The sequence below is a fragment of the Anoplopoma fimbria genome, chromosome 7 (genome assembly GCF_027596085.1).
Source record: "Anoplopoma fimbria isolate UVic2021 breed Golden Eagle Sablefish chromosome 7, Afim_UVic_2022, whole genome shotgun sequence".
Classification (NCBI taxonomy): Eukaryota; Metazoa; Chordata; class Actinopteri; order Perciformes; family Anoplopomatidae; genus Anoplopoma; species Anoplopoma fimbria.
The window spans coordinates 14,403,954-14,548,132 of record NC_072455.1 but is presented as its reverse complement, the minus strand read 5'-3'; the positions used below and the strand labels follow the sequence as shown (position 1 = coordinate 14,548,132).

At 42.2% G+C, this 144,179-nt stretch overlaps 1 protein-coding gene and 1 long non-coding RNA gene across 4 annotated transcripts; both read right to left on the bottom strand.

Moving 5' to 3' along the window:
• Positions 1-14,558: 14,558 nt before the first annotated feature.
• On the bottom strand, positions 14,559-30,227 carry serpinh2 (serine (or cysteine) peptidase inhibitor, clade H, member 2). Of its 3 annotated transcripts, none has more exons than XM_054601448.1 (6): positions 30,142-30,227; positions 29,677-29,874; positions 28,523-29,159; positions 24,156-24,251; positions 23,315-23,547; positions 14,559-15,440 (listed from the first exon to the last, which is right to left on the bottom strand). In XM_054601448.1, exons 3-6 carry the CDS (start codon positions 29,139-29,141, stop codon positions 15,135-15,137), a joined length of 1,254 nt encoding a protein of 417 aa, XP_054457423.1. In that variant the 5' UTR covers positions 29,142-29,159; positions 29,677-29,874; positions 30,142-30,227; the 3' UTR covers positions 14,559-15,134. The 3 variants fall into 3 exon arrangements, with proteins under 3 accessions (XP_054457423.1, XP_054457424.1, XP_054457422.1); XM_054601449.1 differs by lacking the exon at positions 30,142-30,227 and adding an exon at positions 29,946-30,035; XM_054601447.1 differs by lacking the exon at positions 30,142-30,227 and having other exon boundaries at positions 29,677-29,988.
• A 34,930-nt stretch (positions 30,228-65,157) lies between these two features.
• Positions 65,158-141,577, bottom strand: LOC129093787 (uncharacterized). The gene is made up of 3 exons (XR_008531308.1): positions 141,529-141,577; positions 65,337-65,441; positions 65,158-65,240 (listed from the first exon to the last, which is right to left on the bottom strand). It is a non-coding gene; the product is annotated as an uncharacterized LOC129093787 (long non-coding RNA).
• Between the last annotated feature and the right edge of the window lie 2,602 nt (positions 141,578-144,179).

Here is a 144,179-nt window from a genome sequence, read left to right as displayed (position 1 = left end):
TCAGTACGCCTTGATGTATTATCAAAGGAATGAAAAAGCGAAAGCGAGCGAGCGAGAGAGAGAGAGAGAGCAGAGAACAACAGGATGAAGATGAGGACAATGTCGAAATAGAGGGACACATAAAAGACTAAGAGAAAAAAAAAGTCATGCAACAGGGCAGCGAATGATTGCAACAATGAGAGTTCAGAACATAATTATTCGAGGTTAAACATTTTCCCCCTGGTCTGTGGAGCTGTCAGTTGAAATGAAAAGAGCTGGGGTAACGAAAACAGCGACGGGGCCTTTAATTCGCTGCATTCACTCTCAGCGTATTGTAACACTGATGTCTGAACACCCAGGATGAGTGGGAGTGGGCTTCAGTGATGATCATGCCTTATCAGAACAAGGCAAAAACCTAATCCAACTGGAGAGCTGATCTACAGCAGAGAGGACATTTCTGACAGCGGAGGGTTATCTGTTAACGTTGCTCCACTGACTTATCTGTGGAATACATGATTGCTTGTGGAAAGGACCTTGAAGTAGCACATCTATTAATTATCTACAAAATAGCTGTTAGAAATATGAAGAGCGGATTGGTGGACAAGGCTGTGTGTATGCAGTAGGTAGGTATGAGCACATGTGTGAAGCACACTCTGTGACAGACAGAGGAAGAAATGATCACGTAAAGAATCCGTGGGCAAATGCAGGTACCTGGCAAAAGAGACCAGTGATCCTTTGACCAGTGGTGTAGTGGATGGATGGAGTTGACCCATACAATGCAGATGAGACTGACAATGTGTCGCAGCTTAGCAGCAACTTGGCTTGACATAAGATGTGGAAGCTCTTCACACGGCTCCTTCTGTTTGGACAGGTAGGGCAGGTTTGATAGCACCTGCAGAAGGCAATATGGGCATCACGTACACACACACATAAACTCATTAAGGGGTGAGTACACAAAGGCTAGACATAAAGCAAGGCAAGGAAAAGCAATAGCATTGAGGAACAATTCAAACATCTCTCTTTCCTAAGGACAGCAGCAGGCTGTTATCTGCAGATATTTTGATTGATACTCTGGTGATGAAGGACAAGCTCTGCCCCACAGCTTTCTTTGGCTCCTGTATGTGAACAAGCACGTCCTTTACCATTTCCCATCAAAATACATTGATTAACCTCACAGCACTGGCTGCATTCTCCTGCATACAGCAAGGTCACTGTTTGTGATTTGAGCATTAGCCTTTGTCATCAGTCATGGAGTGCCTAAATTCCGCATCCAAGCAGATGCTGTTGGGCAGGGTCGGCCCTGCAGTGTTAAATGGATTGTTTAGCTGGCATCATACTGTGCCTCTATGGTGGTTTGAACCAGCCAAAATGCTGTTCTGGACGGAGCTATGTGCCTTGTCACACTGCACAATGCTGCAAGCCACACTTTGAAGGCTGTCTTCAAAAAAGCAGCCCGATGCAGCGATGCAACAGCTAACGTACCTGAAATAATAGTCACCACTTTTAAAGTGAAGATTTACAGAGTAGGTCAATGCAGCATAACATTTCCAACACCACTAGTGTAGTATGACTCCAGTATATTTACATGCAAATCTATTTTTAAGACATTATAGTAAGAAATAAATGTATGAATTAACTTTTTAAGAAGTAAAGACATGAACTGTAACACAAAACATCTTCTGACCTCTGCAACTGAAGTTACAACTGTAGACTAATCGTGTTTTAGACCTTAAAGAGACATTGTTACACTGTTGATGGATCTGCGGACTCTGTGCCTGTCTCACCTAAAAAAAACTTGCTTGAGAAAGATCTGCTTGATGCTCTCGATCTGTTTTCCCTCTGGCTTTTGCATCTACAGGCTGATGTGCCCAACAGCAGCTCCTCCAGAAGTCTATCTCTTTCAGGAAGCCAGATGTGTGACTCATCCTCGTCATTTTATGGTCATTCAGTGTCTCTGTGGTCTGAAGTGATGGCAGAAAGGGAAGATAAAGAGGTGAGATAAATCAAAGTAGGACAAAGAGAGCTAAATAAGAAAAGGTTGAAATGGTGTCGGAAACAGGGGACAATGAAAGGCTGACATAAATGAATGGATAGGAGAAGGATTGTTTAGAGATGGAAGTGGGCAATGATGGAGGTACAAAGAGTCAAAGACCAAAAATGATGAAGAATGTGGATGGGTGAAGGTGAGAGGTGAAGAGCCCAGTGCCTCATTAAATAAAAACTCAAAAGAGTGAGAGTCAGGAAGCAGATGCTGGAGCTTCAATGGCGTTTGAACAGAGAATCACAGATCAAAAGATAAAGTCTGAGTGACCTTTTAGAAAGCATCCCCAGGGAGACGAATGGAGAGACAAAGGTAGCCACACAAACAAACACACACCCAGACACACACACACACACACACAGTCCTTTAGGCGTACTCTCCATTCTCTGTACCAGCTCCTTGTCCTTGCTGGCCTCCTCAGGGCTACGCTATGGGCCTTCCTTTGGGATGTGCAGCACTATGTTGCCCACCTTCTTAAACACGTTATCTGTTCAGAAATAACATAATGTAAAACATTACACATCACACAGCCAAACCAAGGCTTTTGCTGGATTACTTTAGTGTGAGATAACGCAGATCATGCAGAAACAAAGTCATATATATCATCTCAAGAGAGCTCAGCTCGGAATTGCATAAATGAGTGGAAAGTATCGAGAGAGTGGCACTCTTAGGTTTTCTGTGTCTACAAAGAGAAATGAAAACAGCTCTTAAGATACATTACATTACATTACATTACATTACATTACAGTCATTTAGCAGACGCTTTTATCCAAAGCGACTTACAATCAGTAGTATACATGGAATGAAATATGCAACTCACTCTTAGCTTTAAGATCAAATGGATTTAAATCTGCAGCCCTTACCGGGAGAATTCAGAAATGTTTACAACTTCACCAGCAATGGACAAGAGAAAGGCAAGGAAAAGAAAAAATACTTGTACTCCAAACTGTACCACATACACAGTAAGTACAACTAAGAAATGTGGTGAAAAGGTGAAAAACAACATCACAAACCAACATGAATAAAACGATCAGTCATAAATGAAGAATAGCTACATGAAGGAAAGCAGAAGGGACGGTGTGTACGGTCATAAAGAGTAAGGAGGGATTTAAAGGCCAGTGGTTAGACCACAGCTTCCTGTTATCAGTGAGGATCCCTCACTGAGAGAACAGTTTTGATCAGCATTAAGACGATAGCTGGGCATCATCAGAACACACTTTCATACCCAGTAGCAGCAACAAGCTTTCCTCCATTAGCCTTTAAACAAAGGAGATAAACAGGACAAGGACAGGAAGCAATGGAGGAAAAAAAGAAATAATGAGCCAACTCAAAGCACGGTGAACTAAACAGCTGAAAAGCACATAATGAGATATAGAAAGCCAGTGGGTGTTGTTTTCTTCCAGTACCCGTTTGTGCCATATGTGTACATGTTTTATTGTGTGTTATTGAATATGTATATCTATGTGCATGCTTTCTATGGTCATTTAACCTTTATGAGCCTTCAGAGAATGGATGAAGACAAAGTGATTGAGGTGCTGCCTTGCTCAGAGCCAAATAAGTGCTTTGCATGATTGCTACCACTCAGTCTGACATGGGAGTGAAATCTGTAGACCCTAAAGCTATAACATTACCTGTGTTCTCCATTTACATACATATTTATGCTGTAAACCACCCATCTGCAGTCACAGGGGGCAAATCACTCTGACTTCATTGTTATTATATCTGGAAAGTTTAGAATAAAGTTTCAAGACAGCAAAAAAAAAAAATGTTTACCCCACAGGCCAGATTTAAGAGTCTAGGAATTTTAAATCTTTGAAATGCCTTTGATTGTTGCTGTATTGACTGAAAATGATATAGCAAAATGAGAATTTGCAGGGGGCTGAGGGAATGAAAAGGATTTCTGTCAGGATTATCCAATCTTTGTCTGATTATCCAGGAAACATGGAGCTGTGGCAGGTAGAGGGGGTTGTAATTGTGGGTGTGCAGTTTGTGTTTACTACAGTGCCGGTGTGTACACAGCCGTTTGTGTGCCTGTGTACGAGTGTGTGTTGCTTCTTTGAAAAGCAGTGGCGTTTTGTACACTGATTGAGATAATTAGCATGAGAATTGAACCATCACGAGGCACCAGTACGCTGTGTGATTACCCCCGTGTGTGTCTCCATTCAACTAGTCCGTCAGCATTTACCTTTCTGCCTTTGCAAACAATGGAGAGCATTTCTTCTGCTTCTACATGAAAGAACAAGTCCAAATTGTAAAAGAGCTTGTCGTTCCCCATGAAGCAGATCAATGGCTGGCTGTCAAACTGACATTTTCAACCTTTATTGTGATGCACTGTTCCTTTAATACGAAATGTTCTCCGCATATGACAGGGCATTTTTTAGAAGCTTTAGTGAAAATGAAGGTTATGGCTAAGACATGGAAGTTACTAAAGGACTGGAAGAAAGAATTAGAAACTATGTCAAAGGTTCAAAAACAATAGTATAATAGATTTGGTTTGGTTGATCCTACATTACATTTACCTTATTCAGTTTTGACCACACTGATCATGGCGGTGTCTCTGAATATCTTATCTAGTACATTCATGTAGCCAAATATTGCATATCATTTCTCAAAAGAATCGTTCATGTAGCAGTGAGCCGGTAGCAGCTGACGGTAGAAACCAGCCAGAGCAAACAATGGACCACAGCAACCAGACTCCAGGACAGTGCAGAGCTTCAGGAGGAGGTGAGCAAATGTTAATAGGGCTGATGAATATCTGTGCTTTGTTAATGTTGCACAGAGGAGACCCATTAATGTCCTCTTTATAGGAATTTCTTTAGAACTGCTACCCACTTTAGTGTTGTTTGATGGTGAACTGTCTCTTTCTCTTCCACTGAGGTACCCACCTGTGAGGCGGACGAGGCGGCGGTACGTGTTGGTGGTGTAGCTGTCCTTTCATGCTCTTTTCCCAGCAGGGCAACCAAGGGGGCACGCAAACAGGTCATCCTGCTCAGCTCTGTGGGGTGGGGGTGGGGGGGTGCCCTGTGCCAAACTGTATGGCCGCATCAAACGTCTCCTCTGTGATTACCTTCTCTGACACATGGACATAGTAGGCCAGCTGCTCTGCCACCTGTCCATGTAAAAGAGTGAAGCAGAGGAGAAATGAATCAGAATGGTGAAGAGAGGCAGAGATATAAAAGGGAACACAGGGATAAAACGAAGGGGGTGAAAGAATTAAAGGCACGACAGCAAGTGCAGAGAAATGGAAATGAGTGTTGGGAGGAAGTGAAAGAACGAGAGAAATTAGAGAGTGAAGCAGAAAAGGGAGACAGGGGAAAGAAAAGGAGCAAGATCATAACGGGGATGCAAAATCTCCAAAAAAGCACAATTCATGCAAAGACACCCTGAAATACATAGTTAGATTATGGCATCTAGTGTTTCTCTTTTAAGATCTCTCGAAAGCAGGAAACCACAGCGGCCATGAAATGGGAGACATTTCTATTAATTCCTGTGGGTCTCTTTAGTTGCAGCTCACTTGGTATTCAGGGACATCATTACAAAAATCTACAAAAGCGCTTATCAGTTATAATATTGCATAGCGCTGCTCCCGTATGTGTGTGTCTTCAACAAGCCATGGCGGCAATCTCTGCTTCACATCTATTGGCTTCTGAGGAGAATGGGCAGTGTTTTTGACGTTTCCATTAGTCAGGATGAAAGCTAAACAGGTACCAGACAAACTGGACAAGGCTGCATAAAGAGCCTGCTCAAAGGCATCCGAACACCTCTCTCTGACGGAGACATGCAGGTACATGCGTATCATACCAGATATACATTTCCAATTAAAAAACACAGCTTAACATTTTTCGTCCAACACTCCTTTCAGCCAGTATTTTCTCTATCAAAATGCTTAAGCTACTTGAACCTGCTCATAGGAATTAAGCACCCCCCCCCTGGGATTTTCAATGTCAGAACATTCATTATAGGGCTCAATGGGGCACAACTCTTTCATTAAGGGCTCCATAACACATGTCTCACTGGGGTTCAGTCATTATCTGTCGGTGCAGCACTCCACTGCAGCTACATTTGGTTAGGGAGGGGGCGTCGGCTGTACCTGTGAGGGCATGGGGGGACTCCGCCCGCTGCCATGGTTGTGATGAAGGGGGTGGAATTATACCGCTTCCTCTTCCTGTCCTCCATCAACAAGTCCTTGGTTGCATTAGGAATGATCCAGTCAACTAATGACAACTTCTGCTGGATGATGGGTCCAAGGACAAGAGAGAAAAGGGTGGTTATTCAGTGAAATGATGTAGCCATGCAACTGTGCACACTCCAGAGGAAGGGCAGGAAAAGTTTGTGCAATTACACCCAATGACCTGTATCCCCCAATAAGAATGATGTATATCGTAATTGGAGAGATCCGTGTTCTAACTCTAACACACACATACATAAATACATACATACATACATACATACATACATACATACATACATACATACATACATACATACATACATACATACATACATACATACAGCAAACATAAACACTGTATGTAAATCCCAGCAGTATGTTCCCTACAACAGCGTATAAGGGCCATTGTAGGTTAAAAAATGTAATAAGTACAGAGCTGGGGGTGGGGTACATTTCTGAAATTTAAGTCATAAATTTGCACCAAAGAACCAGGGTATTCTCTAAAATTAAAGTGGCAAATTTAACAGAAAAATTTGGGAGATTATTAAATCATAAATTTCAGAGAAAAAACTATTAACAAGTTAGTGGAGTGCTAAATCGTAGTAACACCAGCCTCCGTCTGAATTAGGTTGCTTGCGTGAAGTATTATTATTATTATAATGGTTAGGATGGCCTCTGAGCGAAAGATACATACACGTTTTCTTTCATGTTCTTTTATAAACATAAACAAATACTATTATTGTAGAAGTAACAGCAAAGAAAGACCAACAAATTTTGTCCGTCAACACACTAAAACATGTTTCTTTCATTTCAGCAGAGCTAACACTAAAAACCAACTGTTGGGCAGACATTACTCTGAAAACAACGCATTAATATAGTTACCAACTGATGCTTTTAAGTGTTTATGTGCTAAATAATGTTATCTGAAATCCCACTGAAACTGAATGCAACTGTGTTAATCTTCCTTACAAGTATGACGTTTAACCATTAAATGAAAATGATTTTGAGAGCTGTTTAAATGCTTATCCAACTCCCTGCCTTGACCTGATAACCTGCTGCTACGCTGAAACAAAGCCAGAGCGAAAAAAATTATCTCTAATGCAGGGATTTCGACTGAGAGTCAAGATTCAACAAATACGCATGTTGTTCCTATGCAACAGAAAAGTTAAGTTTGTATTACAAAGAATTTAAGTAAAAGGCTGACAAGCTCTGAAGTCATGTCATGTACTTTTGAGGATCAATTAGAGAAAAACGTGGAAACAATAGGCTTAGGGAGCAGGAAAGTTTTCTTAAGGAACAAGGGCATAATGTTCTGGTTCAGCACTGGTATCATCACTATAGAAACAACATTAATTTGGTTCTTTAAGCCTTAATAAACATCAGGTGGTTCACAGAATCCCAACTTCCATTCACTGCTTATAAAGCACTACTGAGACAGTCAGTCTGGATGACACAGCAGGCGAGCCCTGGAAGTCTGTTTTTTGCCGGAGAGTTGTTCATGCTCACAAACATTGTTTTAACTGTAGTAGAACATAAGAATAACATATGTTTTGAGTAGATTGGTATTCCAGTTTAATGTTCGCCTGCAATGTAGATAATGTAGAACCAACCCTGCAGAGTACCGCTGTCGGTGGTTGGGAAACCAAAACCATCAATTCTTCATCGCTGACAAGGTTTCCATTAACCAGTTTGAATGCTTTCCCAGGTTGCTGGCATTTTTTTCCCTTCAGTAAATCTTTCTCAGTGCATTCAACTTTAGCTTATCTGTGGTTGAAGAGATAATTTGGGTGTTTCTGGGTTGTATGAGGTACTTGTCATAACTGGTGCACTGTTTCTCCAAACTGACGACTACCATCTACACTGACTATGGATAAGAACCTCATACCACCCTGCTTCAAAACACCCAAACTATCCCTGTAACAGTATATCAGCATGGATCAACAGACATATAGTACTATATGCACTGACATGCAAACAAAACATTTGAATGAAAATCAATTTTCATAATTTCGTCTGGTACGCTGTCAGAATAATCTTGCCTTGCTATTCGCTTTCATTTTTGTTATTTAGAACACGGTCATTACTTTTGACAGTCGTACTTAAAGGTTGATGGAACTGTGATGAGACTATTGTATAAATGAAAATAACTCCTGAAAAATGAATCGAAGAATTCCTTCCTCCCAGAGGTAATTGCATAATTACAAAATTAGGCATATTGTAGGAGAACAGTACAGGATAATTATGTGATGCTTTATCATTTTAAAAATATCCTGGATACCACATGAAAAAGAAATATTGCTGGCATCAAACTCAAAAAGCAACAATATATTTTAAAATGTTTGAGAGTGTAATGTTCAAAATCAACCCATTTACAAAATAATTGATTGCATGCATGGTGTATATTTGTCCCTATGTGTAGCCATTATTATTATTTACCTTCAGGTTGAACTTGCCGTAGTCAACATGAGGGACTTTGGACCATCAGGAAGGCTGTAGAGCATCTTCTCCAACCCACCTGAGTCAGCTTCAAAACAGAGGGGAGACACAATGTCAAAAGACTTACACATTAGAGAAAGTAAGAAGCGGTCTTCTCTGTCAGCTTTGTCTTTTTCTAAGGAAAGCTGAAATGATTATATGGCATCATAATAACGTTTATAGTTGTATCAAGATCCTGGCAAGTATTCATGCACTTGAGCTCATGACAAACTTACAACTCCCATCTTTCCTACCAACTCCTAATCCTGGGATTGACAGCTCGGGCCTGTGGGGAGGAAGATGAATAATTTGTGGGCAGAAAGAGCTGCAGGCAGCCGGAAAATTCTGAGACAAAAGTAATAAAATGGTGAAGTCAACAGCTTCATGAACTATTTATCTTTCTGGGACCGATATGTCCTCCTTCAGTCTCTTTCTGTACCGCTCCACTCCAGCCACCTCACTTGTCAAAGCCCACAGCAGTCTGGCCTTTATTGAAACTTTGATTCAGTTCCCCAAGTTGTCACTTTCTAAGGACTGGGTGCAATAAAGGAGGCAGGTTATTGGGGAGAAGAACAGAGAAAGGGACTAATGAAAAAATAAACCGTTACTGGGGAGAACAAAAAAAAAGGACAAAAAGCCTCACACAGCAACAGTGTGATCCGAGGTTGGAGGAAGCATAAAAGTTGACAATGATCAATAACATTAATATGGGCTGCTGCTGACAGTCTGCTTCAGGCTGATTAACTGTTGCTGAAAAAGACAATAGCGACAGAGTAAAGCTATTGTGTGATATTTAGCCTTCAAACCTTTTTTGAAGGCTAATGGTTGATCCCACTTAATTGTGGCTTTAAAACTACATTAATACAAAACCATATAGTCCAAATAGTTCATATTTTGGCACATGGTTGACCAGTATTGCCTCCGCCTATCATTGATATTGCAAAAACAAATGAGAAGCCAGAGCTTGAAGATACTCCCATGTCATTAATCAATGGGAGGATCGTCATTCCCACGTTATTAGCAAGCAATACGGTAAAGAAAGTAGCCAGTATCTGCTAGAAGAGTATTAACATTCTTCAAATCCAAGTCAGATAACATTAGATATGTTTAATGAAAATAGTTCTATCAAATATTGAGTGAAAATGTCTTGTCTTTTACCTGTAATGATGCACAAACTGAATGAGGTGACACGAAGACCACAGGTGAAACAAATTTTGATAACGATGGCTCAGTCCCATTTAGTGTCCCAGTGAGCTCAGTCAGTGAGCCAGTATGCAGAATGCCAAGGCCCTGGAACTAGCTCACCTACATGGAATGCAGTCACCATGTTATCAATTACAATTGGGCTTTTCCAAAAAAAGACATGCCAATAAGTCTGCTGTGAAAATGGTGTAATAGTGCTTTCCTGACATGAGTCAAAGATGTCTGCTGAGCTATAAGCACACATACTGTGAGTTAGAGTAATACTGACATATTACTTTGTTTTTTAATTACTTGAGGTGCTTAAATTAATAATAAGCCCCTGCTTAGTTTGTAAATGTTTAAAGAAAATAATGTTCTTTTCCCCTGCATGTGGCCTTAACGTTATCATTCAATTTAAAATATGTATGTATTACATGTATTAGTATCTCACCAACTAGCATAAAACAGGTAAGGTTAGCCTAAATTAGTAAACACTTTATGGGTCAATTACAGTTATGTTTATATGAATGTAGTGTTTCTTTTTTTTTTTTTTTCTGTTCTCACCTGGCTGACAATGTTAGCATGGTAAAGGCAGCATTACGTTGGCGGCATAGACTTGGTGGCCCTGCAGCGGGGTGTTTTTTTCTGAATGCGTCACGCCATGGCATGCCTTGTCAATCATTGGCCCAATTCCAACTCCAACACCCTCCCACTCTGTGACGTTTGTGAAATTGATGAAGAGCTTTTCTAAATGCTGCGAATGTGTGGTCAAATTGCCTTGCGTTGAACTTTATATATATACTTTATATATATTATATATATATATACTATATATATATATATATATATATATATATATATAGTACCAGTCAAAAGTTTGGACACACCTTCTCATTCAATGTTTTTTTCTTTCTTTTTTTAATTATTTTTTTCTACATTGTAGATTAATATTGAAGACATCCAAACTATGAAGGAACACATATGGAATTATGTGGTAAACAAACAAATGCTCAACAAACCAGAATATGTTTTATATTGTAGATTCTTCAAAGTAGTTGAATGAGAAGGTGTGTCCAAACTTTTGACTTTTACTGTATATATATATATATAAAGTACATACATATATATATATATAAAATTTACTTTCAGGTCCATGCTCTTAACGTTTGTTAATCCTATTAGACAAACTTACTGGAGGGAAGTAGACCTTCTCAACGACCCATAATGAAGAAAACAAAGCAGGCGGTTATGAAGTGATGTAAACATTTCTCACTCTGGTGTAGTGAATGCCATAACTTCAGTTATTGGAGTTTTTTTGTTCTTGCTTTGTTTAGCGCCGTCACTTTTCGCATATGGTTCAATTATGTCAACATACAAAAATATATGCTTTCAAAATAGATTCATCCAGACAAATAAAATACTCAAGAATAAGTGATAATGTTGGACCGACCATAAATCTGAAATTCAAGTGCATGGAGCGTCTTTTAAGTGCAGCTTGGAGGAGGGTGGTTTTATTCCCGGCTCCATATGTGAGCAAAACACTGAAGCCCAACTTGCTTCTGATGGGCAGAATGGTGCTTTGCCTTTTCACTACATGCATATTCCTCTAAAAATTGCAAATATGATCTGACCCCTATCATTTTTACACCTTGCAACAAATGGATTTACTATTTAATTTAGGTGTGAGCCTGTAGTACCCTGGCATTTTCTCAGTTCTGTCACTAATCACTAGTTTGTGCCTTTCTGTCTCACTCTGCATTGGTTCTCTTTTGTTTTTAGGACTATATATTTTTTCTACTTGCATCTCTTGTAAATTCATAAATACATATTTGCTAAAATTACACCAATTTATACAAAACTAATTAGGTTTGTTTTGATTAACTCTGTTTTCCATGAATCATCAACAGTACCAGGGAGGCATGTCCCACTTATTAGTGAGCCTAATGTGAACTCTTGCTCAAGCTATGTAAACACTTGTAAGGCTCATTAATGTCTGAGGCCATTTTGTTATCTAAACAGCTGAGAAAGTGCATGTGCATTTTAATCTCATCTCCCTTTTCCCTTGTAGGTTTAATTCCACATCTGAAGCAGCTAGCTGTGTCCCTACGGTCAAACACAAGTAAGCAACAGCGCCGTTTTCCATGTATCACTAGCCTGCCTCATATTTTTCACCTGTCTCAGGCTTTTAACAAGAGCAAGGCGAAAATGGAGAGGCCCCTGTAGCATTCCTATCATCAAGTTGACCCCCAGTTGAGCTGAGCCGCCTCTCTGATATCCTCTAAAGGGTAAGTAGTGTGGGCTGCTGGGACAACTCCGCTCTGAGTGCTCTTTTGCGGTCTCACCCTCTTTTCTGCCACTGATTGTCCGACCCATCATGCACAGCAGTTGGGAAGACTGGGAGTTCACGGTCCCACTTTTATCATGTTTTATTTAAAACAGAGATTAAACATTCAATTCTTTTCAGACCCCTTTATTTCATGAGAGAGAGTGAAGCTCTTCTAACGGTGACTGTGTCATGTCATTGCAGAGAGAGCGTAATGCAGTTCACCTCAATTACCTGTCCAAAATGTTGCTGCTTGCTGCACAGTGCTCCTGGACACACAGTGTGCTGAAGGGAGACCAACACAAACAGTCAACAAATGTAAAAAAAAAAGGCCGCTTCAAAAGGCAGCATGAATACAACTGTATTTAATTTTTGGAATATATCAAACATGGTGGCATTACATCTTTAAAAACAAATTGAATTACTCATTTTATGGATAAACTGTAAACCTATAGAGTCTTGCACAAATATCTTTAGTTCAAGAATCATTTGGCGTTGATTAGTTGGAATATTTCTATTGAATGCTGTATTATGCAAAGTATGGCTCAGTGACATCATTTAAATGGAAATAAAGCATAAGAAAAGCATATGTTAAGTGGCCAATTAAGAAATCAAATCAATGAGCCAGCGTATGAATTTTAATGCTCACCCCACAGCATTTTAGAAGGGATTATAGGCCCTGAAAACACAGCTCTCATGCAGATCATGTCACACAGCTATACATTGAGAACCCCTTTAAAAAAAAATATATATGATTTAGTGCTAAAATCTGAATCTTTCATGACCAAAAAGCTGCACAGGGAAAAAAAGCCCATACGAATTGTATGGCGCTATGGCTCTTTAAAACACTTTAAATGATTACAATGGAATATTATACCTACCTATGAGTGGAAGTGGACATGTATGTATTTGTCAGTGTTCTGAACCGAACTAAAACGTGAAGGTGAGTCGGTGGGGAGCTGGTGTCGGAATGAGCAGGATTGATGTGCTCACAGCAGACGTCCTCGGATCCATCATCGGCTTGTCTAAACTGGGCTCCTGGGCTTATTCAGTGTGGAGTGTACCTGCAGTACAGTGCCCTTTACAAGTCTCCGCTGCACAGGAAGCCACTGCAGAGGTCATTGTAGTGGCTTTATCCGGGCATGAATGCACACACGGACATCTCACACACGAACATCTCACACACAGACACATACATACACACACACACACACCACACACACACACACACACGTTTACGACACCTTCTGTTGCTGAGCAGACCTGTGCAGAGGGCTAAATTAGGAACAAAGCTGTAGTACCGGATTCGTTACCGGAACAGATTCATCGAATGCTGTGCATGAGGCGGGCCAGCTGTGTGTCTAGACGCTGTTACTTAGCACTGTAGCAGAGCAGATGTAGCACACATTTTCACTTCTGAGAAAATACACTCTTTCTTCTCCTAGTACCAGACTTTAAGAGCATCCAGAAAAAAACACACATCATACTGCATACTGAAAGTGTTTTGTGCGTGCAAGCAACAACATAAAAGCACCGATGTAGTTAGACTATTTCTATTAAAACATTGATGCACATAAGATACAAGATACACATTTTATCTGTGTTTGTTGGGAAGCATTAGGTGGGAGTGTTGAAGTTGTGGCTGCACTTTCTAGGCTACTGCCAGACTACCATGTGTTGCCCTCATAATTCAATGACGGATGCTGGTTCGAGGCTTTGCATCTGCTTTCATAAACCCTTGACGCTCAATGTCCATCAAATCGGCTCAGGGTAGACTTAAAAAATGTATAAAAAAATAGCCTCCTGTCAAGAATGACAGAGCTGTGGCAGTTTAAACATACATGTATTGATGAGTGATTGGTTTGTATCGAATATAAACATTTATACATTTTTTATAAATGCACCATGTCAAATATCAAACATAAACCTTAGCGGTAGCTTCTCTCGTTCATCCACATACCACAACCCCCTCTGGTGTTATAAAAAAACAAACACACAAATGAAAATCAATACCTCTTTGAATTGCTGTAATCACCCTACACATTAAGTTGTTACATTTAAGTCAAGCGATGTCAGTCATGTGTTTGTTTCCAGCGGCATAACACCGTCATTGATCCCTGATGGTATTAAGAGATTAAAAGGTTCCCCGTCCTCTCCGTGTTGTTGACAAGCGTTCTGACTCATTACGGCCATTAGCATTAAGCTGGCTCATCAATAAGCACTTGGCTGATCCATCAGTCTTCTTCTGATGTAGCCCAGGGGACCCTGCATAGGTCCCTGCAAGCTCCGAGAGCTGCCGCATGGGCACCCTTGATCTGTCGGTCACCACACACGCACGCACGCACGCACGCGCACACGCACACACACACACACACACCTATACACACACACACACACACACACACACACACACACACACACACCTGCCCTGGTGTTTGCCTGACAGGGAGGATTCAAGTGTCATGGCGAGCCTTCTATTCTTCAACCTTCTTTGTACATGCTGTCGAGTGAGTGTAACCACTTCTGCTCGTCAGCATGTTGGTGTTTGTTACTGCATTTCTTGTCATTTTGTTTCGTGTTGACTTGATCAGTGAGGCCTTGAACGTGTGTGGGTGCACATGTGTGGGAGAGACTAAAAGAAGGGAGTCTCTCCAGGTGTCTTTGCTGAATCCGTCGCCGTTAGTAACTTCTTGTACTGTATTCTTGTGTGTGCCATGTAGGTGTCGGTATGTGTGTGCGGCTGTGCGAGTGTCAGGTATGGCGGTGTCAGTGTCAGTCAGCGGGAGACTATTCAGTGTCAATGTGTGACAGCCAGCCGTAGTCTGATGTTGATAGGTTGCCACGGTGAATGACAATGTCTCGACTTGGAAAGCAGTGTGTAGTCTTTGAGAGGGAGTGTGTAAGAAACAGAGCCAAATAAATAAAAAAAAAGACAGGAAAAGGGATAGGGGTTTTCGTGGGTATTACAGCTCATCATGGAGGGCCTCTCCCTCCGCATGGTCCAGAGCTCCCATCAGCAGCAGGGCTCCGGTAACGTTGTCTCTGACAAAGATGATGAAGGGGTGATCGGCGTAGAAAAGCTTGGGCTTGTCTACGTTCTCCTCCTCTAGATTTGCGCTTCCTTTCCCAGCCTGAGCGGCCAGCTCCAGGGAAGCCCAATGGAGGACTCCGCCCAGGTGGAGTTTCCCCTTGCTCTTGTCCGACACCCCAGAGAAATCGGCCGCCTTCTGGTCCCATGCGTCCGTCAAGCCCAGAGCAGACAATTGTTCCTGGAATGGGAAAACACAAAGCTTTGAGGCCATCCTTTTTACGGACGTCCTGCAAGTGTACGCAATCGAGCAGTTGCCAGGACACACAGTGAGACCAAACAATGCACATTTTAAAATTTCATAATGCTGTGACCCTCAGAAGCGGAAGGAAACGCACTGCCCTTCCCAAACCTCACCACATGATTAACGTATACATAAACATACCCTTCAAAATCAGTCAATCAGAAACTCCTCTAAAGAAGTTATTCACCATAATGTTTATTTACATTCCATCCCAAAAATCCGAGATGGGGAGGAGGCTGACAGTTGCCCTTGTTGTGAGCTGGCAGAACAAAGTGGGCGACAGGCAGAGAGGAGACGGAAGGAGGAAGCAGAGGATGAATAATTTAAGAGTGATGCCCCGTGACCTCGGCACCTCCTTTGTTTTGGCTCTGATATGAATTCCACAGAAAGTCGTCGCCATGACAGGTAGTTTATCCTCCCATGGCAGAGGACCACTCACAGTGACAGGCTCCTCCAGGGGCCAGATGAGAGCATGTGTGGGTGTGAGCATGCGACTGTGTGGACTTGTTTGTGGATGTGCAGAGGAGGCCACGGCTGGAGGAAAAAAGTTGCAGGGGGAGATGAGTGGGTGAAGATCTTGGTTTCTAGCATTGTTTAAACTTTGGCTGATTAAACTTTATTGGAAATATCTTTTAGCGACAGGCAGGAGCAGTAAATCATTTGGATGAGTCGTCTGGGTAAATGTGAATGCCCTGTGGGTGCTGCCTTTGGCTTTCTTTTCAAAACCACATTGTTATAGCACAGCACAATACCGCTCAGTTCTGTAAAACACATGCTAATGGACAATTGTAACAATCCGTGGAGAATGTCTGCTTTTCTACTTTAAAGTTGAGATGTGCATGCAAGAGGAAGGCAGACTGGATCATGTCGGCTTATGCCTAAACATGAAATAAGCAGATGTGTATACAGTGTTAGGCATCTGTCAATCCCGTTCTAGTAGTTTGAAGCAAAGCTCCCCGTCTGCACAGACACACTCCTCCTGCTCTAATGCACTTCTATTGTCCTCATCCATTATTCCTCCTCTCTTCCTTTCTTCTTCCACACGCCACCACTACATCACTGTCTTCCTCTGCTGCTCTGCCACTTGCCTGGCGTCCCCATCCCTCATCTGCTCCGCCTGCCTCTATTTTATCCCACTCTAACTCAGTCTTTTTTCTCCCCTTCTCATCCTTCTCCTTCTCTGACAGGCCGGCCCGACCCGCTGTACATCGCTCTCTCAACTTCTCGATCTCCATCTGCAAACATCTCAAGGCTTTTTCGCTCCTTATCAAACAAGGAAACAGAAGGACACTCGCGCTGGTGGATTGCTCAGAATGTTGAAGACAATTGTGTGTGTGTGTGTGTGTGTGTGTGTGTGTGTGTGTGTGTGTGTGTGTGTGTGTGTGTGTGAGAGGAAAAGCAGCTGGTTTCTGTGTCACCCATGTTCATCCTTCCGCACTCTTTCTCCCTTTGGCCGACAGTTGTTCAGGTTCCACTATGAAGCATATAAATAGTGCCAACCAACCCCACATGACCCAGCCTTCGTCTCTGACTCTCTATATCTACTTCTCAAGGCTATAGCACTTAATTTTTTGGAAGCTGCAACGTGTTTAAAAATGAAGGGACCCCGTGGCAGCACGCTGGGAAACAGAACAGAGGTGTCAGAAGAGCCTATGGCGACCTCGTGCACAACAGAGGTGTGGCACTGCATTATACGGGCAGAGAAAACCTCTGGGAGGTGCTCTATGGCTGCCCTTTCTCTCTGAGGCACCACATGAATCTTAGATGGAACAGCGCTGGGCGGACTGCTGATGCCTCGCACACAGCATCAATGAGCTATTTGTCTGAGTGAGAGCCACAGGCATTGTCAGCTGGTGGTTTCCTCCATGTGTGTGCGTAGGGCTTACTTGGCCCCGCAGCGGTGCAGTCTAACCGGGCAAGAGGTAGCATGGCATCAACCCTGAGGCGTGCAGCACTCCGCATCACATTATTTCAGCTCGATGGTTGAGCCCGCTAAGTAGCTTGTTGGGTGTAACTGTGGGGGGTTTTGAGGGGATAGGTTGTGGCAGCCGGGACATGTTATAGCTCTATCTGTGACGAGTCACTGCAGCTGATGTTAAAAGACAGAGCAGAGTCTTTATAATGACAATTGGGGGGGGGGGAGACAAGAACAAAAGCAGAGATCAAACAGGGAGACTTTGCTAAACAGAGCTCTTTTTCTCTTTTTATATCAGCTGCTGCCGGCAAACTATAAGACTTGAACTGAGAGAGGCTTTAAGATGAGTAAAACCAAGCAAAGATTATCAACATCAGATATTTGTTTTTCTCAGCTATCAAATAGGGAGAACATGTCTTACAACTGAGTTAGGACAAATATCTGAACACATCAGCTATTGCTCTGGCAACAGATAAGCCTCTTCGGGCGAGAGGTTATATTTCTGAGGTTCTGTTGTAGCAGAGGATATCCAGGCAGAGACTTACATTTTTCTGTCTGCTGCTCATCTTGAAGTTGAAAGACGTGTACCACCAGTTTACAAGCACACTTTAAACCAATAAAAAGCTAGTCAGACGATAGACGGTGGGTTCCAAGATTCCACATGGAAGCAGAATCTGTTCAGAGATTACAGATTGAATCAAATCATGCCACAAAATCCCATGAAAAGACTGTGGTTGTGTATGTACTTGTGTAACCATTTCATTATTGATCATATTCTGGATTTATCGTTTGGTCAATGAAATGTCAGAAAATAGTAAAAACCAAATACCAATCATGATTTCCAAAAGCAAAATGTGACATCTTCACGTTGCATGTTTTTCAGAGTAACATCGAAATTTCCAAAAAGTCCAGTAAACAATCATATAAAACAAATACTCACAAATAATCACCTATATCGTTCCTATGATCAGTCCAACAGGTATAAAAAACTAGGGTTAAAATCTTGACAGCTCCAGCAGTTTCCACCTACTGTTCCATCTGGTTTACCAATCAAATCAGCAAAACCATTCTTTCAAGCTGTCGTCACCTTTAAACAACTACAGACGTGTTCTGCTTAATTCAATACTGCCCTTAACATTCTGCGTGGGTGGTTTCAAGTGTGCAGTATGTGGCACTGGCATCATCACGGCTCCGTTTCACAAACACATCTGATGCAGGCTTTTAACAACTCTTGAGGCTTCAAAGCCTCTCCATCTCTTTATTGAGTCTCATCAGCATTACCGCTATTGGTATCTTATTTACCTGGGCTTTTACCACTTTGGCACAGTCAATACGCTCATTCACTCCAAACATATAGAACCTCTTTGTGTTCCACAAGGCAATTTTATTAATGAAAGAGGATAAAAGAAGTATTAGCCTTCAGTGAGATATTGAACTAATGGCCATTAAACACATCTGATTAATTCATATGATGCAGGGCTGTGGTAGCGGTGTCCCTCAACTCACTGTATACTGCGGAGTGTGCTCTTGTAAATATTTGATGGCCTTTTGACCTCATTAGCCGTGATTGAGTGAGCTCTCCGGTGCACACTCGTACGTCTTAGTCACCGACTGGAGATACAGCCGGAATGGAGCCATTAGTGTGTACGTGTGTGTGGCCTGGTCAGCACCGGATCAGAGACGGAGGGAGAGAGCGATGAGGGTGGTTTATCCAGTGACCTCCGGGCCAGGCTTGTTAAGAGGGTTCTCCGTCTCCAGACTACAGACTCCCGACACAGTCTGCCCTTCACTAGAGGAGAACATTGCAAATAGGGAGACGGATGGAAAGGGAAAAGGCAGAATCCTGCCACTATTTATAGTTCTCCGCGTCGTTTTCCACCTTGTCCCCAAGCAATCATTGACCCCCCTCGTCCTCCCTCCACCTCTTCTGCTCACTTGCCTGCCGAATGTCAGTCCTATTTAGGTCAGCGGAGCCAATGTGGGGCCGCTGACTGATGGCGTATTACAGTCACACGTGAGACCTACAAAAAGGAATTAGATCCCTGGGATTGATATGACAGAGAGGACAGAGGTGAGGGTGCGTTTGGAAGTGGCAAATCCTTGTAACGTGACCCCGAGGTGTGTGATATGGCTCGTTCTCACATCCTTTGCACAGAGAAGACTAGTGTTAGGGTTGACATTATACACACACACACACACACACACACACACACACACACACACACACACACACACACACACACACACACACACACACACACACACACACACACACACACACACACACTACTATGATCTTCTGTTTGTCTCCATGCTGCCCTCTAATCTCAATTGTCCATGGCTTTCCCAACCACAGACAGACAGAGTGGTAAACAGAATTAGTGCACGGTGATGAGCAATTATTTGCCCGACCCAATTGGAAAGATTATTGTCAGAGAAGACATGACGGCCTGTCACTGGCCAGAGAGGTTGGACAGACAGATGGAATGGGATTGGAGTAGGTTGAGGGTTTGTTCAGAGCTTTAGACTTTTCATAATGATTCCTCAAATGCACCGCTTTTTTTCCTCGAGAGTGCAAACGGAGGCAGACGACTCTTGACGATGCCAAAACATTCTACTGCATGTCCATAATTAGGTTACATAATGAGAGCAAAGCTACTTTTAGTTTGTTTGCAAGAATACAATTTTTTTTTCTTCCGTCTCCCCGAACAGAGACAAAAGAGGAGTTGTGCTCTTTCCTGGCAAAGTCATGGCCGTGTCAAAAGGAGTTGTTTCAAGCTTCAGTTCTGGATTACAGCCTCCTCCCCAGAGTGTCCTGATAATGTCGAAAGCTTGTTCTTCAGGGCATGGCTAGCGGAATAACATGGCAGCACAACTCTTTGGAGATGTTTGTTAAACTAGAGAGAGGCCAAAGTGAGTTTCATCAGTCCATGATGAGGTTACAATGTACATCTACAGAGGACATGGTAATAGGTGGCAGTCAGTGTAGCCTGCCCCGAGGAAATGGGTTTTACTGACATGCCCTCTGTATCCGTCACTACCCTCTCTCTCCCTCTTACTATGTCTCTCTCACCCATCCACAACCGTTATACCACCAACTATGGTCTCTCAGACTCTCTGTTAGCAAGCATTTCTTTGCTTTCAATCTAAATGCATCTTAAGGTCTTTTACTTGTGAGTATCTGGAGAATATTTTGAATATTTCTCTTTGTTATGAACAAAGACTATGGTACAAATCATCCATGCAGAAGCTTCTCATTTTGAAGACCTTTACCAGTTTAAATGGCAAACATTGCCCTCGGAAGGTCAGGCCTGCCATCATTAATTTGCATTAAGAAACGTGATGATGGACCAAAGTTTAACTTGGCTTTCGTCACGTTTGTGTGCTCTGCAAGCCGGTGTCTGTAGTCAAAGCCAAAGATCATTTGCGAGAAGAACCTCCACTCTGTAACGACATTGTAAAACCACACGTGTGAATGTCTCTGTAGTTCCAACAGTGTGATATGTTTGAACCAAAATCAGGTGTGTCGTATACAAAGACACTTTGATTGAGACTTCCCTAATAAGCATTTGGCAACTACAAATGAAAAAAGTGAACCTGCAGAACTATGACCAGAACTAATGTCAGTACAATAAGCTTGAAAAAGAAACTTTCTCTTTGCCATGACACAGCAGCAGGATATTCTCAAAGGTGTGGAGGCCTGTGTGATCCTAGCAACATGTCTGTGCCCTCGCCCCACGCTGTGGACCCTGTGGCCTGGTCAAATACGTGCTCTTACACTAGCTCGACAACTCCCTAACCTTTCAGTCAGCGGCCAGACACAGCCTTTGGTTTGGCCTATGTGAACCTTAACAAGCCCCATGCACTTACATTAGCATCAGCAGCCACTAAGCTGCTGCCTGTCTGACTGGTGCTCCTCCTGGCTTCCTCTGTTCTGACTCAGACCTGCTACCTGCTGGCTCTGGAGCTAAGAGACGCACAGATAGAGCTAGACTGCCAGCTGGGCTGTGGCATGACCTTTGTGCTCCTGCAAAAATAGTCTGTAGGAGGCTTCGGAAGCCCCCCAAGGGGCTTCAGGCCGTGGTCACTCTGAGGCCCCTCTTGGCCTCCTTGCAGCTAGGGTTTGAATCCCTGCTGAGGGCTGTTACAGCCCAATGTTGTGTGTACAGCTGGATGCCCATCACCTCAAGGGAGAGAGGAGGGGCATGGGGAGGAACATTGAACTCGCCAGAGTCTGTAATGAACTGGAAGGGTCAAACCAGGCCACTGCTTCAGTTACTAAGAGCTCTAAAGAGGAAGACAGTAAAGTAAGCAAGAGACAGAGGTCACAGGTGAAGAATGCATGGAGGGAGACGAGATAGAGGAAGAAGTTACATGTGAGAAACACTGCATCACATGGAGGCAGAGCAGGAAGGCACAAAGACAGATAGAGAGGAAGCTAGAGCGTGGTTAGGAGGAAGAGCAAAGACATATGAATAGAGGAAATAAAAATGCTCTTGAAGGGGAAGAGAAAGGAAACAAAGATAAGCAGAGTGCGAGTCGGGAAGAGTAGGAGGCCAAGACAGAAACCCAGAACAAAGAAAAGGAGACCCAAGACGAGGATGAAGATGGCGAAGAAACAATGAGAATGATGACAGGAATTCTTGGGAGATATGAGCAGCCGTATCCGGCGAAGTGAAAAATGAAGCACTGTGTGGACACAGGAAATAAAGAAACTACAATTGAGGCTGTCAAATTCCGTACAGCATTAAAACACTGAGAGGCTGCGTACTGTATAAGCGTATCACCTCAGTCAGCCGTGTCAGATACAAATGCTAGGAACACGGATTAGAGGACAGTATTACTCCCACAGAAACATCTGTAGTTCCCCCTTAGAGGAAAACAAACCCGTTGCTAGAGCAGGTGAGGCGAGTCTGGAAATGAGGCTAATTCAAGATGGACTGCGTCTGGTTGGGAAGGCACACCTCGTTGTTCACACTCACTCCAAGGACTTGCCAGAGCTGGGCATGGCCCTTAGGGAAAATTCAGAAGGCGGCAGCTAATGCCGCCGTACACACACCACAGGGAGGGGTAAAAGGGAAAAATGCAACCAAAAACCTAGAGGATGTACTTAGCTTTAAGACATCATCGTAAAAAGAAACAGGGTGTCACAGATCGGCTACATTGTACAGTCAGTGACATAAAGGAGCTCCTCTGATCGCTCTCAGAGTTTACCATCAGGTGAGGAATAAGACATCAGCCACATCTTTTAACCAAACATTTCAGAGCAGCCAGCACATCGCTCTGCCTGCCGTAGAAGGCAGGCATGATGGATTAGGCTGAACTATATGGGACTCAAAAGATGGGAAACAAAGAGATTACATTGTGATTTATTAAGAAGCAAAGAGGTCAAGTTTATTCCATCTTAATGGAAGATATCTTCATGCCTATTTCACTAGCACAACTCAAATCACAATAACTTAACCCTAGTTTAATGTACCTGAAGTTTTAACTAGGGCCCGACTACTCCTGGATTGATGTGCCTGATGCCGATATAAGGGGGGTAAAAAGTAAATCATTACAAATAACTATAAATAAAAAAATGGCCAGTTGTGAAAAGTCAGTTGCTCAGAGAAGAAGAGAGAAGCCAGATAAAATGAGCGATCATTTCTTGACTTCTAGAGTCGCAGAGATCATGCATCATACTTTGTTTACATACTTTGACCTTAGCAATATGGCCATATAGTAACTCTTCCCCAAAAACGGGCAGCAATACTGTTCTGAAGCTGTTTTTGAATGGTGTGTAGCAGTGATCCAGAGTGTTTATTCCACTTGTGGATCTGTCAGTATGTGACGGACAGATATTTTCCAAATATTTCACCTTATATGAATAAAACTAGAGATTTATTGTACTAACCTTCAGACTGAGTGTGCTGGTGATGTTCACCTTGGGCAGTGAGATTGACAAACTGGTGATATTGGTCTTCTCCAGCCACTTGGAGAGCAGCTCAAGGGTCAGAAGTTTCTCCAACCTCGCCAGAGTCTCGACGTGGAAGGGCATCAGGAACACCACGCTGGCCTTGCCCTCACATAGAGGGGTCTCCAGAACCTGCACCATGTTTTCCACGTCTTCGTGGTGACGGTACAAACCTGGAGGAAAAATGACAGGCAAAGGCATGAGCAGAGGTGAAGGAAGGATCAGGGAGTCAAGGAGAGAATTTGCCATAATGTAACATTCTTGCTTTTCAGCAGTAGTTCAGAGCAGTAGTTCTCTTAGAAGTCTGTTCAGACTTGTATTTTCAGCTGTGTCACTGCAGTCACTTGGTGCTGCCTGAGTTCTCCCTTGCCTTTATGAACTGAGCTACAGGAAGAAACACTATAGAGTTGAGTTAAATCCATTCAATCACAATGTGAATGCAGCTTTAGACAGCATGATGAAGGATCAACGCAATTACCTTTTTTTATGAATTGAGAGGACATTATGATATAACGTTAAATAGAATGCAATGTGTCCTTCTAACACTTTTTACTGCTGTCGTAGCAGAAATTCCCTCTGCCTTGTTGTTTTAAGACGATACATAAAATATGAAAAGCGTGATAAATAAATCATAAGGCACACGGTGATAAATAGGAGAGAAGCAGATTGGACCTTACAGATGTTCGAACCGTTTTAGAACTCAAATTGCTTTTCGCTGCATTTGTTTGCTGGCAGGAGGAAAGCAGCGACAGACTGTGTGTTTTTTTGGTTTTTTTTTTACCTGCTCTGTACATCATCATCACTTTGGTGTATTTCTTCTTCCCCAAGAAGGTACGGTGATCTGTGCTCTCCTCGCTGAACTCTCTCTCCCACAGCCCTGAGCGAACAGCCAAACAAACACAGAGGACAGAGCCATTTTGAATGCAGAATGCCTGATAGGCTAAGGGAAAATACTGAATGATTGAAAGAGGTGAAAAGGTGGCCGATAGGTTAAACAATGGCCATGTTCATGAAATACACACAGACCTCGTACACAGTGACACGGACTGACACAGCTCATGAATCATCAATATCGCCTGCCCATTAAAAGGGGTCTACTCCTCTCAAAGCTACTGAGCTGAGAGTGCTATACTGAGGCAGTTATGAGGTCCTTAAGGCCACATGTCCCATTCACTGTTCACCACATCCCACTTGGCCCCGCTAACCCCCTGACAGCTGTCAATTTAGGAGGGTCTGAGAGTAGTGGAATTACTCTTGTAATAACCTCACGACACACTGCCAAAGCCTCTGGCCCATTCGATTGTGCGGGGGACACTGGATGGATTGAGGAGGTCGACACATTATGACTTGTACTCATGTCACTCTTTGTGAATGATGACGGAGGCCAGCTGGGGCTCCAGCTAACGATGCATTTCATCGTTGATTATCGATCTCCACAATTGTAACACACAAAATAATAAAGGTACAAGAAGGCCAACAAATGAAAAGGCTCATTTGCCCCGATGAAAGTCTAGAGACCAATTGACTTTATCATTAAATGCTTGCATTGTTCAAAGTGTGCGGAGAATTCTTTTTTCTCTATCCATTATTGATCGGTCGTTAAAGGTCAACTCCCTTTGTTATTTTAAATTTTTTATAAATGTGAACGCCCACTTAGCCGTGAGAGAAAAAGCAATGTCATAGATTGCCGAAGTAAGCTAATCAATAAGTTAATGAAAAATGTGAACGCTCGCATTGGCTGAGTCAAAGTTAGCTCTGCTTTAGTTGGAAAATGTCTGGGGGAAAGTTTGGATTTTTTTAAAAGTAGGTTTGTATGTTTACTCCAGTATTCTGCGGGGTAAAACTTCTGTTTTTCCTCAATGGAGTCTAGTGGCTTTAAAGAGAGATTTATAACGCCTTCAGTTCCCCGACAGAGAGGATTGTCTGTCAGCGAGGTACACGGGGGTTGCTGGTTTACCGCTTCAACGATCGGTTAGTTTTTTTATGTTACTGAGTGACTTTCTGATCCAAACTAACGTGGTGTCCTCACAGCAGTACAACACTACTCCCGTCTGCTTCTCCAAACTGGGAGCGTGCCAGTCGCAAATGTAAATGTTGTGATATGAATACATGAGCAACACCGCTGGAAAGCTACAGAATGATATGAATTTTTTTTTTTTATATATATATTTAAAAAAGAAAAATAATGGACCTGCACATTAAAATGTCAGAAAAAAGTGAAAAATACTCATTGCATGTTCTCAGAGGTGACATCTTCAAATTGCTTTAGTCCAAACAATTCCCACAGAATTCAAAATATTACATTTAAAAAGATATAAACAGAGTAAAGCAGCTTATGCTCTCAAATGCTAAATATTTTTGTTTGATTGTGTGACATTTTTGCATGATAAATTACTTTAAAAGGAAGTACATTAGGAAGCTATTTTAAATGGATTAATTGATTATCAAAATTGAAGTTTATCATTTTGTGTTAATCAATTAATTGACTCCTTTTTTCAGAAAAAGGCTTTCCCAAAAACCAGCCAGCCTCCAGTGGACCCCGGCCAATAACAGGTCACCGCAGAACGACATGTGATTCTCCCTTCCAGGCATGCTAAGGCAAGTCACCGACATTAGCTCCGCTTCCTGTGACATCAGAGGGTGAAATATGATCACGCTGGAATCCAAAAACAACTGGCTGAAGATTACCTGAAGTGGCAGCCGTGTTGTAGAAATGCTGTCACAATGAGGAATAACTTCTCTGCAGCACGAGGACATGGGTGTGTTTAAGTTGTATCGAGCAAGGACTTAATGACCTCGGGAGCAGGACTGCTTTGGGTTTGCACCGCAGCATCGTCTTTTTATAGGACAGCACTGTAGCAGATAGATCACTTGAAACCTGAATCCATTAATACCCATTAACAATACACAGTGAGACTATTGCACAGCTAAGAAATCCAATCACTCACAGACTCACCAACTCATACTGTAAACATATCAATGAGAGAGACAGGCTCCCTTTCCTCTCTCATCAACTTTTGATAACAAGTAGTAATTACAGTTTTGAGAAGCTATTATAAGAGGCAAAATATGTGGGGACTTGTTGTTCTCTCTGCCTTTACTTTCCTCTTCTAGTTCCTCGTGTTAATGCGTTATCTTGTGTATAAGTTTCTCTCCACTGTTTGTTTCCTTTTCTTCACAATCCTATTTTTCTTCTTCCGTCTCCAGTGTTTGTTTGTCTAAAACAGGAACAAAGCCGGAATTAATTAACTAGTGTGGACTGGAACTCCCAAGGTAGGCCTTTTACATCCCTCCACTATGTCTGTCAATCTCCTTCGCTCTCTCAGCAGGGCACCCTCTCTTTCTTTACTTTTCTCAGTTTTCACTCTTTACTTTTCTCCCTGCGTCTCTTTGTCCCCCTCCCACACAGAAATCCCTCCTTACGCTGCTCTTTCTCTGCGCTCCTCTTGCCATTCTCTCTGCTTTTAACATCTCTCCGCTATAAACATGTTCCGCTGCTAATTGCCCCTGACCTTCCCTTTCTTTAAATGCTGTGTACAGCCCAGGGAAGGAGGCACAGCAGAGAGCTTTTTTTAATTCTCCCCTTCAATAATTAACTAAAGGAAACCAAAGTGAAACAAACAAACACGGGTTAGTAAGCAGATGAGTGTTCAGCGCCAAAAGAAACTCCGGGACCATCTCTGAAACCACAGCAATAAACACACTCGACCAATTGCCTAAGGACCGTGAAACAAAGACAAATAAAAAAAAAAACTTATAACCGTCCAGGGGTCGCTAGTACGGGCAAGAAGCAAACTATCGACCACTTGTGAATTATGATTTAAAAATGAAGGAATCCAATTTTACTTAATGTAATTTGTGTGCTGCAATCTGCTGGATAATCTAATTTGTGTATTTCCTCCACAAAATTAATGAACCGACCAACGAGGGTCGGTTCACAGAAAAAACTAATTTCGTAATGAAGTCAAAACATCAAACAAAGAAAATTAATTAAATTGCTTATCATTGTATATAGTCTGTCAGGGAATGTTATTTTCAAAAGGCTGTCTATCTGTTGGCAACCTGTTTTCACTTCAGCCGCCGTGCCTTCTTTGCACCTAATAAAAAGAATACCTGCAGGAGGAAACAGAGGGACTAAAGGCAGATGGAGGCAGATAAGGATGTGAACAGGAGACATGTGGGAAGAAGAGGAGACGGGGGTAGATTAGACACGTGATAAAACGATAAGACAAAAGCACCAAAAACAGAGACGAACGGCACAAAGAGAACGAGTGAAACAGAAGGATATATTTAACACATCATCATCTTTTGTGGAGACAAAAACAGAAAATGAGATCAGCAGGCATGCGGATGTTGGCTGTTCTAGATAGTAGATTACATTCCTGAAAAGTTGCCATGAAAATGGAAAATAAGCTATTTGCTATTTCTTTGACTCATAATGAACTTATATCTAGTTGTACAAAGTTCTGAAAGCATTTAAGAGCGAGATAAAAGTTACAATATTCTCACTCTTTAATTGTCCTTTTAAAATGCTCAACTTCAGATATGTTTTTGGGCTGCAACTTTTAAATCAACAATGGGGTAGTTTTCTTCTGCAGCCAGTCACAAAGAACTGATCTGAGCCAAGCTGTGCTGCCGCAGACTTGGAGCGCTCCAAGCACAGATGTTAGGCATGACACTGAGGGAGAGAGTCTGGACACTTGTTACTCAATTATTTAAGATGACACATCACCCCCCGATGGAAGATGAATAAGCTCTCAGTGATCGACCCCAGAATCATCCTTTATCTGCTGTGTCCACCAGCTGGAGTCCACCGCATGCATGCACACTGAAAGACACACTGCAAACACAGACATGCACACTGCACACAGGTGGGCATGCTGGCACACACAATGTAGTGGGCAAACTGGCGTGTGCTGTCTGAAAACGGTACGTGTGCCATATTAATATTCTACGGCTGCTCATCCATTGCAGCAAAAACATCAATACAGAGACATGACTCCACAATTACAAAGCAAACCAGTCTAATTCAGCATTACTCAGTCCAGCCTAGCTGTTGTGTCACGTGTCTACGTCAGAGTCCATGATAAAATACTCAGTTGGCTGTAGAGTTGCATCATCTAGTTACTATGCACTCTTTCTTCCTACCTTTAAAGCGTACGGCATTGGCCAGTATCAGAGCTCCAGCCTTGGCCTGGACTTCAGCCACTGGAGCAGCTCCCTCTAGACCACCAAGCCCAGCCTTTGCCCAGCCATTGAGCTGCTTCAGGTCAGCCTTGGAGTCTCCTTTCCCCAGAGGCCGATGCTGCAGCCTGAACCTGGCCTGGCTGCCCTTCACAAACTCCTGGCTGACTGGAGGAGTTTGCTTGGAAAACAGGGCAGAGGATGTGTGCAGGTAAAAGCTGGTGCCGTTTGCCGCGGTGAAGCTCTTCAACGCCCCGGACAGGAGCTTCGCAGCACCGGCTCCGGCCTCAGTGGGGGATGGGGTCTTGAGGAGGTCTTGGAACTGGCTGGAGGTGGTGCCTGCAGAACCACCACCCAACGCACCAAGTGAGGAGGCCAGAAGCAGAGGGGAGAAGAGGGTGTTTACAGAGCTGGAGTCAGAGCGGAGGGCCCGGTACAGGTGCAGACCAAGAGCCCAGCTGGGGTCACCCAGAGGAGGGGGCGGGCCGGGTGGAGGGCTCTTCTTGGATGAATTGGCAGTGCTGCCCTGCACCAGAAGAACTGGCATTGAAATTAGGATGTAGACAGGAAGCCTCGGCAGCATGGCAGATCTGGAGGAAATCTGTGTGTGACAATGAGATGAATTAGGCATGCATTCCTCTCATTTGTAATACAAATACAGCTCTATCCATAACATACTTTGACTGATTTTAGCTCATGCTGTTATTGCACTGTTCATATTTGAGATAAAGCAATATAAACGCAGCCGAGGGATCCCTATTTGCTGTAAAACTACAACTACTTGTGCAAACAGCAATGCTGCTCCTACAGTGTCACAGCAGTAAGCTTGATTTTGTAAATTCCTTCCCACTTGGCAACATGGTTATTATCTCACCCGCTGCGGGGAAGCCAGTGTGGGATAAATAACTCTGACAAAGTTTTAAAATAAGCTTCTTTTTTTTAAGCAAACGTGTTTCTCCTCCTCTTGTCCTACACAAACCCGGACTCGTCGACTGACTTTGCCGAGCCGGTGGCAGAGGAGTGACGGGAAACATCTGCGGTCTGGTCCAGCCTGCTCTGTTATGATTTCCCAAGACCTCTGGGCGACAAGGAGAGAAGGAAAATAAGTTCAAATTTACCGTTAAATAATTCAAGTGTATCCCTCTCCTCCACTGCTGTCCTTTCACAGCTACGTCCTCCACAGGAAGTGTTGCTGGAGTTCAGACGTGGCAGCTCACGGAGGAAGTCTCCCGTCTCCCCTCAACTTCTGCCCCGAGGAAAGCTTTACGTTTCTCCACAAACTTCCAGGCGTCGCGGCGAGGCAGCGACTGTGTGCGCTGTTTGAGACAAACAGTGACATTAAAGACTAACGAAAAAGTTAACATTTAACAAATATCACCTCCAGTACCTCTGTAACCATAGTAAGATGGCGTTGTACGGTTTAAAGGGTCATACTGTGAAACAGCACCATAAAAGCAGCAGAATATGGCTGCTCGTGGTTAAAGCATTGTAAGCCCCAGTCATAATACATATCACAGCTAAATATGCAGCTGCGTGTATAAAAAAAACCATGTATGAATGTAGAAGCCATTATAGAAGCTTACCACTGGAGAAAATGTACGCTTATGTCGCTTTTAAAGTTAGTTGTATCCGTATCCCACTGGTTTATGCAGGCATAATACATTTATGCTGTACAAAACCGTAATTAAATATGGCGAAGTCCCTATAGGGATATATTACAGCTGTTCCCTGTGGGCTTGGCAGGGTTTATGTGCATGTAATGTTGGGCCTGGGATAGTTTTTAAAACGAACAAAAATCCACCAGTTGCAGTAAATGAGGCGTTTCTCCATACAGTCAAAAGCGGGCTTTGTGGCTTTGCCTGGATAATAAACCCTCTTGTTCTTGGCTCAGCTGGGGGTTGTAGTTCCCAAAGCCATTCAAGCGGGGTCGCTAATGGTCTTCTCATCGCCTCAGCTCAGTGAACCTGTGAGAGGCGACAGTGCGTGGGCCAGGGCCTCGCGAACTTGACACCCAGCCCTCCCAGTGGAGAGGATATAGACCACAGAGACAGCATGCAGAGGCCTGGTCCAGGCAAATCCACCTGAGGAGTTCTTACTTTTTTTTTTAGCTGATTTAGTGTTTAAGCCGTCTGATATTTTGGAATGGGCAGTAACAATATAATGTTTAAAATAGATCACCTTTTAGGTTCTTTAATTTTTATTTTTAGGTAATGAAATGAAACTTGCAGGTGACCCCCACATACCCCCAGTACGCCCTAACATCTGCACCACCTCACTTTGCAGTAGCCGTGCTAATGTAGTCCACTGTCGAGGAAAAGTAGGGCAGACCATGCCGGCCCGTAATACGTCTGACCCCTCCAAATGTCCTCATTCTTTATTCTCCTCATTTCCCTGTTTTTTCTTTGGCCTTCCTAAAATTACCTGCCCTCCCCCTACAACAGGACAAGGAGTGCAGAGCAGATAACTTGTAACACACAGCTTCGGGACAAGGATTATTGCCCAAATTGAAGGATGGAGAATAGTCATATATGGTCATAATCAATAAATGTAGAGATAGACTAAGGAGGCTGGAGAAGGATCAGAGAGGGATATGGAGGAAGATAACTGCTCGGGACCACCAATGCTCAGCAATCAGGCCGAACATGACAGCTTGTAGACCCAACCAATTATTTACCCCAGCCAAATCAATAGAGCTCTCTCCGAAAGATAACCATCAGCTGCACTATCTGGAACGCATTCACAGCAGAACTCACAAACACACACTGAGCACCCTGCTCGCTGCCACTCTCGCTCTTCGTCTCTTTTGCACACACACACACACACACACACACACACACACACACACACACACACACACACACACACACACACACACACACACACACACACACACACACACACAGAGACACACATTTTCCTCACAGACACTTTGTTATCAGACGTCCTTGGAAATAAGGCACAAATCATTTAGGCTAATTATTGGACATCTACACTGAGAGGAGAAACGGCGTATGTCAAATTGTGCCTACGGCGAATGGGAAATCGCATCACACTTAAAAGAAACTGGTGCACACACATTTGGGGCCGATGGGGCTGTGTGTGCGTGTTAGTGGTGATGAGTTGATGTATGCAACGTCAGAGGTCTTAGTCCTCACCACAGGAGTCGCTGCCCCCTCCTGGGACCCCCCCACCAGCACCACATCACAGTCAGTCTCGTCAGTAACGAGCAGCGACACGTATTACAGTTCAGGTGAATCACTTGCGCAGCAGTTAAACGAGTCCCCAGGGAATTGGTTAGGAACCTGAGAGGGCCCTCAGTCAGCGGATTGTGCAGCTAGGGATTTATAAAGGGATGCACATTAACCACAATGCACCGCCATATCTTACCCCCCCCCAAGGGCTCACCTGCACCCTGCCCCGTCTGCCCTCACCTCTCCGCACCTTGTCCCAGCCTCAAGTCCTGATTCAGTTTTCCAGCTCCAGATGTCATTGTCTAAGGCAGTAAATGTTGTGTTTCACCTCACATGTGATCCGTTTATGCAGCTGTTGGCCGTTGTTCTTGGCTGTTGTCGGGGTTAAGCGCTTGTGGCCAAAGGGCTGGGCAAGAGAATCAATGAGTGCCGTTATGGTTACTGACTGGCCTAGAGCTATATCCACACGCCACATGCCCGAGTCTTGCCCTCATTTTCTCTCTCTCTCTTCAACACACATCCGCTGTTTCACACATATTCTAGCCTTTATTTTATTCTACCACGCTTTTTCCCTTCGCTTTTTCCAGAATGAGATATTTCACTTTGCACTACACGATCTCAGCTTCCTGAGACTCCTTTTCATTGCATAACTTCCTCTTTCCCCTACCTCTCTGTTTTCATCCCTCCATGTCACTGTGCCTGAGGTTTAAGTAGTTCCCTCTATACTCCTTCTACCTCTGGGGCTCCACACACACACATATATCTATTACCGTCTCCTTCCTTTTACTGGGGAGAAGTGACATTTCTAAGACAGGACATAAAGCAGACAGAACCCCTTTAACGTAAAACCTACCTAAAACAAAATCTCTAACTTATCTAATGAATATATTAAAGTGTCCTCCCACAGCGCTCTTTTGTCTCCCACCCCTTTCTCCACCTTCTCCCACCTCCACTGTCGATCCCTTTTTCCTCGCTGCTTCTCCCCTCCTCTCATTCCTTCACCCCTTACTCCTACTCTTTTCCCATCTCTCCTGTGCTGATTCTCCCTTTCCAACGCTGTCTAAATCTCTCTCCCGTCCCTCCGTGTCTCACACATTTTGGAGTCGGTACAGAACAAACAGCATGTAACATGTGAGCCCCCGTTCTCGTCAGTTCTGGCCTGCCTGTCTGTCATCAGCTCTGGCCCGTTTCAACTAGTACAGAGCTGGTTTTAGGCCCCATCTGGAAAAGGCCCGCAGGGTCCTGATGGTTTACATCAAGTTCCATTGTGGTCCTTTCAAATTAGGGCTCTTACTCAATGTCTTGCCAAGCTGCTAAGCTGCAGCAATGATTTTTATTGAAACATTACGTTAACCCCAGCTTCACCCCGCTGGAGATCCTGTGCCAAGCCTTGACCGTAAATAAAAGGGAAACATATACAGTGATGTTGATAGGTTTTCAATGTAGCGGGACCCACAGGTGGTCATTTAAGTGGGTTCCCAATAAAATTTGGGATTTTTGACAAATTGTAGTCTAAAACTTGTGTGTTGACATAATGCTTAATACAAGTATTTTTGTCTGCGCAAGATAAATGCTCAGATGGTCAGAAAATGAGGACTGGACGGTGGATTATTATATTATTATTTTTCGACAGCAAATTTATTTTGTTTATTTCAATAAAGATTTCTTGTTCACAATGTATCATTATCAGGGACAACATACGGCAAGGTTTTGAATGCGTCAATAGTAAGTTTACTGCTTCCTTTTGGACTTTAATGCATTAGAGACGCAGGACACGTTCCTAGCAACATCCTTGCATATAATAGCCAAACAGGATTATCTAAAGGTCACTGGGCCCTTGAACTTTGCAGGTTTTGTTATCAGTAGTGTCTAATTTTGGCGATGTAGAATTTAGATTGTATTCACTGTACGATGTAAAAATCAACAAAGGAAAAAAAAGATCACGGAGGCAAACAAATGGAGGCCAAAGTAAAAGGACAGAACAACTATAAGGCAACCATCTGATCCGTGCAAAGCTAAAAAGGATTTTTAGGTCCGCTCTACTCACTGTCTAAAAATACACATCTTAGATGGGATTTGGGGGAGTGGGAGATGTGTGTGTCCCTCAGATGGGATGTTTTTCCCCCACTTTGAATCTAGGGCAAAACTCTATGTGGCAACAGGAGGTATGGCTCGACAGATGGAAGGAAGGGAATATGTGTTTTTAATCGATGGGGGAGAGAGAAAGAGGGGGGCAGAGGCAGAAAGGTGAGGAGGGGCAGTGGCGGTAGGGGTCGGGGTGAACATGTTGAACAGTGCCAAAATCACAGACACATCTGCTGTTCATCTCGAATGTTTCCAATAAGCTTTAAATGTTTCCTGGAGCCCTGTGAAAATGTCCCGCACTGCCAAGACAGAAGGGGGTCGGCGTTTGATTTTCTTTGTGTGTGTTGAAATAGGTGCTCTCACCCCTTTTTTTTTTTTTTTTTGGAGATACACATAAATTACCAAAAACTTGAGCGAAATGCACAAAATACAAAATCAAGGGTACACATCTCTACAGCACACATCAATAAGGCTAAGAAGTTGCCTTCCTAGCCGTCTTTGAATGTGCTCAGTGAGTCAGGCAGAAAAGCAAATGCCAAGCACCCACAAAAGTACACAGCTGCTTCAAGCAAGTGTTGACAACTATCTTTATAGGAATTAAATATTGCTCTTCAGCCCGCCCCGAGTAACCGCCACACACCTGTGACTCACATCACTCAGGCTCCCGTTGCACGCCATTAAATCAACATGTTCGCCTTTTGACGCATCACACACAAACTCATATATAATGTGCCTCACACGCAACCACATACGCATACCTCAGACTGTCAGAAATATCAAAGACCGATATGTTGACACCCACACCCACACACACACACACACACACACACACACACACACACACACACACACACACACACACACACACACACACACACACACACAGCTTATATCCTCTGGCTGTGAGTTTGCCAGCAGCCAGCTGGTACTGTCATGTCTGATAGGCTGGAACAGAGAGAGAGAGAGAGACGGAGACGGGGCCGGGAGAGGAAAGAAGGAAGGAGGGAGGCAAGCTGGGAAAATGTCGACAGCAGAATGCATTAGTAAGATTGGGAAAACTGTATCAAACCCTGGCAACTCATTACATTGTCTCATTTGAGTCCACAGGGAGTTTCCCCCCCATCCTTCATCCCAATCCCCTAAACGGCAGGACATTTTTCTTTGTCTGCCGTCCCCTTCTTTTCTTGAGGTTTTGATATTTTTTCACTTGGTAATTATTAAGTAAACTAAATATGATCATGACAGGGATGGATTGCACATTGACACTTGGCATACGTGAGAGATACCATTTTTGTGTGTCTATTTTTCCTGCCTTGCAAGACAAAACAAGCGTAATTAAAATGTTGATACAGACAAATCACTTAGCAGTTATACAACATTGTAAATAAACAAAAAAAAAAAGCTCAAGACAAAGCAGTAATATTATTACAGTGCTTTGTAATGTCTGAAGAGACAACTCTGACTTGGTAATGTGAAAGCGTTGGTTGTGAGAATTAATGGCCACATAGATAGAAGCTGATAAAGGTCATAAGATTTCTTAATGTCAAACCAACTGTCCACTGAAGAAAAATTATCTTTGAAATTTAGCATCTAGAGTTATTCCCCCATTTAAACTTCTATGTTGATGTTTCACTAGGAAATTTCAATGAGATCAGAACATGTTGACTCTATGGGACATAAATGGGTGTCAGTCAGTACTGTCTTTAGAGACGTGTACAAGTTAATACTGTTATGCCATGCATGCTACATCTTTAGTTTGGCTTTGCATTGAAAAGGAAAGGCCTCGCACATCATCAAGTAATTGAAACAGTTGTCATAGGGAATTATGTTGATATATGTCTGCTGGAGTTCAAAATACATATACAGTACTGTGCTGTGATTCAGTAACAAGACAACTGCAATTTAACTGCTTCTCTTAAATGGCATTGGGTAATTATTTTTTTTCAAGAAATTTTCTTTGGAAAAGGAAAAAAAAACTGAACATGACTAGGACTACAGCCACTGGCAGTCTGACGCTTACCATGTTCACCATCTTAGATTAAAATGTTAGCATGACATGGGATGGAAATGTCATCGCTGTTGCTGCAGGTATTTGGTCAAAAATCTAAGAATTGGGTAAACTGAAATGTTGACTACAGGAGGGCTGTAGATGGAAGGGTGTGGGGATCACCAAATAGACAATTCATCCTGAGGGGAACATGAATGTCTATACAAAGACCATCCAATAAATGTTGAGATATTTCACTTAAGACCACAAATATCTACCCCATGTTGGCGCTACAGGAAAAGTCAGAGATCACCACAGCCTTATAGCTTATCTGGGAGCCATGAATGTCTGTACAAAATGTTGTGCCCATCCATTTGACCAATATATATTTAACAGTGAAAACTTTGATCTTCTTGTGACATAGAGGAAAAGTCATTGGCTTTATCCTCTGGGGAACATAAATGTCTGTTCTGAAAGCTTGTGGCAATCCATCGAGGAGTTGTTGTTTATCTTTTAAACAGCAGACTGTCTGACATTGCCACCCCTAGAACCATGATGCTAACATGGCTAACAATGCAAAGATCCTGCTTCTCTTCAGAAGCACTCAAAACTGTTGAAGTGCTGGTGAGCAAACACTTGACCCAGCTCCAGTGGAGATGATAAGTGGCAAACAGCAAGTTAACCATTGCAGTAGCAGACAATGTTCTTGCATGAATAGTGAACATAATCTTTGGGCATTAGGTTTCTTCAGAGAATAAAGTGCTGTACTAAAACCTTTGGTGAGGCAGATTTGAGATACTTTTCCCTGAGCCGCTGGAAGACAGAGCTGCTGGAAGTGGTGAAATCTTTAAACGTATACTTAAACCCACATATTCATCCAGGCCTTTGATTAAGGCTTTTTTATTCTCATTGATTTTATTGAAGTTATATTTTTGTATTAAATTGTATTATTTTGGTTTTTATTTCATGTTGTTTTATTACTTTTACAGTTATTATAGGTTTATATTTTATTTTATTACATATTCATCATCTTATTGTCTTGTTTTCTGTGTTTGTCTACTCTATTTTCATAGTCCACTTATATTTTACCTTTTGATATAAAGTAAAAGTGAATTCCTTGGTTAACTTTTACTCAGTCCATATAAGTCTGAATACTAGGTCAATATTTAAGGTCTTCTGACAAAAATAAATAAATCTTATATCAAATGGCTTGTAAGTAAGAAAGTAAAGTGACCCTAAAACCTTCAGTTAAGATATTCAGCAATTAACTTTCACTCTCATCATCAGGTCTTATTTCGCGCAAACCCTTCTTTTTCATTTGGATGGACACATCTGTAAATAATCAAAAAAATCCAACTGTTACCACAAAAGAGTCTATGCATGTTTACCACACCCTTCAATGTAATACTGATAAATCTCAGATATGTTAATCAGGATTTTCATAACTGCGAGAAAAGCTTATCTTGGTCATTATAAGCAGGTTATGATGTTTACATGCAGCAACTAAAAAGCACAAGTCTATCTAAATAAGTGATATATCCTGAATTTAAAGTAGCATATGAATGTTGTAAGCAAAGATAGAAAGTTTTAGCATAAAAAGAGGATGCAGGGCTGCCCTTTTATTATAGTTTATTGCAAAACTTTTTATGGTTAGTGGTTAAATTATATTGTGAAACTTTTTCGGTCCCCCCCTATAAAGAAAGAATATTCATATATTCAAATGTCATTGTTATTGTAATGTAATTCCTAGCATAAAGAAAAGTTACACAGCACACATTCACTTTAGCATAACCACAGAATGCTGTGACATTTGAACAGGATATTGTGAAGTCCTCACAATCGCAGCCTCAGAGATTAACATCCATAAAGAGTATAGTAGAGCCACCATCACCTGTCTGCATGTTTTATTCACAACCTCTCCCCGTGCATTACCATACATATTTATAAGAGATAACTACATTTACATGTACATGTGCACGCACACACACAGACACACACACATACATGCACATAGAAGTTCAGCCTATCCCTGAGGGCTGAGGTTGTCATTTTAGTCCTTCACAGCGGTTACCGTATGCCTGTGTCCCATGGAGCACACGGAGATCTATTGTGTGGGATTCAGATTGACTGATAGATGATGGCTGAGGGGCAGGTGGGCACTGAGTCATCTGCGGGTGTTGGGAGGTGGATGGATGGAGGGGAAATGGGTGGATAACTTGGGGGCTGGGAGAGACGGAAGAGATGAGGTAAGGTAGCCTGTCGGTCAGGCTGCCACTCAGCCTCATGAGAAACTGGTTACACCGCCGCTTAAGGGCACACAGACGGAGGGAGGAAACCGAAATAGTGTGGGAAAAGGGAAGCAAGGCAAAAAGAGAAAGGGTTAGAGGTCATGACTTGGGGCACATTGGGGGATTAGAAGTACCTGAGAGATGCAAATGAACAGCTTTATTAATCACTCTACCTTGGAAAGGTGAAAGGTGCGCTAGACGCGGGGGAATCACAGGAACACACATAAGATAAAAATAGGGGAATTCTGGTAAGCAACAGGAAAATGCCAGAGTGTCGATGAGTAATGGCACCGGAATGAGAGACGAGGGGAGTGCTGTGCATAGGCAGAATAGGAAAAAAAAGACAATAAAGAGCAAAAAAAAAAAGAGTGAGAGGTGTAATACATCACGGCTACCAAATCAACAGGTGATGTCATCATGTTGAAAGCAACGGCATCACGCTGGGTTTAGGGCGGCAGCAGCAGGGCTGAAGTGGAAAAGGGGGTGTGACTGCAACCTCATAAAAGACCCAAAGAAATCTGTTCTCTACTTCCTCATTATCCCATCATCTCTCCTTCTCTTTCCAGTTTGTATCAAAGCCTCTCTCTCTCTCTCTCTCTCTCTCTCTCTCTCTCTCTCTTTTTCTCCCTGCACTCCCCCACCTCCCCTAAGCTGCTCTGCTATTCGCTCCGGCGAGGCTTAAGATGGAGGGATTTTGCCCTCTTCTCTCTCCATGTCAGTTCATTTCCAGCACAGAGTGCTATATGCAGAGCCTGCATCTATCAGCAAGGAGATATAAGCTGCTATGAATGTCAAGGGTCAACTTGTGATATTATTCTGCTGTTAATGGCCCACCGTGTTATAGGGCCCCTAATATCCCTGGAAATGACTGCTCAGACAGCTGCAGAGTGTGTGTATGTGTGTGTGCGTGTGCGTGTGTGTGTGTGTGTGAGTGTCACATCAACAGGTCATGAGACCACCTTGCAGTGAGTCACATGACTAATGCTCTTTCAAATCCTAAGTGGGATTCAAACTCAAAGAAATATCTTTCACACACACACAGCCACATACACACAAACAAACACTTTTGGCCATTCATTTGCACTTTAGCTAGCTCCTATAAAGTTTTAACCTTTGGTTTACTGTTCTACTTTGGCCCTTAACTTTCTCTAAAGCACTATAAACACAGCATCTTTTTCAAAAATAAATTACTTTAATGGCATTTAAGTTGAAGTGTGCGAGTGTGTTGGGGGGAAAACGCAGGCATGCATTAATTCCGTTTGCATTCATCAAATTTATATTAGTTTCAGCCATACCCAGTGTGAAGTCAAAAGATACGCACAGAGAGGCTTGTAATTATTACTTCACTGTAATTCCAAAGTGGCCACAGGTGCAGCCCTCATGCATTTATTAAGAGCCGTTTGAATTTTTAAACAGTTAGATTGCATTGTATTGGGATGTGAACGTGCACATTTAGTTCATGTCTCTTCCTCCTGCTGCAAAGAGCAATAAAATACTCACATACAGGATTTTAAAAGGTGGGGGGCGCTGTCCTCCAAATCTATATATTTTTGAAGATTCCCACAAACCTCATAGGCGGTATACTATATGTCTTTTCTTTTAGGGACAGATGAGACCAACATTGCTAAGATTACTGGTGCCATGTGGAACATTTAAACATCACTAATTCAGAGTCACATTCATTTGGAAACATAAAACCAATTACCATAAACCGCAAAAATCCACAGCGGAGTAGAATGGCAGCCTTTTCAGGCCTCTCTGCTCCATAATACATTGTTTTTGCATCAAAAAGTGACAGCAATCATGGGAAATGTGCACATGTGCTAAAAATACTCATCCAGCAATCATCTCATCCATTGTCTCAAGTGATTACAGCATTTATACCAAGGTACTGTAAACATAATTTGATAACTGTATAGTCATGATTTAGAGTTCTAGTCACAGCAGCTTTTAGATTTTTGCATGAATGCAGTCATTTAGGAGAGACAACTTTTTTTTGAGTGACATTCAACCAAACTGTAACAGTAGACACAAGGACTATCTGATTTGGTCTGATTCATTTATTTTGCGTGAAGTGGCTTTGCATTGTACCCCATCCAGTTCTCATTTCAGAAGTACTGTTTTTTATTTCATTAGTACACTCAGTGGAAAGTGGAAGAAAAATATTCAGATCCTTCAAATAAAAGTACTAACATGATGCAGAGATACTCCTATCATAAGTTAAAATCGTGTATTTAAAAGAGACATCATGCTCATTGCCAGGTCCCTAGTTGTACTTTGGGTTTCTACTAGAACATGTTTACATGCTCTAATGTAAAAAAAAAAAAAAAAACATAAAAATGAAACTAGTGTGGTACGTAGAGCATAGTTTGACGCGTAGACCCACTGACCAAGCTGCTGTATTTGACAAGTTGGGGGTTAGAAGTTCTGTGTTGATGTCAACGTTTATCTGACGATAAAAAGACAACTCACTCTGCTTAAGTCTTGTGTTAGCTTCAGCTAACCCCCTGAATGTATTATGGCAAAGAACAAGGACTGATGATTAGTGTGTCTTGCATTAGAAGCACATTAGCAATGTATCTTTCAATGACCAGTATGAACAGAGGAATGATTAAAGCAAGACCCCATCCTTTCATGCGGTCACATGATAAAGTGGCTGAATAGAGATGGGTGGTGATAACCCATATAATGGTTCAAAGATGGTCTCAGTGTCTTTGATCTTCCCGTGGCCATCCAGAGTCTGCTCGTCCATGACCTTGACTCTGTCCCAGTCATGACATGACCAGTTTCCGACTGGTGTTCTAACAGACAGCTGAAGATGAGAAGAGGTTTACACTATTTAGGGTCCTCACTGTGTCCCCAATGCTGTGTTTCCATCAGTTAATGTTGGTAGACCTTCTTAAGGGTTTACCAGCAGAGATGGCTAAAGGTAAACTAACTTCCTGTGACTTGAAGATTCTTGTTAGTTGTTTCAAAATCCCAGACTAATAATTATGTTAAAGTAAACTGAATTGCACTCCAATGTGTTTATGACAAACACTGCTTTTCTTTCTGTGCAGCACTTGTACATCCAGACACTATCTTCCAGAACATCTCTGATAATACAGCAACCTTTTTTAGAAAATAACACCAATTCTAGTTTCTCTTTACCCTCAATAACCCTCATCCTGTTGCACTACCCAGCTTGATTTACGGTCGTCAAGGTAACCACTCCATTATAAGCCTAATAGCTCGCACATAACAATGCATGTCATAATTTTGACACATTTCTGTATGGCTCGCTGGAAAACCATTGTCATCATAATTGCGATTACATGTGTATACCACAGCATGGGCACGTACCTGGGCACCTGCTATATATATATTCAAACGGTCTGGTTCTGACAGCACAGACAAAGGGGGCAGAATAGGCGCCATACTGAAATCTGTTCAAGCTGCTTTTTCCACAGACTCCTACTGTTTGCCGTTTTTCTTTTTGAAGGCGATTTGAATTTCTTTCCTTTAACAAATTCTTATTCAGGCAGCAGGAGGCTGACACAGAGGAAAAAGAGAAATGTTCCGAGCGGCCAGGACTATATGAGCTACAATGATACACACCAGTGAAATTCAAAAGGAGCAGCTCCTTTGCAGTGGGATCATATTCAGACTTTGTAGAAGTGATGAGAGCAGCACAGAGACATGGTAATAAACCAGGAGGCTGTAGTCTTAGCTGTGCGGAGGCCTTGTGCATAATGAACAGTGTAATTATTTTCTGTTCCTGCGCTGTATTGTGTTGGGTGTTAATCCTAACAGATGAGAGCTCAGGTGGACAGAAGGCAGTAAAGAGCGGAGAGGCTGTTGCAGGGTTTAGTGCGCTGTGGCCTCAGCTGTAATGAAGCAGGTGGATGCAGTGGAGTAAGAGGAGGGAGCTGTAATCTGGGTGGCTGTCTGCTTTATTACCCTACTGTCTTGTCACGGGCCATCGCACACACACACGCACACACACACACACACACACACACACACACACACACACACACACACACACACACACACACACACACACACACACACACACACACACACACACACATATATATATATATATGAGAACAAGAGCAGAAAGATAGTAAAGGAAAGAAAGAGAGGGAACAAATCTAAATGTGTGAAGTAGAGAACCAGAGGGGGGACGGAGGGAGGGAGGGAGGAAGGGGAAGCAATCAGCCGCCTGGTCCTAATCATGTTCCTCTCCCTTTCCTTTTCACTGAAGCCCTGCTCCCAGCTCTGCATTTGGAAGCATTAAGTTGCCTAAATTATTTCATGAGCATCTCGGCCTTCACCACCAGCGAAGGAAGAATGCACGGGAATGATGTACAAGGCACTGATTAGACCTAATTATGAATCCTGATTAAGGCTTTTAATTAGTCGAGCCAGCACTTCAGCTGGAGAGGGCGGCAGAGATGGAGAAGACAGTGGGAGAGAAAGGCGGGGGGGATTTGAATGGAATTGGAGGAGTCTGTGGAGGGGACTGAGGTGAGGCGAAAAGCGAGAGTATGCAAAAGAGCAAAGGAGAGAGATGGAATATTAATCTAATATTGGCAACGTTAAATATAACTTTGAATTATATGATATTGAAAAAGCAGAGAATAGGTGACACACAGGGCAGAATGATGTGACATACTTGGAACAAGAGCTTGATATGAGCCCTAAACATTTCAGTCAGAAGTGATTTGGCAGGTCATAGTTCTTTGTGAGCTCCTGCTTTATTTTAAAACAGTTGACATTGACTTACTGAGATACTGATAGAAATCTTTTCAATAATAATCAGCAAGTAATTACTAAACGGGGATGTGCGAGGGGTGGCTCAGTTCAATGTCAGCCCGAATTAATTTAAACTATGATATCATGGCCCAGCTATTCTCTATCAAACAGCCTTGGAAACGTTGTGGGAAAGTGATAGTGGAACAGTGGAAGCTAACTAAGCTAGACTGCAGAAAAATAGCAGACGTTCTCAAAGTGTGTGGCCAGATCTTTGGTGGCCTGTGCTCCATTTAATGCATCAGCGCTGCTTGATATATGTGGTCTCATGCTCCTAATTTTGTCCATTTTTATTCCGTCCATTTTCAAATCCGAAAAGCACTTTGTGCTTAAGCTTGAAAAGTGCTGTATAAATGCAATTATAATAACTTCTAGACTAGTTGGATACTTATCTCTACTTATGTTCAACCCCCCAAAAAAGCAGTTAAACAACAACAAGCTAACAGTTGTGTTGGCTGACACAAGTAGCTAGCTCCTGCTTGATAAAAGACAGTATATGTTAGTATAGTACAGTATATTGGATTCTGTTGTAAAGGCCTACATTAAGAAAAAGTTTGCCAACTGAGCTAAGCTTGCAAAGCTGCTACTGAAAAAATGCAGCATAGTAGCTAAGTTGAAGCTGAATATTCTTGACCTAGAAATCAGCTGCCAATAGGCAGTAGAATTAGTGTTTGGCTGAAGTGTCGGCCCGGCTTAACTGGGCCTTAAGTTGCTAATGCTAAATATTAGTGCAATAGAGAAAAGTGAAATTGATACACAAGCACTTTATACTTTTGCACTTTAATTCTTACAGGTTCTTTTTTAAGCTCCAGCATTGTCAAATGTCCCTTTGTTTTAAGATGTTTACATGTTGCTTTCATGAGGTTTTTATGAAAAGCCACAGACGGTGACACTGCAGACAAATTTCCCCTCGGGGACAATAAAGTTGACTCTATCTCTCTCTATCTACCCAAGTTAATATTGCATTATTAACTATACTGAAGCTATATTATGAAAAAACAATGACTGCAAGAACATGTTATTCCAGAAGTACATTTCAATAACTGTCACTAAGATGTATTGGAATAAAAAAAAACACCGACATGTTTTTTGTTTTTTTTATGTCTTAAGCTATTTATTAAACAATACAATAATGATGACAATTCTAATGTTTAATCTTAGATTTTTTTTTAGAATATAACAGCATTTTTTTGTGGGAGAGGTAGTAAGATAAACAGTTAATTAATATAAAAGCCTATTTATGCTGCTGGGGCTGTTTAAATTAATGAGTGGCTTCAATAGTTAAACCACCACATGCTATCAGCTACTAGCAACTCTGCTAATCCCCCACACAGGGAAAAGAAAGATGTTTTCTAAAAAGAGAATCTTATCCCTAATGTCTTCATTTTGGAATATATTTACTAAGGTTTTTTATTTATCAGTATCAGTTCTTTTCAGTTCAGACACTTACACTAGGTATGAGAAACACACTTAAGTTATCCGCGGCTTTCACTAAAGAAAAGCAGGGAATGCTGATATTTCCCTTTGACTTTTCCACCATCCTTCCTTCTGATCTTCCTCTGCTGGAGAACCCTGATTTGCTTGCACGCTGTTGATCTTCGTGTTCTGACAGATCCTCGTTACAAACATAACCTCTCAGTTGTTGCGTTCTTCACCTCTCATCTTCCTCCTTTCCTCATTTTCTTGTGCTTTTCCTTTGTTCTGCTTCCCATCTGGCTTTTTTTTCCCTCAACGTACTTCACACACTCTCCCCGTCTCTCTCTCTCTCCCGCTCTCTCTCTACCATAGACCATTTGGCACAAACCTCATCTCTCCTCCTCTCATCCCTCGCTCTCACCTCAATTTTCGGCTGTTGCATAATTAATTAGCAGCACTGTTCACTATCAATGCAATTACTCCAGAGAATGGAGAAAGAGAGAAACGGAGAGGAGATAGAGGGGGAAATAAAATGGGAGAACAGGGCCAAAATGGAGATGCCATGAGAAACATTGAATAAAAAAACACGGGAAAGAGAAAGACAGAGTGATTTTAGCCCTTAAAGGGATGGAGTCAATATGAGCTAAAATCAAAGTGGTAATTTTAACACTGTGAAATCCATTTGGAGGCTCAGTTGTCCAGATGGAGACAACACAGGTTTGGTTTAAAATGGAATACGATACACATCCTCATATTAAGAAGAGATTCACATCAGTACAATTTTAGATTTGTAAAATGACACTCCTCACCACTGTTTTCCTTGGGCCCAGGTGTTTAAACACTATGTCAACTCAACATCTGCATATTCGCAAAAAAACTTCACGGCAGATTTATACATCTCAGTCATTGTGAAAGTGTTTGCATGTGCGCAAGGCAAACGCCCAATCCCCCCAAATTATTTATGAATTTATGTCAACACCCCCCGTTTAATCTTGTTTGGACATAACCCAGACTCATTCCATTCCTGATCTGGCACCGGCGATGTAGATGGTGTTACACACAGCCATATGCATCAGTATGCTGTATATTGTGATCCAGAACAGCCCACTAATAGGAATAATGATACATAAGTGGGTCGAATTTATGACTGTTCTTATTCCCACAATGCTGCATCACTTGGGGTGACTGTATGAAACGATCTGCACATGCTGGAATAAAATCAAGCTTGTAAAAACAGATATTTATTCACACGGCTATCAATGTTATCAAAACTGAATTGGGGCTGTTGTTGAAAGCTATGATGTCATGAAAAAAGACTGTTTCAAATGAAGTGGCACACATGGTGTAGAGCACACGTGAAGGTATGCACATTACTAACAATAAATACCAGATTCTGTGTGGAGAAGTAAGTTTCCTTTTTTTAATACATCTGGCCCCTGTTATTTTTTATATCACAGTGACAGGCCCAAAGGGAGGCTCTACAATTACAGGTCAAAACAAGGTGACATATTTGTTACTGATTGACCCAGATAGGTACAGAAATGGCATTTCAGCTGTTGTCTGGTTTGTAACAGGTCTATCAGTTGGTATGTTTTTGTAGCGGAGAAGGCCGACTAAACCTAAAGCATCACCTCCAGAAAATGACACATTATTTATTGTCTCACCAGCACCATTTTCACTCCAAGCCATTCACTAAAGCCCCTTTGTAGGTGGAAAATACCACTGTAGCCCCTTGTTTTATTCCATGTGGGAACTTTAATCATTCACGTGCAAATGGCCTTTAGCAGAGATTTAGCCAAGACCAATTACTTACTCAGTGGCAATTAACACAAAGCCAGTGCATTCAAGGATCGATGCCATTTGTCTGTCTTTCACTTGTTTACCAGACATCATATAACACTGTTGGGATGCTGGAGTCCAGAGTGTCATGCGTGACTGAGGGATCTTGGGAGTACCATGCATATGGTGAGGCTCACCATCACAAATCACCAACAGACAGAGGATGTTCTCTAGCGTCTGACGACTCATAACTGACAGATGGACTAATACCGCTTAATACCTCCGGCCTGTAATTCTTTGTCCTGTTCTAAACAATTTAATTGCAATTTCGAGCCATGACGTATTTTCACATACAGAACAACTGTTGTCACTGTACAGTATGCTATTCTTGGCCACCTGCCACATTTCTTATCCACGCTCTTTGTCATGAACTGTCAAGTCTGTTCTTTCAGTATGGATACCAATCTTCTTTACATTGAAAACAATAAACAGTGTGAAAAACAAGTCAAGCAAAGAGGGGACGGACATACAGAGGAAGCTATTTCAGTGGATCGTTTCCCTATTCATCTGTGGCCCATTCAGCTCCATTTGATCGTAGTTTCTATGGCTTTCTATTACTGAAATAGGAATTCTATGAGCATTAATGAGTGAGTCGCATAAAAGGCCAGCTGAAAAGAAAACAGTTTTAAATGAATGTATTAAGACAACACACATACACAATCATTTGCACACACACACACACACACACACACACACACACACACACACACACACACACACACACACACACACACACACACACACACACACACACACACACACACACACACACACACAGAAAAATAACCTGGAAGGTATTCCTAATTACAGGCAAATGTATTCATTGATATTGGTGCAGCACTTTATCATTGGAGGATGTCATTTGCATAGATTTTTTTTTGCTATTGTGTAATTGTTTACTGAGGGCTAATTAAAGCCTGCCTGTCATTAATGATGATCACTGCTCTCTGCAATGGTGACAGACCCTAACAGAGGGAGGACAGGGAACAAAAGAGACTGACGGAGGGAGGGAGGTGGGGGGAGAGGGAGGACATTGTAGAAGGATCTTTGTGAGCTTTTCCTAGCCAGGCTCAAGGGATGGCAACGTCTGTCTATTCGTCTATGTGTTGTTTATCCACCACGTTGGTCCAAACTACTTCACTAATCCAGTGAATGTCTACATCTAACAGAGTGATTGGCACAATATCCTGTGCGGTCATTCATGGTTTCCTCACGTTGTACCCTAATGACTTTTGTTATCCACTGACATTTCCTCTGGTGCCACAATGAGGGTGACATTTGTGGTTTTAAGTGAAATGTCTCAACAGCTATTAGACTGATAGCTGCGATAAAATTTGATTTTGAACATCTTCTCCTTTAACGGCAACAAGAAAGTTGAATTTATCCATTACAGCCTCAGTCAAACTTTGTGTTTAGTGCTAATTAGCAAATGTAAGCATGCTATCTAAACACATAATTAAATAAATATAACATTATGTAGAAATGTAATCTTCACTATAAAACTTAATAATTAAACTGAAAAAGAAATGAGTGATTTGTTTGCCTATTTAGGGATATTTACAGGAAGTTTCTCAGGGTAAAGTACATATGTAATATAATGCTATTCATTCATTCCCCATATTCACCATCATTAACTAACTTTGCCCTATAACTTTGATAACAAAGTTGTTGGTTTTTGTGTTTCAAATTTTTTTATATATTGAATCATACATTCATCTCACTCATTTTGGATGTGCCTTGCCCTAAATGCCCTGAATACCATACATGGATACACCTTGATATTTGTATATAGCTTTAGTTTTTCCTAGAAAACCAGGGAGTGTGAGAACGTGAAACAGGAATCATAAAGTCCCGTCTTGGTAAAATGTAATTCAGTGATAAACATCAAAGATTTGCCAGCAGTTTGAATGTACAGTATTTAAGACACAGAACATTTGATTACAGGGGCTGTAACTGAATGTGTGGATTGTGTTTATGTGTGTTCTCATGCTAGCATGTTTCTGCATGTTGGCCTGTTAGTGTGGGTGACTGTGTGTAAAAGACAGAGTGAGCTTTGTCTAAGCTGGTGTCAATCACTGTTAGCTGGAGTGGATGTGTTTGTTAGTGCATGTCTTTCTCCATCACTGAGTGTCCATCCACATTAGATCCTATGGCAGGATTAAGTGGCACTGCTGAAGGTACACGGCGTCCAGGAGTGGTTATATCTTCATTTACCGCTGGCAGCTGGTGATTTGTTCCTGTGCACATCTCACAGGTCCGTGTGTGGGTCTGTATGCATGCATACACACGGAGTCAGGAGTAAATGGGGAGTGAAGAGATTTCAACTAAAGCTGATCGACTTTGTGTATATCCCATGTAGCTATGTGTGTGTGTGTGTGTGAGAGAGACGGAGGATAGATGAAGTGATAGATAGTTAATGTGAGAAGAAGGCTAATCTCTATTGATGAAAGAGGAAAGATCACAGGTGAAGGTTGCTGACGAACAGTAGAATGCAGACCTGGTTGGTTCTCTAAAAACAATCAGGGCTGGAAACATCTAACTTGGGAATGTAACTTACAAATGAAACCAGATAAAATTAACCAAACATTGGGGAGAGTGTTGTACATTTGCTGTATAGACTGGCTTCGCCTTTTAAAACATTACGATTTAACCATATCCAAACATTTCCCCACTTTAAGGTCCTGAGAAAAGCTCCATAACCACTGGATCCTACACTTGCCACAATGCAACTCCATAGAATCTTTTCAAATAAAATGCCAACATCTCTTAAACTCTAAAACAGACTTGTAAAGACTGTCAGGTCTAGTACTTACAGTTCGTTTTTTGTGCAGATCAAAAGAAAAAAAGATCCTGTGTGTTTAATAGTGTGCTGCAGAGGTGCTGTTTCGCCCTACGTGCAGTCTTTATGCTAAGCTAAGCTATCATATCTATTGCCTCTGTTTCCTCATATTGAGTCATACAGACATGAAAGTGGAATTGATCTTCTCATCTCACTCTTAGCAAACTATTATCATCAGACTATAATCCTACCTTAAAGGTGTCGATCGGTGTGTGAGTACTGTAACTATGATCATCTGTGTCTATTCAGGACAATCACAGGTCTTTTTCAGTCTGGGTCTATCCTTTTATGGGTTTACTCTTGAACACGAGTAGGACTGGTTAGACTGTAGTCATTGTTGTGTTATTGCAGTACAGGACTGGTTAAACTACTATGTAGTTTCTTGAAGGTTTGAAGGTGACAACAAGGTGACATATCTAACAAGACAAAACAGGCATTCACATGGCTACAAGTGCTCCTGCACTGTTGTTATGAACATATGCATTCTTAAGGGCGAAAAGAGAGAAACAGGCACGGATTGTTTTTCAGCCATCTGCCAATTTTTCCGCCACACGGCAAAAACAAAATGACTATATATAAGAATAAGTACAAAGGAATTAGACTCACTGATGTGGGATATAAATTACACAGTTTGCAGCAGGTGAGACAACCAATGTTAATTTGGACCCATCCATGCCTACTCATGTATGTCCTTCCTCGTCCAAGCTGACAAAGCCAACTACCACCAGCACCTGCTTCCTCCCAGCTCCTGCCTGAACAAACAAAAACACTTTCCCATCAGCAGCGGGATATGCTTGACTTTTTCTTTTAAAGAGAACAATGATGCATGTAGCAAACACGAGGCTGATAGCAATTGCAAAGAACGTATCCCAAAAAAAATAATATAATTTGCTGCACAAAAACGCTTTTCCCGACTTGAAAGCTGGGTAAACCATGTGTGTTTATCCTCTGACGGTGCCAATCAGCTCTTTGTCTATCTCGCTGCCCCCAGGGTCCTGGCCCATATGCCTGCCTGGTCTGCAAGCCTGGTCACACAGGTCAAGACCCTGCCAGCCTCACTGGGACACAAGACTGTGTGTGAAAGTGTGTGCGTGTGCGTGTGTGCATCCATCTGTTACAATTTGGGTGCGTCGGATGACAGATCACCCCTGACCCCATCCCTCCAGGGGAGAGAATGTGTGTGTCTTGCTCTAGTTCCACGCCACAGATGTAGAGTGTGTTCACATGTCTCTGAACATGTACACATCCGTGTGCTTGCATCAGCCCCCCATATCTCTGTGTCTGTCTTTATAAGCAATAGGCGTGCCTGACCCCCGCCAACCACCATCACCACCACCACTCCTTTCAACACTCACTCCCCCCCTCCTCTTCCCCTTTCTGCGTATTCGGAACCAGATGGGGTGCCAGGGTCACCTCTGACCCCCCGCCGCAGTGTGACTGATGGGACAGCCCAGCCCTGTCACCCCCCTCTATTGTACCCTGATGGGCATCTGACACCACTCGGTCTCATTTATTAAGAACACTAACACGCACCTGAGCTTCTTAATAAGTCTGCCAATCAGGGTTATCCTATAGGCAATACGTTTCAATGACTCTTCGTAGTTGCAAATTTATCAGAGGAGTGTAATCATTCATTTGTCATGTGGCACCTGAGCTTTATAATAATGCTGACAATAAATGCATTAGGCATTAGAAAGCAACTGACCTGTAGTTAAAGGGTCGATTCAACCAAATTACAAAAGGAATATTTTCTCACTTACCTCGAGTGGCATTACTGAGCAGCACTGATACTTAAGGTTTTTATTTTCCAAGGTTTTGAGAAATCTGCCCCTGAAACACCACAGGGGAGAATAATTCATAATTTTTTAATGAACATATCTTTCCTAGGTGTTCCGGAGAACGCGAGGTAGCAGTGACCTTTGACCTCCAAAATGTAATCAGTTTATTCTTGAGTCAAAGTGGAAGTTTGGGCCAAATTTAAAAAGACAGACGTTCCTGAGGTTTAGCATTCCCGAAAATGAAGTGGAGTGGACGGACGGACAACTCAAAAACATTATGCCTCCGTCCAAAATGACATGCATACCAGTAGCAGCAGAGAAAAAAAGATGATATATTATATCACATGTTAATTTATGTGAACAGACCCTTTAAACTCCCCTCCCATTTGCCATGGCTGAGATGTTACCCCATAGTACCTTTGAACACCTTCCTCTACGGACTTGCATCATGGCGAAATGTGTATAAAAGGCACCTTTATGACAGCTTCTAAAAAACATTAATAGATTTAAATCAAAGGAATGCACTTCAGTTTGTATTTGATAATTCATCAGCATTTTATACGCATGTGTCTTCATGTGTCTGTCTCATGAACTCGGGGTTTGTAAAGGCTGCTATGTAAAGTGTACACCAAGGCCATCAGGAGGAGAAGGATGTTCGTCTCACGGAATCTGAGGGAATGCCTCGTGCTAACGCTCTGAGACAAATTAGCATACAGATTCAGCCGTGGCTGTTGTAAATCCATTTGTCTCCTTGCAGATCTGTAATAAACACCGTCTTCTGTTTTTTTTTTCCTTGTGATGATTGCTTTTCCCCCAGTGTGGGGAAATACATCTTACTGTTGTGCATGCTGCAATATTAAGTGTAATGTGTGGGGTTTTTTGGGATGATCCCTATCAGTGTATCGGGTGAGATTGAAATCGTAATATGGTTGCATGAGCCCAGTGGCGTGCGAATCTCTTTAGGGCAGAGGTGATAAGCCAAAAAGTTATTTCCTCCAAAATGCCAGTGAGAGTAGAAGGGGTCAATCTCCTTCCCTAACAGAAAAAATATTATCTCAGAGATTATAGTTTCCATCCATTACAGAAGTGCAATTTGTTGTGTATTAGCCTCCATGTGGACATATCCAGCACAGTGTTTGTGATCCTAGTTTTTGTCTCAAGATTATCTTGAACAGGCGCAGTGATATTACAGGCAGAAAACACACAAAAATAACAGGATAAGATAAGACGAAATGTATGTGGCACATACTGTGTGGGAAGCAGTAAAACCACGACACAGATGATAAAACCACATGTTGAACCATTTCTTCCTTTTCAGAATGATTGACAAACCTCTTACAAGAAGTCCGCAAAGAAAACATTGAAAATAGTCTGTTACGGATCAATTTATAGCCGGACTAAAAGCACCGGTGAAAATCTAAATGAAAACAATCCAAAAAGCTATTTGCCATCTGCAATCAATATCCTTTGGGAAAACGTGCATATGCAACAGTGAAATAACTGAGGAAAAACCATTTGGGGCTTTAAAGGTCAAATGTTGACTGTGAAGTGCTGCCCGTACTCAAATGAGGCCCCTGGGGCCATGTTTTGAAGTGAGCGTTTAGAATGAGTACAGTGAATAGCACAACCAGTCTCCTCTCACATTCTGAAGGTCACATTATTCAAAAAAGGGCACCCTGTCCCAGAATGAAGGGCTTTCAGAACTGCATGCAACATACAGTAGTTCTGCATTTAGCAAGTGCAAGACCACATCCACTGCTCTGACTCTACCTGGTGGTGTCATTTCAGGCTGCTTTTTCCATATGATCTTCCCCTAAGGTACACTTTGGTGTTGACCTTTACATTATAATATTGTTGTGTATTTCAGCACACGTGCTTTACTCATTAGAAGTCAACAGCATCTTCAATATAATCCTCTAGTGTTACTGTAACATGCTTCCTCGATGTAATCGGAACTACAGGGATCCTTTCACTATATAACCCATCACAGATTCACTGATTTCATGCCAAATATGCTAATCAGCATCCAGAAGACAATTTATCTGATGTCAGTAACATAGCGGCTACTTTGCCTGGTAATTCATTTACATCAGCAGTATAATCCGAATTCTTCTCATATGTTTGATTTTGCTACATTTGCACTGGCGGACCTGTGAACCTCGTATGATTTAGGAATCTAATCCACCTTTGTGTTTCAAGTGTTGCCTTTCGCCCAGATTGACAAAGTCAGAGATCCACTCTAATTTAATACCAAGGATCATCTCTGCAGATGACAGTTACATAATGGGTCTTCATGCTGAGTTTGCACCCAAATGACCATAAAGCTTTCATGTGAAATTTGACAGCAGCCTCCACAAATCGCAAAACCCAAAAGAGAAAGAAAAAAAGAACAAAAAGAAACGCTTATGGAAAATAAAATGGCCCAAATTAATGATATGCACAAGAACATAGTATAATCTATCAAACGATCACTTTGTCAAATTCCATCACAAATTACCATATTGTGCCAGATTACAAACACAGAAGATTTGTGCGGGATTAAGAACACAGACAACTGGTGCAATAATTAGAAATCCCAGAGTGGCCCGAGGTGATGCAACGTCTGTGCAAAAACAGAAAATTATTATGATGCGAAACAGACAAGTAATTCCAAACAGATTGGTTTGAATGCCATGATAATTTTTTTTATCTACAGCCATAATTAACCTTTAGTCAGGTTGTGTGAAAATGACTGCAACTCCAATCTCACAATCAAGTGCCTTCGGTGAGGCAAGAAAATTGTTGCCTCGGTGACAATCAACATCATTGTTTCATGTGGCCTGATTTGGATCTTAAGAATTGACTTTGAGAAAACTTCTGAATGATGAACAGGTTAGAGAGTAGTTATTCTGTAAAAGCAGTGAAACACGTGACTGCGAGGCAGTTAGATGAGGTACTTGAGGGTGATACAACAAAATGGGACTCTCAAATATCCTTTACTGTAAAACCTAAAGCACTAAAGGGTCTTTCTCCTTTTTAATTACTTTGCCTGCAGCCCCCCAAGTTGTTTTTTACTTCAGCTAACTCTAACTACCTTTCTAAATGTTTGCTCAGTGCGAGAGGGACACACAATTAAAGCAGGCATTGGCTGCTCCCACTGTACAGCTCTGGATGACCTTAATAATGTGTGTCTTGCTCAATATACCAATGACTGTAGGCACTGTTAGATAGCACTGCATTGATTTGTAAGTGCTTTGTAAACACAGAATGCATTTACAATTGTAGCCGGATAGCAAGGGCTTGCTGCCTCTGGCCAATTAATTACTTGGTGTCACACATGCCATCAATCCTGACATACAAACTCTGTTCTACAAGCCCTGGTGCCTCATGTACTGTAGTGCATAATGAATGAATGAAAGGGACATTGTGAGGTTGTCAAGTTGTTGCACGCAGTTAGCCAGTTTAACCCTTTGATTCTTGTGTCCTTGGTGGTAAATCGACATGGGAGACATGATGTGTTGGGATTCAACAAGCGTAGGGTAGTGAAGTTTATTGCTTAGGTTCTAGCTGCAACAATGCCACTCAAACTCTGGTGGCACTAAAAACAAGTGGCCCTTTGTTGACGCCGAGCCCTCTTATTGTGTCCCCAAGGTTTTTTAGCCATGCTAACAGAGAGGATCTAGGGATGTTAATCATAAGCTGCAGTCGAATAGTAGGGTGTAAATCATAAGTTTCATCATAATATGATATCAAATCAATTATTTGGACAATGATACTGCCACAATAGGATTTTCAATATATACTCAATTTAGTGGCCTACAATCGATATCAGACATTATCATATGCCTATTTAACTCAATCAACTATTTATATAAACTCACAAAAAGCAGCCGCTACCATGGAGTTATTAAAATAAAGTCCTATGTCATTTCCAAACCACTTTTCCCTAACACCGATGGAAAACGGCATTAAGTGAAGGAAAATTCTTAATGATTTAGAAAAAGACAACCGCTGCGCTACGAGAATCAGCAGATTTTTGATTTTTTTTATAGCAACTGAATATCTTCTTTATTTGTTTCAAGAAAGGATTCCTGTCCAAAACAGAATCACACTTTCTAATTAGAATGTTTTTAATCTATCCACAGTGTACAATTAAACATATTGACAGCCAAATGGTATGGAAAGTGCAGTTTTAAACGTTGCTGTCGCAAGGAATTGAGGCAGGGTATTATCTTGTTTCCTTTTGTACGGGATGGTCCAGTGTAGCCTATGCTGGATTGCTATGAAGTTTGGTGCATGCATTCACAGATCCTACTGACTTTGACCCCTGACTTTTCCCCTAATGTTTCATAATTCATAATTTTTTCCCTTATCCAGAGTTATATCGACATCTAAAAGATATAATGGCACAAGAAAACAGACATTCATGGTTTCCACACTTTGGTGTTCACCTTACTTTTTCTTTAGCACCACAATGACCTTTCTGTTTTTGGTTACCAGTGAAATGTCTTAACCACGTTTTTAGATGGATTGTGATCAAACTTGGAACATACATTCATGTCCCCCTCAGGATAGACTGCAACAACTTGGGAAGTCCATCAGGTCAAAATATGAATCATTCCAATCAAATAACTACTAGAGTAATGGGATTCCGATCCGCCTAAGCAGAACTTTGTTTTTACTGATAAATGGCAATGGTTAGCATGCTAACACAAAGCTAAAATGATGAACATGGGAAATATTACCTGCTAATTATCAGCATGTCAGCATTGCCAGTGTTGCAAGCTAAGTATTAAACTCAAACCAGTGCTGTGTCTCCACCTCAGAGCGCAGCTAGCATGGCTGTGGACTCTGAGTTTTGTTTTAACAAAAAGAAGACAAACTACGGTCTGGACTGATACTCCTATCAAGCTGTTTATCCATGTTTCCATCGCTGGTATCAAACTGCCAACTAAGAACAAGCTCAGACAGGTCCATCAACACGAGCCAACATCTCTGATTTATTGGGGTGATGGATTACTAAAACTCTGTCAATAAAAGGAATAGATGAGCATTCTCACTCTGCCTGAACAAAGGACAACAGTCTGTGGGTTTAATACGATGCACTGGTTCAAGGCATGGAAAAGTTGTTTAAAAAAGGAAGGGGCATATCATGTCTGTTTTCAAGCCACAGCTTACTGTTAAATGGATAGTTCAGGAGCTCTGGAGTGGTCATAGTCTGTGCACTACCTACAGTAGATGGCGGTTGGCACACACTGGAGAAAGTAATGTACTGCTATAGAAAGGACATGGAACTGAAGTAAAACTGAAAATAATCTATACAGTTTCTGTCAACGTAGTCTTGTGGCTTTAAAGAGAGAATAGATGAGTTTCACTCTCAGTTCAGTTCACCGTCTGAAAGGGTAGTCTTGCGGCAGGATAAAGCGGTGAAAATATTCAAAATATAGCGTACACTTAAACGGATATTGATTTTTTTTAAGTGGGCCTGTCTTTTAGGAGGCTGAAATACGTTTTGCTACTCCCCATCCACAGCAGTACATTGCTTTGCACTTATGTCAGTACTCTTGCCCGCATTTCCAAACTGGGGGCTGGCCAACTGCCAGCTACAGCGGGTACTACATTGACCATATAGAAGTACTTCATACATCCCCACTTCAAAAACACCCAAACTATCCCTTTATATGAGGTATTGTCAAAAACAAATATAGTGAAGTAAACTTTCCTACTGTGGTCTGGACCGCAATGAGCAAACTGTAGGGATGATATTACCCGTACTGTTTATTCCAAAGAGCAATTCAAGCAAACATTTCTGTTCTTGGTACTCTCCTCCCAGAATACAATGAAATAAACATTCATTCCTATAGCCAATGCAATTCACAAGGAAGGGACAGCCTGTGGCTAAAGAGCAATAACCGCTCATCCAGATGATACAGCCTGCAGTCAGTGAGATGGAGAAGCAGCGGGCCTGGACAGTGATTTGACTCATTGTTTGTATTGTAAGACTTGCTATGGGAAATGTCCACTCTAAGGCTTCTTCTCATTTTCTGGCCTAATAATCATTGTTTGTCAGTGTTAGTCATCCTCTCGCCCTCTTTCCCTCTACACTCATACCTTTCCTTGGTCGCCTCGTTCACTGTCTTGCTATGTCTGCTTTCTCCCAGGCGACCCCTGAAGGCTTCTTGATCCCAAACAAAGGTAGAGCTCTTGAATTGGCTTAAGGGGAAAAAAGACTAAGAGAATGTAATGTATCTGTTTCTATCCAGGCAGCCGGTGGGAACAAATATTGACATGTAATTCTTTTTTTCTCTCCCCTCTCTGTCTGTGGTCAAACCTTTTCTTCCATTACAGCTGTGAGGGAGAGTGGGAGGGAGAGACGGTGTCACCCGGGAGACCGACATGAATGATATATTTTTTCGTTCTTTTCTCCCGCTTCTTCCCCTGCTCCTTCGCTACCTCTCTGTGCTTTTTTCTTTTGCAAAGGCTGCTCGGCTTTCGCTCCCGTCCTGTTGTCGATCTCTCCGGTGAGAAAGCGAAGCCCTTTCCAGCAAGGTAAATAACCATTAGTGGGTGAGTGAGTGGGAAAGAGGGAAATGGCGAGGCAGAGAATGAAATGCACAGGGTGAGAAAGACAGGGGGGAAGAGATGAAACTTGGAGAAGGTCATTTGTTGCTTTTTCAATATCCTCAAGCCCCCCCGTCACACCTTTTATTTGATCCAAGTGCCTATTTGTCTTTGCTTGAATTGTGTCTTGACTTGAGCAAGAAAAGCTAGGGTCTTTTACAATTCATGACTTGTAATATAAGAACACAATGGCTGCTTCTCACGAGGTTGTAAGATTTCTCATTACATCCCTTTATTTATCTTGCCAGCACAGAGACACAGACAGAGGGATGAGGAGACAAAAAGACGGACAGTGACGGGAAGAGAAGGCTTTATTTTATTATTCAAGCACAATATCCTGTTGCAGGAGGTATAGTATTTTGCTGTGGGTGGCTTAGGCCCGAGCCTGACTGGCTCATCTGCTCTGCCTATCACACATTGGACACATATTATTGATCACAGATGCTGCTGGTTGCCTCGGTTGCTTTAAACTCAGTTTGCCCTCTGTCCTCCCGTCTGCCTTTCTTCCACTGTGTGTCGGCGTCTCCCGTCCTCTCCCCTTCTTCTCCCCTCCATCCTTCTGCCTTTCCCAAGCGCCCCACTTCTCATCGTCCTCCATCTGCCACCCCTCTCTGCATCCCCTTCTGCTTCTGCTACCATCCCTCCAACTCTGTGTCTTTGTCTATGGCAGCCCTGTCTCCTATCAGACATGCCTCTCTCCTCCTCCGTCTCTTTGAGTGTCCTTAGGAGACACTTGTAGACGAGGCAGGGGCTCATATACTTGGAGGTTATGAAGGAGAAACAGTGAATCAAGTTCTCGGCGGTCCAAGTGTTTGCTCGGCATCAGAGCACCCTTGCTCGTTTGTGGATTTCATGAATAATTGATTAAATAATGGAAAATGTAATGAGGGAGATGTTTTAAAATTCAAATTCAAATCAAACAACTAGCCGTGGCATCAGCCCGCTCTTCAATAAGCAGATCTCTGCGGTGATTGGCTGGAGGACGGGGCTGTGTGACTACGGTGTTCATTGAGGCATGCAGGCAGGAGATTAATTTGAGGATATTTTGAGGAGTTGCAAGCACACAGGTGAGTTTCTGTGTGCACAAAACTTCAAATTCAAGCAAGTCAACCTTGACATTTCTGTCTGCGCTAGGGTTGGGCAATGTTTAAATTCCCTACTGACGATATTGCCTTAAGAAAAACAACTATATACGAAATTATTGTCAAAAAACTTAAGAGAGAGGGGCACATAGATAAAAATATCTTTGGAATTGGGACGCATATGTTGCTATACCCAAGAATAGGCACCATGTATAAAGAGTAAGAGCTATTTTACGCAAGGACATGCTGAGATCCATAAATCAATGGTAGTAAATGTCCTTGTACAGTCTCGCCACCGTTGACTGTGACATTTATATTTGTTGCCTTTTTAAAAGCCCTGATGATTGAGGGTTGATTGCTCGGTGGTAGGAGTTTTGTTCTGGCTGCTCTTTGTGGATGTAGTCGGTGGAAGGCTTGTCTGTTGGATGGTGAGTTTCAAGATGTAAGCGGAGATTTGTGGTGTTTCCATCTTTAGTCCTCACTCATTTGAGAGCTTACAAATCATAGGTTGAAGTTTTCTAGCTGTCCTTTTTTGGTTAAAACCAAAGAATCCTCAAACAGGTGTACTTGCATTCTTTTCCCTAACAAGAGTGGATATCTTTCCTTCTGGAGCTAGGGCTACATGGGTAATTACCACGGCTCTACCGAATAGTTCAAAGCATCAATAATAGCGTTGGCATTCAAATAATCATCATTAACAACTTACAAAAACATTGTGTGCAATAGTCCAACGGCTTCCACCTTCTCTTACATTTCTTTCTCAAACACACACACAACAAGTGACTCACCGCTTTATCTACATCTCTGTAATTATCAAAGTCCTCAGTTCAAAAGTAAAATAAATCATTGAAAAAGAAGATTTTCCAAAATACACAACATGTTTTTATCCAACAAAGTAACCTGCTCCAATTCACATTTGTTGGTATTTTTCAAAAACTACATTTTCACTGCTTTCAAAATCGGTGTACTCTTCCGCACGCACCTGTATTAGCAGGGCGGTAATCAGACAAAACCATAAATTACATTTCTATAACCACAATAACAAAATCAGACACATTCTAGCAGTTCTGCTGAAGCACAAAGAAAGAAAAAGAAAAAGAGACAGAATATAGCTCGATCATAATGCATGTGTTTATGCTCAGCGAGTGTGTTATATGTGAGAGCATTTGAGGGAGAGTCTAAAAACAGATTTACATGTCTGTACAAACCTTGGTAAATGTCTTATGTATGTGCTCTTGTGAGCCTGCTTGTACCATGCATGTCCATTAATGTCACGCTCCGGCGGTGGCGGGTGTGTGACGTGACGTATCAGAGGCTGGTGTCCCGAGGAGAAGAGGCCACATTAGGGTGCAGCACCGCATGGAAAGTGCATGTCACATCCATGTCACAGCCATGTTCACTCTCTGCAGCGCCATCCTTCACCCTGCTGCTCTGCTTCTTTCATTTGTCGTCCCCTCACTCTTTCTCCACTTACTTTTCTACTACTTCCTCCCCCACCCCCCTCTGTCTCCCTCCGTTTCTTTCCCTCTCTAATCACTCACTCCATAATTTCACCTCTGCTCTGCATCACTCCCCGGCTCTCTCTCTCGCTCAGGCATTTCGGCCCTTCTCTCCCACACTGCCATGGCACAATGCAGGGATCATTAGTGACTTAATGGAGGTAGCCATTTTCTGCAGGGGGCAATAACAATTGCAATGAGCAGTATCCACCACTCCTCTGCCCTCCCCCTTCCTCCCTGCTTCTGTCCATCCCCTTTCTTCTCCTTTTCTATCTTGTTGACTCGCTGCATCCTCGCCCTCTCTCCTCTGCAGTGACGGCGACACTGAGTGCTGTGTGCACCCGGTGTAAGAGTGGTCCTCCTGTCTCATTTATACTGATATTGGACTCAGTAACAGGTATGTGTGTGTGTGTGTTTTGACATGGGAACGACCATCACTGCCATATAACGACATAAGCGTACCGTGGTGTGACACATCGGCAAGAACAAACGCAGGTGGGATGCTTACACACGCATGAGCTGACAATATTGTGTACGAGTGTGTATGTGTGTGTGTATATTTCTCCAACTGAGTAACTCTCTGCCAGTTTATTTTGGGTGATATCGTCGCATGGAAAATGGTAGAAAGATGGTGATTCAGTGACAGCTAGCTAAGGCATTATGGGAAAGTTTCTATATGCACACATGCACAACCTGCTTGACGTCAGCATTTTCAAATCATGATCATTACTTCACCGATAATTGTGATGTATGCTATAACTGTCACCAATTGGCTGATGGGGCCCATAAGAAGTTCATTAAAGAGTCATCTAATAAAACCCTGAAAGTAATGAGTGATTTACATGTAATAAAGGAAGAATCCCAATGAAAGGTGGGATTTTAGGTGTCTTTTAAAGGAAATATAGAATGATACATATAGATAATGAGTGATGGATAAATGTTCTCAGAATATATACTGTGTGTGGGCACTGGTTGGCGACACAGTAGCACTCATCTTAAATTATCCCCAGTCAGCACCACTAACATGAGTTTACAAATCTTAAAAAAGGTGAAAGAAGTGTTCCTCTGAATTCCACAAAGGAATCCCTTATATAAATAACCATCTTTCTTGATAAATCCACTGTGATGCATTAAATGACTGTAAGGTGATTCCTTATTGGCACAATGAACTCTTGTGGACAGAAATAAATGACAGCACTCATTATTGATTTGGTTTTGAACCATCGCCTCTGTCATCACGGTGTTGTGCACACATCACACTGCTGATTAAGCATAACAAATAGACATGTCTCCATGCAGGGAACGAGGTGTTAATGAATGCTTTCATGAGCATGAACATACAATAGTGTGACTCAAACGGCAGCCTCACATTCACCACATCTCAACTCAACTACCTTTAATTTGTCACCCATCTGAATATACACACTCATACAAAGCAATTCCTTCACTAATTGTGCACTTTGGAGTACACTAGTCGCCAAGTGGCACATTTTTGGCATTACATTTTCAGTGTATAGATTTGGCTCATTAATATGAATGAGGTCTGCTCTGCTGTGTGTTTGCTGCAGTCCATCTGTAAGATTCACAGAGGACCATGTGTGTTGTCATGCGCACACACACACACACACACACACACACACACACACACACACACACACACACACACACACACACACACACACACACACACACACACACACACACACACACACACACACACACACACACACACACACACACACACACACGCTGGCACAGTGTGTATGGCCTGACAACTCCCATCCCTTTATTTACCCAGCGTTGTGCCCTGTATCCCTCCACACCTCTCTCCATCTATTCTTTTTCTTCTTCCCCTCCTTTAATACAAGTCTTCCCTACAGTTACCTCCTGCCACAAATCACAGCGGCAGAAACACTGAAAAGACAGAGGGAGACGGGGGAAAAAAGAGAGACAGAAAACGTTTAAAGGGAGGGGAGACATTAGCGCGGGGGTCTCTCTTTCTTTCTCTCCAACAAAAGACCAGTGGGCATCCATCTCAGGCCTATCTGTTGACACAGGGCCACGGAATGAGCCGCCAGCTGGCTGGATCAACATGGATGAAAAATAGTAGAGTCGCAGCCACAACAACAAGCACAGCAGTGACAACTATGACAACAGTTGCTCCGACAGAAAACAATAAATATAAACAAGCAAGCTCTTCAGATAAAAAAGAGCAAAGACCACGGGCAAATGCATCCGACATAGAAGGTTACAATCACAACAATAAAAGCATCCAACAAGAAGAAGAGTCACACCTGCTGCAACAACTACAACTTCAACTTCTTCTTCTTCTTCTTCTTCTTCTTCTTCTTCTTCTTCTTCTTCTTCTTCTTCTTCTTCTTCTTCTTCTTCTTCTTCTTCTTCTTCTTCTTCTTCTTCTTCTTCTTCCAGGACTACATCCGCTATAACCACCACCTACTCAACGGCAGCAACAAAACACCTACAAAAATAGCTTAACCTGCTACAGCTACAACCATAGCAACAGCCAGAAAAGCATCCTCAACCTCCACCACCACCTCCAACAATTGCAGTGTCGGCTACAACTATTATTATGCTTGCTACCACTCTGGGTTTAATGGCAGTTAGTCCTTTTTTTCTCACTTTTCCTTTCTACTTCTCCATTTCTCTCCCTCATCACTCTATCTCTCTCATCCATTTCGCAGCTGTGGTGGTGTGAACATCTGAAAACCCTAAATCTGAAATTTGTGCGCGAGGGCAAATAGCACCCCGTCATTTCTCTGCCACTCCCCCCGCTCATCTTTCCTCTCCATCTCGCCTCTTTCCTTCTCTCCTCGCAGCCATCAAGCACAGCAATCAAGGGAGATCTTCAGTGAGAGCAGAGGGAGGGTGCAGGGAGCATGAAGAGGAGGCAGAGGGCGGAATATTAAGGACATTGATGGTAGAGTGCAGCGGCTTGACATTTAAGGCCAGAACTGACTGGACTTCATGTGTACTGATGGCACCGGCAATGAATTGACTTATTCTACATATATGGGTCATAACAGGTTAATATAAAATTTTGCAAGGTTTCTAAGTATTAATGTTCCTAGTTCATTAAAGATTCTTGTTGTTAGGTGAAAAATGAAAATTACTGGTGAGGTGTGACTTCAAATTTAACTGTAGATTGTGTTAATAAAAACAAATTGTGATCTCAGCAGTTAAAATATAAAAGCATCGAGAATCGCAGTTGATGGCAGAAAATGTGCTCTTTACTCCTATCAACCGTGATTACATTTTTTAATATTCACCAGTTTAATTGCAAGGAGATGGAGTGAAGTGCACTTAAACTTAATTTCCTATTTTTGGAAGGGAAAACAAAGAACAATAAATGCATTTGAAAATGGCTGTATTATTGTCCTTTACAAATGGAGGAACTAGATTTCCAAAATCGAAATGGATTGTTGGGGAAATAATTTGAATGATTCCTATTTTCACTTTTAAATAAGTGAATTAGATGATGGACCTTTTCAGACCTTGTTCTTTTAAGCTGCGTTACTCAACTGTTTCTGTAAAACAAAAACAATGAGCTGAAAGACGCTAAAGCGCTTCACAGAGCTGAGGGAAACTGCAAAAACAGGTGATTATTATTATTAATATTATTTTAAATTAACTCAGTCATTCCATTCATTGTTAATATGATTGGTGCAACTTTAAAAATATATTCCCTGGTTCTTCTGAAATGCTCATTAGCTTCCCCAAATTCTCAATTTTTCAACTCCACTTTAACTCCACTTAACTGTTGGACCTCCAGACATCTACAGTGATTTCAAGGGTTACCACTTTAGAAATACTGCCATGACCAAATCTCTGTCAATAATAACCGCCTTGCTATACTGTATTTATGTATTGTAGCCATCACTATATTGTGAAACGACGATCACCTGAAGCTCCATATCAGCAAAACCAAGGAGCTTGTGGTGGACAACCAGAGGAACAGGAGGCCCCCTGTCCTGGTGGTCATCCAGGGAGAGGAAGTGAAGAGGGGGGGGATCAAGTACATTGGGCTCCTAATGAAAAAAGTCTGTTCCTTTTATGTTTTCACATGCTTGGCCTTTAAAACTGATTCTGATAGAGCAGGTTTAGCCATGACAGAAGTTACTAGTCAATGTTTCAAATAAGGATGTTACTACAAAGAAGCTACAATATCTAAAACATGGATGCTTCACACACACTTTTCAACAACACAGTTTCACGGTGGACTAAAGGTTGGTCGCGATATCAGATTGTCATTACACTATTATCATGGCCGAAATAATTCACAATAATAATATTATCGCTCTCTCTCTAGAAATGTAAAAAATAATAATAATGCCATTAGACAAATTCATCTTTAACTTTGTTAACGGTGTGTTTTTTATGATATGAAATAAATTACACTCAAAATGTGAGTGTATGGAGGTGGAAAGAGAGTCTGTAAAACTAGCTGGCCTATTTACGAAACATCATATATGTATTTTTAACAAGATATAAGTATTTACTTTTATAAAGATCATGGTTATTCAGATACTGACCAAATGTGAAATATGGTCACAAACTCCTTGTCCAAGTTATGGTGTTGAATGCTGGCCAGAAAAGATGTCACAGTGACGCTGACCTTTGACCACCAAAATCCGTCCTTGAGTCCAAGTGCGTTTGTAACGAATTTCAGATATTGCGTTTTTAAGAGTGGGACGGACAGACGGAAGCACAACATAAAAAGAGAATGCCTCCGGCCACAGCTAACTCCGGAGGCATAAAAATGACCTTCATTCATTTTATGTATTTCAATTCATTCAATTTTAGCCATGTTTGTGCATCGCAAAAAGAAATATCCTTCAGACAGTAACTTTCCATTCCGGTCTAGCTGGACCAAACACTTCTAAGGCCGATGATGCCGGTGGAGACGGAGCTGGAGAGTGAGGGATGATGGAGCAAACACAAATCAGTGGAGGAGTGAGGAGGTGCAGAGGGGACTTGAGAGGGAGGACTGAGATAAGACATGGCGAGGGAAGCAGAGAGGGCCAGAGCGGCGAGAAGTGACGAGAGCTGATCTCTATTGATCACCACAGACAGCTTCATTATCAGCACTTTACTGGACACACGGTGAATTCACAACCACTTCCTTCAGTGTGTGTGTGGCTGTGTGAATGTGTGTGTCTATGCAGTATTAAGTACATTACTTTTCAGATGATGTCTGGTAGAGACTGTCAAGTTGATGGTAGTAATCCGGTTATTTTGGTTTTGCATGACTCCAAAATCCACTCTATAAAGGACACAAATCATTTCTGTTTACTACTGAATGAAAGTTATTGTAATCAGATTAATATAATCCCATTACATTGAAACCCTTGTGTCCTACCTGTGTTCGCTGTGGATCCCTGCAGCCCCTCCACAGCAGTTACAGTGAGCGTCTTCATCGGCAGCACATTCATGAATTAATGAGCGCAGCCGTTGAGACATCTCTCTGAGAGCCGGAGAAAGTATTGAACGATCAAGGAGGACCGTGAGAGAATGAAAGGAGGACGGAAAGAACAAGAAAACAAAAATGGTCTTTTGTAAGCAACAGCAGCAAGGCCTCCCTCTGCTCGACGCTTTTGAAGGATTCTATTATGAATACAGTTTCTGAAGGCCAATATCAATGTCAGTACAGAAAAAAAAGTACTTGTTTTAGCATTGTGACAGTGACAACTGTCACAGTAAAGTAACTAAGAATATTTACTCTAGTACTCTTCTTAAGTTCTATTCTGAGGTTCTTGTACTTTAAAGACATAAATCAACATTTATGAGATATAGTTGAGAAGGTCCATACCGCCCTAATGTCTGTATGCTTAATATTCGGTTACAGCCAGAAGCTGGTTAGCTTAGCGCACCTCTATGATATAACATTATATCTTGTTTGTTTAGTCTGTACAAAAAAAACAACTTTAATTTGCCATTTTACAGGGGTTATATGGTTTTCTATTTTTGGATGGAACCAGCAACTTCTTGGAGTCTCTGCTGGTTGCCTGGCAACTGCACGCAGACAAGAGATAGTTTGGCACATAAACACCTATAACTTGCTACTTTTACAATTGTTTTGGTCTTTGTACTCTTTTTAAAGTACAGACATGAGAGGGGCATCAGTCTTCTCCTGTTACCCTCAGCAAGAAATAGAAACGGACCGAATGTGGAACTCTTCCTTTAAAATCCATATAAATTACAATTTTCGCTATAAAGTAAACTAACCTTTTGATATGTATGAAATTAGCTCCACCTCAAACAATTACAGCATCAAAATACTGCTTACATAAATGCTTTAGGAGATCCAATCAAATTATAGTACTTTTTATACTTTAATGTTCTCATTTTACTGATAAAACTGATGGTAATTGATTAATCTGCAGATTGAAAATGTATTGTTTCAGCCATCTATTAGGGAAAATGACTAAATCTATTGTTTGCAGCTTCTGAAATGTGAGGATATCTTGGTTTACTCATTTTATTAATCTATTTGGTCATTGTAAATTGAATATCTTTGAGTTTTAGAACGTTAACTGGACATAAAGTAATCTTAAGAAAACTTTTTTCTCATTCATTTTTACACTAAATGAGTAATCAAACACTAGTCAAGAGAAATCAATAACAAGAATAACAGACTTCCACAGCAGACAATTTAACTTGTCATAGCGGGAAAATCACAAGTGTTCTATCCGTTCTATTCAAGTGTCCCAGTAAAACATTTCAAATATGACAGTGAGCCAGCATGAACAATGCAGGACCGTGAAACTGAAGTAGCCAAATTAAATTCAGTCATCTTTATTTATTTATTTGTATTCACACCTGTGCTTTTCCTACTGTGAAGATTCCTTCAAAGGAAAACAGCATTTGCTAGTGGCAGATATACTAATACTGAAGTAGAGAATGTTTGGAGAACTTCTACAAGCTATGGAGAGAACTTGGCAGTACAAATATAGAATGCGGCATATAATAAAAGGCCCATAAGTGAACTAACCGTATTGCCCAAGAGCAAGGCTAACTCCAGAGACTGAGAGGCTGCATTAGCTCTGTCTCTGTTTTTATGGCTTTCTGTCGACGGTTTCCAGCAATAAAACTGGGGAACATTGTCCACTCCACATCCAACCATTACATCAATGAGTACACCATCTGAATGCATTGAATAGTCAATAGGCTGGAGCAGCAGATAATATGGCAGAGGGAAGGGAAACAGGGTATAATGCATGTTCACTTCAAATCTTCTTTCTTTCCCTTTCAGCATCCCCCCCCCTCTCCACACACCCTTGCTTCATATCTTCCTTTCATTACCTGGAGAGGAAGTGGCGGAGGGGAGGGAGGGAGGGAGGGGTTGAGATTGAACGTAGTTAGTGGTTGCTGGAGTTAGAGGTGTGTGTGTGGTAGTAGAGGGGGGGAGTGAGGAGAGGGAAGAAAGAATGAGCGAAGGTTGGCGAGGGGTTGCCTTGGCAACGGGGAGCGGGGCCCTCGTTAGCCCAGCAGGTGCTAATAGGGATAACGAGGGGGTGTCGGGGGGGGGGGGGGGGAGCAGAGAGGGAGACAAGACCTTTACCTCTCCCAGCATCCTTTGCTCCAGTACTCCTTCTATCTGCTCCTCTTCCTCCTTTGCCTTAAAACCTTGTCTCCTTCCCCTTTTCCTCCTCTCTCCCTCCCTGTACGTCTCCCCCTATTTCTTACTCTTCTTCGCTTTCTATCCATCCATTCCACTTTAAGCATCTCTTTCCATTTCAGCTGCACCGGTTGCACTCATTTCAACAACTACCGGCCCTATTTTCCTCCACTCTCTCTCTGTCGCCGTCTCTCCATTTCCACTTTTCTTCTCCAATCCATTTTTGCCTCCCTCTTTAAGCCTCGTCCTCTTTTCCTCCCCTCCATCCTGTCCTCCTTCCATCCTTACAGTACTTCAAGATGGATGGAAAATAAAGTCCTCCAGCGGCTCTCTAGATGAGAAAAAAAAGGCAAAGAGAGACAAGGAAAATAAAAGCCGAGGGGATTGTGAGGGCAAAGGAGGAAAAGGGGGAGACAGAGAGTGAGACCGAGAGAGGACATTCAAATCAATACTTGTGTTTGTCAGGTTGTATTTTTCTGCAGCCTCGTGTTTAGTCCTCCCCCTGTACTATTCTTTCTCAGTATCTCTCTTGCCACGCACGCACGCACACGCACACACGCACACACACACCGGCCGTGAACCCAGCAGCCGCCGCCATTTCAGGTTGTTTTCTCTTGCTCAAAGCTCTTTCTCCCTCGGCTGCCCTGGCCATTTTGCTGCTCAGACAAAGCCTCTTCATAAGGCATTCAGCAAAAGGACAGATCTTATGCTGCCGTTTCATGAATTTCAAGTTCATACAACCTGATGCTAATTAAAATACAAGTGCCCAAGGCCCAGCCACTTATCAGCACAAAGAAAACACAGGGACTCTACATCAATGCAGCCAAACGTGTTCTGCTACAAATATGTTCACTATTCACCAACATTCTTGGGCTCATGAAACATATAAAATTTCACAATTCTCCAAGGTCAGTTTTTCTGTTAAGGGAAGTAGAAATGTTTACTGGTGATGCATCCATGTCTCACCAGTAAATCACAAACTAACACTTTGGCAAAAATGATTTCAGACTGGTAAGAAGAAAGAAGACTGACCTTTTAGTAATTTAGTATATCTGATGCAGACTGCATCCACAGAACAGACAGGATAGCCCAAGGTACATCTGCACCTTTACCCAAATGCACATCTCCTCCTTGCTCTATTTTTTCGGAATGCAAATCCAAAAGCAGAAGTGCCCTCTATATACAAACACAGCCTGGCTGTGAAGTCGCTAACCCAATATCCTAAAAAAATAAAACAGCCCCACATGCTAGACACTCGGCCCCATCTGTTAACATACCTGCCAAGACTCTTTCACTCCCGTGAAATTCACATTTTGTGTCCTTGCTGGCATCTCAGGGCCATGAAAGGAGAATCTCATGGATCGTCACACTACCAAACAAAGTAAAAAACAGTGCATGTTGTAATCTTGGCTCATTGATACAATGCTGGTGCGCTGTGGAGCGAGCTTCCTGGCCTCTGGAAAGGTGGCAATCACACCGGGAAGCAGTGGAGCTGGGTAATTTCTATTGTCTGCTGCGTTCCAGGCGTTATACGGCTGACCTCCAGAGTGCTCTGCAGTGGCGCTTAGAGCGGCGCATTAGTGCTCTAAGGACTGAAAAGTCTGATCACAGGTTACACTGATTCCTAGAGGTTTTACGTCACCATGCTCCATATTTCCTTTGCAGGTATGTTGACGGGTATGTGTTAAGAGGTAGTTAAAAGGAAGCAACAAATTGATTGCTACCTCAAATTGTAAGTTGACTCATTTAGTTTGACACTGAAATAAACTGGCTTTGTCCACAGTCACCTAGGTTTCCCCAAAACATAACAACTCTGTGTAGAGGCCGATAAGTCGTTTCTTCTGCTTGTTTAAATTCCATCTGTTTGGTAGTTAGGCTGTTTAACTGCCAAAAGAAAACAGACACAGGGAGGACATGGCCATAGGAAAGAGCTTTGAACTAGCAATCATAATCTTTATATTCTAATGGGTTTGTCCGTCTGGTGACCTTTGTTGCATCACAATCTCTCTCTCAGGTTCTACTAGAGTTATAATTGCCCGAACAACACATACAGGAGTTTGTTTTTTTAAAGTTTGGGGTCTCTTCTGTATTGTTAATATAGGGTTCAGTAACAACAGCCAAGTTTACCTGACCAAACAGCCATAGTTTTAGTACATGTAGAGTCCCTCTCCCACTGGACAAAAACCCACAAACACCCACTACCAACAGGCTTTTGTCTTTAGGAGAAAAGGTTACAATCTGTGTTATACCCAGGACAAATTTACCAACGTTTCCACATGAAAGTCTTCTTCAGGCTGAAAGAGAGAGTGATTGAACCCTGACACCTTGGTGGACATGCTTATACTCCACTCAAAGCCACCAGACTCTAGTCAGACAACAGTTATTTTCACTTCATGGTCATCACTTCATTCAAACTTGACAGACAAACAAAATAAAACAAACACAAATCAAATCCGTTTTTGTTAGTCATTCCACTGATCCAACATGCATCAACCTGAAACAATCTCCTTAGTCACCAAGTTAGATACAGCGGGCAAAATAAATATTGAACACGTCACCATTTTTCTCAGTAAGTATATTTCTGTATATTACTGGGAGAATATAGTCTGGTCAGATGAGACCAAAGTTGAACTCTTTGGATGCCATAATACACACCATGTTTGGAGGTCAAATGGCACTGCACATCACCCCAAAAACACCATAACAGTGAAGTTTGGAGGTGGGAACATCATGGTGTGGGGCTTATTTTCAGCATACAGCACTGGCAAACTTCATATAATTGAAGGAAGGATGAATGGAAAAATGTACCGAAACATTCTTGATAAAAAATAAAAAATCTACCAGGATGAAGATGAAACGAGGGTGGACATTTCAGCAAGACAATGATCCCAAACACACAGCCAAATAAACTGTCAATTGGTTTCAGAGAAAGAAAATAAAGCTGCTAGAATAGCCCAGCCAATCACCTGACTTGAATCCAATAGAAAATCTACGGAAAGAACTAAAAATCAGAGTTCATAGAAGAGGCCCACGGAACCTTCAAGATTTGAAGACTGTTTGTGTGGAAGAATGGGCCAAAATCACACATGAGCAATGCATGCGACTAGTTTCTCCATACAGGAGGCGTCTTGAAGCTGTCATTACCAACAAAGGCTTTTGTTCTCAGTCAGCGTGTTCAATACTTTTTCCCTGTGTAATTCCATTTTATTACACATAACTTAATTTCTGAAGTTATTTGTTTTGTTTTCTTTCTATGTATGGATTACTTGGGTTGTTACCGACATCTGGTGAAAATTTCATGTCAATAGCACCTTTAGAAATATATTTACTGAGAAAAATGGTTGTGTTGTTAAAAGTGACACACCACAAAACAAAAACAAAAAAGGCTACTTGTCTACTGTTGTCAACTGGCAATGATAGAGGATCTCCTATTTTTAGCAGGTTTTTCTGTGTTGCATATACATGCTAATTTTGGTAGGAAAAGTTTATTTGATGCCCCTTCAGTGTACTGCAGATAATCTTAAATTAAGACTTTAGAATTTAGAATTATGGCATGTCTTCCAATCCCATTAACATTTTATTAGCCCCACCTCCGCTCCAACACTCACCTGTTGGCTCTGATTGTAGTTTCCCCTGAAGGGGGAAATTCATTATTGTCACGCCCTGTTTGCAGACATAAGTGTATGCTGCAGGGAGCGATGAGGTCAGAGCATACATGTCAAACATGAACAACTCTATTAACAAATTATTAACTCTTTAGTTGGCTGTATGAACATTATTTTGTTCTACATTGGTGGAGTACCATGGATACAGCACAACCACCAGCCAAACATTTAAATAATCCAGTATCTATAGTACTTTATGCTTACATTGCTGTGAAAATGTATGCACTCATACTACTGCAGAGCACTTCAGAGTGCCCGCCACATTATGGCATATTATGCATATATTGTGTATGCATGCAAGATAGAGGACACATAAGTAAGTTCAGTGATGCACAAACCAACAAGGGCACAGGGCACACACACACACACACACACACACACACACACACACACACACACACACACACACACACACACACACACACACACACACACACACACACACACACACACACACACACACACACACACACACACACACACACACACACACACACACACACACTTATGCAGCAGTTCCTGAATGAATAAACCAGTGATGCAGAGGACTAACTCAAGGACTATCTCTCTTACTTTTGTCGCTCTCTCTCTCTCTCTCCGTTTCTCTCTCGCTCTCTTCACAAAAATAAACCAGGTGTGCATCTGGCGTTCCCTCCTCCCTCTACCTGCCTGTCACCTCGGGGATGAAGGAATGAGTGAGGGGGTGGGGGGGGGGAGAAGAGGAAATTCCCAGCAGAGGAGACAGGAGTACAGACATTCCTGGGCTGTGAATGGGAACAACCCCTCCCTTTTATCCTGTGTGGAATCGGGTCCAAAATGCCTGGGGGCAGATATGACCCTGAAACTTACTCTCTCACACACACACACACACACACACACACACACACACACACACACACACACACACACACACACACACACACACACACACACACACACACACACACACACACACACACACACACACACACACACACACACACAAAGAGCACAACGTCTTCTGAAACAGCTGGATAAAGACATCATCTGTCATGGTTGTCAGCTTACGCCCCTCGCTTCTCAACAACAACACCAAAATGCACATGTACGCCAGCGCATGCACGAGCTGGATGAAATATGTGTGTCTGTGTGAGTGTGTGCATGTGTGCCACCCTCCCACCTCCGCTAAATCACATGGACAAACACACATTCGTCCTTCGCTCTCATCTCTCTATAATAGTAGGATAGAGACGTCATCTGTCACACTCAACTGTCAACTGTCCAAACACAGCCGCCCACCTGTCCACGCACACATAAACACCCAAAAAACCTGAACACACACACACACACACACACACACGCACACGCACATGCACAGGCTAAACAGATGCAACCGCATCCCCTCACACATCATAGCATTTCTGTCTGTAAACACTCCAATTACCTGAGAGCAGCATGGGGTCTGGGGGGAAATTGCTGCTTCATTATCATAGCAGTTATTATGTTAACCCACGTGTCAGAGTCATGGCCACACACACACACACGTACACACACACGTACACACACATACACATGTAATGATAAGGTCACTCTATAGGGCTGACAGCACTTTCATAGGTGGACGGACTAGATCATTATAGCAAAATACATGCATTCAGTATGAGAGGAAAATGCATGTACTCATCATAGCAAATACAAGTGTGTGTATGTGTGTGTGTGTTTTTATCACATCATTATAGAAACGCACAGAATTCCACTTCATATGGGAGCAGACAGAGTGATCAAGCTGCTGCCTTTTGGACAAATGCAATTTAAGGTCTAACACACAGCTGCTTGTACAACAGGAGCCCTTGTTTGTAATGTATTGTCCAATATTCTGTAACTATTTTAAAGACCAGCTCTAGAGCAGCCAAGCTATACTGCTAAGTGGCTAAGTGCTTCCTAATACACTTGATCCTGTGTGTTGGTTCTTTAGAAAGAAATATCTAAGTAAAGGAAGGGAAAGGAAAGCTGCTTAAAAAGGAAAACAACAATTGAAGAATTGCCGTAGAGAGCAGCTGGTGGTCTGTTTTCTGTTGAATGTTGGGAGTTATTAATCTTTCTCGCTTACTGACAAACGCTGGAGCTCTTCTATTCTAATTTATGATTTTAAAACTATTTTCTAGCCACCACATTCACAGCCTCTTCCTTAAATGCTGGGCCTGTGTGCCTGGTCATTGCGGGTTAGTCATAGAGGATAGTTTCCCAGAGACTGTGCACATAGAGGGGGTCATTTTGGACACCTCCCTGGCCTGTGATTGGCCACAGTAATATACTCCTTCATTCCCATTTGACAATGACTTTTTCACTTGTGCTGGCGCTGCTCTATATGAAGGGAAATTGAGTGTAGAGAGAGCTATGGCTCAGCAAGATCTACTTGTGAGGGGTGTTTAGCCCTCTCTGACGGTATTGGCTCCGTCATCCATTCAACGGATTTAGCTGGCCAGACCCACATTCAATAACATCCTGATCACCCTCCAACCCTAATATGGGCTCCATAAAATGCTCCACTGCCAGCTCAGCTCATAACGTCTAACATCACCACCGGGAGGCTCGTGGAACGCAGGGATCAAATATTTTCATAGTCCCCTGACCTTGACAGTTGAAAGTTATTTGTTTTAAGGATAATTCTCAAGTGTATTAACAGGCCCAGTGTTTCACGAGGCTGGTGGTATAAACACAAGCTGTGTTTAGGTTTGAATGGGCCCGAGCATTCCTGAATGTCGGGGAAAGGCAAATAGCTGCTGGCAACAGAGACAGTAGAATAGAATATTGAATCTGCCCAAATATGGAAACAGCCATAAAACAATCACATCAACAGCAGGACTCTTTCAGGACAAGCGTTTTTTGTGGGCGTCCAAGCGAGGGGATTGAAATGGCACACATTCTTGTACTCGCACACTCACACATTCATTTACATCGGCACACAGGCACAGACACACACACAGTGTTGGACAGTATCTCCATTTAAACAGGGGAGTAGAGGGAGAAAGCACATAATGGCAAAACAAAAAGCACCAGAGAGACAATTAGCTCTTGCACATGAAGTCACAATGGAGTATGTGTGTGTGTGTGTGTGTGTGTGTGTGTGTGTGTGTGTGTGTGTGTGTGTGTGTGTGTGTGTGTGTGTGTGTGTGTGTGTGTGTGTGTGTGTGCGCATGTGCTAGTGCATGTTTATGTGACTGTTTTTTATAAGTGTGCATGCATGTGCCAAAGAGTGCATGCATTGCAGCCGGCTGTATGTATGCATGCCAGTCTACTTGTTTGCTCACCAATCAAACACACGCCACTCGTGTGTGCATTGTAGCCCGTCACTCTTCTCCTGCCCAAAACACATACACAAATACACACAAACACACGGGTTGGCATCTGGGTTGGCATTTGCATTGGCAGCATGGCACCCATGTCTGGTATCCATACAAAGAGGCAGAGAGCTGTAATCCAGACCCAGCCCTTGGTGTGTGTGTGTGTGTGTGTGTGTGTGTGTGTGTGTGTGTGTGTGTGTGTGTGTGTGTGTGTGTGTGTGTGTGTGTGTGTGTGTGTGTGTGTGTGTGTGTGTGTGTGTGTATGTAGTCATGTGTGTCATCGAGAGCACGCTTTAGCCTCATTCTGTGGCAGGACATGGCACACTGACAACCAGACAACTCAGGCCTGGAGAGGTGCGCCTGCCTGGAACTGTGTGTGTGTGTGTGTGCCTGCATAGTTGTGGTGTGTGTACTGTTTTATGTGACTGGGTGTGTAGCAATGTGGCATAATGAGTCTGAAACCACCCCAGGTGTGTATAATGTGTTCCAGCTCAATCTGTGTGATATCACACACAGATACACTAAGCAACCACTGTTTCACAGGTGTTGCAGAGCTGATATGCATTTGTGTTCTCACACAAGGACAGATTCATACGAGTTACATATCTTTCACACTCACTATGTGATCTGTGTGTGTTTGTGATTGTATATATATGTGTTTGTGTGTGTATGTGGAAGACTCAGGTGTGGATTAGCAGGCTGGGGCTCAGGGAGCGAGCTCAGCACACAGCCACTCCTGGGGGGGTTGGCTGGGGTGACGGGGGTTAATTAACAATGGATGCACACATACACACCGGCACGCACACACCTACACACCGTTGACCTGCCTGTCGGTTCATCCCCAGCGGAGAATAGGTGTAGGTTTAAGGAAGGCATGTGTGAACGTGAAGGTGTGTGATTGGATGGCACAGATATAGAAAGTAAATTGGAGTGAGACAGACAGGAGGGGAGAGGTAAGAGGACAACATGGGGGAGACAGATGAGCAGACAGACGGAAAGCAAAAGGTCAATAAACAGAGAGTAAGAACGGCACAATGCAAACAGACGGAGACAAACAGGCAGAGGAGCAAATACGCCAAACTAGATTGAAACTAGAGGAAATAGATGGAAACTTCAGGGTTCAAGATATCATGAGAGGCTGCACAGGGAGCTGATACCCAACTAAGGTGGGCAATCTCTGTAACAGGAACAAGCCACGTCAAAAACAACATCTATCTCTGCTGAGGTCAGACGGATTATTGGTTTGTTGATATACGAGTCAGACCTTTCGCTGACATCTTTATCTCACGCTGATGCAGTTTGATTGATTAGATGTTTGAATAATAGATTACCCGTTTGTATTGACAAGAAAAAACATTGTCAAGTCAGGTTTATTTTTACAGCCCAACATCGTCTTCAGTGTCTTAAATGGCTTCATGTACTCAAGCTCTCTATGAGCCATTTTAAAACAGCAGTTGTATAATGCAGCCCTGAGTTTGACCCATTTACAGAGACAGCTATCAGAGTTTTTGTCGTGAGCATTCAGACTCCAGTCTGCAACTGCAGTTCTTTTTTTTTTTATAATCTTTTATCATTTTATTAATTTCTCAAGATTAACTAGAAGAAGAAAGAAACAGCACACAAACCATGACCCCCTGCTGTGATGCACATTGGACCAAATCATCTGCAACATAAAACATTCACACTGATAAACTTATTAATGATGTCCAGTGAAAACCATGCATTTCCATATCTATCAATGAAATATGTGATGAAATAACACAAGAAAACACATAATTGATACTATTCCATGCACACAAATGAAGTTCAATAAACCATAGAAGTACCGAAAAAAATACATACAAAAGTATGACATACTATCAAATCACTCTCTCTCTCTTTGGACAGATGGTTAAATTATTCGATGCAAAAGAACCAACAATATCTACTTCTATATACTATCTCTTACTTGCCAAAACCTTCTGCCTACATTACCCACGATGCAATTCAACTGCTGACAGAGATTGGGTATGTCATGCTAGTAGCAGCTAATGTAGCCTTCTGTCTAACACTGCCAGATTTCTTTCCACTTTTCAAACCAGCTGACGTTGACTTTTATACAATAATTTGAAGAAATGTATCAGACTTCGCACAGCTCCATCTGTAACCACAAAAGTCTTTATACAACTTTTTTCACCAATGAAACACTTTGATGTGTAAAATCAGTGGAGTTTCCCTTAGAGAAGTTTTAAGAGACATGGCTATCCACCAAAACTGAATAGTTGCAAAACCACAATAAACCAGAAGGGTCATGGACCAAGATCGGCTAACAGGATTTTAATCAGATGGAACAACACCACCACCACAGGTCTGAATTAAGTATAAGAAGAAGAGGAAAAACCTTTGAGGAGATAAATTGGAATAAATCTCGGGAGAGGGAATTTAGGGAGAGGCTTTTCAATTTAGCTGCAACATCATATTTTAATCAGAGATTCTTCAAATGTGCATGAATTAATTATTATTATGATTATCATCCTCTGTTTCAGTGGATTTGGTACAGAAGGTTTCAGTGGACCGTGTCTAATGCTGCTTCAGAGGCATTTCCAGTCTGGTACAGTTCCATTGCATCCCTAACTAACTGCATGATATGGACTTTTGTCAGTCATTACTGATAAATGATAATGACCTGCTTCTCATGGCAGATACCGATAAGGCTATCAATAATTTCCATTTTTTGCATTCTGAAAAGAAGTTCATAACCTTTAGTTATTGCACACCTGAGGGTAAGAAAGGCTAAGATGTTGTGAGCAAACATTGAATTATTACATATTTCTCCTAACCTAACCAAATATAACCGACATCCCCATTTGTCAACACAACAAAAAAAAAGAACAGTGCTAACTCTTCAAATATTCATTTATTTTTTCTAAAACTTGCATTGCTAATTGCAAATGTGTTGTCATCCCCATAAACTGAAAAACATCCACACAAGCCACGACATGTTTGGCTCTCTAGTCAGCGTGCTGTGCTTGTTCTGCTTCTTCCTTTTCTCCGTGTATGTTGGCAGTTCACAAACATGGCTGGGTGATGTGGCAAAAAATCACTTTTAGATTCTGGGTAATGGAGCTTAAAAGGTTGGAGAAACTTGTGACTTGAGGGTTGCCAGTTGAGTCCAGTTTCTTAATTTCATTAAACTGAGTGGGAATGTAAAGTGTGACTTAAAAACAAAACAGCAATTTTAATGATATTCTTTTAAAACATTTCACAACAGATTTTCGGAGAAATTTGAATTAGTATGTGCTTGTTATTATCAATTTACATGACGTTATTGTGTATCACATTAACTTGATATTTGATTTTATCACGAATAAATTCATTGAAAAAACCCCAATCATTTATAAGCTACAATTGCATAATCAGAATAAAAACATAATGATATAAATTTCCCACTATCAGTTCATTATTTAAGGGTTCTGGTATCGTGCATTCATACTCGATGATGATTGGATTTAAAGTAGAAAATATACAAAATATAAGCTTTTGACTGCTTTGTTATTAGCCATTAAAGACCCAGTTAAACCGTGCTCTCTCCTTTCATTCATGTCCAATCATTGATGGAGAACTATTGATTCCTTTCCATCCAGTGACGCCAAAAGTCTGTGTCTGTACAGGTCAGTAGGTAATGAATTGATCAGCGCTCGTTATCCGCAGAGACAGAGAGCACGACAAGACAGTTGGCCCCAGTGACAGACAGACCTACTGTATAAACAGCATCCATACAGGCTGCGGGTATATATGGGCGCTGGCAAACTTTATTCAGGTCGTGGCGGGAAAAATGGAGGTGATTCAGGCATCTCATCTCATATAGGAGAGCAGAGATAGAGGGAGAGAGCAGGGGAAGGCACAGACAGCTAGATAGCAGACAGTCAGTGGGGAAATTACTGAGGGGTGCAGAGCGAGAGATGCCGGCCGCCACTGAGAGAACGGTAAAATGTCAACTCAACACACACATTATGAAACACACAGAGAGAGGGGGGGAGGAGCGGGGGATGAGAGACTAGAAAGGTGGGGAATGAGAAAGTGTGGAGTATCTGTGTTTGTATCGGAGTGTCGGTTGGTACATATGCAAATGTTAGTGAGTGTACAGGTTGCTGTGAGTGTACTGTGCACTGTGAAAAGGTGAGGGGGGGGGGGGGGTGACAGCAGAGCACGGAGACAAGGAAGGAAGGAGGGCTATAGCAAGGATCAATGCAGGAAAAGTCACCCAGTGGATTCAAGCCTTAAAGTGATTCTAATGGATGTGAGCCCCTTCAGATATTAGCGATGGATAAAAGCCCTATTCCCCAAAAATATATACACGCTCACATGCAAGTAATTTGTACATAATAAGTATGTTTTTAAAACCAACAATACTTCTTTATGAATAGAAAAAGAGTGTGCTTTTGGTTAAGTATTGAAAAAGCCAGTTTGCTCCACGTCAGCGGAGACTAAGGCTGACGCAAATGCTTCCAAGCTGTGATTGTTGCCATGGCAATTAAAGTCCAAATCAGTTATTCGACAATCAGTAATTGTTAACGAATTTCTAATGGGCTGAAAGAGTCAATAGCATTTCCATTCAGTGTTGTTTTTTGCCATCCATCCAAAGATGTATTTTATAGTTCCCTCTACATAGCTTGTAAACAAGCTTAGTAATAGTGTTTGATGCCAATTCTAACCAGATTTCTTTTTAGTTTAGAGGGTATGATTTAAAACAAAAAAATCATATTTATTCTCATCATTATCTCCCCAGATCTTCCTTGTTGCTACTGTTTTGGTAAATTTTGTAAAAAGAAAATGAAATCTTAAGTAAAGAGGTAAAAATGAAACACCAAACTATGGTTTTCATTTTGTACTACCTTGTCATTTGCAAGTACCTTCATCATTTCAAGTGTTGATTGTAAAAATAAATGTTATTTAATTGGCTTGTTAGCCACTTAAATAATTAAAGGTGTGGCTTTACTATAAAGTTATAGTTATGAAATTAAAACTACTTTCGGGATGTGGGTAAAGCAAGAGAACAGGGACAGCGTGTTCAGGATAACTCTTTAATGTTAATCTCCATTTAACACTGACCACACACCACCAACCTTAACCATCATTAGATTACAGGCAAGGTGCACCATGTTATGTGGTTCCCTATCTAATTTAACAAACAGAATCCAATGTGTATAGGCATACTTACCATAAAACTGAGAAAGTGATCTACAAAATTAATCTTCACAAAAATAAATCTCATATTACATTAGTCATCTAACATTATTCATTATGCATCAACATTCATTATTATTTGTTCCGAGTTATTCTCAGATAGATGACGCTGTACGTTTGATTCAGAGCTGACCCGGGTGATGAATAGCAGCAGGAGGAGAATGATGGACAGAAAGTCTCAACTAAGCCAGGTATATTATTCTATATGTTGGCATATGCTACAGTTTACTTATTTAGTAATTTGTTTATAGGCACACAAATGGAAAAAAGTTTTAATGGGCTATCGCTGCAAGTTATTTGATATGATTTTGAGCCCAGAAAAAAAAATTGTGTAATTATGTAATAGCATACTCCTGACAGAGGGCTCTGCTCTACCAGGGAGCTTCACAATAAAGACGCACCAGCAGGGGTAACAGGGTTTTTATTACAACACAACCTGCTACAAGACAAAATAAAATAAAATCTCCAGCAGCCGTATATCTGAGTGAGATCTGTGTCTCTTACTGACTGACAGAGTGAAGGGTGAGAGGAGACCGACGCTCATTAAGAGAAGGAGCTCCTCCTTTGACACTCTCCATCTCTCTTTTCCACAATCTATCCCTTGACCTAACAAAGTGCCTTAAATTATCTAAATATAACCATAAAAACCTGCTACCTGTTTTAGGAGGTAAACCCATTCGTGCAATGTGAATTTTCCATCAGAATGAACGAGCTAGTTTGAACACACACAATCAGTTTGTGTTAAAAAAGGTTTTCTCAATGAGGAACTAAAGTGTGAGACACGGTCAGTTTGTAATGACATATTTAATAATTCATTTTTTGAGGGGAAGATATCTATGACAATTAGGGCATGTATGTGTGTGGGGGTGGGGGAGTGGGTGGAGGGCTCCATATGGTACACATGTTAACATCAAATATTCATGCACTGAATTTGTCTCGTTAACTATTAAACTGATCTGTGTGAAGGTTTGTTTATGCTTTTAGCACATACATTGCGGTCAACCCATGCTGAGGTAAAGCTATATGCAGAAGCCAGAAGTTATGGGGGAATGTGCCTTGTGTGAAGTGTCAGTCAAAGCATATAGCATGCACACACACACACACACACACACACACACACACACACACACACACACACACACACACACACACACACACACACACACACACAAACACACACACACACACACACACACACAGAGACAAACACACACGCTGTAATGGCAGCTCCAGGCGCTGCAAATGACAACGTCAAGAGCGCCCAATTACCACGGCGACTGATCTGACTACCATTTTGCCTGCCTCTGTCAAATGCGTTCTGTCACACAGCCACCTCCCCCAACTTCAAACACACACACACACACACACACACACACACACACACACACACACACACACACACACACACACACACACACACACACACACACACACACACACACACACACACACAAATGCAAAAACCCACAGAGATGCAGGATGCATAATGAAAAAGACATGCAAAGATACATCCATATGCAGCAGATCTCTCCTTCTTTCTCTTTCTCCTGGCAGACAACAAACACACACTCTCTCTCACACACACACACACACACACACACACACACACACACACACACACACACACACACACACACACACACACACACACACACACACACACACACACACACACACACACACACACACACACACACACACACACACACACACACACACAGAGGAAACCCTTCTCCCTCTTTCCGTCCACCGCGGCAGCCTTGGCATGCCGTAAAGAGAGGCAGGAGGCCACATTTAGAAAACAGAAGGAGGCTGTTGCTCTGCTTCGATGGAGAGCTCACACCAAAATTTAGCCAAAATTCCACTTCCCTTCTCTTCTTCTCTTTCCCATATCATAGTACGCTGCTTAGGGGGGTTCTGTTGTAAACAGAGCGGAGCAGTGCTATGTTACACAGAAAGGCACAACATTTTGGCCAGCAGCTCCTGTCCTGATTAGATTGGTAATACATGATATCTTTGTTTTTCCAACATTTTCTCCTTCTTTGGCACTTAAATAAACAACGCTGCGTTGGTTTGGTATTTCATTTCCTACTCGTCAGTCAAACAGAGTTGGCAGGAGCAGAGTTTTTTTCCTTTGAGTTTCCGCCTTGTTTACCATTCAACTGTAGCATTTATGTTTTATTCTAAACTAACCACTGCTAAATAATTTCAATCATGTTAAAAAAACAATACACAACACAGACCTACTGCAAACAGCAAGTGATAAAGCTCATAGTAGAATGAAGTGCCTATAGGTCGAATCAACAGGTGGTACCTACAGAAATCATTATGGATTTGGATGGTGATCTATGCCTCTACACAAATACAATGGTGGAAGTAAATGGAATTTATTTTGGAACACTAACAGAATTTACTACACACATTTAAACATTTTTAGGGGGGGGACTATTTAATTTAGTAAAAATATGTTCACCTGAATTGTATTAAATTCACTTCAAAATTACCATTTGTATATCCAAATCCTTTTAACCAGTGGTAGGCTTGGTGCTTCCCAAGCACATGCATATTAAAATCTCTGGCTCTTAAAATAAGAGCCAGAGAACAATTGAGATACAAATGGTCATTTTGGAATCAAGTTTTCCTTTAAGGTGGAGGCAGAAGTGTTAGGAACTGATATCTCAAAAGTGGGACTATTTCAACAAAAATGATCTGCATGGTTAGGTATGACGAGTGCTTAAGTGAGCAAATATGCTTTTATATAATCAGGGTGAACTGACCCTTTTACTGTGCTATTCTCTGTATGCATGAATGGATGAACTCGATACATCACATATCATGGAAAATAAATGCATGAGCTGAAACTATGAGCCAGCTTCCAAATATCAACATCCAACCTGATACATTTTTTTTTATAGAAATAAATAGAGGCTTTTCCAGGTTATTGTGAGTGAGATTTGATGTTTATGTGCCGACTCCAAAACTTAGACTCTACTTGAATTTCTTGAATATTAATAAGATGTTGGTGTGTGTGTGCAGACTCGGTGAGCATTGTTGTGGAAGAAGTTCAGGAGAAAAATGTGAACATATGGAGAGGAGAAAATATGCCAGAGTCCTGAGAGTAAACTGGACTTAATAATGGCCGGGGGTGTCATTTGAGACACGCACAACCCTCCAACTCCAGCTCTACTCCTGCATGCACACGCACGCACGCACGCACGCACGCACTCATGCACACACGCATCTACACACATGCACAAACAAATGCGAAATGCTCATTCACACACAAAACATTTAGGCTGGCCTCATTTCAGTTGCTCGCCTCTTTCTCTCTATTTTCTCTGTCTCCCTCTCTATCTCTTTTTTTCTAACACACACACACACACACACACACACACACACACACACACACACACACACACACACACACACACACACACACACACACACACACACACACACACACACACACACACACACACACACACACACACACACACACTCTTCTCTGGCCAGGCAGTCGAAGCGGGGTCGGAGTTCAACTCGGTAATGGAGTCTCTCCCACCTGGCGGTGTCAGGTAATACACAGAGGGGGAGGTGTGTGATTGCACGTGTGTGTGTGTATGAGTCCATGCGGGGTGGCTGAAATGGGGCCGAGCTGAATGACCCAAATTGTGGCGGCAACCTTGAAGAGCTCAGGTGGTACGCAATGAAAAATAAAAAGCACGAGTTTGAGGGAAAGAGCAAGAGAGAGAGAGAGAGAGAGAGAGATGGAGACTGCACGTGTGAGAGGGAGCGAGGGAGGGGGAGAAAGGGTGAGGAGGAGGGAGGCACACAAGCCACGCTGTGGTAATACGTGTCCTTAAACTGATTTCAGTTGTTTTCAGAACAAGGTGTGGTCCTCTCATCGCGGCATGGCACTGCTGCTGATTGGAGGCAGTTAGAGGTGTGTGTGTGTGTGTGTGTGTGTGTGTGTGTGTGTGTGTGTGTGTGTGTGTGTGTGTGTGTGTGTGTGTGTGTGTGTGTGTGTGTGTGAGTGAGTGTCTGGATGTGTGTGTGTGCGTGCTTGAGCTTGTGAGAAACACACAGAAAAAGTAATGCCCTTTGTGTTTGCACAAACGCATACATCATGTGCATTATACTTGCTTCCTTAGCTAGATGCAATCACAGTTTTTTGGCTCTCTGTGTGCATTCTGCTCCACTCTGTGTGAGTGTGTGAGTTGTGTGTGTGTGTGTGTGTGTGTGCGCGCGTGCAGAGAGCTGTGATAGGCTGAGCAGCTGGCTGTTTCTTAGTGTCTCTGATTAGTAATCAGTCAGCATTGTGCCTGAATGCAGATTGTTGACGGGGCTGGATGGCGAGGTGGCCTTAACACTATGAACCTCATCAGAGCTCCAATCTAAAGCCCTCATTTGGCCTTTTAAACTGCTGCTGGAGTATATTCAAATTGATTCTAATAGGAGGTCACATGGCTGCTCAACGGACACCGAAATCACGTGTATGTGTCTCTGGTATAGGATAGAGGATAGAGGGTGTTATATGTTTTCAGGATTATGAAGCTCTTTAGTGCAAGTTTGTGATTTTGCTTTACTGTTTGAAGATGAAAGTTGACTTGTGCTGTATAGCGGGGCTAACAATAAATTACAGCTTAGCAACAGGTTGATTTGCAGCTGTTAAGGTCTGTGAATTTACTCTGCTTAATCGGTCCTATTGAGTAGACTATATTTGAATGTACCTTTTACATACTGATTTTAGATGGGTTTTTTGTGTGATACCAGTTTATTTTACATCTTAAGGCCTTTATACACCAGGATGTATTTTTTATATGATAGCTGTAAATATGTTTTTACAAACTGATTTTTTGTCATGAGTTCTTTCACACATATGCGGATATAATAAAAGGGCATCCTTTTTCTCAGAACGAGGTTTAATTTTTTGGAAGTTTTGCACCCCGAATAAAGGAAATCAACCAATCCTATTTTGTGGAACAGAAATATTCAAAATGTACACCAAAGAGTTCAACAACGCAGAGGCGCCATTGTCCAAACCAAGATGGAAAAGTTTGTTACTAGTGATGTAGTAAGCACGTCTTTTGATCCTACATTTCACAATAAAAGCCCTGGACATATAAACTGTGTATTTTTTTACCAGAGGGAACTCAAATTCACTCAGAGCATTTAGTTAAAAGGACACTCAACAAATGATCTTACAGTAGCTAAGGCCCTACAACAATTTACCTCAGACAGCCTGACAGACGCAGCTCAGGGTCAATATGCTCCTGGTACTTGGTCTATTTGAACCTTTTATTGAAAAAGGGTTGCAACATTGCAAATTGGCATCACTGCCAGTACGAGTAGTTTTGATAAAAAATATTTGCAAGGAAGTAATTTGCATTTTTGTGTTGTAAATTCGTCACATTGCTGTTGAATAAAGCCTAAATATCAACATTGTGACAAATTGAATACAAAAATAAGACCCATCTTGTATTAAACTGTTCTTTAAAACGTAAATCCTCCACAAACCTTGTATTGTCTATAAAAAGCACAGATTTTAATGATGTGAAGCTTCTTTCTGCATCTTGCATAATAACTCCCAATGTAGATTTGTTTCATTTGAGTATACATAACAAAGAACAGAGATTAAATGCAAAGATTATGGCTTTCCGCTGCCAGAAATAGTCGGCTTCAATTTGGCCTGTGATGAAGTTTTTCAAACATTTGTCATGCGTATTTGTTTTGAATACGTTTCGCTCCATTATTTCTGCATTCTTACGCCGCTGAAAAACATATGGCCATATTGATGAATAAGGCCTATTGTTGGAGGTATTATTTGTCATTCTGACTCGCTCGGGGTGATGGATGTGCGTGAGTGTGTGAATGTGATTTATAGCACTGGGGGTAGCAGCCTACATGGTTGTGTGAGTGAGTATGTGTGAGAAAGCAAAAGTCTATTAAGATGACCTTGAGAGGAACTCCCAGTGCTGCCTGTACATAAACATTGAAAACTGAACGTGACAAGCTTTGACGTCTTTTTGTTTGTGTGTGAGTGTATGTTTGTCTGGTAAGGTATAATGTGAATGTCGTGATACCTCATTCTGTTGCAGTTATATGGCGACCTGCAATGTTATTGATGTAATTTAATTTTACTATGGACACTGCCTTTATTCATTGTCCTCCTTTGTCTGTTTGCCAGTGAATGTGTGTGTGTGTGTGTGTGTGTGTGTGTGTGTGTGTGTGTGTGTGTGTGTGTGTGTGTGTGTGTGTGTGTGTGTGTGTGTGTGTGTGTGTGTGTGTGTGTGTGTGTGTGTGTGTGTGTGTGTACATGGTCTAAATGGAATATTCCTATTTTTGCTTTGCTTTCAACTTCTCTCTTTATTTTTTCTTTGACTTTCCTTCAAGTCCTGTCTTTTAAAAAAAGTATTTTTTCTCCTTCTCTATAATACCTTTCCTCTGTTCCTTCCAATTCCTTCCAATTTTCTTCCTCCTCCTTGTCCGTCTGTCTGCGGTAATATGCTTTCAGTATATTGCCCAGAAAGGTCTGTCCGTTAACCACTGATCACTCGGTAATAAACACACTTCATTAAACCACAGGCTCCCATTCATCAGCAGCCTGCTTACTTCCTCTATAGGAGCCTGGCTTAGACACACACACCGATCATTTACCGCTAGACGATTGCGGCTTCCTCCTGGCGGGATGTCTGGGCCCAACTTGATGATTTATTTACAATTCTGACCATGTGCTTCTCTGGTAAATGCTTGACTTTGAAGGGAAGGATTACTTTCTGAAGCAAGGGCACTGGGCAACAAGCCTGGGTGTGACTTGGCAAATGTTATAAGTCATTGTGGAGTGCATAACAGATGATGGAGAAAGTACCATTTAAAACGTGTCTTGTTTACTGCCAGTTATTTCGACAAAAAGCCAATCTACATGGCCTCAAAATATTTAGGCAATATGAATCACGCTCCCAGATGTTGGATAGAAATATATTTTTCTTAAATTTGCCATGTTTTCCATTCAGATTTGGATCAATACACTGCTACTTAGAGGCCACACACTATAAATAAGCACACATATTTATACTGTATCTAAAACACAATAAAGACGCCCAAAAACAATGTCCATTCTCACAGAAAAGCTTACCACAGAGGCCACTAAAACAAACCCAGAGCAGCAACTCGCAGTGAAAATAAATGACCTTAAAGGAAGAGGGAAACTTTTCCATGAATAATATAGGAGCCATTCAGAGCACACAGATGGATTATGGTCTTGAGATTGACAAGGACGCCTCTCAGCAGGGTTATTAGCTGAAAAGACCATACTGGCAGTTTTGCACATTTTAGTCCATTAACTACAAATCACATATACTTCACATCAGTGCTGACCATTTTCCAATGCACACTGTAAGTTCCAAGATTGATTTCCCACCTCTCTGCTAATGCAGTCTTGAGCAGTTCTGCTTTTATAATTCATCTCTTAAAGCAATCTTTGACACTGTAAATTTGAGTGGAGGCTGTCAAATAGCAAGATACTTAACGTCTTCATTCAGATCTTACGTATTGTTTTTTGGGGGTTGAACTTTACACAAAGATTTTCAGACAGCTCTCCCTACGGAAGGAACAGCAAGCAAAATCACTGATTCATATAAGCAGGGCTGAAACTAATGTTTATTTTTGTTGTTTTACGATTTTTCTTAATTGATTGATTCATTGCTTTGTCTCTTAAATATCAGAAAAATGTAAAAATGACCCTTATAATTCCCCATAGCTCAAGGTGATGTCTTTAAAGCTGGAACATTTATAGCTTAAAAAAAAGACTTAAGCAACTATTCGATTTCCAAAATAATTACAGGTTAATTTTTTTGTCCATTGACTAATCAATTGAGCCACTAATCATTGCTGCTGTTCATCGTACCTTACCAGAGTCTATAATTAAGACGCATTTAATTAAGTCCCTTTCAGACATGCAGCTCTTTAAGTACATGTGATGGCAATTTTATTGGTCTCATGTCTGAATAGAAGCGATGCTGGCGGTCTCATTAGGTTGGACCTGGTGACATCTCTGTGACTCTCTTAACATAGCGCGAGCCTGAACGGAGTGTCCTTGGATTAATGGAGCAGCACAAGGTTAAGGAGGAAAGAAAGACAAGGAGTCATCATTTACCAGACGGATGGAGTCAGCAAAGCGTTGTGTTACATGTCTGGAGAGAGAACTTTTTCTGCAGAACATGATGCAATATAAACAACAAATATGAACTGCTGCTGTATGTAAGTGCAGCAAACTGTGCTTGGAAGTAATATGGTCTCCATAGGTTTGTCTATTTAAACCAGGCTTTCTCACCATTCACATCCCGACGTGACGTGCTTTGATTGGATAAAATATGCTTGAGTGGCGTCATTGATTGGGTGGAAAGATGGATGGTGGTCAGAGAACCATTAAACATGACCCCGCCCTCCCCTCCCCTCCCCTACACTCCCCTCCCCGGCCCGTGTCAGAGCTCATACTAAATCACAGACTCCGCTGAAGGCAGCATAGATCACACCGCTAACAACACTGCATCAACAAATAGACAAGCACAGAATAAATACCACAGGAGACAGAGAGCAACTTTAATAAACACGCCTTTCTTTTCTTTTTTGGGGGGATCTCTCACCACAAAAATGTCAGTCTCTAAAGGTCGTCTAATGTTTGGATGAGATTGTTTCACTTTTTTTCCAGATTTCCTGTACTACTCAGACTTTTACTCGGATCAAATTCACATATGTTGAAATGAGCTTCTTAGATATAGAAGTTCAACAAAATACTGGTCTGCTATTAATGTATTGTTCTGCGCCATTTCTTATTCTACAATCAGTTCTGTGAGTACTGGGATGCTGTAATATCTCTGCTTACTATCTGGCTGGACAATCCCAGATTGAATATAACGCTTTGTGTTCTTCTAAGATTGATGTGTCTGTGTAAAACATTTCTGTCTATCATAATAAAATAGTAGTCAGAGAAAAAATTCCCTGGGATTGTCAGGGATGAGGAAATGTGGTCAGAATCAATACTGGTTATGGTCCATCATGTTTTGTCTATCTTAAGATAATCAAATCATATTGTAAAGAGGTGGCTTTTTAAGCCTAACTGATTGAATTACATCCCTTTTAGTTTGTTCTCAGCAACATGGGAGACAGACTGCAGACTTCTTCCTAATACAAGTCAAAGCTACTCACACGAGACAATGGCATCAAATGCTGCCACTCATCCATGGAGCTATTGAGTAAGCCTTAGAGAGTGGAAACGGAATACTTAGCGGAGGGTTTTCTTTTTGTTTTACCAGAGTAGGTTTCCATCCGTTTCTCTTGGAAGGTAATAAAAACAAACTGTGGATGTTAGTGGGCGGGGGAGTCCCATCAATTTATCTTGTTTATGGAAGCGACAGGAGACCGCTCAGCTATTGTGTCTGCCTCTCTGCCACAATTGGTACAATACTCAGGACAATGATTTAACCAGCTCCATCTGCCTCATCCTGCACTCCACTCCGTCTCACTCTCCAACTCTCCATACCAAATCATTTCTCCAATCCTACATGGATTGTATGCTCTATCTCTATGCCTTTCTGCAGTCATCCTCTCCTTCTCAGCCATCCTCTTCTCTATATTCATCTCTATTTTTTGATTATCTTACTGCACTGCTCACCCATCCGCTGTTCCTCCCTCATTGACTCCAGTGGCTCCATCATTGACTTCTCTGACCGACTGACAGCCTCGACTTGACATTCAGACATCGTGTTCGTCTTGTGTTTGTTTCCGTCAAAACAGCCCAGTGTATTCACGGCCTGTCCACCTCTGCAGATGCCCTCTGGAACACATCAATACCTTAAAACTGGCAAGAACCTAAATCCACTTCCATACAGCTGGGAGCTGCCAGAACTTCTATGTCAGAGGTTCAGCTTTGTGCAGCTACAAGCTGAAGCTACAGTTTGCCTATTTGTTATGTGTCAGTGGCTTTTTTGGTGAATTAGCTACAAGGATTGCTAAAGTGCAAACTTGAGTCAAGGCTGTGCTTTCTGTCAGCTTCTGTGACCTATGACATAGTGGAGGCTAAACCTACCACATCTCACTTTACTGGCTTTTTATCTGCAGAATGTAGTGTACCCCGCTTTTAAGGATGATACATAAAATATTAAATATTAAAATGTATCATGATGATCAAACAAGAGAACGTTGTACCTCATTCTCATGTAATGCATCACAGAAGTTCACTGCTTTGAAAATGTGATCCATGTTGTGTTATATGTTGATATCAGACAATTTCCTCATTAATGTCATGATAATGATGTCTGCAAGGCTGGCCTAAATGCTTTGAAGCCTCAACCGTTCGACCAAATCAGCATTCATATTTTTGTTAATATAGGCTATGCAATACCCCTAAAAAGAGAAGTACTATCAAATTATTCATTATGCATCAACATTCAGTATTTTGAGGTATTCTCAGACATATAGGGCTGTTTGCTGTGTTTGTGTGTGTGTTGGTTTAGAGCTGTCCTAAAATGCACTCAAACACAGTGGAGGACATAGATGGAGAGACAGTCTCAACAAGCCAGGTATTTATTTTATATGTTTGCATTGGCTACAGTCTATTCATTCATTTGTTTAGAGGGTGAGGGTTGCCATATCTATTTTTGTTCCAAAAGAAAGGAGAATCTTTGAAATCAGATTTTTGTCCCCATCTCTCATTACACAATACTAGCAAAGTGCTGTCTAAGTATACTTAGAATTGGTGGTGGTGGTGGTGCCGGTGCCGGTGCCGGTGCCCCCCCCCCAAACACCACAACATTATCAATACCAGTGTTGCAAATATGTTAGTTGTATGAGGAAACATTCATAGAATAATCAAGATAACTGAGTGACTTTGATTGTAGTCTACGATAACATCTTAGAGTTACGGAATGTCTACACTTGAAATCAAACACACTAGAGTAGACATGCACTACATTCTTCCTCTGTCTAGGACTTTTTCCCGCTCTAGACTTGGCCGTCTGCTGCTGTGCACAAAGAGGAAGAATTAGAGACGCCTTTGACTCACACTCTCCACCTACAACAGACTCCACATTACACTATTGATTGACATCAGCATCAGCAACTAAAGTTCCACGAGTGGAAAAGCAAAAAGGCTAACAGGTTGCAACACGTGCCACGCTCTAGACTTTCACCTTTAGCCAAAATATCCAGAGGGGATCCATTTTCATGGGAAATGTTGTGTGTGAGTATTGAGAGAGACAGACAGCTCATCATGGAATATTGTACAGACACTACATACAGTAGACAGACGTATTGGAACACCTGTTGGAGTTAACCGACCATATCACCAAACAGAACACATTCATTGGTGTATGTTTCAGCATACACAGACTCCAGGTCGCCCTACACTCCCACCCCTCCTGGCCTCCACACTACATTACACATGGCAAGATGAAGGACAAAGGACTTTCTATATTGGCAATAAGGGCGGATATTGGATTGAAATCATGGACAGCGGAACCTGCCAATAGGAACGCAACTTCTAGAACTAGATTTTCTGCATATGTCTGTTGTCATGGATCACTTTTTTTCACATCGAAAAGACGTGTGTTTTGAAGGATAAACCGAATATTATCAAAGAATCCCAAATTATTTTCAGAATCATTGTGGTACGGCTATTACTAATAAGAAACAATGTTCTCAGACAGAGACAAGGTGAGAAAGATCATTTTAAAAAGCATTGCGTACATACCGCTAAGCAGAGAACGTGAAATTAATTTGAATTCATTCCATAGTGAAGATAAAGAATTTAAGCACATTATAAGTATAAAGCAATTCAAGTACATGTAAAAAAGGGTTGAGCAATGAGGAAGGTGCCTTGTCTCTGCCGGGACTGTAACGCCTGTTGTTGATTTTCTGGTTGTTATTGTTTTTTTATTTTATATATGAAGATGATAATTAATGTATATATGTGATAAACATTAAGCTCATTGTTCTATTCTTATCCAAGTTATAGAAAGGGGTAATACCTTAGAAGTGCTCTTCTGCCTTCTTCTTCCTGATACTTCAAACAAGTAATATTTATTCATCTATTTAGTTGACCTACAATTTGCTGTGTAATTTAACTGTTTATCCTTATTTTGTTCTCTAAATATTAGTTACATGTTTGAATAAATCCATCTAATAAATCTAATAAATCTTAGTAGACTTCAAGCTTTAAATAATGTTGCAAACTGATATCTTTATGAGTTATTTAGGCCAAGATCTCAGCTCCTTTTATTCAATTCAATGCTAGTTCAGCCTGTCAGATATACTCCACATAGAAATATTTCCTGGGTCAACAACTCAAGTCCAACAAGTGGCAGCGACAAAGTATTTATATGATGATGTCAATTATTCATATTATTTAAACTAAAAATATTACTGCAAGTATAGTAAAAGCAAAGATCAGGTGGTGCTTATACCTCCTGAATGCAGATGTGAGCTGTATTTCTAACCAGGGAGCTTGTACTCTGTGTTCCGTCTTCCCCATACGATGAAATACATCACGATAAACACATGGACTTGCTGACTGACACGGTGGATCAGTGGCGAAACGAAAAGACATTTCTGCCAAACAGCCACGAGAGCTACAGGTAAATACACCCGAGATAACAACCTCCATCTCTCTCTTTCCTTATTCCCACCTACTCCACCTCCTCCTTTCTCCCATCTCTGCCTCGGTGTCGCCACATCCCCCCTTCCCCCCTCCCCTCCCTACCTCACCTCCCTGTGTGTTGTCGTGGCAACGCCGCAGCCGCCCCATTATAATGTCTGCGTGTTTGTAAGTGGAGTTGCTGCTTTGCCGCTGTTGGTTTCTCCTTTTTTTCTCTCGTTGTCCCTTTGAAATAGAGAGTAAAAAAAACGTGTGTGTCTGTGTGTGGGGGGGGGGGACAGACGGGGAAGAGAAGGAGGGGAAGAAGAGAAGGTGGAGGAGAGGGAGGTAGGTTTGGAAGGGTGATGCAGGAGCTGTAGCAATCATTTAGCACTTCCCTCTCCTGCTTTTATCTGTCCTTAGAGCTGCTTTCTACATTTCCTTTTGTCTCTGAGGTTGGAAGCTGCTCGCCGCTCCCGTAAAAGTGGCTGTGTGAGAGAGCAGCCGTGAAGTTTATTAGGTTGATCGCACACACACTTTTTTCTCTCTTGTACATATTTCCCTTTCTCTCTCAAACAAACACACACACACACTTTGAAACACACACACACACACACACACACACAAACACACACACACACACACACACACACACACGCCATTACATAGAGAGAGTGCATAGAGCTATTAGATGCATTGATGAGGACGCCCGTCATCAAAGAGAATCCACAATGACAACAAACATACAGAGTACATGAAACACATCCTTTGTGTTCAGCTCCAGGAGCACAACACCTTCTAATGAGGAGGCGCACGCATGTTGCACGTGCGTGTATGTGCGATTAGTAGTTTTCTTGTCTTATATTTGTTTTCTGTACACGACGAGCTTGTATCTGTTCCGAGTTGTGTCTGGCAGTGTGTCTACGCGAGCAGACTGACAGGTGTGTGTGGTGTGTGTGTGTGTGTGTGTGTGTGTGTGTGTGTGTGTGTGTGTGTGTGTGTGTGTGTGTGTGTGTGTGTGTGTGTGTGTGTAATCTCCCAGATAAAGTAGGCAGATAGAGAGAGCAGATAGACAGGGGTATTGGGGATGAGATTGCAGGAGGGGCTTAAAGCTGAAGCTGTAAATCACTTAACCTGGGGCTAATGGGCTTATAGGCTGTACTACAGTACACACACACACACTGATACAAACACAAACTCTTTCTCAGTTAGTCGCCCTCCCAAATGCGCACACACACACACACACACACACACACACACACACACACACACACACACACACACACACACACACAACACACACACACACACACAATAACTACATTTTGGCAATGTTGGGCCCCAAGGCCTCAATAAGTCTTATCTGAAATGTTAACTATTAAATCATGTCCATGCAGAATGTCAAATTAAAAAGTGACTAATTTAGAGTATGCGTGTGCTGGTGATGTATTGCTCCACTATGTTTTTAATCAATTCAGTGTGTGTGTGTGTGTGTGTGTGTGTGTGTGTGTGTGTGTGTGTGTGTGTGTGTGTGTGTGTGTGCAGGTATGCTGTTTTGTTTTTGTCCTGCATGTTTATTCATCCTAGTTTGCATCAGTGTTGCGTCACGCCGTGTCTTCACACACATGTGGGTGTTTCACATGAATATGCAATATAAGCTTTCAACCGACGAACCTGTGACTCACCTTAAAGTTCTACCGGGTAAAATAAATAAAGTGGGGACTGATGTCTTAGTCAGTATTTTTATGGACAGACATGTGACTCATCCAGTTTTACATGGCGCTCTTCCAGCAGCACTTCTTGAATCATTTGTGCTGGAGCATCTGAGGGCTAAAGCAGATGCCACACATTTAACATAAAAAAAAAAAAAAAAAAAAAATGCTATGGGGGAAAAAAAAAAAGGCGTGTACACGCGCAAGCTAGGAAACAAGCGAGCTGTCACACACACACACACACACACACACACACACACACACACACACACACACACACACACACACACACACACACACACACACACACACACAAACACACACACCCTTTCTTCATGCAGGGTCACATTTGGTGGGCCATTCTCCTGGTCAGTAGCTCATTACATTTCTCATTATGTCTTTACACACATTTGGCCGATTCTCTGCACTTGTTGAGGTGTGATATACCGGCTCTCTGTTTACACCTGCTCCTCCTCCTCACTCCCCCTGTTCCGCCCTCCACTGCTCCATCTCACCCTCCTGCCCTCCATCTCACACTTCTCTCCCCCATCACTCCGTCTGTCTACCTGTCCCCCTGCCGGCCCGCCTCGTCAGCCTTCTCCACGCATCCGACGGAGACCACGCTGTCGCCAAGGCTACCGCAGCCATTGTGTACCCGGTTGCCAGGTGACTGGTCGCTGTAGCGATGATCAAGAATTCTGAAGCGCCGCGGCTGCCACCCCTCCCACCCCTCCCTCCCCTCGATAAATAAATCTTCACTGTTTTTTTCCTTTTCTCTGCTCCGTTGTCGTCCTTCCCTCACTTCTGTCGACATTGGGAGAAGAAAAGAACGGCGACCTTTAAGTGGAACTGAGCAACAATGGAGGGATGGGATGGATGATCGCTTGTTTGTTTTCATTTCCTATGTCTCTCTCTCTCTCTCTCTCTCTCTCCCCCGCTCTCTGTCCTCAAATATATTTTTCTCTTCCCTTCATCCATCTCGTCTCAGGCTGCCCAGTGTAATAATGAATCGTCTCTGCTTTCTTTCTCATTTCCCTCTCCGCCCGCTTGTTTGATCACCCCTCCTAATTCTTCATCTCACTCTTTCTCCATCCTTGTGTTTCATTTCACCAAACAGCAGACCATGAATGGCCCTCGCTCGGGCTCTCTCCTCCTCGTCTTTGTTCATCCTGGCACTCAGGGTAATTCAACCTCCGTCTTTTCTCCTTCTGCCCCCCCTTCTTCTCTATTTTTACAATGTTAACCTTTTTCCATCCTCTCTGCTCCCTTTTGTCCTTTTCTCTCCTCATCACTGGACAATTTTGTCAGGCTTGTAGTGATGCTCTTATCCTTTTAATATGCTTTCTCTAATGTGATATTTAATTCCTGTTCCCCATCACAAAGAACGATGCTGCCAGATAAAATGGGTGCGCAGTAGGGTTTGAGCATTATGGGTTGTATTTTTTAAAAGACTGATGAGTAATTTTTGGGCATTTCCATTAGACTGTATATGGGCAGAAATTCATTAAACGTTTGACAGTCTTCAGGCAAAGAAGATAAAAGTATCCGGTTTTTGCTCCCAGAGTTTTATGTGACACTAACCTCTATTGAAAGCAAAGATGATGTGGGTGAAGAAGAAGTAAAAGTAAAAGAGGAAGACATATCCACACATGTGGAAACTAATTAAACTGTGAACCATATCTCATTTTTCATCAAAGGCCTGAATTGGTCCTCAGCAAGCTGATGTACTTATTCAACCCAAGTGGGTATCAGACAGAGAGATGAGGCAGAAGATACAGCAATACTTGAAACATTAAGTATATTTATTGCATACACTGACACGCTTTCATGGCAGGTCTTATGAGGCACAGCCAACAAAAGAGGCCTACTAAAGCTTGGCACTAAGGCCTGGCTGACAGTCTGCACACTTTTTTACCAAACATTCACTGGATGATGCAGAGTTAAGATTTAGAGTTCAATATTTTGAAAAATACACTTGTTTCCTTTCTTGCTGAGAGTGAGATGAGGAAACCTATACCACTGTCATGACTGAACATTCAATATGAAGCAAATGCATAAGTGTTGACTTCAATTCAAACCAGATTTCATTTTAGTTTAGAGGGGATCATTTCAATTTGGTTTCATTTTATTCTAATTATTATCTACCCAAGGTCATACTCAATGTCAGTGTTTTGGTTAATTTTGAAAATAAAATAAAACTGTTTGATGAAATATGAAGAAAAGAGGAAATAATTAGACACAAAAGTATATTTTACATACCTTTGCAAGTGTCTTCATCATTTAAAGTGATAATTAGTTAAATAGAAACAGTGCTGCACATAACAAATAACACATTTCTGTACGGCTTAAAATTTAAATATAACATGTACATTAGTGAACTTTTGAAGCGCTGGTGGCAGATTTTATAACCTTTGGTCTTTATGTCCAGCTAAGCTAACTGGCTGTTGTTTTACATAGATGGGACAGATATGAGTGGCATCTGTCTTCCAAACAAGAACTCTCTCCAAGAAAGCAAATAAGTGAATTGGTGTCGTGAATGAACACTTTTACAAAGGTTTTTAAATGGTAATAAGTGCCGCAGATTTTACTGTGAAAGTAAACTTGCCTGCTCACCCATCTTCTAGGAGTGCTATCTCCAGCCAGCTGGCTGTGTGTGTGTGTGTGTGTGTGTGTGTGTGTGTGTGTGTGTGTGTGTGTGTGTGTGTGTGTGTGTGTGTGTGTGTGTGTGTGTGTGTAGTGTAGTGTAAAGGGTAGGTGATTGCAGTTGCCTGTGCCTGCATGTCATGACGTGATGTGTGTGTGTGTGTGTGTGTGTGTGTGTGTGTGTGTGTGTGTGTGTGTGTGTGTGTGTGTGTGTGTGTGTGTGTGTGTGTGTTCTTCACGGCCTGTGTGACCAGGCTTGTCCCCCGATGTGTCCTCGAGCTTAGCCTGACGCTCCATTGATTTGTATGGAAATACTGCCTGTTCACACAGCAGGTCGGACGCCCTCCCTCTCTCTGTCATCAGTGCCCAGCTGTGGGACGCTCGTCGTGTTCTCTCATTTGATTGTGTGTGTGTATGTGTGTAAGAGAAAGAGTGATTCCTGTGAGGGCTACAGTAAAGGAAAAGGACCAGAGCTCTAGCTTGTGTGAATGGCACGAGGGCTCATCAAATGTGTGTGCGTGTCGTACAGATACAGATGTGTTGGCGTTTCAATACAAGTGTGTGAACTCACATGTGTCTCTTGATGATACTGTTGATCAATCTCACACAATCACACACACACACACACACACACACACACACACACACACACACACACACACACACACACACACACACACACACACACACACACACACACACACACACACACACACACACACACACTCCGGCTTGCCCTGACAGATACATGGGTTGAAATATAAGGACCAGAAGCACCATTCAACATCCTCCTATCAACACCATCCGTCCTTTTGTTTACCGCCCTATTCTTCCTCTTGTCTTCCTCTTCCTCCACTCATACGATGAGTCAGTCCTGCCCTTTTCCTTCTTTTTGTTATCTCTATCCTCCCTCCCTTTCTCTCTCTCTGTTTTACCCCATTGATTTTTTTCTCTTTTCCATCTTTCTTTCACTTCTCCATCTCCATCCATCCCCCCCACACACTTCTTTTCTCGGTGTCCCTCTTTATTCTGTTAATGTCACGACCCTATTCCGTTCACGTGCTCGTCACTAAATGACAAACCAGAGACAGCTTCCACCTCTTAAAAGGCCAAAGCAGGATGTGTGCAAATCCATCTCTCCCTCTCTCAGCCCTTTTACTGCTCATACAATACAGGTTTTTTTGAGCCACCCTGGGCTTCGCTCTCTGTCTAAAACTACAAGTAATGGCACTATTCACGGCGAGAGGACGCCACACAGAAAGAAAAAAAAGGTTCTGCATGTGTGCTTCATTTTCCACGTTGAAGCATTGGCAGAGTGTTTTTTTGCTCTTTTGTAGCACTGGCAGCCATTTCAGCTTTTGATACAGGTTGTACACATCGAAATGAAAACCACCTAATCTCAGTATACACTTTCTTATTTGCAGAAAAGAGTTTACCCTCCTTCAGAGGCTGACATCAATATTTATGAGACAGATTCGCCGTCTACATCATAGCCAGTATCATCCAGCAGATGCAGGTTATATGAAGATAGGCTGTTTTAAGGGAAGGAAGAGGAAATTGAATTTTGTTTACATTGGTTGTTGTTACTCTCATGATGCTCAGACTTTTTCCACTACAACGCTGCATAAATCATAGAAAATCAACTTCAATGTTGGCTTCTTTTTCGGTGAAAAATATCATGTGCTTTTTTTTTGTACTGAGAAGAGTAAATATCTTTTCAAAGTCTGGACTAAATATTTACATGAGCGCTTCATTATGATCAGATCCGCAGTAGGCAATCAGAATGAAATGTTTCTCATTTGCAGTTGTTGTTTTTTAGCTATTAACTGCAGGCAAACCTTTGAAGAAGAAAGACCTTCATAAAGTGTTTGTATTGGTCTCCTGCTGCGCTTTGTACTGGAGCAACAGTTTAATTCTAATACGCAACCTGCGGTTGTTAAACAGAAAAAAGGTGAGCATCTCATAACCGCGTGGAATTTCATAAGCCTCATGCAGGTTGTAAAGACACAACTCTTTGATTACTTCTGATATGAAAAAATGAGATGATTAGCTCCAGCTGTTAGCATCGGCTGACCGAGTCATCGTGACACCACCACAAAAGACGTGCCCTTCAGATTCCCTCTGCAAACAACATGTCTTTATGCTGACTTCAGCCTGTGCAGCTACAGTCAACCATATTTATGACTACGTATGATGACATCAGAGAGAGATTCGCTTTATGGCTCAATTTTATGCTACAAAACTGTGAAGTGCTCGCAACGAGATGAAGTACGAGCCGAATATGACCCTGCGTGGAGCTGTGTGTGGCTGCACATGGGGCATAAATTGAACCGCCATAAATTCAGTTTATTGTGCCCCGTCGGTGCATGTTTGTGTAAATGTGAGTGGACTGGGTTTTTACTATGTTGTGACGCCAAATAATGCCCCCATGGGAATAGATAACCCTTAAAGAAGTGGTCTCCAGTGAGTCCTTAACCCGGCAGTTTATTAGAAAAATGTCTCTTTTTAGGGTTGAGTGTGCAGGTTAATGGTGACGATACTCCTTGCTAGTAAATTCAAACGTGGGTGTTGACTTTGGTTAAACAGAAACATGTGGAATTCAACCCATTTGGTCCAAAAATAAGAACCCCTCTCACTGTGGCCTCTGCTGTGCGTGCGAGTGAGTGGGTCTAGTATTAGTCGTTGCTAGCTGGAAGCCGTTTAGCTGAATAGTGGAATTAGGGTGATATTGGATATTGGATAGACTGCAACACATTACACCACTTCACTGTCGTGGACGGCAGAGTGCTTATAGCAATCCTCACTTACTGCACACACTCAACATGCACTCTCTCATACACACAAATATCCTGACACATGATAATATTTAATACACACCTTTTATGATATTTGGAGCTTGAAAGTAAACCAGAGAGGAGGAGGTCGTTTAAAGAAATGCATTTTTTCCCGGGGAGATTTAGGGAAGGAAAGTGCATAGCGCACATTAAGCTTGTTCTTGCCTTTATGTTCGCGCGCATAAAGCTCTTTTATATCATTTTAGATAATTTCTCACTCGTACAGGCTCCAGCTGAAGCATATTTCTCTCCTTTTATCAGCTTTTTTTTATCGCTCCATCCTCTTAACAAGCATTTTCCTGACTCCTTTTGCTAAGTACTTGTCTTTTTTGCACAGCCTCTCTCCCTTTTGTCAATCTTCCCATTTTGACAACCCTCGCTCACAGTCACCAAACACTCTTTTTGTCTTTTATTACATCGTCAGTCCAGTCCTCTCTCACCATTTATGTGCTTATATGTTTTGTATCGCAGACATGATATAGTGTAGGTATAGCACACTATCTAGAACCGATCCTGACCTTTGGAGTGTAAAATATAATCTTTGAGATGTTTTTATGTGTTTTTAATGCATACCTGCAGTTATAGCTGCCATGGGAGGAATAATGTTGATTGAATTGTAAGGTTTGAAATTTAATCTCTTCTCAGTTTGTCTTTCTGAGCCATTCCATCCGTCTCCAGAGACTGCTATCTCCTTTTTGTCTGGTTTCTGTTTCACTTCCTCCATCTCCTCTTTCCCTGACAATTACATCTTTGCTAAAGTTTATGCCATCGTACCTGACCTCTCTATAGGGTTGAGTTCAGATAACTAGCTCCATATTGGCAAAATATGTACATTTAGGGACAACAATGGAATATTTGAACTTGTATTGCTACTTATTAATAAGCAAAGCATAATGCACAAAATATTAGGGTAATAGGCTTCTCATCTTTAGCTGGCGCTGACCATTGCTTTCGCATGTTAACGTCATTAATCTTAAAGTAACTTGAGTAATGGCTAAATGGCGGTTCAACCCTACTGCCAGAAAAGAATGACAATATAGGGCCATGCTGCAAAATCTGTGGTTACGTTCTATGACAAAGTTGTTTTCTAAATTGCATTTAACGCCAACGATTATTCAAATTTTTGGCCTCCACAATATCTGAAAATGGCACCTACAGGAGATTAAAAAAAGATTGTGGTTGCGGTTGATAAACAGGCTAACGTTAACTGACTTGAATCGTGAGTTGCAGAGTCATTTCAAAACATCACAACCCGCAGAAAGGTATTTTGTTAAGGAATAATACACCACTTCATGATCAAAAGTGCAAGATCATGTCTTTTCAGCTTATTGAGACCAGCAGAAAGATGCATCTTCACTTTTCAACTTTCATAAATATCGATAATTTAAGCAGTTCAATGCAATAGTTCTAGATGTGCTAGATGTAAAGTGTTTGGGGCAAGTCGCTTTGTGCAAAACATCAAAAATAACTGGGCTACACGTGTTAAATATTCAAATGTGTCAAATTCATACTCAATATCAGATCTTTTGATGTTCATATCATTTTCTTATTGTTGCTACAGCTGGTTGACATCAACAATGAACAAGAATCTTTGATTTTTGTTTCTTACAGAAGATTTAAGGAAATGGATTCAAGAATATATTCAAACAGTCTAGGATCTGACAAGCAGGATCGTTATGTGTCCTGTACATTCATGCATACATGTTTGAATTATGCTTTCACCTTCTTTAAGTGTATGCAATGTTATATAATAATCAAATGGGTTTACCCCTCTGCTTCTCCCAAAACTCTCCTCCTCTCTTTTTAATTTTCATTTATTTCTGGTTCTTATGTTTTTCTCTCTCTTTCCTCTTTGATAAGTAATACACTGACCTTCTTTCCAGGCCTGGTTCTATTGCAGGACTCCCCCCCCCCCCCTCCTCCTCTCTCTTTCTCCCCTCTATCATATCTGAAGCGAAGGGAAGAAATGGGGCAGACGCTGCATACATTTACCGTACTGGCACACACCCATAAATACACACAGGAAGTGACAGACAAGGGAGGCATGGCCACAAGGGATGGGAAGAGGGAGTCGAGGGGGGAGAGCTGACACCAATACGGTGTTCTATTTGTCTGCTCATATCGGTAAACACCACCTCATCTGGCTCTAGCACTGTTTTCACGGTGACACCATGAGCGTAATTATGACACATTGTCCTGCTTTTTGCCATTTTTCTTCAGTAGCTACCACATGCTCAACATGTGTACACACACACAAACAAACATACACACACGGTTGGATGGTGTGGCAAATCTGTACAAAAACACACTTTGATAGAGATGCAAGTGCAAACACACACAAACACACCTAAACAAACAGACACACACACACAGTGACTCACACAGACACACACAAGCATGTCACACTCGTCTTGCATTGTGTTTGCTCACTGGCTTTGTTCCATCCATCACACCGTGACAGCCAGTCGCTGTTGATTAGAGCCATGTCAGCCTCGACAGAGAAATCAATGCTGAAATATATAAATAAGGACACAATTAAAGCGTTTGAGTGGAGGGGAGGCAACAAGTGGCCTGCTGAAGTGGCGTTTCCTGCCAGCAGAGAGCGCTGATGAGCTTCCCTCTCAGTGGAGGGAGAGAGGAGGGTGGTCTGAGGTTTCCTTTGTTAGTCCTCCATCACTCACCATTTCTTCAACTACAACATAAGGAAATATGCTTGTATGGGCATCAGCTTGCAAGTGACCTAACCCTCGCAAATTATGCTCATCTGAACTTGAAAATAGTTCAAGTGCATCCGTTACCAAAAAAGAAAAAACAAGCCAGTTTCTCACGATCGATCATTGCACAGACCTCAAACACACAGTTGGCCCCTGAAGCCCCCAGCGGCGTCATTCAGAGGCCTGTCTGATCATGAATAAAAATGATTCATGCATTTTGGGGTTGCTGAAAAGTGAGGCATTTGGCCTTCGAACTTTGTGAAGCCGTCAAATTTATTCAGACCAGGCAAAAATTAAAAAATAAATAAAAGTGAGGGAAGGAGCACAAGGCCTGCAAACAGTGAAGATGTCGACCGAGAATTGCACAAATGAACGCAGTTGAACTAAAAATAGAGGAAGGGACTTGTGAAGGAGGCAACTAGAGCGGCCTCAAAAGGAGAGAAAAGAAAAGGAAAAAGAGAGAAAATGCCGCCAGCTGCTTCTGATTCCTCAGCAGAGGAGTTGAGTGGCATTTTTATGAAGAAAAGGCACGCAAGCCAGGACGCCGAACTGCGCCCACTTCACGACAGCCTGGCACACACATGCACCTGGCACACACACACACACACACACACACACACACACACACACACACACACACACACACACACACACACACACACACACACACACACACACACACACACACTCCAAAATAAGCGGCCTGCACTGCTGCACACACTACAACTGCTCTGTGCATGTGTGGAAGTGGATGTGCTCAACTAGGAGCAGGAATGCACTCAAAAATGCTAATTGCAAAGCACATCTCCATAACCTGCACTGGTGTGTGTCTGTGAGGGTGTGTGTAGTTTTGGGTCTGGCATTTCAAAGCTTTTTGTTTATGGCTCTTAACAAGTCACTTTCATGTCAAATCTCAAACGCACACACACACACACACACACACACACACACACACACACACACACACACACACACACACACTTGCTAAGTAACACCCCAGCGTGGTATTGCTAATAGCGCTAATTAATAGGCTAAATTCTGCTAATTGAACTCGCTTATGCTGAAGCTCTCTCTGCCTCCTACTCCTCCACTCTTCTTTCATTCTCTCTGGACTTCAAGACCATGCTGTTAGCTCTAATTTAAATTTGCATGGTGATTACATTGCTGTTCCATAGACTAATACAATCTCCGCTCTTTCATCATTACTGTATATAATTCCACGCTAATCCCACATCCACCTATTTTTAACCTTCTCTCATTTTCAGCATTTGCTCCACCTATGTTTATGCCCCTGTAAAACACACACACACACGCACACGCACACACACACACACACACACACACACACACACACACACACACACACACACACACACACACACACACACACTTCTGTTTGAAGCCTCAAGGAGGAGCGAAGAGCAGAAGAAGAAGAAGCAGTTTTCAGTTGAATGAGCAAAGTGTGGAGGAGAGAACGGGATCTGGGAGGGACGTGGGGAGGGACAGCCATTAGCCATGCCAGCTGTTTCCCTTGCATATTAATACACAAGCAGGCGGGCAAACACACACACACACGCATGCTGGCAAACATGCAAACTCATACTGTGAAGACCAAACCTAGCGAGACAAGCAGAAGAGTCTGGTATACTGTACTCCGCGTTTAACATCAAAGTCAGGCAAGAGAAATATATGTGGAAATGCACGCACACACACGCTATATGAGGTAAAACAGGGAAAATCAGAAATGCATGCAGATATAAAGCACATGCATCAGATTTATAGCAGATATGTCCATATTCATAAGAATCCCACTCAAATGCAAGATAATGTACACACACACAGACACACACACACATGCTACACAAACTGGCCTAGAAATCATGTTCATAAAAAAACAGATGCATGAGATTTACAACGTTGAGACACGCTGTCTAGATTCATACAGTAAAACACACACACACACACACACACACACACACACACACACACACACACACACACACACACACACACACACACACACACACACACACCAAAGCTATCACGGCAACTGTAGAAATCAGATATAAATATAAATGCATAAAAGCTTAGGAACACACAGGAGACGCATGCTATGCAGATACATGTGCAGCGCACACACAGGAATGTGTATGAGGAGGAAGAAAGCAAGCAGAGTGGTGTGATTGGTACGGAGAGGAAGAGAAACAAACAGAGGAGGAGAGAGAGGGCAGAGGGTGGGGGTGATTGTGGCTCAAAAAAATCCCAGAGTGGGCATTATATATTGAAAGGGGGATAAAGTGAAGAATTGCATCTTCCCTTTTTCTCACAGCCAGAACGAACACACACTGTCACAGTCCTGAATGCTTTTCTCAGTGTAGTTTCTATATACTATGTAATGTATAATATGGCATGGTAGTATAGGACATAGAGGAACATTTATGAAATGTGTGCACTACAGTTGTGCTGTTTAATTGTGTTTTGTACTGTTGGTTGGACAGAACAAGGCCTCACCATGAGCTGTGGGACTAATTTCTGACATTTTATAGACCAAACATTTTATAGACCAAACAATTAATTAATTATTTAAAAAAAATCAACTGAAAAGAGTTAATAAATAATTAAAATAATAGTTAGTTGCAGCCCTTCTTTTGGAGACACAATTTCTGTAAGCATAATTATGTGGAAATATGTTGAAAATATACAGAAAAAGGATCATAAATGGGTTGATTTTGAATTGAAGTTGAAGCCGGGCTCAAGGAGAGATCACACATTTTCATGGGTAACCATATATATTTCATTCAGTTTTGATATATATCGTTTGTTTTCTGATATTTTGTGTACGTTTAAAGGTCGATTCCATCACTCCTTTTTTCCGGGCTTTCAAATGGCAACACCCACTCTGCCTTAGCAAAAAGCAGTTACGTTGGTTAACAAAGTCAACTAAGCAATGCTAGCAAAGGCTGAGTCAACCGTAGCTGTGCCAAGTTTGATAATAACTGAAAGGGTTCATTTGGATTTTTTTAAGTGGGGAAGAATGTAAACTAACGTTACCTATCATAAAAGGGAATAATTAAAGATTATTGAGACCAGAAACAATATAATTTAAGAGATCATTTTAAAAAAAGTATAATCCAATATATCTTATATCAGATATTTAAAATTCTGGTATCGGATGTAGCCTTAAAAAGACCCAGCACCAGCCAGGCTCTAAACATATCTATAAACACACATCATACAGCTAAATGGGCCTTAAAAAACAAAAAGTCATATACACAGTGGTAGCTACTGTTAAAATCCTCCCTCATGCATTTCTCCTGCATCTATAATTAACTAGTACTTCTGACAATTATTCCTTCAATGTTGTATAGTGGAGGCAGTAGAGACAGAAAAGTATATTGAAATATATAACTGAAGCTACTCTCAGCCTCGTATCAGGCCATTCCTTGTGACGTCTGACAGCTGAAAAGAGAGGAAAGCCTGTTTTTACCAGAGAATTGCTCATGGGGATGGTACAAAAGTAGAGCATTAGTTCAGATATCATGCGGCAGATAGCATCAAGGCCTCGGAGAAAGAGCACCCTAATGGCACGGATACCTGGGCAAAAACAAGAAAAACACCTGGATAAAAGACAAAAGTGGGGAAAGATAGACAGATAAATATGGAGAAAAAAAATTGTCATCCTATCCCAGACAACAAACAGACAGGCTTACGAAACAAAGGGCAAACAGAGTGACAGGGAGAGGGATTCAAAGGAACACATATTCAGAGGCTCAGAGTATGTTCTGAGACAGATGCATGCAAACATACACACAAACGAGTACACACATGCTGCAGAAAGTAATAAGTGTGGTGACATAGACACTGAAACACCGAGACAGGGAGGGAGAGATGATCGTGATGTTGGCAGACACACACACACACACACACACACACACACACACACACACACACACACACACACACACACACACACACACACACACACACACACACACACACACACACACACACACACACACACACACACACACACGTCTCTGGTGTTAGCTTGACTTATGAAATCCTAACTGTGGCTCAACACCGCAATATTGTCTGAAAATGTCAAGGCTTCGATGGAAGCCCCACTGGGACAAAATGTACTGTCAACACACACAGGGCTCAATCTGTTCTCGCAAAGACATATGGCTCTCATTTATCACATTCTATGCTGAGACAAATTGTTTTCCCAGAACCTCGATGTGCGACACAGCAAGAATGGTAAAGATGAGGTAAAGAGAAATGTCACAACAAGGGAGAGGAGAACTGAAAGCCGAGTGCGACTCTAAAAGACCAATACAACCAATATATAGAGCTTTGTGCTTAGCAGAGGTTGCCCCTCCTCTGTTTTTGAGAGTTAAGGGGAAGAAGAAAATATGAAAAGATGTAATTGGTAAAAAAAACAAAAACGTAACCAAATCTCAGCATCATTTATAAAATAGGTATTCTCTCTTCTTTTTATTTTGATGAAAATGCTTAAACAGCTGCAGTGCAGGCAGGATAGTGATGGTGGGGGCGGAGAAGGACGGGCTCTTGCTGTCCTCCTAAGTGCAGGACCTCTTATCAGTTTAATGTACTTCATTTTTTTCATGCTAATATGCTATTGGCCGGTGGACGTCCTCCCTAACCAATCAACAAAATGTTATTTTGGCAACGGCGGTGCATGAAGATGCTGCTGCCTGTAGTTTCCATGAATTCGTTGCATTTTTGTCTTAATTTTGCTGTCTTTTTGTCTTTATTTCTGGAGCCAATATGGCATCAGACATAAATACACACAGCCGGACCAGTCGGACAAAATGCCACTGAAAGCTGAGTCGGCTGCCCCCGGGTAGGAGACGGAAAACAGAGATCTGGCTCCATCGTGGCATCACGGGTCAAGCTGCACTTGACAGGCGGACGGCGGGACAGGGAGCAGGACTTAGGTGGGAAGAGAGGAGGCAGACTATGTGTTTACATCAATGTCGTTACTGCTGAAACAAAGTCAAAGTTGATTGACAACGTTTCCCTGATGCTGAGTTTTGTATTTGAAGATGTCGGCCATTTAGCTCTCTTACATTCATGCTGATACAGATTTTTTTTAAGTGCACTACAATATGCAACACTGTTTTTTCTTTTGTCATGTTTGCCTTGTCCAGAATCAATGTAATAGGCTACAACTGCATTTCATGTGTGAAGAACTGAAGAACAGCTGTGGTTTACTGCTTAATTTCTAGCTGAATATAAAAAAGATAAGTAGACAACTAGTGGAAAATAACATGACGCAGTGTGTTGGTGTTCTTAAAAGTGCCTAGAAGCATATTATACTTTTCTTTCCTTTGGCTGAAACCATCTTAGAGGTTTTTATGTGCTTTTTTTAGTACTAACAGCCTAATTACAGGTGAACCAAGGTTCAAAGATAATCAACAACAAGGACAAACCACTGTTTATTAGACTTTTGGTAGCTTCTTATTAAATTGTATATTTAGTTTATTTAATCTTAGCATAATGGGTTTGTGCTCTTATAATTAACCTTCTCTGCTGTACAAACCAGTTAGAAATACATACAAAAATAGAATCCGAGCATCAGCCCAGACTGCAATCTGCCCTTGGTTATTTTTTTTTTCGGTTATGCTTTCCAAGCATCAGTGACTTGGCTTTAAGACGTTATAATCTGTCTCCATATACCCATAAACCCTTGCGTTCCGGAGCAATTTCCTGTTCAGATTAAGTTCTAACTCCCACCACAACGTGCTGCAGTTGTCTGGGAGGAGGACAGAGAGTGCTGCACTTAGAGGCATCTCTGTAAATGTGAATGCTTCTTCTCCTCTGGACGGACGACTGAAGCATGTAAAGAGTTCAAATAAACATGCTTGCTGGGAACGCATCCTTAATCACCCCAGTGATTCAGCCGGTTTGAAAATGAGGGTTTAGGCTTACACAACAACAGGAAACCTTTAATCTTTCAGTTTATTACATACAGAGAAGATGTGGGGTGTGAATGAAATTGTCGAACATATGCAGCACATTAACTCTGACAGCGGTGATAGCTTTACCTGAAACACCTCAGGGATTGAGACAGTGCATATTGCAAGCACAACGCGCTTGCATGCGCCATAAATGCAACACACACATCTTGATCCCGTACTTTAATTACAGTTGCCTATATTTCTCTACTGTGTTGCCCGCTAATTAGACAGAAGTGGTCTGTCGCGAGATAAACGATCCCATGTGGCACCCTTATTTGGACTTTTATAACAGCATCACACCCACAGCCACACACGCACAATCAAAACACAGCAGCCAGGGTGTGCATCCACGCAATGGGGAACACATGGGCGCTGGACAGACAGACTGATATACATGCGCACACACACTCAAATATGCATACGCACACTGGATGGCTAATTAGGACGTGCTGGTTTTGATGTTTATAAAAAGAAATGAAAAAAGAATTCCATCAGCAAACCTCAGTTTCCTGTTAAGAAGGGCTGTTGGATATGAAAACGTCTTTACGGGCTCCCGTGGCAGGGAGGTGTGACACATTGGGTGCATGACGCCAAGCTCGTAAGGCTCACCGCGGCGCTGCCACTGTCGCCACCAGCCTCTAACCTGTACCTTCTAACCTTCCACACACCACCCCAACGCCGGCCACAGGACCGCACCCAACCAGTGCCTCTGTTTATAGATGGGAGGTGGTGTGTGTGTGTGTGTGTGTGTGTGCGTGTGTAAAAGCTTTCACTTTTACTTCACTTGGGGCACAGTCTCACATTTTGACTCCCACCAGCCTGCGGTGTGCCGAGTGGGACACTGGACACCCCAAAAATGGCCGTGGCACTTTTTATTTGTCCTCTAATTGATCCAAGATGGCAGAGCAGATTCCTGACTAACAATGCAGATGTGGGCCACTGTTGTTCATTAGGAGAGGCCATATTAGTTTAGCCTCAGGTTAAGGCGCAAGGGATGATGAGGGATATTAACTTTGGGGTCCTTTTCAGTGGGGTCGTAACCTCCCTCCGACTCCCTTCTCCTGTGCTCTATTCTTTCCTTTCTCCTGACCTCTCCCTTTGGCCCTTTCACTTCACTTGACCCCTGCCAGCCCAGCCCACGGTAGGGTCCTCCGTGTCAAACGCCGTCTGTGAAAACAGGGCTCAGATAAGCTGAGGAGAGAGCAGCCCTCCTCTAATGTGGACGACACGATGAGATAAGCCTAGTGAAGTATCAACAACGTGGCAAAACTGATTCAATGTTGAGAAAACATTGCGCCGAGATAGGACGAACAAAGTACCACACATTATGATTGTGTTTATTTCCAAGTCGCAGATAACAAGATGCTGCTGGCTGGAAGATAAGCTGGTGCAAGTAGTCGGGCAAACATATAGCTGTGAGCCTGTATGCATAAACACAGGGTACAGTAGAGTGCTGCAGGAGGAGCTCTGGGCCAGTCACATGACATTACAGAGACTTATCAACATTTTCCATTTCAGTTTACTGTTTCACCTAAAGCCAAACTGGGATGATGGTATTTTTATACTTGTATAAATCTATTGAGCTTTAATTTGACACTAATATTCCAAAGCACAACCATGAAAGTACACTGTGTACTGTGTTGACAAATCAATCTCACCACAAGGTAGTAGCTTTTTTGAAACTTTTTATAAAATCACATGATCTTCCTGGAGTTTGCCCAGTGGTGAGGTTCTAACAAGATGTAGAAATTCACATTTACGTTCTTGCGAGCAATTCAAGGACTTCCAGTCCTCATCTCAAATTCTTTTCATCATGGAGTTCTGATCGTATCACGGTTGTGAGTCATGGATCATATGAAACTGTTAGAGATACTCTGATGGTATTTTTTTCTTCCATCGATAAGGATTTAGTTGTTGTTTTGTTATAGCAGCACACACACACACACACACACACACACACACACACACACACACACACACACACACACACACACACACACACACACACACACACACACACACACACACACACACACACACACACAAAAAATACACATTGATAAGGAAATAAATGTTTTAATACTATATAGTATTATAAGCTGCTTAGAGCTAGTGTAAGGAAGTTAAACAGGTCATAATTCCCTCTCTAATATACATTGTTTGCTGTGAAAACGTTTCCTCAAAACATCTGGATTCATTCAAGTTTCTTATCAAAACCTATATTTCACAAGATTGAATTTGAACACATCATGATATTATAATTTACCTTAGCCCAATACTAATTTTTACTGAATAGAGGGACACATCATAATGTACCTGAGGGGAACCTCCGTACGTTAGCCGTTTATACTGGTGCTGCCACTGTTACTAGCTCTCCTCCTGTGGATTTCAACACATATTTGTTGTACACATTGCTACAATATTGGAAGTCTGCGATTAGAAAACATTAATAATGATCTCCATATCACTTATTTTGACTGAATATTGGTCAATAAAGATCAGTAGTAATACTTTATTTTTAACTATAATGGTTAAACTGTAATGCGTGATGAACCGAGTGAAGATACATATGGATCACAGATCAACTACAGTTGACAGGTTGATTATTATTCAAAATTATCAATCAATTTTCTGAATATTCTGAAAAAGTCCAAGAGACCAAGGTCATGTCTTCAAATGGTGTTTCCCAATACATTTTCTGTTGACTTATCTTCCACTGTTGCTCTAGCATTAGTGGTTGATGTAGTATAGTATTCTTTTCAGTTGTATAATATTATATTGGTACAGTATTGCGTCATCTTCCTATTACAGATTATACTATCCATTCTCTTCAGAATTACCATCTGAACTCCTTTACTGAGTTCTCTTGAAATTGACATAAAATATTCCTCCAAGGTTGTACCAGGAAATAAAATATCATCACTTCTGAAAGAGCAAACAGAATGAGCGTGTGTCACTTTTTCCAGATTCACAAGCCCAACACTGCTCCCTGCTAAACCATTTTTTTTGAAAAGAGGCAAGAAAAAAAAAAGTCCAACTCTTTCATTGTGAATAAGGAGAGACTCCAACAGGTTTCTGTCACTGGGATGAAAACCAAAGCCCAGACACACACTGCTCTCCAATAGAGAGCCTTTTAAATCCACTGACAATGAGCGAGACCGATAAGGAGAGAGAGGGGAGAGAGAGAGAGAGAGAGAGAAAGGAGGACACACACAAACAGAGGGAGAGAGAGAGATAGAAAGGTGTAAAATGGAGAGGATAACGAATGAGTGCGCCGCTGAGAGAGAGCCTTAATGATGTCAATGTGATAAGTCTAAAACGAGGTGAAAATTGAAATGAGTGCTGCCACGGCGGTGGTCGGCGGGGAGAGTGAATGGTGCTGCCGCTGCATTCATTCGCTTAGATTAGCTGGGGGGAGAAAATAGAGAGGAGGTGAGAAAGAAGTGAGCGGGAGGAAGGAGCAGGAGAGATCTGTGAACCTGTAAAACGGGAAGCGAAATGAAAAAGCAGGTGACGAGGAGGAGGACAAATGGAGAACCAGCTAGAGAGGGACAGGAGGTAAATATACAGAAAAACCAACAGGGGAAAGAAAAAGGGAAGAAAGAAATAACGAACATGGGTGAGACAAAGGGAGGCTGGGAGCTAAGTTCAAGCCAAAGTCAATTGAACAACTAATGTGAATCGATTTGTTGCCTCTGCTTTTGCTCTTTGGGGAGAGAGTGACATTTTAAAGGCATATTTTATGATTGGAAGAAGGCGGGGCTGTTTGCCTGGCAACTGAACACACTGACAGCCTGCTGACAGCTGGACGGAACACGCTGAATAGAAGAAATACTGCAAATGGCCCTGTGTGTGCTCGGGGATCCATTGTGTGTCTGTTGAAGTGTGTGTGTGTGTGTGTGTGTGTGTGTGTGTGTGTGTGTGTGTGTGTGTGTGTGTGTGTGTGTGTGTGTGTGTGTGTGTGTGTGTGTGTGTGTGTAATGTGTCAGTTGGAGTGCACACTTGTATTTCTGCATGTAGGTTTTGTGTACATTCTTGCATTCTTGCAAGAACCGTATCTCGCTGTGTTTACCTACATGATAAATACTTCAAATGGCCCGTGTTTTACGTTGTGTTTGTGTACAGGCATGTATTTGTGTGCGAGTGTGAGAGTGTGAGCATGTTCTGTGAGAATAATTCATGGCAGTGAGTGCGCGAAATGTGGTGGCCGTCCACGGGCAGCCTGGAGTTCTGCCAGTATGGAGGGGCCAGCATTAATAATTAAAAACACTTTTACAGGAAGGATCTCTGCAGCGTCTGTTGTCGGTTGCTCTCTTCAAGGGCACATTCAGGACAATCACACTGAGGAAAAGTTTGGAAACACAAAAAAAAGATGGCACTGTGTTATTCAGAGAGGTAGGCTAGGCATGGCTGCAAAACATCCATAAAAAACTATTTCTGGTCTTTTTCCGCCACTGCTATCTGGCTAACTGGAGAATCCAGCTTCTCTCTTGTGTCTTTGTAATTGATTCAAGGTGTTTTGTCTTTTCATTTCAACCAAGCAGCATACCATCATTTTTGGTTCAGGACTATGAAAAGTCAAAGATGCGTTGCAGGAATTCACCCAGGCGCAAGGACCTACATCCAAAAGCAGGGCGCCAAAATAAATAATTGAATGAGAGTAGTCTTGTGCAGACCTCAGCAGGCCTCGTCTCTCAGCAGTCTCTGGTCGGAATCCAGTGAGTGTAGTAAACTACTTTTTGTGTAATCCTGGGAAAAGTCTTCCAAACAGCATGCTGTGCTGAGGGGTGGATCAAAACAAACAAAACAACATAGCTGTTCACCAGCGTGGCCACGTTCCAACCCAATGGAGTCATCCTTAAGCCCAAATGGCTGGCCAAGTATCTGCACTGGGCCAATCCACGCTTTATTGGAAACACTAATGACTAGCGGGGGAAATCAGCTTTCGCACATTACAGATTCTCAACCACAAACATTATCGCACATTGCGGACACTTGCACATTATTTCATGATTATGCAGATGATCAAATGTCCTGATTTTGTAAGCCAACATTCTTCCATCCCACACAAGATGTCGATGCCGAGATTTAATGACGAGTTTGGCTCCTCAAGATGGCCTTTAAGTCGGGCTGAAGGCCTCAGCGAGACATTTCAAAGTTCTTGGCTGAGACAGAGGGCATAGCGCTGCAAAATGTGTCTTTAGCTTTAATCAAAAAGGTGTTCATTTTTAAAGATGCTGTTATTCTACAGTTTGTATTGTTAGGCTGTTTGTTATTTTTGTGTGTTTTATGCATGTTTTAATCAACTGGAGTTTAAAGAAAAATGATTTAATAATACATAAGATGATTTAATCACAAAGTCAATGTTAAACACAAATGTCAGCTTTTTTGTTGTTGTTTTGTTTCCTAACCATAATAACCTTTTGCAACTTTACTATGAAGCCATCTGAAATCTGGAAAAATCTAGCAATGACCAGATCATATGGAGATACAGCTACTGTACAAATGGATACAAACTATACTGTAACTTTATGATTTATGATTTCATTTTAACAGTTTAGATGTTACAGTTAAAGTTCAGCTCATCAGATTCAATGATTTAACATTTGAGATGGAACAGAGAAGCTTTTATTTGAAACAGTCCACAATTAATCTAGCTAGTCTAAAGAACAAAACAAACAGGGATAAACGTTTTCTATAGTCTGAATTCTTTGCATTATAATGAGCTTCAGACAGGAATTAGCGGCCGTGCACATGAGTTCATCGTTAGCTGATGTAGACGATCAAAGGAGCTCATGGGGGAAATCACCTCGTTAGCAGCGCATCACTCTGATCAGGGCCAATATAGAACCTCAGTATACGTATTCCCAAAACACAGTGTTTTATTTAACACATCAGTCTCTATACATCTATTTGCTACTGCTGTTGTGCATGCACTATTTGCTGCTGCTAACTGCTTTTACTCTCAAGTGGCTGCCACAGTGTTAAACCTGTCGGCTGCACAGGAAGCTCATTCACCTCACGTTATTTCTATAACTATTTCTATGATATTCAAGACATTCAGAGACGTATTTCATCAACAAGCATGCTGTGGAAAATATCAGGGAACAACAGCTTCATTTCAACTGTGTCTTTTCCCCCTGGAGGTCTGTGTTGCTGCACTGCCCAGAAAAGTATTGCTTTCTGAATTGACAGTAAAAACGGGTTGGAACGGAGCGATTACACAAAGGTGAATTGTATTTCCCATAATGATTAACTATGTTATTTCATACTGAAATAACACTTCTCCTGGTGAGTTTCCTGTTTTTTATGACACAATCAGCAAATTGAATGCTGCTACTAGGACATTAGACAGGTGAGCACAGTGCTCCACCTTTCATCTCCACCCTTCTCTAACCAACTGCTGTAGCTTGGCGTTCTCCTGGTGCCTGTAAGGTTGAGACAGAGGAGTTATTTAGTTACTGTAGTTGACGCTTACACAAACTGACTCAAACTGCACCAGTGCCTTGGTGCATCATGGCTCCCCATGGTAAATCAAATAAAAAAACAACTCTGTCAGGCCTCTTAGTTGTGTGTGTTCAATAATAGGCACAGATGTTTGTTGAATGTGGATATCGGGGAAAAAATGCCAAAAAACAACAACATGCCAGCATGTCAGTGCTGAGAGTGTGATAGAAAGGCTCAAAATGAATCCCTTTTGCACGCACACACACATATACACACAGCCATTACGCGCCACCCGAGCCTCCCTCCCCCCGTTCTCGTGGGTGTCGGAGTGAGAAATTAAATTTTTCTGATGAGAAACTTTTTGCTGCCCCCATTCCTCTCCTCCCTCCCTCTCTCTCCTCCCATCCATTCTTTAATTTATTCGCTTATTTATGAACTATTAATTTATGCACTGAGAGAGAAATTAACAGTTGTGCAGTCAAGTGTTGGGGCTGCTGCCACGCTCACAATAGATGATCATCACCCAGGGATGGGCACGAGTCACACACACAGAAACACATGACACCGTACACTCGCTCAAAGGGGAAGCAAGACAGGTGCTGCATATCAATTGATGCTAAAATAACTGTCCATCAGTTCTGCGTAGGAAAACAACTAACTTCCAGTTGGTTTTAATTGTTACAGCTAAGCCTGAGCACTCCCAACCATTATTCTGACAGTGGGGGAACAGGAGGTGTGCAGCATGTTTAATTAATTGAATAAACAGTTTTCACCTGCACAGATCTATTATCGTTCTGCTGACAATGTGTCCACTATCAAAACTTAAAGCCAGAGTAAAACACAAAGCTTTGGGTCTCATAACATTTACATCTATTTAACAATGTGCTACATCAGCTTTATTGCCGTGAAAAATTAATTTTGAGGGGATTTTTTAATTTTCTGAAGCAAATTACCAAAACATACTTTTAAAATTGAGCAGAATGAGTCTTCGAATGAATCTAAGAAGTGGTCTAATGAGTCCGACCGTTTCCGACTCTTTAGTCCTTCAGTAAAACTGTACCCTACAGAGATGTTGAGGAGCCATAAACGAGAGATTGGAAAACACCAGAAGGACTGCAATAGGTACGTGGGGAGCAGAAGCCACTACTCAGCAATAATTACAACATACAATGAGTCCATATAGGAATGTTAAAAGTACATTTATGTGGGTCGTTGCTCTGGCCAAGCTACAGCCATCCCTTCGAGCTCCGGTCTACACCCACAGGCTTCGCTTCAAGTTCCCACGCCCACGCTATCCCAGCATGCTACATGTTTACCCAGTCAGTCATCCAGACGGTCAGTCGGTAATTCAGTCAGTCAATTAGGCAAGGCAGTCCATCAGGCAGTCAGCGTGGGCGGGAATAAAACTGACGTGCAGACAGGTCGGTCAGCCCCGTGGGGGCAGCGGAACACGACATGACCCATGCCGCCTCATTAGTAGGTTAACTGGCACGTGTGGGCGGCCAATGACTGTGTTTAGCCTATGTGAGTGTGTGTGTGGGAAGGCAGAGCGGGCGGGCGGAGCTACATGTGAGTGACAGCGGCGTGGGCGAAGGGGCTGCTCTTCGGTGGCCGAAAAAGCACCCCAGGGAAGGTGACAGTGTGTGTGTGTGCGTTTGTGTGAAATTGAGTGGGTAGCAATGCGGTCAGCTGCGGTGGCGTCTACAAGGTTCTCAGCGAAGGACGCCCGTGGGTGGACAGGCTGTTTGTAGAACACGGTTTCCATTTAGCTTGGACAAGTTGATCACAATGGGCTGAGAAATGACCACTAAGACTGAGTGCTGACCGCCTGTGACGGGCCTGGCCCTGTGGTCGGCTTCAGATGGGATGAATTTGCTCCTTTTGGTCTGATTTTGCACACATTTCAAATGTTGGATCTTCTAAGGAAGACTGAAATCCTCTACCACTATGTTTATTGTTTGAATTTGAGACCTTAGAGGAGTGAAGTCTTTTATATATAATAAATGTTTAATCCAATTGACAAATTTGATATTGGCTGCCAGACACTATATTGCACCCAGTTGAATCCATGCCAAAAAAACTCTTCCTGTCATAAAACTGGATATACACTGTCATTTAATATATATAAAAAATTTTTTTCAATTTGAGTCGTTTAATGTATGATAACTTAAAAACAGGCTATTGCAACTCAATATGAAAAAAGAAAGCTCCTAAAAATCGAGCTAAACTAACACTACTTAGGGTAACAGGAAAATATTGCTAACATCATTAGGCATGCAGTAATAACCGTAACTAATGACAGTTTATAATCTAGTGTAATTTAACAGAGATGCTCACAAGTCAAAAGTCTTTGCAAGCCAAAGTCAAGATCTCTGCCTGGTGGCACATAACCTAACTTGTTTCCATGATTTAGTGATGTTAAAATTGCTTCAGAAGAGGACTAATCACATATGGGATAATTAAACATGAGCCTTTGTTGTGTTTATTTAACTAATAAACCTGTATAAAAGGTGCTGTTTTCATCATTTGATGATTCATTTGATCTCTTATCCACTTTATAAACCTGCAGGTGGTCACCTAATGGTTCTTTTGTTCTAACCGTTCCCATTACGGGACCACATGGGAAAATCTGGATGATAAAATGCTCTAACCTTCCTCCACAATTAATGTCAAAGTGCCCTTGAGCCCAGCAGTTAACCAAATATTCAGTGGTGGGGGGTTGTGGTCATAGTGGGTGGTGACATCATCCAGCTTGTGTGTGTAAACTGATCTCCCAATAGGTGACCCTCAAGTCAAATAAGTATGTTTCTTAAGATATCATATCTGGTTAAATGAAAAAATCCAGTCTGACTTCAGGATTATTGACATCAACCCACCTGCTCATAATGGCACGCCATTATTGGCGGGTATAACAAGGAACATGAACTAATTGGTACTCACACGCACACACACACATATGCACAAGACAGATGGACTAAGCAGACACATAATATCTCATCCCCATAAAAACACAAACATACAAAGACATAAGCCCCTTCCAGCGTCCTAGATAGGCTGGGACAGAGTGAACCTGTCCACATTTTGATGATTGACGGCTTGGTCTAAATGAACTGCTGCAGAACTCTGTGCATGTGTGGTTTGACTGTGTGTGCGTGTGTGTGTAAAGCTGTAAGAGGCAACCCAAGTCAGTTATTGATCCAGTGGCCCCCTCAGGCCACTAATCAAATGAGGCGGACACTGAGGGGACACAAGAGGCCCTTGAAAGTTTCTCAAGTTTCTTAGATTTGTACACCACATGCACGAACACACACGGCGTCAGTCTGTCAATCTGTTGTTCAGTTTGTTTCTGTGTGTGTGTGTGTGTGTGTGTGTGTGTGTGTGTGTGTGTGTGTGTGTGTGTGTGTGTGTGTGTGTGTGTGTGTGTGTGTGTGTGTGTGTGTGTGTACCCCCACCCCCCCCCGTCTGTCTGGGTTATCCATCATTGCCAGTGACTGATGGGTTAACTCCAGCAGGTCCAGCTCTGCAGATGGACTTTTCCCTGCTGCTGAAGCCGTCACTGGGCCAGGCCTCTCAGGGAGGCTGGGTGTCTGGACAAACACCCTGGAGCTTGGTGGTGGGGATGACAGAGAGAAGGATCAATGGTAGACTTTAAGGATCTCAGGCCTAATAGAATAGACACAAAGTGTGTGTGTTTTTGTGGTTGATGATGGATAGAATAGGACTGATAAGATAACTATGATGGTGACAGAAAATCTATGAGACAAGAAGATAATTGCTCCTTTAAAAACAAAATACATGAGGATGACGAAGACTAATGAACCGCGCAGTTCACAGAAGAATACAGCACATTCCAAATACAAATACGTCACAGGATCAAATTTAGTTCATGACTCAGTACCGTGTCATATCATTTCTCCAACCTCTCGGCTGCAGAATATAGAAGAAAAGATGTACAATAATCTTCAGAAAGAATAGCAAATTGCAGCCATTTGGAACAGACTTCCCAGTGTGTTGCAATATGCAGGGGGCCGACCAACAATACAGCACAATCACTGTTCCTACATCTGTTGCCGGGGTTAATCAATGACTATACAGTAACAGCGAATAGACTGCTGATTCCATATGCCCGCAAAAGAATAGACAATCATTGACTAATCAGAACTTGATAGAGGCCACATAGGATGGAGAACAGCTGCTGGGCCCAGTGAGCCCAACTGTAATCACATTATGTATCATTGATCTACTACACTGAGGATTATGAGTTCCGATATTTCAACTGGGAATGAGAACAGTCACACTTTTCAAGGTCGTACTTTCGGATGATCATCAATCCATAGATGATATGGATATTGAATATTATGAATATAAAGAAAAACTGCTTCTGCCAGACATCATGAAGGCGGCCAATTCTGAAAAAATGTATAACTTTCATTTCACACGCATTTGAAAGCACCACCCTTTGCAACACACACACACACACACACACACACACACACACACACACACACACACACACACACACACACACACACACACACACACACACACACACACACACACACACACACACACACACACACACACACACACACACACACACACGTTCGGATATCAGAGGTGGTGCATTAGCAGTGTAGCTGCAAACTGTCCTCACTGCACTGCAGAGATATTGATGTCTTAATACAATAAAAAGCAAAATAAACATTATTATCCTGATCGTTATAATTATCTTCAGCCCAGAGGCTCAAACTGAATTATTCATAGAGTGCTTAATTAAATGGGTAGACTAGGCTGTGAGTGTGAGTGTTGTGAATTTGTGTAGAATGTGGGTCTCTGTTGCTCTGTGTCTTTCGGACAGCAACGTTAAATGAGAGTAAATATTCAATCATTCTGAAGGGACGGGAAAGACATGATGCTGTGACAAAGACAGTGGGAGGAGGGAGGGAGAGAGAGAGAGGGGATGGATTACAAACGCATCCTCGTTCGCCCTTCACTGTGATCCCTGTCGAGGAAAAAGAAAGACAGGCAGCCGTTTAACGTTTCAGAGCAACCAGGCTTTTTTTTTTATACACTTTTTATATTTAACTGCCGACACAATAAGCAACCAGTCACTGCACTCCACAGCACCACTCATAAGGCCATAACGCACACACACACACACACACACACACACACACACACACACACACACACACACACACACACACACACACACACACACACACACACACACACACACACACACACACACACACACACACACACACACACACTTGAGACGCGCAAGTGTGTACCGAGGCTGAATGCGTCGCCTCTAATGCAGTCAATAGTGAAGTCAAGGCCACAGTCGTTAAATAGCGGCATAGTAGATGGAATTACTTCTCCCTCACTGTGATTACTGTATCAACCACTGAATGGAGCACTTCTTTTGGCCCTGCCACTGATATTACACTTGGAAAATGTAGATGGAGTCACACACGCACGAACAAATGGAGGCAAGCAAAGTTATTAGAGAGCTGCATACATGCAAAAAGTCACACACATCTACTGTGTGATATCCGCATACACTCAGTGACATGACCACACACACATACGGCATCCACTCTTAAACATTGTCCCCTTTGGACAAGCATATGTGCATAAAGAATATTTAATATGAAAGCACACACACACAGACACACACACACACACACACACACAAGATCTCTGACACAAATGAAAGGTTCGACTCAATCTTTCCTTTCTCGATTTCACACAAACACACACTCATGTTGGCGTTCTGTCAGAGCTCACTCTGTTTCCATCATCTATTCCTCAGATATTTGATGTAGGGCTGCTACACACACACACACACACACACACACACACACACACACACACACACACACACACACACACACACACACACACACACACACACACACACACACACACACACACACACACACACACACACACACACGCCAAAGTGTCGGTGTGCCAGCAGGCGTTGTCTGGACACTGCGGTAATGTAACAGCCCATTCACTTTATAATGCATTAGAAGGAGGCTTGCTTTTTTCATTACACCCTAATGACAGTTGGTAGGGTCCACTAATCAGGCTCGCGGGACCCCTGCTGAGTCCCCAAACCTATTGCGCACCCACACACGTGTATGTATATACTAACACACACACACACACACACACACACACACACACACACACACACACACACACACACACACACACACACACACACACACACACACACACACACACACACACACACACACACACACACACACACACACACACACTGTATGTTCAAGTATACTCACATGTTGCTGCACAGAGAAAAATACACTTTGAGATGTGCCTACTACAAGTGAGCCCTTTGATGCATTGCACCGTTTACAGACAAAGACAGAGGATAGATGCATCCGCGGTGAATAGGCATTGTATCTATTTCATACCCGCGCAGGGTAATGGAAGGGGGGACTGGGGATGGCTGGGGTCCCCGGGCTCGAGTCATTATCCAGGCCCTACCTACACCATGACATGATACACTACAACTGCTACACAGGATCCCAGAACGGCTGTGTTACTGTATGTTAAACATTCTAGATAGACTCCTGTAGTACTAACATTCAAGAACAACAACTGGACACTGAGCAAAGGGAGACACCTTACATTATGGAAAAACGCACAGACCATAAAATAAATGAAATAGACAAAAATCCAATCTTCAATTTAAGCCCATCATGCCTCACAGCACAACTCGAGCATGCCCATGATTATCCCTCAGCAAAGAACCTAAACTATGTTATATCCTAAAAACAGTTCATTGTCTGTGTATCAGTTTGAGAACGAGAGAAAGAGGGTGCTCAGTGAGCAGAGGAAGAGCGATAACACAATGAACTAAACAGGGACATCCACTGCAACAAGTGCGAAACAATTCAAAAGAATCTCCATATAACAGTAAATGTATCTGTTAGACGGGCTGTATTCTAGGGAGCCGCATCATGACAGCCGCGGAAGCATCCAAGACAACAAACGTTTGGTTTCGTCAGTTTGAGTTTTCTTTGTGCGTTACTTCAACATTGATATCGTTAAGAAGTTTATTTTTATTTGGCTCCGCTGTAATATTTTTTTCTATCCGCCATGATGACAGGAGCTGGCTTCCTCAAACGATCGCCCACCTGCATCACCTTTACCCTCTGATTCGCAAACCGACCAAACCACTTAATAATTATGACGAACATAGAGATACACAAAAACACCAGTTTAACGGGAGTGTTCGGAATATTTCACATATATTATTAGTAATTGACCGAATTGAATTATTATAATCTCTACATTATAATACATTTGAGGGATAATTGTTTCATTAGTTAGTCTGTGCTTAACTCCAGCAGACATACACACAGATAGACTAAATACAGACACATACTGCACAGTACAAGTTTCAGCCATAGTAAAGTACATGCAACAACACTCTAGCACTTCACTTTGATGCCTCGCTACACCAAAGCTCTTATATCTTCACACAGCAATGGGAGGTAGAAAAGATAGAACATTTAAATCAACAAACACAGATTATCATGCTCCTGTGTTGTTTATGCAAAGGTGTAGGGCATCTGCTTATATGCACACAAACACACACACACACACACACACAGTAAGAAATGTGTGAAGGGATTAGGTCAGTAGAGTGCGGGAAGAACTGAGTGATTAGGTTTAGAGTTTCAACCTTGGGGCAACAGTGGGCAGGGAACACAGGGGAGTGTAAGTTTGTGTGTGTGTGTGTGTGTGTGTGTGTTGTGTGTGTGTGTGTGTGTGTGTGTGTGTGTGTGTGTGTGTGTGTGTGTGTGTGTGTGTGTGTGTGTGTGTGTGTGTGTGTGTGTGTGTGTGTGTGTGTTGCCCGAAGCCAGAAGTGTTATTGTACCAGGGCTGGGTGTATTGTTTCAACCCTGAAGAGTTTCTGTACACAGCGATCTGTTGACCCTTACCTGAATGCTCTAAAAATTGTTTTCACCGCCAAAGCTTTAGAACACTTTCCCATAATCATGAATGTATCATTTTGAGGGCAGTTTCAACAACAGAGAGGAACAAGGGCATTGTTTTATTACGCTTTTATTTATCTCCTTCTCTCTTTGTTATTTAGTCTACTTATGCCCATGCCCACTGACACCAATACCAGCACACTATAATGTATTACATCTATTGTCTCTTTGTTACATTTAGCTTCCAGCTTGCAGCTAATGTAGTGGTTAATAAATAAAGAAGCTAAGCAAAAATACGGGGGATGAGGCAAAAACACACAGTTTACTAATGATTGTTCTTGATGCGTTTGACTATTACAAAATGTGCCATTCCTTTTTTTGTGTAGAATATGGCAGTTGAACTAAGTTTGGCAGGGTTTACCCTTCCTCACAGTCCTTTTGTTACATCTTTTAACAAATGTTCCCTTAAAAACAAATCATAGCTGTAAATTCAATTGTGTTTCAACATAGCAGAGACAATGGCCACCGCAGAGTCAATATAATCTCTTCTGTTCCAATCTGCCCGGGCTGCTCTCTTTTTTTTTTTTTTTTTTTTTTTTTACTCACATAGTGCTATAGAGCTAATCTAATATTAGCTCTGCTCAATGAAGGTAGATGACCTTTGAGTCAGGGTACTTTTAAGTCTGCCATGGCCTGAACAACTAATGGTGTATGTGAAGTCTAAGCAAGCGGGCACAGAGAGCTTCATTGGCTACTTAATGGTGGCTGTTTAATCGAATTTCTTTCCCCCTCCCTCTTAATTCCTCTTGTCCTTATTTATTGGAAATGTTTTTCAAAGGGAAGAATCCACTCAGTGTGCGGAGGAGAAGGCGGAGGTGCGGAACCAGATGTACACTTTGAGAGTGTGTGTGTGTGTTTGTGTGCGGGGCCCCCGTGGCTCAGAGGATAAGACATGGTTAAGACAATGCTGTTTGCTGCTGGCACTAAAGGCTCATCATGGGCGGCCCCCCTCCTCAGCGGACGCACACAAACATAAACACAAACACACCGACGAATACACACTCCAGCTGGGACGGTACCCAATGACAGGCACTAGGACTCGCAGATGCCCAGGTGGTGCAGGAAACCCTGGAGCTATGCCCGGATTGGCATAGGAGAGACGGCCTACACACTTAGAAGAAACGAGCTCACACATATAGAAAACGCTCACAGTTGCAGCGGCTTACCCCACACCCATAAAGCTCATGTTCCTACTGACACACACAAAAGCACACCCTTGCTCACTCCCCACCTTCTCGCAATTAACACTGCTCCTATAGCTGGAGGCGCAGAGGAAATGAGGTTTGGGTTTTGTAACTGTGTGTGTGTGTCAAAGGGGGAGAGAGTTGTAAGAGGTAGAGGGATTAAGGAGGAGGTGGGTGGAGGGTTATGGTTGGCAAAGGAAATATAATGTGTGGCATGGAACTATGTACTCAGGGTACGGTAATGACTGTGCATGAAAGGCGGTGTGTGTCCGTGTATAGATGTGTGCACAACCGTGTGTGTGCATACGTGCGCCCACATTAAGTCGTTCCCACCCATTCCCTCTCTAAGTATCATGTTCAGAGGCTGCAGTTCATTCCTGTCTGTCTGATTGTGTTGTTGTGCAGTCATGGCTAATTACCTTGATAGTCTGTTGACAGCGCTGAGACAATTAAACAGCCAAATGGAAAACAGGAGGGGGAACTTGTCTGAAATGTCCTCTCTGAGAGTTGAACCAAAGAGTGATTCATCTCCAACATGTGTTTACAATAGGAAATCGTTTACAGGCTAAAGGGATGGAGTTTGTTTAGCAAATTGTAAGATGCCTGCTCCGATGTCAGCTTCAGATTTAAAAGCGAATGATACATCTCCAGCGTGTAGGAGGGCGATGTATTTGACATTATCATGAACTCCTGTACTATCTAGCATTGTTCAATATATTATACCCTTTAGCTGACCCCATGAGTAGACACAGGCTGGTATCAGACATTTAGGTTTGCAGCTCTCAGTTTGTCTAAAGGCCACCTTTTAGGGGTGACACCCCAGGTATGAAACGTTTTCTGAAATGGTATTTCTAAATCTCCAAATGTGGCATAATCTTATAATGCACGTCACAGCGCATAGTCTTATTTAATATGTGCTAATTTGCATGAATTTGCATAACAGAAATCTGAACAAGCCAGGTTCAAAGTTTGTTTCATTTTGTTGACATATAAGAGTCAAAGGTTTTTACAGATGGACCTTTGGAAAGCTCTTTTAATCACTCCATAAATCATAAAAGACTTCCAACAGCCCAAAAACAAACACACCCCCAAATGTCACCATGTTTTTAGGAATCAAATGTTCTATAGATCAAGCTATGAATTATCTTTTAACATAGCCCTCTGTAAAAACCTTCAGATTATAGATAAAGTTTGGTGTTGGTGCTGCTGACGTGGAGATTTCTTGTTCAGAGTCTGAGAAATAACTAATTTAAGGGAAAAAGCCTTAAACACGTTCTCTATGCACTGGTCAATTTGGAGATTTAGGGCTATTAAGCTTCCATAACATGTCTTCTTTGAGAATAGTGCAAAGAAATCATACAAAATACGCAATTAGGTTTTTATTTTACTACTTTTTCTAACTGCATTTCTAGATATCCACTAAATTTACCAAAAGTTAGCATTAGATAATGCTTCATTTGCACATCTAAACATAAAATGTGACCAGGCCAACATGCTAAACTAAGATAGTGAAAGTGTTTAACATCAGCTTGAAGCATTGGGGTTAGGGTTAGAGTGAGCATTGTGTAGCATTGTGTAGCATGCTGATGTTAGCATTTAGCTCAAAGCACCACTGTGCCTAAGAGCAGCCTCACAGAGCTGCTAGCATGGCTGTAGACTCTGACTCTCATTAATTTGTAGCAGAGTCTTCATTTTTGCAAAGTTGCAACACACCTCAGCTATATTTCAGACAACCATTTGAGGGGAAAAAAAGCTAGTAAAGCAAGCAAATGTGTGTGATCATAGTGGCAAAATTTAATATGATTATTTTGACAGGCAATTGATGAGAATGCAAATCTACACAGCACCCCATATTACAATACAGTCTTTACAAAATCAGAAAATACATTTCTCCCTTTCTGGAGACTCCACATATAATCTTTATTAGCCTCCCTGTGCTAGAGAAATCTGCACATATATATAAGGCAGGTCTGTCCCATAGGTGATAGCAGCATCCATTATGTACACACATACTTACAAATGGAATTTGCATAAACATGATTAGGGAATTAAGGGGGTTAGTGTCGCTTGGCGGCGGGGGGCTGGGCTGAGAAGAGGTTTTAAGATGCATTATGTGATTTCTAACAAAGATTTTTGAAGCATTTCTCGTACGATAGCATGCATTTGATACAAAAGAGGAAAATTCAGAGAGGGGGTTGTGCCGCACAAAGGTTGGGAGCAGAATTTAAATCCACGACAACAGCCGTAAATGGTACTACATGTGTCGGCTGAACCTCCACTTCACTCTTGGGAGTAAATAAATTGCAGGGAATGTCGTATAAAGGTTCACGGAGGCTAATGGTTGCCTATGGAAAACAATCTCCCAGCATTAAACAACATCCAAGTTGATTTTTGCTCCAGCGTTTCAGAAGAATACAAATATACTAAAACGATTCACGGCTCCAAGATGCATTTCCACCTCTCAGCGCTGTGACGTTTAATCAGTCTTTGTGTCGAGAGCTCAGTCAACCTGTGTTTCTAACTCTGTGAAATGTTCACAAGTAGGGCCGGCAGCAGGGCAAGCTTGGCACCAGAGTTGTCGCTGTAGACTGATCCCAGATTGGGTCTCCAGGGGTTGTGAGGGGTGAGGGTGGATGGGTGGTGGTGGTAGTGGGGTGTAGGCTACAGTTGGCAGGGCTGTTCACACACTTAGGGCCAGGCCTGAGGGTGCGTGTGCATGTGTGTGTGTGTGTGTGTGTCTGGCTCTTGGTGTGTGTTGGCAGAATGGGCCCTGGCAGCAGCCCCGTCTGACACCAGTACAGTTGGTCCCCTCTGGATATCCACAGCACCCCCTGCTCTCCTGCTCCACAACCTGCCTTCCCTCCTCCTCCTCCTCTCTTCTGGGGAGGAGGCCTGGGTGCCTCTCTTCGCACTTCTTCTCCCCTTCTTCCTCCACCTCCATCTCTTCCTCCTTATCCTGCATGTGTGAGTTTCCAAGGCCAGCAATGATAGTTTGGGACTGAAGAAGTCAGCGTCCAATATTTTGTGTCATTCATATTAAAAATAACTGGCAATTCTTAAAATATATATAATTGAACAATAAAATAATGAAACACAGTCCGCACAGACAATAAAACTTTATGGGTGTTTTCAGGCATTGGTCAGAGAGGAACTGCCATCATATTGCAAGTGGATGCCAATATATGATATAATAAAAAAGCAATAACTGCCCGATGTTACTGTGGATAATAAATCACCATATAACTATAACCAGATTTTCACAGACACATCCCTTCCTGTCTTTCTTACTGTTTGGGAGCCATAGTTGTGCACTAAAAAGCTTCCATGAAGCATCCTTAAAGCCAAATTTCCTTTCATCTGGAACAGATTTTCTATCAATATTATAGGTTTCCACATCAAGGAAAACCTCATATCTCCAGAATTAAGAAATCAAGCGCAGTTTTCAGATTAAAACCACGTTGCTGTTGTTTTTCTTAATCTTTATTTAATGAACAGCTTTGAATACATGCTGAATTAAGATGGTATAATACCATCAGTGGAGGTTTTAAAAAGTGTGGATTTCACATGGCAAAAGCAAGTTTCCTTCGTTCCCCCATCATCCCTCCCTTGCCTCTGACGTCTTTGTTCCCTCTCTGGTCCTCATCTGTTCTACATTCAGGACAGTAGTCAGCCTGCTTCTCTGAGTATTTTCTTTATTTACCATAGGAAGCTTGAGACGGCAGCGTACAGGAGGTTCTGGATAGATCAGCCCCGGGCTAACAGCAATACATTTTGTTCTGTACGTGTATGTGTGTTTGTGTGAGTGTGTTAGGTGGGGGAGGGCATGGAGAAAGACTAAAGGGGGGGTCTTATACCACTTAAACTTCTCCAGGCACCAAACTCCAGCCAACAGCACATCTGTGCAAAAGTTAACTCAGAATTTACCGTGAAGACACATTCTTTCTTTGCTCTGTTTCTTCCTTAGAAACCCCCCCCACCACCTCCTGCTCGGGGCACTTACTTACCCCCTCCCTTAAGACAGCCCCACCCCCTGTCCCCTCCCTCTGTGCCTCTCTGTGGCAGATGGGCACTGTGTGTGACAGCAGGGTCATTGGGTCACATCCACATGGGGTAGGGCTCTCCTTTTGTGTGTGTATGTGTGCATGTGTGAAATTTGACCTTTTGCATGCACATATGTAATTGTGTGTCATTTTTCATGTGTATCTGTGTGTGTGTGTGTGTGTGTGTGTGTGTGTGTGTGTGTGTGTGTGTGTGTGTGTGTGTGTGTGTGTGTGTGTGTGTGTGTGTGTGTGTGTGTGTGTGCTAAGGTACATGTTTGTGTGCAAATATTGGGGCTATTTTTTAAAGTATGCTTCAGTTATGTGTATGGTGTTGTTTATATTTGGTGTGCATTTTTCCTACTGTGTGTGTGTGTGTGTGTGTGTGTGTGTGTGTGTGTGTGTGTGTGTGTGTGTGTGTGTGTGTGTGTGTGTGTGTGTGTGTGTGTATAAAGGGGTATCAAGTGCAACCATTTACAAAGGAAGTGGGGCAAATCTAGTTTGTAACCCTGAAATGGTTCGTAACCTCAAGCAGCCCCTTTTAGCCTCACCACACACACACACTCGCACACTCCCCTGCTGTGCCTCCAGTCTCAGACATGATATGCGTGACTGTGTCTGTGTGGCACAGTCACGCATGTTTTCACGAGTGTCTGAGCATGTGTGTCTCTGAGTGTGTGTTGGTAAAAAGAGACACAGACTGCATGGATGAGAGTATTTATATGCGTGAGTGTGGTTGACGGACCTAGAGTGTTTGTGCGTTTGTGTGTGTGTGAGCGCCATTGTGTATGAGACAGAAGCCTGAGGGCATGCTCATCAGCAGAGAGACACAGATTTGCATAATGAAATTCCCTCTATCGCACCGCCGCAGAGGACAAAATAAAACAAGACCCTTAACATACCCTTTAAACACCTAGGCGAATGCAACAATAGTACACACACACACACACACACACACACACACACACACACACACACACACACACACACACACACACACACACACACACACACACACACACACACACACACACACACACACACACACACACACTTACTTGTCCTTAGGACCTCTGATTGTACCTAAAGCTTTGCAAGAGGCTTTGAAAGTTTGCATAGGTACCATTGCTCTTGTACTGTGTGTGTTTGAGTGTGTCCATTCTCTTCTATAACAATAACAAGAATGCTTTTCTGCTTTGCACTTGTTCTCCTCTCTAAAACCGCATGTGAATTGCCTTTGTGATGTGAGTGTGCATTTCTTTCACAGCAGACATGTGGATTCCCAATCACATCCAACTTCATTCAGTGGAAGAATCTGATTTTGAATGAGCATCATGTGAATGCCCCAGTCATGTCTGTCTGTGTGTGTGTGTGTGTGTGTGTGTGTGTGTGTGTGTGTGTGTGTGTGTGTGTGTGTGTGTGTGTGTGTGTGTGTGTGTGTGTGTGTGTGTGTGTGTCTGTGTGTGTGTGTGTGTGAGAGAGATGGTCTGTGCTCTTGTGTGCCACGCTGCCATCAGTGTATCTGTCAGGCAAGATGATAAAGGCAACCGGGGACCTTAACATGTGCACGCCTGGCAGACAGGAAATCTCCCATCACCACTGTTCTCTGCCTGCCTGCCTGAATGTAATGTGGTACACGCCTCGACTGCAGAGGAAACAACGGGGGAAGGGGTGGTTGAGTTGGGGAGTAACTGGTCAACAGAGGAGGGGAGGTGAGGGCACAGGAGAAGGAGGAACAGGAGAAGGAGCGAGAGAGAGAAATCAGTTGTTTTGGACCCGAATCATGTTTCCTCCAAAGGAGACTGGCAGCTGTTGCATGTAATGGTGAGGGGTGAGGAGGGAGGGAGGGAGGGACGGGCAAAAAAAGCGGAGAAGAGAGAATTGGGGAGATGGGGATACCGTGAAAGCATTGAGGAGGAAAAGCATCCTTTAGCTATTATGGAGCGAACCTAAAGGGAGCAGAGCGTGTGTGTGTGTGTGTGTGTGTGTGTGTGTGTGTGTGTGTGTGTGTGTGTGTGTGTAGTGGGGGGGGGTGCGGGCTGGCGGATCTATACAGAGACCACCTGTTTCATCAGAGCAAAAAACAAAAACATAGATTGAGCATGTCGGCAAACAAGGACAGAAGCAGCAGAGGATTTCACAGGTCTTAAGGATGTTATTCCTCTCTGTGCTTATAGACTGCATTTAACTACTGCTGGCAGCAGGCCTGTTCAATGAGGCCTTCCATACACGCTCAGCTGGCCGTTTCCCAGCCCCGTAAAACAGAGCTTTTCCAAGACAGTGGATGTATATCCACATTGTAGTGAGGCTGTGGGAAATCCATTAAAAACACTCATGTATGGCTGTAAACTTTCACAGACATGAACAGGCATTTCTGCGTAGCAACCAGACTGTATATAAGAAGTGGATGTAGTCACCGTGACATCACTCATTGGTTTGTGGACTCCAGTTTTGAAGTCTGGAGTTCGGTATTGAGGATCGAATGCTGAACAAAACCTTTTTAGGGAATCAAAATGATACGATTAACTTTCATGAACTAAAAAAAACACATTGTGAAAGGGTTAAAGCTATAAGACGAGAACACGGACCACTCCCAGACCAACAACACCGTGGTAGCAACCTGTCAATCAAAAGATAGCCATGTGCTGAAGCATACCCGGATTTATGGTCTATTTGACTCCAAATGGGACCATAACAAACTTAGTGAACATCATGCTGTATTGAAGAAGACTTGAAACCAGAAGTTGACATCATAAACTCATGTTTATAATGTTTACTGAGGTAATAAATCAATTAAGAAGTAGTGTTATTTTCTAAAAGACTTCTATACAATCCAACTTATTTTTACCTGCTGGCCAGTAGAAAGCATTGAAATTTAAGGCACTACCTCATTGGCTTCACTTTTTAGTACTAGAGGCTAGTATATGGTAGCCACCTCATTAAACCTGGTTTTATCTTCCAACTGTCTCCATCATCACTCATTTTGGAAGTCAGTAAAGCTAATCACAAGGTGTCAATGCAACGACCCAGCAACAGGCCCTGAACAACAGTCACAATTGCATTCTTAACATATATTTTTTCAGTCTGATGGCCCACTTTGCCTCGGTTTACGTGTTGTATTTATGTTTAGATAATTTCAAATCTGTCTAATGTCAAAATAAAAAGATCTGAAAATGAGAAAACATCTACTGTGTGTTTCAGCCTGTTTTAATTCCCAGGGCATCAAATACCAACGTTTTGTCACACCAACCACAAGGCCCACTTTAGCATCTGTATGAGGCTCCACCAGGGTTACTAAGTAACTCCAATGTAAACCCTTCCACGGCAATATTATACGCTTAGAGAAAATGCTGAGATCAGGTGAGGTAGTATAAAGAACGACAAAGTCTGCGTAGGGAAGAGGTCGGGGTGGATGGATGGTTCAAACTAACACAGGACATCAACCCAGGACAGCTGTTTGTCACCCATGTGAAGCCAAAGTCTACTTTGAGTTGTGTAATTACATTACATAAAGTACTTAGCTGTTTGTGCCCGAAGTGAGCAACTTTTATTGACAAGAATAGAGCACCACTTTGCAACAGGGTATGCTTTTAATGTATCTATGGTTTAAATGTGAATGCAAGCTTTTATAGAAGATGTGATAATGCTAGTTTGGATGGAACTCTCTGTTTCACACACACACATACACACACACATATATATATAACCTCCTGTGAAAGTTTGTATGTCACTTGACAATACATTCTGGATGTGTAAATTGTTTTCTTGTATGTGCCATGCATGTCATTTTCTCACGGAACTGTGTGTGCATAATGTGTCTGGGAACATGGCAGCATGTTTGAGCACGTTCCCACTTTACCACCACGTGTTTAGTACGTGTACAGATGTGCGTGTATATATAGCATCTGCAGTGGTGTCTGTGCGATTATGCAAGTACTTTGTACTTAAGTGTATGTGTAACGTGTTCATGATTTTGCATAATGCATCTGAAAGTAGGACAGCACTAAACCCTTGCTGCACCTGTGCAGTATGTTTGTTCATTCTGACATGTTTGTGTGCATTCGTACTGTGTTTTCACCACCATTAAGTATGCATGCTGTGTAAAAGTTGATACAAAATTTGCTGAGTGAATGTATGCATGTGAAATATGTACATCACTGTATGATTTTGTTCATAGAACACGTGTGTTATTCCTGTGTGCCTTTGGAGATGCTTTACTCCAGTGGTTTTAGTGGTTTTCCACATCTCTCTTCCCCATTTAGAGATACTGGAGTGTTTTTTGACCCTTGTCCATCTCATCCCATCATCGCTGCTCCCGTCCCAGGGACAAAATCTCTCCCCAGCAGCCAAACTTCTTAACCTGCACCACTTCACAAAACTCTTCTCTCGCTATTACCGACCACTTACCACAGCTCACACACCAGTGAGAAAATCAATACTTTTACTCGGTGTGTGTGTGTGGTGGTGGTGGGGCTTTGACGCCCCCCCCTCACCGGTTTGCAAAACACCCTATCATTGAACTCCCGTTCCACACACACACACACACACACACACACACACACACACACACACACACACACACACACACACACACACACACACACACACACACACACACACACACACACACACACACACACACACACACACACACACCATTCAAAGTCTCCCCTCAACTACCAACACCCCCGCTCTCTTCCGCCCCTGCAACTGTTCAAACACTCACACACACTCACGCACCCTCGCACCCGCATCCAAAAACAAAGCGCGATGAACACCTTTGTCTGCAGCCAGCTGCATGGTGTTTAGTCCGAACTGTGCGTAGTTTGAACACAGGGCACGCACACACATACATTCGCACAGATAAACTTAATGAGGACTCGGTGAATGTGAAGCATTAACCGTACTGATGTCATTGGTACAGTGAGGAGCAGGGCCCCTTTGGTATGCTGGCCACTCACACACTCACACACACACACACACACACACACACACACACACACACACACACACACACACATGTCCCAATACTGGGCCTTGTGTTCTGTTTCCTTTGGCAACGGAAGTTCAGTATTTAAGAGTGCTGTTAGACAAAACAAATACCCTCCTGCACTCCTCTGTCTCTCACTCCCACTCTCCCTTTCATTCTCCCCCCTCCTCACCCCGTCTTCCTTGTGTTTTTCTCTATCTCATCATCTTCCTCTCTCCTCCATAGTCCTCTCATCTAGTTTCAATCTCCATCATTTGTCTTTTCTCTGTTTTTCCCACCTTACTGTCTTTCTCCCTCTTTCTTATGGCCTCTCGCGGCCCGGTTCGCACACTAACACGGCTCAGTGCCTCCCTGGACACACACCATTCTCCGCGCTTATTGTTCCCACTGACAGCTTTTGTAGTGGGGAGAAAAAGCGACCTCTCCCCTCCTCCTTTCTCCCTCCGTCTCCCAAATTCACCAAATCCCCCTCCTCCTCTCCTCCCTGCCTGCCTTCACCCCTATACTCCCCTTTACCATAGGCCCTCACCACCACTAGTCCCCCCCCACACACACACACACACACACGCACACGCACACACACACACACATTCCACAGGCGTAAAGGTCAAAGGGTGCAGCTGCCTCAATAAAGAGATGGGGGAGGGTGAAAGGGGGAGAGATGGAGAGGGAGGCGGGTGACTCATTCACTTTCCTCCCTTTCTGCAATGGGCAGAAAGGGAGTTAGAGCATGAGGTGGGGGGATGTTTTTTGGCTGGTTTCTGCAGCTTTTTTTTTAATAGCGGTTGTTGTCCCTCTTTCTCACCCTCTGTTTACTCTCTTTGGCTGCAGCAGATGTAAACACAAACGGTTGGTTGCAGCTATTTACCAAAGAGGATCCTTGGCCGTGTCTGCTTTGTATTTATGGCGACTAACATGCTGGATGGCCAATGGACAAAAGCCTCCATTGCGGGGGGGTTAAACTTGGACTGATTTGTGTGGCTGATATTGTCCTTTTTGTGTAATATCAGATAGCATCATGTTATCCACCTGCGATTTGATAAAGATTTTTACCGCAGCTGCTTGAGAACCATCTATGCACCCTCAGGTCATGATCCTACAGGAGCTATATTTACCAATAATTGAATAGATGAGGTGGGACTCTTCTCTTTAAGGAGCAGCTAACACCAACGGAATTTAATTTGTTGCCGTTCAGTGGTAGCAATAAACAATGGTTAGAGGACAAGCGCCAACCTCGGTGCTGAAAAATGAAGCCAGTGGAAAACAGCTACTGCAAAGTTTTATAAATTCTTTATTGTAAAAAGTGTTTTTAAGTAGTAAGCTATTTGCCAGATCTTTATGCTATTGGACACTGAGAATATTCATTCTGATATTCTCACTGGCCTCCAGCAACCACAACCATAATCTAGTGTGTTAACAACCTTAAAAGGCTGGCTGTGTAGTTGCATGACTGGCATGATGTTCCTCTCTGTCCTCCATGATTTTTTAAGTGTTTCACTGAGCTGTCGCCAGAAAAAATGTTGACATTGTACACTTCTGGTAACCACAGCATACCAGGAATGTCGACGTTTCTGAACCAACAATTTGTTTCATAAATAAGTTTCATATCAGCCTCTTATCACGCTTGCAGAAAAGCACAATACAACGTCCTTAATCAATCAATAATGAAGATCATGGTTTGTGTTAAAATGATAACACTCCAGCAAAAAAAAAACACGTCCTTAAATGACTTTTCTATGTAATGTTACATAACAAGTGTAACAGAATTCTGTAACAAGTGTAAAGGCGCCATTGACGTTTGGTTTCACACAGAACACAAATAGTGGCCTCCTGTGTGAAAGTCCTGTGTTTGTCTCCCCCTCCAACTTACAATAACGATAATAACGTTGCTCAATAAACTACGTCACTTGCTCTGACCAAATGCACTGATGTCGACATTCAACACTGATGATAGCAGTTCAGATTTTGTTTAATGCGTACAAGTGGATGGCATAGTCCTTCAATCGCAACACCGTCCAGAATACAAATCAAACTAATTGCCCTCATGGGATCCTCACGATGTGGTACTACTCAACATCTTCATCAGCGCTCTCCTTGCATGTCCCAGGTGTGTGGCATCATTGCCTAATTACATGTCAGACCATTCCCCCATTGCGTGACATCAGCTCTGACCCTCCAATCTCTTCCTACACCTGCGCTGCTCCACCAAGTACAAGACTTATGATCACATTAAGGTTCACTCAAAAAAGAAAAGGGAAGCAATCTATTGATGATGCCAAGGTGCAGGTCATTTGGGATCTATTTGACAGTATTTGCCTTAAAATCTTGCAGTAGCCTTTTAAAATTCACTTTAATATTCCTACAGGGACAGATGGTGTGTATGTGGTCGTTTGAAAATGACACATTAACCTTTTTCATAACTGCCACTCTCACACAATGATTGATATCTTTAATATCTAAAACACATTGGGGTGCTACTGAAGGTAAAATATATCGAATTTAATATCGTTTCAAAAACACCTGGCTGTGGATCACAGTAGTTGTCCAGTGAGTTTCAAAATCAGGGAATGAACCAGAGCAATGTGAAGAGAGAGAGACTGACATTATGAATAAAATTTTACTCCCACGGACCGCTACTACCTGGAAAAAGCTAATGGGAGGCTGCCACAGCACAAGTGGTGTGAAATCCTTCTTGATGGATTGAAAAGTGTCTTTAGGGATCCGAAAGCTCGCCTTCTTGGGCATCTCAAAGGGTGTGGTGCTAACCAGGATGACTTTGGCATGATCACATTTAGACTTGACTGAGTGAAAATTAAATCAGATTTCCTTTGAACAGGATTTGCTTTGAACTCTGCCCAGGCATCATTTAGAGAAAGGTCTCATGACACAATTTGATTGTGGAAATGTGTGCAGGTAGAAATCTGCCTCCCGTGGTTAGCCCTAAACTTTGAACTAAACATGAAAAACTTTCCGGGGCTCTCCATGCAACCTCTCATCTTGTTATGCACACACTTCCTCGCGGCGATGATGATGCATTAAAGAGTTGAAATAGGTGTGACATGCACCAATTGGTATGATGAAAACGGTTCTGTATCTTGCATGTTGCACACATCTTTGCAAAACAGAGAGCCTTTCGTTGCTAATTAGTTTGGCTTTACAATACATAGAGTTCCAGCGTGGTCCTATCAAATTCCTGAGATACTTACAGTTCAGATACAGAGGCTGATTCTGACAAGGAAGTTCTGTCTTTTCTCAGGTTCTGCTACAGAACACTGTACCCAGCTGGCAGAGATTCACGTTCAGAACACTTTGCGAGGGCTATCTGCATATTTTTTGTGCTTCAGTTGCTCGAACTTTAAGTGAAGATTTTTCATCTCAGTCTTAGAAAATGTATGCAAATCAAGTTGTGGCACAAACAAGCCCTCGAAGAAGAGCAATGCTCATCCAAAAAGCCCCCCTTCATCACCAACCGCAAGAGCAAATTGCGTGCTTCAGCTGTTAAGACTAATCCAGCAAGTCTGGCACCCACACATCCTAAAGCCTCGACGCAACTGGAGCTTTTTCTGTTCTGATTTGAGATTCTAAGATGGAAAACGCTCTCAGATGCTTCTACAGCTATTTCTGATGTAGGTTTACAACAACAATGACATTTTTGTGAAAATCTGGGGAATAATTATTGTTATATGGGTAAGTATTGCAGTGTTGATTCTTCATTATTTCACATACAAATACTTAAAGGTGTAAAATAATTAAGCATTTTCTTATAATTGTGCAGGATTCTTTGAGGTGTTTTGATCCAATATTCCATGATGGGAGATTTAATGTTTTAATCCACTACATCGCAGAGGGAAATATTGAACTTTATTTTATCATTGTGCATTTCCCCGACAGAAGAGGTTTTTAATAAATAAAACAATGAGCTTTTACAATATTAAACATTGTTAGAGTGTAAGCACTATGACAAATATTTTCCAATAGCCCCTTTCTGGTAATGCACAGTCAGTAATACAAATGTTTATTTTTGTACATCAGATCCTTAACTGTGCTCAATATGCAGTGATTGTTTCATCATTACTTGACTGACAGTGCCTTGGGCTCCCTTTATATAAATTTCCTGCTTTGAAAGAGTACAGCAGCAGCGGTGTGTGGAGCGATTAGACCAACTACAAGCGTGAATACTTCTCACAGGTTTGTGCAATAGTCATGTAACACTGGGAAAGAAAAGTCACAATGGATACAAATAACTCTTTACTCTCATATTTGGCTGTTTTGTGCGTTTTCCTCCTTGCAAATTGACTCCAGGCTCCCCTGTCTTGCTCAAGGACACTTAAGCTGCGTGTTTGTGTTTGTTTAAGCACTGTACCTGTAATGCGCACACACATTTAAGTTGTGGTAATTTCCAAGGTTACATAACAACTGTTCTTATGGTGGCATGTTTACATACATTAGTATTGGTATACCCCCTTACACCCCTATAACTGGCTACTTCTTCCCCACTGATTGGCTGCTCCACGTCCTATGGAAGGCCCTGATTACTGCACACTGTTAAGGCCAACAGCCCAAAAGAACATTCATATTAACAGTAACAGTCATTGGTGACCTTAATGACCCCCCTATACAAAGTAGTCTAGAACTAGGCCTGTTCAGCAGGGCATATGTTTGTGAACAAAGAAACCAACAATCCTTCAGCTGTGGGATTCTTCCACCACCAGACCACCCTGACGCCACATACACAGATTCTTTTGTCAGAAAGCCTATTCCTTCAGTTTCACAATGAACTTGAAATCTAAGAGGAGTTTTTAAATAAATGAGGTTCCTGGTAAACTGGCAGATGAAACAATAGGATGGTGTTTTGGAAATAAACTTCAGTCGTGACACACCCGCACACCAGTATGTAGGGTTTGTTTTGCTGGGTTAGATTGGAATGTCTCTGAGAATGTGGTTTATGTAAAGTCTGCTTGGATTTGTTTATCTGCTCTGGGTGCCTGTGTGTGGAATGTACTTGTGTACAAGATCTTGTTGTGCTGGAGTCGTGTATTGTCCTTGTGTCTGAATGTGTGTGTTCGAGAAAGTGACGCCTGGAAAAATACTTTCACAGTGTAATCAATTAGATTAACTGGATAAAAATGTGACAAGTGAGATACCAGTTTATTATAACCAGATTACATTCACAGTTATACCATTCAAAATCTACACATTCGTTTATCCCACTGTACAAAAAAACAGGTAGTAAGCTGATTAGCCAGACATGCTAAAGTTTGCAGCTTACAGCAAAGCTTTTTAATTGAATACAACCTACTTTGTTTATATCCTGCAGCCAGTTGAATGTATGCATAATGGTGTGTGTGTGTGTGTGTGTGTGTGTGTGTGTGTGTGTGTGTGTGTGTGTGTGTGTGTGTGTGTGTGTGTGTGTGTGTGCAAAAGGGGTGGGGGAGATTGGGGGAGTTGTTTGCGTGACTAGCTGAGGCATTTCAGAACTTGTGCTTGTCTCCAACAACGAGGGCTCTACTGGCGCTATCCACTCCGGAATATTAACAAGTTAATCATCTGAAATTAATGTTGTTATATCCTCAAGCCAAACACATAACGTACAACATGTCCCCCCTCCTCCAGCCCCCCCACTGTGCAACCAAGCTATTTTCTAACCGTCTTCCCGTCCCTCCCTCTTTCTCTCACTCTCTTCATCAGCTCTGCATTCGCAGATCGCAGCTGCACTTGTCATCAGGCCCGTTATTAACTGCAACATTTTCTCACTCTGAGATGGAGGGAAAGGTACAGAAAGGGAAAGATTCAGTGAGCTGGGGTGTGAGAGAGAGAAAGAGGGAGGGAGGGGGAGAGAGAGAGAGAGAGAGAGAGAGAGAGAGAGAGAGAGAGAGCAGGAGGGGAAAAAAGACAAAAGACTATAGAGACAGGTGGTGAAAGAGGAGAGAGATTGAGTTAGAGAGCAGAGAATGGTGGCAGGGGAGAGGGGGGGGGGGGGGTAATCTTGAGGTACAGAGAAATAGCTGCCAGCATCAGTGCTGAAAAATCATGGATTTCCTACTAATAATTCCTCCTCTGCCGCTGAGGTTTAATTACCCTCTGCCAGAGCTATCTGTCCGCCCCCAGGTCTGGCCACACACAGAAAGGCCTTTGCATCCAATCAAACAGCTTGACCTTTTTAACCCTTCATCTTTTCTCCAATCATGACATGACATTTGAGGTCTGTCAGGTGCGAACCATCCCTGCACTCTGTGCGGCTCTCCTCCTCAGGGTGTAAAGGCGCTACACTACATTAATCACAGTGACATTGTAATCACAGCAGTTTTACCCCGATTCCGTATGCAGATTCCTGGGTATATTTCCTTTGATTTAGAGCTCCACACTCCCCCCTCACTCTCCTCTTATCCTTGACCTTCGCTCATTCCCATGGTAACTGCGTCTTACTCGAGGATTGTTATTTGGTAAGTCAAGTGGGCCAATCCTTAGGTTTTAAGTTGCGCATCAGCAGCGAAGCTTTTCAAAATCTAATTTAGGGGATTATCTCTCTATTGATTTCACTTAAAACTGATTCTTTTCTCTCTCCATCCCTCTGCTGCTGTGATAAAGTATCAGAGAAGGAAGCGGCGCGTGTGTGTTTCTGCGCGTGCAACGTATCAAGCTTTCCTTCCTCCGCGGAGTTGAAGAGGAGACTCAGCCGTCTCACTCGGCAAAGCGCGGAGAGCACGCAAGATTGTGCGCGTTCGTCTTTGTGTGCCTCCGTGCGTGACGCTCAAACTTTTTGGCGCCTATCTGCATCTGTCTGCGTGTGTTCATGCGGCGCGCACACGCGGCTATCATCCTCCATGGCATTAATATTCATCTGTGTGTGCATTCAGCAGAACAGATTAGCAGGAGTAATGATGAGCATGTAATGATAAGGGGACCACAGCAGTCCCGATAGTCTAAACAGGCCTCCTTTAAACCCGACTGCAAAGAAGCAAGCAAACTCATTACGGCTTAACAGCCATTAGATTAGCATTAGTTCCTCTTTGAAGGGAATATTGCTGCTGGTTTCCATGGATTAGCAACAGTGGTGAGCCATTCAAGGAACATTATCACTACCGGTTTGGTATTAGAGTTAATGATTGGCAGCTACTAGCTTCTTTACTGTTACCTATTTGCTATCTCTATCCAGGGATGGTGGGTATTTGCAGATTAGTAATACATACCAATCATCCAGGTACTCTACAGGTAGAACTAATCAACTACTAACTCACTGGTTTATAGGCAGGCTATGACAATATCATGTGATAAAATGTATAGTACAAGCCTTAAAGGGACAGTTCACCCAAAAGCTTTTAGCACCACAAGCCGAATGCCATCCAGATCCTTTATAGTGAAGAGAAGGTCGACTTCCCTATGACTGATATATCCAAGACTAGGCAACTAACAAAACTATTTAGATTGATAAATAGCACTACAGGTAAGATAATGAATATTCATTTTTTATTTTTGGGGTGTCAAACTGTCACTTTAAATGATAAGTTTTACACTTGCTATGAAGGACCAGAAACGTAGGTTACTTTGTTTTGCCGGCCTGGTCGGGTTGGGTTCATCCTTATGTTTACCAGGGTTCTATGTTGTTGACATGAACATTGTAAAAGAGTGGTAAGTGCTAAGAGAGGGGAATGTTTAAAATGCAGTTAAACGGTAAAAATCTGTTCTGAAACTATGGAGATATCAATGTCTTAAAATAGAAAACTATCTTGCCCGCAAATGATTTCAAGGTTCCAAGCAGTATAACATCAGTAGGCTGTAACCTATAAGGTGGTGATTTCAGCATTTGACCTGGAGAAACATACATTGCTGAGAACATAAAACTCTTTGAATGGTCTCGTTATTGTGTCATCCTAAGAAGATATTGAGCTGGGGAACATAGGACCCAGGGGACATAGATACTCTCCCCGTGGGTTTCACTCATGTAGTACACTTTTGCATCACTTTGGAGAACCAGAGCAGTTTTTGGTCACTTAAAGCATCAGCTACAGTATTCTCATCTAAAAAGATATAAACATGAACGAAAAATGAAATAAGTTTCCACAATTTCAGTTTCAGTGTCAGTTATTTCAAGTTGAACACGTCCAAAATTAATGGGTAAGAGCATCCTAATGCATTAGGCACAGCACACCCACACAGTTGTTTTCAGTTGCTGTTGTTGATCAGACCTTTGGTCAGGTTGCAGATGGGATGAGTTAAGCAGGCTTTCATGTGAGATCAACAAACTGCATGTATAAATATACACAATAAAGGGTGTAAGTTTACTTTATTAACAATATGACTAAACAGCAGAGTTAAGTTTGATGACCATAGTATGAAAAGCTCTAATCAGGCAAAGTGAAGGCACCTGTGTGAGTGTGCATTAGGTGTGTAGGAGCTTTAATGTTTTCAGTGTGCGATGACAACACAGTGTTTAGATAGGCCTTTTTTCATGTAACAGTAGGAAAAGACCAGGTATAAATCATAAAATTTGAAATTGCATTTACCTGCTTCAGTTCCAGGGTCCTGGTGTTGTTCATGCTGGTTTACTGGGACACTTTACTAAAACATCGTTACTGTCATTAGTAACACCTGTGCTTTTGCTGCTCTGACAGGTCAAAATGTCTGCTGTGGAAAAGGCCTACAGACACTGTGGGGAATGACAGGAAATGCTTTAAATTCGGTCCAGCTCTAATTAGAAGCTACTTCTCAATTCCAAACCTTAGTCACTGTAAATAACAGGTTTTGTTTACAAGCAGGTTATGATTATGGTTTATGAGATAGGGGTTAGAGGAAACTTCTATGCATTTAAAAAAAAGGATGAGGAAAAATGCTGCAGAAGTCGGTATTGACACTGACTGAAGGTGTTAGGAACATTAGCAGCAGGTTTACTGCAGAACGGATGTTTATTGTACTTGGCCTCAGTTACAATGACAGGTTGTCATGGCAGAGGCAGACAAATGTGTGCCAGGATCAATAGTGTGGCACTGCAGAAGATTACATACAGACATGTGTTGGTGTTTGTGTAGTTTGGGGTCAGTGAGTGTGCATGTGTGTCATGTGATCCACTCTCACACATCACAGATCAAAGGGTTAAGGCAGATGCCTGGTCATCTCACCCTAGGCCACCCTGATGGCACACCATGCTCTGGAAGGGCATTAAAAAAAACACACAGATGCACAACCGGATGAAACGAATGTTGGAAGGGGGCAAAAGACGCCAGCAGTTACCATAGAAACGTGCCACAAAGCTAGTGGGATCGAGAGGGGGAAATGGAGGAGGAAGAGGGGAGTTAGAGAGGGAGACACAGAATGAAATCAGCTCTGTCAATACGTTGCCAAGCAACACTCAACACTAACGAAGCCGGGTTTGATAACTTGTTGATAACGCCAGTGGGAGAGCCTGTGTGTGTGTGTGTGTGTGTGTGTGTGTGTGTGTGTGTGTGTGTGTGTGTGTGTGTGTGTGTGTGTGTGTGTGTGTGTGTGTGTGTGTGTGTGTGTGTGTGTGTGAAATGGCAGTGTTATTAGCAGAGGCAGTGAATGAGCCCATGCTGAGACAAGCCCAAAGCAGAGATAAGGGGAGAGACCTTCTATTAAAGACAGGGTTACAAGTGGGCCTCAGGAAAAAACACACACACACACACTAGCAGAACAAAATACCTCAGCAGCCTCTCACACAATAATGAATGAGACAACAAGACCAAAAGAGTGGTGCTTAAACATTTTTGTTTGTTTTTTTTATTCAACCTTTTTTCCAAACCAGGAATGTACTAGTTTTTTCCTCTCTTTCGAGGTGTGTTTGGGGGGTTGGGAGGGGCAAGTGGACAGGGGAGGGAGGGAGGAAAGAAGGAAGGAAGGGGTCGCCGTGATGAGTAGACAAGGGGGTAAGGAGGAGAGAAGAAGAGGAGAGGACACAAAAAAACCCTTCTCAGACAGAGTTGTCCCAAATACAAAGTCTCAACACGTTACATACGAGAGCCACCTCGCTCCGCTGCCTCCGCTTGCTGTCTATTGGCACAAAGAAACACACACTCACTCACATGAACACACACACACACACTTACACACTTTTACCAACGGAGAGGTGAGGGAGCTCGGCGGTAGCTGCTTCGTTATTTTTTCTCTCTCCCGATAGAAACAGCACTTTCTTCTTTCTCTTTTTCAACATGACAACCAGTGGCCGTGTCCGTGGTTTTTAGAAAAGCCAACACATTGCGTCGACCAGTCAAACACAAACAGTGAGAGCCAGAGACACAACTTTGAAATAACATCGACATGGAAATCAAACAATAGAAGAAGAAAAAACAAAAACTTTGAGTCCAAGAGATACTTGACATTCTGCTGAGAGGGAGGGGGGAGCGTAATGGGCTGAAAACAGGGCAGTGGCTTCTTCGTCGGTAGTGACGTCGTAAAGTCCGAGACGTTTTGTTTTTCCCCCTCGCAGGCAGCAGCCATCTTTGAACAAAATACTGTCATTTTGGATTGGAGTGCTCCCAAAGGGTTGCAGAAGTTGTTGAAGAGAGAGAGGAACGGACACTTCATTTGGCTTGGAGGATATTTTAGGTACTCTGAGCATGTTTAAATAGACATAGACTTAACAGCATACACAAAATAAACCAAAAACACAAGTTGGCAGTTGTACAAAAAGAAGAATTAGAAGAGTTTTGCCCCCTTCATTTCATCTTTAAAATCAATTTTGATACAGTCAAATACAATCCGAAACTAATTAATGGTATAAAAACATATCTGAACATCATCATCGTGTGTTGAACAAATCCATTTCAGACAAATGTGACACTTAAGTATGAAAGATATCTCCTTATACAATGTTAGATACTGATACAAAACACAGCTGAGAAATGTCGTCAGGTCCAGATTCAACACTGGCTTCACACGGAAAAACATGGCTACATCACCGGAGGCCTTATGTGTGTGTCTGAAGAAAGAAAAAGCTTAAGCTCTCCACTGCCACCCATTTTACACAAAAGCCATAAACATGTTAGAGCAACACAAAAATGCTTTTTTTAATAATTTTTTTTAGTATGCACATGTGAACATATTACACCTCTGAACACAGCTTTGTGTCATTTCCCTCACGGTTGAGGTGCTGGGCACTGGTGTGTGTGTGTGTGTGTGTGTGTGTGTGTGTGTATGAGGG

Excerpts from the sequence above, each read along its gene's own strand:
- serpinh2 (XM_054601448.1), bottom strand. The coding sequence starts at position 29,141 with ATGCTGCCGAGGCTTCCTGTCTACATCCTAATTTCAATGCCAGTTCTT. Across the intron at positions 23,548-24,155 it reads GATGATGATGTACAGAGCAG|GTTTGTACCGTCACCACGAA; the intron begins GTAAAAAAAAAA and ends TTTTTCCTCCAG. Across the intron at positions 15,441-23,314 it reads CCAGCACACTCAGTCTGAAG|GAACAATTGTCTGCTCTGGG; the intron begins GTTAGTACAATA and ends TTCCCATTCCAG.